This window comes from Heterodontus francisci, chromosome 21 (assembly GCF_036365525.1).
Source record: "Heterodontus francisci isolate sHetFra1 chromosome 21, sHetFra1.hap1, whole genome shotgun sequence".
Lineage (NCBI taxonomy): Eukaryota > Metazoa > Chordata > Chondrichthyes > Heterodontiformes > Heterodontidae > Heterodontus > Heterodontus francisci.
In genome coordinates, this window is record NC_090391.1 from 58,417,618 (window position 1) to 58,561,796 (window position 144,179).

Sequence of the window (144,179 nt, forward strand, 5' to 3'; positions counted from 1 at the left end):
GCAAGTTCATATTTTCCCACATTATACTCCATATGCCAAACTTTTTCCCACTCACTTAACCTATCTATATCCCTTTGTAGACTCTCTGGGGGGCGGGGATTTTATGCACTCCCCTGCGGTAGTTTGGATGCGAGGATACTCCGCCAGCATCCAGCTTCTGCTGAAATTTAGTCCAGACGGGAAGGTCTGTGAACGGCCTTCCAGTCCCACTGCCAATTGAAACCCTTAACAAGGTAACTAACCCTCAATTAAGGCCCTGCTCTTGTCGCAGCCGCAATTACCCGTGTGACGGGCAACCCTGTCACCGCATGGGAAGCACGGCGTGAAAAGCCGTGCTGGCTGTTTCCTGGCTGCAGGGTGGGGGTGCAGTGGTGGGAGTCCCTCATTCAAAACCATTTAGTGCCTGCATGAGGAACCTATCATCAGGAAGGGTGTCCCACTGAAGACCACCGCCCTGCCCTTGCTGCTGACACTCCACCCCTGTGACCACCACCCTGCAAGTCTCCTCCTGCCCTGAACTACTTTGAGCCTGTTTCCAGCACCGTTTCTCAATGTCTGGTGGCACTGCAGCTGTTGGCCTCTGATTGGTCAGCAGCTCGGCAAGGTTGGGACTTCAACGGGGTCCTAAACCGTACGGAAGGCCGTCCTCAGTCAAGTTAAGTGTCTGATTGGCACTAAATTCGGCGTACTTCCGTGCAAGAGGCGTTGTGGGGATTTCAGTGTCAGTTTCCCCTAATGTCGAGCCCCCCACCGCCAGCATAAAATTCCACCTTCATGTCCTCTTGACAACTTACCTTCTGAGATATCTTTGCGTTATCTGCAAATTTAGCTCCCATAGATTCGGTCCCTACATCCAGGTGATTGATGTAGATTGTAAATAGTTGAGGCCCCAGCACTGATACCCCCTGGCACACCATTAGTCAAACCCCACCAACCTGAAAATGAACCATTCATTCCTACTGTCTGCTCCCTGTTAGCTAAACAATCCTCTATCCATGCTAATATGTTACCCACGACACCATGAACACTTATTTTGTGCAATGACCTTTGATATGGCAGCCTATTTAATGCCTTTTGGAAATTCAAATAGACTAAATCTGCACGTCCCCTTTTGTCGACGTTGTTTGCACTGAACAAGAACAAAAACAAAGAACAAAGAACAGGACAGCACAGGAACAGGCCATTCGGCCCTCCAAGCCTGCGCCTATCTTGTTGCCTGCCGAAACTAAAACCTTCTGCACTTCCGGGGCCCATATCCCTCTATTCCCTTCTTATTCATATATTTGTCAAGATGTCTCTGAAACGTCGCTATCGTATCTGCTTCCACCACCTCCCCTGGCAGCAGGTTCCAGGCACTCATTACCCTCTGTATAAAAAACTTGCCTCGCATATCCCCTATGAACCTTGCCCCTCACACCTTAAACCTATGTCCCCTAGTAACTGACTCTTCCACCCTGGGAGAAAGCTTCTGAATATCCACTCTGTCCATGCCGCTCATAACTTTGTAAACCTCTAACATGTCGCCCCTCCACCTCCGTCGTTCCAGAGAAAACAATCCGAGTTTTTCCAACCTCACTTCATAGCTCATGCACTCCAGACCAGGCGACATCCTGGTAAACCTCCTCTGTACCCTCTCCAAAGCCTCCACGTCCTTCTGGTAGTGCGGCGACCAGAATTGCAAGCAATATTCTAAGTGTGGCCTAACTAAGGTTCTGTACAGCTACAACATGACTTGCCATTTTTTATACTCCATGCCCCGACCAATGAAGGCAAGCATGCCGTATGCCTTCTTGACAACCTTATCCACCTACGTTGCCACTTTCAGTGACCTGTGGACCTGTACGCCCAGATCTCTCTGCCTGTCAATACTACTAAGGGATTTGCCATTTATTGCATACCTCCCACCTGCATTAGACCTTCCAAAATGCATTACCTCACATTTGTCCGGATTATACTCCATCTGCCATTTCTCCGCCCAAGTCTCCAATATCCTGCTGTATCCTATGATAATCCTCATCATTAACCGCAAATCCACCAACCTTTGTGTCATCCACAAATTTACTAATCAGACCAGCTACATTTTCCTTCAAATCATTTCTATATACTACAAACAGCAAAGGTCCCAGCACTGATCACTGAGGAACACCACTAGTCACATCCCTCCATTCAGAAAAACACCCATCCACTGTTACCCTCTGTCTTCTGTGACTGAGCCAGTTCTGTATCCATCTTGCCAGCTCACCTCTGATCCCGTGTGACTTCACCTTTTGCACCAGTCTGCCATGCGGGACGTTGTAAAAGGCTTTACTAAAGTCCATATAGGCAACATCCACCGCCCTTCCCTCATCAATCATCTTCGTCACTTCCTCAAAAAAGTCAATCAAATTAGTAAGACACGATATCCCCTTCACAAAACGATGCTGTCTCTCGCAAATAAGTTCGTTTGTTTCCAAATGGGAGTAAATCCTGTCCCGAAGAATCCTCTCTAATAGTTTCCCTACCACTGACGTAAGACTCACCGGCCTATAATTTCCAGGATTATCCTTACCACGCTTCTTAAACAAAGGAACAACAGTGGCTCTTCTCCAGTCCTCTGGGACCTCACCTGTAGCCAATGAGAATGCAAAGATTTCTGTCAAGGTCCCAGCAACTTCTTCCCTTGCCTCCCTCTGTATTCTAGGCTAGATCCCTTCAGGCCCTGGGGACATATCTACCTTAATGCTTTGCAAGACACCCAACACCTCCTCCTTTGAGACAACAAGATGACTGAGACTATCTGCACTCCCTTCCCTCTGCTCATCATCCACCAAGTCCTTCTCCTTGGTGAATACTGATGAAAATTATAGACCTGTGAGCCTTACTTCGGTTGTGGGTAAAATGTTGGAAAAGGTTATAAGAGATAGGATTTATAATCATCTTGAAATGAATAAGTTCATTAGAGATAGTCAGCACGGTTTTGTGAAGGGTAGGTTGTGCCTCACAAACCTTATTGAGTTTTTTGAGAAGGTGACCAAACAGGTGGATAAGGGTAAAGCCGTGGATGTGATGTATATGGATTTCAGTAAGGCGTTTGATAAGGTTCCCAAGGTAGGCTATTGCACAAAATACGGAAGTATGGGATTGAAGGTGATTTTGTGCTTTGGATCAGAAATTGGCTAGCTGAAAGAAGACAGAGGGTGGTGGTGGATGGCAAATGTTCATCCTGGAGTTTAGTTACTAGTGGTGTACCGCAAGTATCTGTTTTGGGGCCACTGCTGTTTGTCATTTTTATAAATGACCTGGAAGAGGGTGCAGAAGGGTAGGTTAGTAAATTTGCGGATGACACTAAGGTCGGTGGAGTTGTGGATAGTGCCGAAGGATGTTGTAGGTTACAGAGGGACATAGATAGGCTGCAGAGCTGGGCTGAGAGATGGCAAATGGAGATTAATGCGGAAAAGTGTGAGGTGATTCACTTTGGAAGGAGTAACAGGAATGCAGAGTACTGGGCTAATGGGAAGATTCTTGGTAGTGCAGATGAACAGAGAGATCTTGGTGTCCAGGTACATAAATCCCTGAAAGTTGCTACCCAGGTTAATAGGGCTGTTAAGAAGGCATATGGTGTGTTAGCTTTTATTAGTAGGGGGATCGAGTGTCGGAGCCACGAGGTCATGCTGCAGCTGTACAAAACTCTGGTGAGGCCGCACCTGGAGTATTGCGTGCAGTTCTGGTCACCGCATTATAGGAAGGAAGTGGAAGCTTTGGAAAGGGTGCAGAGGAGACTTCCTAGGATGTTGCCTGGTATGGAGGGAAGGTCTTACGAGGAAAGGCTGAGGGACTTGAGGTTGTTTTCGTTAGAGTGAAGGAGGAGGAGAGGTGACTTAATAGAGACATATAAGGTAATCAAAGGGTTAGATAGGGTGGATAGTGAGAGTCTTTTTCCTCGGATGGTGATGGCAAACACGAGGGGACATAGCTTCAAGTTGAGGGGTGAAAGATATAGGACAGATGTCAGAGGTAGTTTCTTTACTCAGAGAGTAGTAGGGGCGTGGAACGCCGTGCCTGCAACAGTAGTAGACTCGCCAACTTTAAGGGCATTTAAGTGGTCATTGGATATACATATGGATGAAAATGCAATAGTGTGGTTCCGATGGTTTCACAGGTCGGCGCAACATCGAGGACGGAAGGGCCTGTACTGCGCTGTAATGTTCTATTCTATTCTAAAGTACACATCTGGCTCCTCACCCATTTCCTCTGGCTCCACGCATAGATTCCCTTCTCTGTCCTTGAGTGGGCCAACCCTTTCCCTGGTACCCTCTTGCTCTTTATATATGTATAAAAAGCCTTGGGATTTTTCTTAATCCTGTTTGCCAATGACTTTTCATGACCCCTTTTAGCCCTCCTAACTCCTTGCTTAAGTTCCTTCCTACTGTCTTTATATTCCTCAAGTGCTTCGTCTGTTCCTAGCCTTCCAGCCCTTACAAATGCTTCCTTTTACATTTTGAATAGGCTCACAATATCCTGTGTTATCCAAGCTTCCCGAAATTTGCCAAACTTGTCTTTCTTCCTCATAGGAACATGCCTGTCCTGGATTCTAATCAGCTGACGTTTCAAAGACTCCCACATGTCAGATGTTGATTTACCCTCAAACAGCCGCCCCCAATCTAAATTCTTCAGTTCCTGCCTAATATTGTTATAGTTAGCCTTCCCCCAATTTAGCAACTGCACCCGAGGACTACACTTATCCTTATCCACAAGTACCTTGAAACTTATGGAATTATAGTCACTACTCCCTAAATGCTCCCCCACTGTAACTTCGACCGCCTGGCCGGGCTCATTCCACAATACTAGGTCCAGAATGGCCCCATCCCTAGTTGGACTATCTGCATACTGTTTCAAGAAGCCCTCCTGGATCCTCCTCACAAATTTTGCCCCATCCAAGCCCCTAGCACTAAGCGAGTCCCAGTCAATATTGCGTAAGTTAAAATCACCCACCACTACAACCCTGTTACCTTTACATCTTTCCAAAATCTGTCTTCATATCTGCTCTTCTACCTCCCGCTGGCTGCTGGGAGGCCTGTAGTAAACCCCCAACATCGTGACTGCACCCTTCCTATTCCTGAGCTCCACCCATATTGCCTCACTGCATGACCTCTCTGAGGTGTCCTCCCGCAGTACAGCTGTGATATTCTCCTTAACCAGTAATGCAACTCCCCCACGCCTTTTACATCCCCCTCAATCCAGCCTGATGCTTCTAAAGCCTGGAACATTTAGCTGCCAATCCTGCCCTTCCCTCAACCAAGTCTCTGTAATAGGAACAACATCACATTTCCAAGTACTAATCCAAGCTCTACGTTCATCTGCCTTACCTGTTATACTTCTCGCACTGAAACAAATGCACTTCAGACCACCAGTCCCGCTGTGCTCAGCAGCATCTCCCTGCTTGCTCTTCCTCTTAGTCCTACTGGCCTTATTTACTATGTCCTTCTCATTTACTTCACTTGCTGTCCTACTGCTCTGGTTCCCACCCCCCTGCCACACTTGTTTAAACCCTCCCGAGTGACGCTAGCAAACCTTGCAGCCAGGATATTAGTGCCCTTCCAGTTTAAATGCAACTCGTCCTTCTTGTGCAGGTCCCATCTGTCCCTGAAGAGAGCCCAATGGTCCAGATATCTTAAACCCTCCCTTCCACACCAGCTGCTCAGCCACGTGTCTGGCTGCACTATCTACCTATTTCTCGCCTCACTGGCATGTGGCACAGGGAGTAATCCCGAGATTACAACCCTAGAGGTCCTGCTTTTTAACTTATTACCTAAGTCCATAAACTCCCCCTGCCGGACCTATCACTCTTCCTGCCTATGTCATTGGTACCGATGTGTACCACAACCTCTGGCTGTTCACCCTCCCCCTTCAGAATGCCCTCTGTCGGTTCGGAGACATATTTGACCCTGGCACCAGGCAGGCAACATACCTTCCTGGAGTCTCTTTCACGTCCACAGAATCGCCTATCTGTGCCCCTGACTATAGAGTCCCCTATAACTATTGTTGTTCTGCGTTTTGTCCCTCCCTGCTCAACAACAGTTCCAGCCGTGGTGCCACTGCTCTGGCTGCTGCTGTTTTCCCCTGATAGTAGATCCCCCCCCCCCCCAACAGTATCCAAAAGAGTATACTTGTTAGAGAGGGGGATAGCCACAGGGGAAATAAAATCAGGAAGTGCTGAACATCAGACCTGAAACGTTAAATCTCCACAGATATTGCCAGAAATGCTGAGTATTTCCAGCACTTTCTGTTCTCATGTCTTTTTCATATATAGTGCAAATGGTGATGATCTTTAGCGTGGCTCATTCTTTGCCACACTGGAGAGGGAGTGATGGGAAAGGAATCTAAAATTAATTGAAGCAAAAAATGGTGTAATCCAAAAATTCTAAGGACTCTCCCTAATTTCCATGCCCGACTTAAATCGTATCATATCAGTGACACTTTAGGTTCCTGGAAATGCACGGAGCAAAAGGAGCTGTGTGTGAGCTGAAAGTTGTTTTTATTTGTTTTGAGGCATTTCACATTCGCTTACCGTATGTTTGTTTGGAAGGTTTCCATTATACTTATCTGTTGTCACGCTCACACAAGGAGTAACTGTGAACTATAAAGCGAATGATGAATTAAACTCCAAAATTTACACACTTTTGAAATAAGACAAAATGGAATAATGGGTCACGTGACCTCCCCTGTACTGAGAATATACACAGTGACTGCTGGAGATGGAAGCCATCATCATGTCTGGACCAGTCTGGAGAAAGCATATTGAAATTGAAGCAGTCCATTCGATGTTAATGGCCCATATCTTCAAGGATTGGGTTGACCATGACTTCACGGGCAGAGAGACTCCAAACTCCAAGCCAAGATAATAAGTATGAAATACCACCACTTTATCAAAATGGGCACCATTCAAACGCCATTGCCGAGCAATGACCACACATTCAGAGACACAGATGGTGATCATTCAGCACATCGTGTCTGCGCTGTCCAAAAATAAACACAGCCGCCCACTCGAAACCTATCTTCCAGCATCTGGTCCGTAGCCTTGCTGGAAGGAAGCTTTGCATGTTAAAACATATAGTCACACTAATAATCAAAATATTTCATTTTAATTCTTTAAAGATCATTAATGACTTCATGGCTTAACATGACGTTAGCACCTGGGCTGTGAATGTAGCAGCTTAAAGTGCACTGTCCATCAAAAACAGCATTTTGGGATAAAATCTAGTAAACTGCTGCCCAAATCGCAACAACGTAATCCAACTCCCTGCATGCACACCAGATTCCCTCTCGACTGCAGGCTTTGTTTTTTCTATAGTTGACCTTTAGTTGCTATTTAGCATCTTCTCTACAGAAGGGTGGTGTTTCCTGGAAGTTCATCAGTAAGCTGGTATCATTGGTTTTAGTAGAAAGTGTCTCTCACCTGTTCCTTGGAAATTTCATCAATTCAGTCTTTTTGCAGTTCTGTTAGCCATTATTATATCTGTTCTGCGTCTTTAGGGTCCTATTTCTGTTTTAAAATACCCTCCCTATTTATGGATTCTCCTCTTTTGGTCTTTATACTCCCCCTCTTCAGTGCCTTTATTGCCTTTTCATTTCCAATTGTTGGAGAAAATCCAGATTGTACCCAATTGTTGAACAAATTCTCCGGACTCAGACGTTGAGAATCAAACCCTTTATTGCATGATATCATGGGGGATAACACCTTACCTAAATGCGGTTCAGTGCTACTCCCAAAGAGCTACAGATCGCCGTGGACTTATATAGTATAAAAAAGGTAGAGCTAACAGTTTCACAATTAGATAAGCACCCACAAGACTGCCTACGTAACGGTGCACCATGCAGGGTCCGAGGTCAGCGAAACATCAGTTTCAACAATAACAAGCTAGTTCCTTAATTCTATGCCCACTCCAGACACCATATCTGGCCGTAATGTCTGATTGTGGTTAGCTGCTCTGTCTACAATTTATGACCGTTGGTTGTGGTGAGATTAGCTACAAGCTGTGTCCTGTTTTTCTGCTTCTACAAAGTTATGTAATAATTTGCAAAGCTAAGAAAATTTCTCCAACACCAATATTCTGCACTCACCTGGTAAGAACTGCATTAGAATGACCTGAGTGATGTTGCTCCTAATTTCCTTAATTCTAGCTCTCTCTGTTTCTAGTTCTTGCTCTCTCTTTCTGTTTCTCCGCGCTCTTGCCTGCATATGCACTGGCTGGCTTTCTCATTCAGGCAAGCTTACCAATACTTTTTGCACTCGTGCTCTTTCGTGACTTGTTCAAGCCTAGCAGCACCACAGGATGTGTTTTAACTTCATCCTATATAGGTGGATGCCGCAAAGTCGCAATGCGTATCTGGGTGAGGCAGGCAAGTAAATATCTGCATAGATATAGGAGTGTTCAAATACTGAGTGTTCAACTGAAAAGCAAAGGGATTATTTGATAACTGAGAGTTAAAACACTAGCATAAGTGTTCAAATGTAATGGTCGTGATAAATTTGTGCATGCCATGTGCTTACAATCGAACTGGATAATTTACAAACGTGCTAAATGATGAAATGTCAATGTTGTCTTATCAACCAGTGGATGTGAGATGGTGGCATCATTCTTCAGAGCAGACTTTGGCTGAGCGAGGGAGGAAAACCAATGGAAAGATTTCCCAGTTTAACTATCATGGAATCATGCATTACTTCCCCTCCTCAAGACCAAGCTGTTGTATCCACAATGTCTCCATTTTTTGTTAGGGGTGTGGTAAGTGCCAGTGAGTTTCATGGCACAATAGATGTAACTGGGAAGAAGGAACTTTCAGAGATATCATCATTGACACACTTGCACAAAAACAAATTTCTGCAGTCATCTGAAATATAGTTTCAGTCACCCAATCGCCCTGTGGACACCGTCTACTCACGAGTATCATCCTCGCTTAGTAATGTGTCGTCAACATCATCACCATCCAGTCCCAAGGTTCCCAAGCGTTTCATCCTGGCAGCCGTCTGTAATTGGATCCAGAAGCGTTCTTGTAGATCAACTTCAGGCAATTGGGTTCCCAAGTGTTCTGCCTCAGTGACTGCCTGCTTTTCTAAAGGGGCATTTCCTTGGTGAAGGCACTATATCATAGGGAACATCCAAGAGGATGACCATCTGTATAGCAGCACTTTGCTAAGTACATGGATTGTTTCTATTAATCATGTTCATGTTGCTTAATGGCTGTTGCTTCTGTCAATATATTCATAGACATTAAAAAAAGGTCCTCTTGTATTTAAGAAAATAATTACCTCAGACCATTTGTTGCCATCTACTGATATGGAAGATGGCGGTGCGGCTGTTATTCGTGCTAATTCGCAATGCCTAATTTCCACATTGTTGATATCTTTTCTGTCTCTTGAGAATTTTGGCCATCATTTCAACTTTCTTTTGGAATGCTGTAGCAATGTTTGAGTTTTGCTGACATTCTTCATTAAATGTACAGGCCACACCAAGGTGTGGCACACTCATACCCTTATTCAGGGAATGAGCTGAAATCTATTAATTTATGATTTCTCCTCATCCTTGAACCTGGTTGCAACAATGTAACAAGCAGGTACAGATTGAAGGCTGGGTTCTTCAATGAGTGTGTGGCTAACCACAGGCACCTCTGGCACCTTAGAATTAGAATTAGAATTAGAACATTACAGCGCTGTACAGGCCCTTCGGCCCTCGATGTTGCGCCGACCTGTGAAACCATCTGACCTACACTATTCCATTTTCATCCATATGTCTATCCCATGACCACTTAAATGCTCTTAAAGTTGGCGAATCTATTACTGCTGCAGGCACGGCGTTCCACGCCCTTACTACTCTCTGAGTGAAGAAACTACCTCTCACATCTGTCCTATAACTATCACCCCTCAACTTGAAGCTATGTCCCCTCGTGTTTGCCATTACCATCCGAGGAAAAAGACGCTCACTATCCACCCTATCTAACCCTCTGATTATCTTATATGTCTCTATTAAGTCACCTCTCTTCCTCCTTCTCTCCAACGAAAACAACCTCAAGTCCCTCAGCCTTTCCTCGTAAGACCTTCCCTCCATGCCAGGTAACATCCTAGTAAATCTCCTCTGCACCCTTTCCATCGCTTCCACATCCTTCCTATAATGCGGTGACCAGAACGGCACGCAATACTCCAGGTGCGGTCTCACCAGAGTTTTGTACAGCTGCAGCATGACCTCGTGGCTCCGAAACTCGATCCCCCAACTAATAAAAGCTAACACACCATATGCCTTCTTAACAGCCCTATTAACCTGGGTAGCAACCTTCAGGGATTTATGCACCTGGGCACCAAGATCTCTCTGTTCATCTACACTACCAAGAATCTTCCCATTAGCCCAGTACTCTGCATTCCTGTTACTACTTCCAAAGTGAATCACCTCACACTTTTCCGCATTAAACTCCATTTGCCATCTCTCAGCCCAGCTCTGCAGCCTATCTATGTCCCTCTGTACCCTACAACATCCTTCGGCACTATCCACAACTCCACCGACCTTAGTGTCATCCGCAAATTTACTAACCCACCCTTCTACACCCTCTTCCAGGTCATTTATAAAAATGACAAACAGCAGTGGCCCCAAAACAGATCCTTGCGGTACACCACTAGTAACTAAACTCCAGGATGAACATTTGCCATCAACCACCACCCTCTGTCTTCTTTCAGCTAGCCAATTTCTGATCCAAAGCTCTAAATCACCTTCAACCCCATACTTCCGTATTTTCTGCAATAGCCTACCATGGGGAACCTGATCAAACGCCTTACTGAAATCCATATACACCACATCCACTGCTTTACCCTCATCCACCTGTTTGGTCACCTTCTCGAAAAACTCAATAAGGTTTGTGAGGCACGACCTACCCGTCACAAAACCGTGCTAACTATCTCTATTGAACTTATTCTTTTCAAGAATAACCTCCTGTTAGTTAATTGAGTAATAATAGCAGAAGCCTTGAACAGTCTTTCTTCCTTGGCCTTGGCTCACGTGAAGTTTCAAAGGCGGGAAGAGAGCAAATGAAAAATAGGAGTGGAGAAAGGTACAGTACAAAATCGAATTGTCACCATGTGACTGATTCAAAAATGACTAATCAAACCTAAACATTATTGGTCACATGGGTAACACGCTGGCCATATAAGTTAATGACCCACTCATGTATTTTATGTTGGGAAAGATTATTTCAAGCCTCTTTGATTGTGGTTTCTAAATAGCTCAGTGTGATTTCTGGAATCTTTCTTCTGATATTTAAGCATTATAATTCAAGACAACCTCTGGATGAGCTCTGGCAAAGAAAATATTTGTTAGCTACATTTTTCGCTTTACCAGGGCAAGCTATCATTGAGACAGCAGACATCTGTACGTCAGAGTTTAATAATTACCAAGTGAGTATTGGCTGAGAGTGGTGTTAATGAGTTGGAGTGGGCCGGGACTGGGCAGGTCTTGGAGCAAACATTTTATTGCAAACAGAATCTATTTAAACACAACGTTTACCAACTACCACAAACTGAACTCATGACCAAAACTATAGCAAAGTCTCCTGATAGAAGCAGGATTATTTCTGCAACAACGTGCAATGAGTGGAGCATAGGTATAAAATTATAGAATGATACAGTAGAGAAAGAGGCCATTTGGCCTATTGTCTCTGTGCCGCCTCTTTAAATGTGCTGTCCAGTGCGTCCCTCTCCCTTGCCCTTTCTCCATTGCTCTGCAGATTTTCCTCCTTCAAGTAATTCACCAATTCCTTTTTGAAGGTTGTTATTGAATCTGCATTCACCGCCCATTCAGGCAGTGCATTCCAAATCATAACTTGCTGCATTTAAAAAAAGCCTCTTCCTTTTGCCACTGATTCTTCCACCATGACATTATTTTTATTTAACTATATGTTTACTGACCCTTCTGCCACTGGAATCAGAGTAAATAAGGAGGAGTTATCAAATGCTTCATGATTTTGAACACCTCCATCAAATCTCCCCCTGACCGTCTATGCTCTAACAACAACCAGCCCATAACTGAAGTCTTGCATTCTTGGTGCCATTCTAGTAAATCTAGTGGCGCAATGAATAAAAATGGAAGCTACGTCTGTTTCAAAGATAACGTCACTATGTTGTGCTGTTTATTATACCTCTGTATTCTGCCATATGCCCCAAGTTCACATAGCTTCAAGGCCTCCTTTGTTAATCCCTTGTATCTATTTGAAAACATGGTATCAGTCCATTGCAAGATATGAAATGGGAATGTTTAATGCAGCAGAGTGGGTGTATAAAGGCACCGAATGGACAGAATTTTCATCTTATTAATGATCCAGTCAGCCTTTACAGCCTGTATCAAATCTTCACATCACCTTCTCTGCTGTAAGGAGAACAACCACAGCTTTGAGTTAAAATTTCAGCTGCGAAAGGAGGAATGAGAGGAGAGAGAGAGAGGGGCAGAGAGACAGAGAGAGAGCGTGCTTTCCAGAGGGAAAAGTTTGAGAAGGAATTACAAGCACAAAAAGACAGTGAAATCAGACAGATTGAATTGGTGAGGGAAAAATTGTCTTTCCGTAGTGGAGATGCCGCTGGTAATTCAAATGATCCTAGTCCAGAGACAAGCTGTGATTTCTTACACTATTCCCGATCAGTATCCACATTTGAAGATGACGATATTGAAGCCTTTTCTCATATACTTTGAGCATAAGTTGCTGAGACAGAACACTTGGGAACCTTGCCTTTTGGAGAGGTCTTGCACTTTTTTCTCTCTCTATATATAAAATATATTCATGAAAAGTAATTAATTTACTATTTCTTCATGTTACTGACCAAGATAGGACACCTGTCATTTTGCAGAGAGCCTCACCCAAGCAGACCCTGGAAACAGAACCTTCTGAGAATTCTCAGTTCACACAGATAATTTCACAAGATCGAGGTGAGGGGTGAAAATTGTCTCAATTTGATAAATCTATCCCAAAACATACATAAACCTCTGCCAGCAGATTTATATTTTCTTCTGATTTCACAAAAAGCTGGGAAAATCCAGATTCTTATCATTGAACTTACCCAACTGCACTCAGCAGGATCCAACTTGGAGTAATTTAGCTTCACATTACTCAGTAAACAGCTATTTGTCTGCATCTAATGAATGCATAAAGCCTCCTCCAGTTTAGTGACTCATGTCATCTAATCCCTCGTAAAGTTATATTGTGGCATGGGTACAAATCTGGAGTTGATTGTGGATTTAAGTAAAAATAATTCAGAATTTATCAGCATTATTCTGGTTTCTTCATTGTAATTCAAATTCATTATTCAACAATGCATTAAACATTTGATTTTACTGAAATCAAGAAGCATCTTTTTTCAGTTGGCCTCAGAGCACCTTGACGATGAAGCAGGAAAATTCAATGGGTTCCTCAGCACCGAATGTGCTGATCAGTAACACCCTCCCCACCAACTTTTCTGGTGAAAATTGGATACCAGAAAAATGTTGAAGACAGGATCAGCCTTCATGGCTGTGATTCTCTCATGATTAAAAATCCTGTCAACTCTCACTGTCCAGATTGCACCAAGCAGGAAGCCTCATTAGGTGAGGATCCCCAGTGCCTGTGGAATGCTATTGCAGTCAGAGTTTTAAAAAAATTCTTTGGAAACAAGCGACACTGGCAAAGCTGTCATTTATTGTTCATCCCTCATTGCCCTGAGAAGATGCTGGGACAGGCGCTATCATTGAGCCACTCCTCTTTTTTTGATGATGGTGTTTCCCCATTTGTGTTTGGTAGGGAATTCCAAGATTCAGACTGAACAATGAAGGAAGAATGACGTTTGTCAATGTTTTTCAGTGGTAACTCAATTGCTGTTTAACTGTTGGACCAGAGTAAAAACCCAATTGGTTCATTAATGTTCTTTCAGAAAGGAAACCTGATATCCTTACCTGGCCCATGCATGGTTGACCCTTAACTGCCCTCTGAAGAGGCTTAGCAAGCCAGTCAATTCTATCAAACTGTGACAAAAAAGGCAGCCAGTAGTGATCTTCTCAGGGGGTAACTAAGGACAGGGAATAAATTCTGGCAGTGTCAGAAGTACTCATATCCTGAGAATGGACTAAAAAAATGTTTTTCTTTTCAGTTAATGGGCCTCTGCAATAATGGTGTAAACCTACAAGCTTTTCTCTTGTGGCTTTGTGATACATTCTAAATCCTTGCAACAGATTCTAATCCTATTACTCTCAGCTATTCATAATTCTACATCTAGATTATAGTTGTATGCTTAATCCAATCAACACAATACAAATGAATGTGTAAATACCAATGTACAATTCCCCTGCTTTTCAGAGTTGGTGATGTCAGAGAAGGCCAATGTGTTCGATGTTTGGTACCCTGCGAACCTTGACCTTCTCCTCAGAATTCGTGACACAGACGAACTGGTTTGGCTGCAAACGCAATCGTGCTCAACACTACCTAGAGTACCCAAAAAGGGAACCTTGACACGCACACTAAGCAGGATTACACTGTGAGGAGACTAACTTTTTATGCACTTATGACCTACCACTCAGTAGTGGAATAGCCCTTGAGATCTTCAGCAGACCTTTCCTGCATTATTTTATTTTTCCAGTTCTTCAATCTCTTCTGCATGCACAGAATCAGACTTATCTTCAACAAAGGACAACTGCAAGAAATTAGGAAAAAGTTTATGATTGCCATTTATGTTGCACTTATTTTGAATTCATGTTCAGCTTTATATTTCACTGTTATTTTGTATACATTGTTGTGACTGAAGTGAGAAACGTGTTTAGGGGTCCTTTTCAACCTTCAACTGGACTACTACAGCAGGAGTTAATTTGAAACACACTGTGTTTTGAGCTCCGTCTTGGTGAATCCTTGTTCACCGCTTTCCAATTATAAGGCAAAGAAATTAGCACAAACAGGCATTCATAGGTTTAAAGAAGAGAAGTGAAATTTATTAAAACTTAAATTTGAACACTAATCCGGTTAACGCCGATGGATACACGCTGCGCCCCACGCTAGTATGCATACGCGAAATGCACATGCAAATAGAGACAGAAAAGAGCAGAAGAAAGATAAAGTGGAGAGGTTTGAGGCAATCTCTGAACAGTTTCTTGTTACTGTGCTTCGAACTCACTGTAGAGTCCTGTTGTAGGCACTTCTTGCTGGAGTTAATTCTTGCTTTTCGTTGGGGCCCAGTATTCTTCTTAAACCTTGTCTCTCTCTTCTCTTAGGGTTCATGTGTCTTCAATGAATTCCAAAGCTGAGGAGAATGAGACGTGAGGAGACAAGATAGAGATGTTCCCAATCCAGGAGCCAGCAGCTTTCAGTCTTCAAATTCTCTGTGGCGAATTCAATACCTGCAACACCTAGTTCGTCTATGACTAAACTGGTCTGATCATGTCTTCTGTGTATTGGGAGAAGAGACTGGTTCCTTTGTTACAACATTGTCTGCTAGTGTGCAAAAATGTCTTTCCGGCTAGGGGCCAGGCAATTCCTTGTAATAGACCCTCTTCTTCCCATCAACAATTTGAAGTTTAATGTCCATGTGGCAAAATTAATGTGCCTCATTGTTGGCTGGTGCGGGCCTGCACAACACCTTCACACCCAAGGGAATGAAATGCGATTTGAAAAAAAGACACATTTCATTAAAAGGTGTGAGAGAAATATAGAGAGAAAGAAACCCATGTATTTCTCTCATTCATTTCCATGCATTCATAAATCTTAAAGCTTATTAAAATTGTCTTTTCTGGGTGTTGCTTTAATTTCCCCTTTGTGGCATCCCAGTAACCAGGTGGTTCTTCGGGGAAGCTTTTCTTCAGTTTGCCTAATGCCAAATGACTTCAGGGGATGGGTGGTTCCCTTTTGCGTTGACTGTGGGGGAGGATTCTTTGTTAATCTCCCCTTTGTTCTCTGAGACACTCCGACCTGTAGGTAGTTGTGCAGACTTGACCGTATTCTCCTGTGGCACTTCGGTTATATGAGGCATCACCCTCATGGTTTTTGTGCCCCACTAGAGGTCTCTCTTTGTCTCTGCAGGATCCTGTAAATGATGTTAGCAATTCTGGTGGGGTGCTTCTGGAGTCTGCATTTATGTAGGAGGATGTGGGTGCACATTTTCACACTTTTCGGGGTTGGCTGACCAGACAGTCGGGATTTTCTTCAGGACTTTTTCTCGGGCTTCCTTTAACCTGCCCTCTTAGTCACTTTTTTCCCTTCTGTTTCTAAAATTTTGCCAGCCTTGCACCTACCTGCCCCTTTTTGTTCTTGGTGGGGGTCCCTTACAGTGCACCAGCCCTCTGATGGAGGGTCTGCCTAACACCAGTACAGGACGTAGGGGTGCATGTTTCATCGTCGGTTGGGGTTCCCCTCAATCTGCCAAAAGTAGCAACACCTCCAGTACTCTGCCACATCTTTGTGCAGTTTTGACCAGTCAAATTGCTGTCTTATGCGAGCTTTGGTCTATCATATACAGAGACGAACAGCCACTGTGGTCTCGTAGGTCCTTCATAATATTTCCAACCAGTACCTCTGTGGAACCACTAATTGGTGAACTAATGCCCTCTCCTTGCTCTCAGGTCTATGAGGAGAACTCCATTTCCTCATCAGTACCTCATTCTTTAAATAGTAGCAATCAGGGACTCCCTTTGCTTTTCTTTCAAACCAGACAGCCTATGCTAACTCTCGGAATACTGGGTCGGCTTGCTGAGCCGCAGCGAGGGATAATCCATTGAATTCGTTCCCTGGGTCTTCTAACTTTCCAAAGAAAGTCCTGGACAGGCAGACCTCAAGGTAATCTGTCTTAAAATGCAGTACTTTCTGGGGGAGCTGATTTGATCATGGCCTGATCCATTACACATCCAGGGAAAATGCAGGAGACCATCTCCTGCCACTTCCCTGTCTCTTTGACCTCCTGCGGCCTTTCTTTCACTACTTGGCGTGGGGGGAGGGTGCGGACTATCACCTTCACCCTCGCCAGATCATTACCATGGATCAGGTCAACCTTGTGTCAGACAAACTAGGGATAATCCCTACGGTCACCGGTCCCGAAACTCCAGGTGCACCCGGTAATCAGGTACAGGTATACACTGCCCTGCAACACCATTTACCACCATTTTGAAATTCACTGCACTCACTGGGCGAAAGGTCAGGCCTTTTCCCAGTAAAGGGGATCGAGTTGGCCCTGTGTCCCTGAGAATTATTATGGGCTTGCTGGCCCCACTCGAGGGGTATGGGGTTAATTTCCCTTCAAAGACAAAACCATGATAACCTTCAAGAATCCTATCAGCTTTTCCAGCACTGGTATAGTAAGCTTCCTGGGTTGCATTCTTGCTGCAGTTAAAGCCACCGCTTCTTCTGTGTTTAGCACCAGGTCCCCGTCTTCACTGAGCAGGTGTGCCCTGATTAACCCTATCGGTTTTACCTTCAGTTTCCGGCCGTCAGCTTTTAAATGCGCTGCTTTCTGACAATGGAAGCACACAGGTCTGCGGGTCTCATTCTTCCTCACTGCATTTTCATTTTTGTCTGGAGGAGGGCCCCCTGTGTCTCCTGCTTTCATTTCTCTCCCAGGATTGCCTGGGTGGAGATCACCTTCCCACCCTTCGTCCTTTTTGGATTTCTGGGAGTGATTAGGAAAGGTTTTCCCCTGGGAAACCGACCTATAAATTAAAGCCAGCTCATCAGCCAGAATGGCCTCTCGCCAGCCTCTCTGGACGCACTGCTCTTCTACATGGGTCTTTATTGAGAGGGGGAGAGAGTTTTTAAATTCCTCCAACAGAACTACTTCCCTGAGATTCACATGGCTTAGTGGTATTTTAAGAGTCCTCAGCCACTGGTCAACAGCCAGGTGCTTACTTCTTTTAATCTCCAGCTAGGTTTGATTGGATTGTTTGTTGAGGGTTCATATGCCCCAAGGATAGCCTTTTTGGTCAGTTCATAATTAGCTGTACTATTATCTGGCAACAAGGAATAAACCTCATGGGCTTTTCCAGTTTGCTTGCTTTGTAGTTAAAAAAAAAACAGGTCTCAGCTGGCCATTTTAGCTGCCTTGCAAGTTTCTCAAAAGACACAAAAAATGCTTCCACATCTTCATCATTGAATTTTGGAATTAGTGAAGTGAGATTTAGCAATTTTTTGCCCAGCCTGAATTATGCTCCATATTGGCCATGCTTTCACTGGGGTTACTCTGTCACCCCTGATTTAACCCAAACTCCTCCATGGACAGTGCTTTTAACTTATCCAAAGTTACTTCACCCTTTCTTCGAAAGCTGCTAGCTTCAGTTGCAGACATGTTAGTATTCAATCACACACAACCAGGTGAAAACCTGTATCGAAAACGTGATCTTTTTGATTGGGAACAATTCGGTTTCCCATTTCCAATTTCCCTTGTTTGTCTGTGGGTAAAATGACGGACGCAGGCACCCAAATTTCTGTTATGACTAGGTAAGAAAGGTGTCTGGGGGTCCCCTTCAGCCTTCACTTGGTCTTACTGTAACAGGCTTCACTTTTCAACACACCGTGTTTTGAGCTCCCGCTTTGGTGAATCCTTGTTCACCGCTTTCCCAATATCAGGCAAATAAATGAGCACAAACAGGTTTTCTTAGGTTTAAAGAAGAGAAATCAAATTTATTAAAATTTAAAAGGCAATTCGGTTCATGCCGACGGATACACATCTCGCCCCACGCTCTGTCGGCTGTTTCCGATCGTCTGAGGTTCATTCAGCCTTGCTGGTCACGACCGAACCCACTTATTTACAGTCGAGGGTCTGGGCTTACCTTCATGAATCACAATGAAGGATGATGAATAATGCAATCGACTCAGGTTTCAGATTCGAATAATGAAAGTATGTTTAATATGTACTGCAAATCGCAATATGGCAAAACCCATGCTGATGTTCCTAAATGACTAACCACAAATAGATTACTCCCCTTGGATTTCTTAAACTAAGCACCTCTTTGTTCCCTAACTCACGGTCAGTTACCTCCCAACACTACACTAATCCCCTTTTCTAAGGTTTGGTCGGGACATGCAGAGGTAACTCTCCACATGGCTGTGAGTTGAGTATTCTGCAGGCTGCGGATGAAATGCTCACCCTGCTGACTTTGGATGCCGGGTCGTGTCTTCTCTGATCGAAGTCCTTGGGGCCGTAACCATTCCTTAGGGCATGCGAATTCCTTTGGTCCTGGTTGTAGAGGGAGCAGCGTGCTCTGATCTTCTGTCCCGTAGAGCTGTGTGGCTGCTTGTCCATTTGACATCAACTGTTCCAATCCTCTCCTTCCTCAGGCTGCTTCACTTCTACTGTTTCAGCAGTCTTGCTTTTTCCAGCAAAACCCGAATGTTCCCTTTTTTCTGATTGATCTTGACAGACGAGGGAAAACGCTTTGATTGGTCTGGAGAGAAAGTTTTGTTTGAATCTGCAGTATTTTCCCGCCTCTCATCTAGCTGGTTTCGGTGGGGGAGGGGGGGACGGACAATGGGAACTGTTGGTCTTGCGTCATCTAGTTGAGTACTGTACAAGATGTGAACTGTTTCCGATGGGTTCCGTTGTCCAGACCGATTGACTTGATGATATCAACCGATGGATTTCATTGTCTCCTTAAGCAGCTTGGAGCCAGTGATGATGTGGGTGGTTGGCTGAGAGCAGAAGGCAATGTCTCTGTTGGCTGGAGTGGGTTTTGGTTCAGCATTTGAAAAGCTTGTCCTTTCTGGTCTGAGACCAACAGCCTGTCCTCTGGTAACTGTGTTTTCAGCACTGTCCTTTTGACAGCCATTTTCCCCCAACTGGGGTCTTACCCCTGGCGAATAAAGTCTTGGATTAAAAATGATAATCATTCAGCTAACATGCATACGCGATAGGCACATGCAAATAGAGACAGAAAGAGCAGAAGAAAAATCAATGGAGAACTTTGAGGCAATCTCTGAACAGTTTCCTGTTACACATGCTTCCGGCTCACTGTAGAGTCCTTTTGTAGGTAGTTCTTCCTTGTAGGCAATTCTTGCTTTTCATTGGGGCCCAGTATTCTTCTTAAACCTTGCTCACTGTAGGAGACATTTCTCTCTCTTGGGGTTCTTGTGTCTTCAATGGATTCCAAAGCTGGGGAGAACGAGATGAGAGCTGACCAGAGAGAAATGTTCTCAATCCAGGAGCCAGCAGCTTTCTGTTTTCAAATTCACTGTGGCGAGTTCAAAACCTGCAACAACCAGTTAGTCATGTGGCTAAAATAAAAGCACAATACTGCAGATGCTATATTATAATTATTTATTACAGTCATGCGACGAAGCTAGTCTGACCACGTCTTCTGTGTATCAGGAGCAGGGACTGGTTCCTTTGTGCCAACACTGTCTGCTAGTTTGCAAAAATGTATTTCTGGCTAGGGGCCTGGAAATTTCTTGCAATAGGCCGTCTTTCCCCAGCAATAATTTGATGTTTAACGTGCATATGGTGAAATTAATGTGCCTCATTCTCGGCTGGTGGGAGCCTGCATGACAAAGTATATATATATATATATATATATATATATATATATATATATATATATATATATTTGTAAATGTAAGCCTTTTTAGGGAAATAAATCTTCAAAGAATGCAGTGCGGAGACCAGATCCCTGAGATATGAATACATTTACACCTATGTTTGTCCTCCATTTATCCTTATTTGTATTCAATTACTTGGAATTGCCATTACCTGGTGTGGGGTAGCCTACAGTGATCTGTTTAAAGAATGAGCAATACCTTTTGTGTGTGAAAGTGCAGCCCTTGATGTTCAAGATCCAAATAAGACACAAATTCATTGACCTCTTCAATTTACTGCAATCACTTCACAGGTGTAGGACAGCATTGATTATGTATGTTCACTCAATAGATTTATCCAAAACAAAATCCCTTCAAAGTAGCAAAAATGCCAAGAATGTCTGAACAGTATCTGAGACCCTATCAAATTCAGTTTTGCACTATGTGTAATTTAACTAGCAGAGAAAGCAAGTGTTGAAGCTCTTTAACATTTCTAGTGTCTTCCACAAACACTGTTGCAGTGTCCTTTCCCAATCTGAATCTATGTGGTGTGATGAGGATGGTATTTTAGGAGCTCATTACCCTGGTTTTGGGAAGCCTATGTACTTTCTTTCCTCCTCCAATCCATCACTTGGTGCCCTGTAAAGCATTTACTATTCAGACACAATTACAGAAAACCACTCGCTATTAAAAAGGTTCAGAATCTGGGCTATACCAACAACAGTAGGCACTTATATTAAAGGAAATCATCTTTTTATATTATTATTTGTTCACGGGATGTGAGCGTCGCTGGCCAGGCTAGCATTCATTGCTCATCCCTAATTTCCCTTGAGAAGGTTGTGAGTTATTTGTGAAATTTTCTACGTGTATATTTTTGTAAATATTTTCCATATTCCTTTTATAGTATTTCATTCGTTTTAAAAAGTTACTAAAATAAATTTCAGTACATAAATGTTTCGTGATTTCCACATTCCCTATTTTATATTGTCTGCCCCCATCCCATGCTAAAATGTCTTTATATTTTTGCTATTGCCTTTGGTATTGCAGAGGAGGTGCCGTGGGAAGGGGATGAGGTGGTGGGGGTAATGGAGGAGTGCACCAGGGTGTCACGGAGGGAACAATCCCTTTGGAATGCTGACAGGGGAAGGGAGGGGAAGATGCCTTTGGTAGTGGCATCAGGCTGGAGGTGGTGGAAATGGCAGAGGATGATCCTTTGGATATGGAGGCTGATGGGGTGGAAAGTGCGGACAAGGAGAACCCTGTCGCGATTCTGGGAGGGAGGGGAAGGGGTGAGGGTAGAAGTGTGGGAAATGGGCCAGACATGGTTTAGGGCCCTGTGACCCACAGGTGGGGGGGGGAGGGGCGGTGGAATCCTCGGTTGAAGTAAAAGGAATACATATCAGAAGCGCTGTCATGGAAGATAGCATCATCAGAGCATATGCGTCGGAGATGGAGAAACTGAGAGAATGGAATGGAGTCCTTACACGAGGCAGGATGTGAGGATGTGTAGTCGAGGTAGCTGTGGATATTAGCAGACAGCATATCCCCAGAAATGGAGATAGAGAGGTCGAGGAAGGGAAGGGAAGTGTCAGAGATGGACCATGTAAAGGTGAGAGAAGGGTGGAATTTAGAAGCAAAGTTGATAAAGTTTAACAGTTCAGGGCGGGAGCAAGAAACGGCGCCGATACAGTCATCAATGTACTGGAAAAAGTGTTGGGGGAGGGGGCCTGAGTAGGACTGCAACAAGGAATGTTCGACTGATCCCACAAAAAGACAGGCATAACTAGGACCCATGCGGGTACCCATAGCAACACCTTTTATTTGAAGGAAGTGAGTGGAGCTGAAGGAGAAGTTGTTCAATGTGAGAACAAGTTCAGCCCGGTAGAGGAGGGTGGTGGTGGATGGGGACTGGTTGGGCCTCTGTTCAATGAAGAAGCGGAGAGCCCTCAAACCATCCTGGTGGTGGATGGAGGTGTAGAGTGATTGGACGTCCATAGTGAAGAGGAGGCGGTTAGGGCCAAGAAACTGGAAATTGTCAAAAAGACGTGGGGCCTCAGAAGAGTCACGGATGTTGGTGGGAAGAGACTGGACCAGCGGAGAAAAGATAAAGTCAAGATAGGAAGAAATACGTTCAGTGGGACAGGAGCAGGATGACACAATGGTTCTGCCAGTACAGTCCTGTCTGTGGAAACCGGGAAGGAGGTAGAAGCGGGCTGTCCAGGTTTGTGGGACTTTGAGATTGGAAGCTTTAGAGGGAAGATCTCCAGTGGAGATGAGGTCAGTGATAGTCTGGGGGAAAGTAGCTTGATGTTCAGTGGTGGGGTCATATAACTGATGAATGTGTAGCTTTACTGAGGTTCAGAGAGAGCAGAGAGCAACAGGTGCAGACACAAACACGGAAACACACAAACAGAAGCACACACACAAAGAGAAACACACACACAAAGAGAAACACACACGCACACAGAAACACACACACACACACACACACAGAAACACACACACAGAGAAACACACACACAGATGCAGAAACACACACACACACACAGAAACACACACACAGAAACAAACATACAGAAACACGCACACAGAAACACACACACACAGAAACAGGCACACAGAGAAGCACACACACAGAGAAACAGACACAGAGCAAAACACACACGCAGAGAAACACACACACACAGAAACACACACAGAGAAACACACAGAGAAATACAAAGAGAAACACACATAGAAACACACAGTGAAATACACACAGTGAAATACACACAGAGAAACACACACGCAGAAAAACATACACACACAGAAACACACTCAGAGAAACACAGAGAGAAACACACAGAGAAACACACATTGAAACACACAGTGCAACACACACATAGAAACACACACACACAGATACACACAGTGAAACAGACAATGAAACACACACAGAGAAACACACACACAGATACACAGAGAAACACACACACAGAAACACATAGGGAAACACACAGAGGAACACACAGTGAAACACACACACAGAAACACACACACACTGAAAATCACAGCGAAACACACAGAGAAACACAGACAGAAACACACACACAGAGAAATGCACATATAGAAACACAGACACAGATACAGAAACACACGCACACAGAGAAACACACACTGTGAAACACACACAGAAACACACACACACACAAACACACACACACACAAACACACACACAGAAATACACACACAGAGAAACACACACACACAGAACCACACACACACACACGGAAATAAACACACACACACAGAAACACACAAACACTCACACACACAGAAACACACACACACAGAAACACACACACAGAAACACACACACAGAAGCACGCACAGAAACATACACAAACACACACAGAGGCACACAGACAGAAACACACACACAGAAACAGACACAGAGAAACACACACATAAACACACACACACAGAAACACACACCCACACAGAAACACACACACACACAGAAACATGCACACGGAAACACACACAGAGAAACACACACACAGAAACACACGCACAGAAACACGCACAGAAACATACATAAACACACACAGACAGAAACACACAAAATCAGAAACACACACCCACACAGAAACACACACACACAGAAACACACACAGAGCAAAATACACACAGAGAAACACACACACACAGAAACAGAAACACAGAATCACAGAGCGAAATACAGACAGAAACACACACATGCTGAAACACACATACACAGAAACACAAACAGAGAAACACACACACACAGAAACACAAACACACAAAACACACACACACACAGAAACACACACACAGAATCAGGCACACAGAGGAAAACACACAGAGAAACATACACAGAGAAAAACAAACACAGAGAAACACACGCACGCCGAGAAACACACACAGAGAAACACACACATACACAGAAACACAAACACAGGAACACACACAGAGAAACACACACACGGAAACACACACAGAGAAACACGCACAGAAACACAAACAAATAAGCACACACACAGAAACACACACACAGCGAAACATACACACACACAGAAACACACACACACAGAAACACACACACAGAAACACACAGAGAGAAACACACACAGTGAAAAACACACACACAGAAACACACACATACAGGAACACACAGAGAGAAACACACAAAGAAACACACACAGAAACATACACACCCACAGAAACACAAACAGAGAAACATACACAGAGAAACATACACACAGACACAGAAACATGCACACACAAAGAAACGTACACAAAAAGAAACAGACACATAGAGAAACACACACGGAAGCACACACAGAGAAACACACACACAGACGCAGAAACACACACACACACAGAAACACACACACAGAAACACACACACAGAAACACACACACAGAGAAACAGACACAGAGCAAAACACACACAGAGATACTAACACAGCGAAACACACAGAAAAATACAAAGAGAAACACACAGAGAAAAACACAGTGAAATACACACAGAGAAACACAAACAAAGAAACACACACACACACACAGAAACACACACACACACAGAAACACACACACACACAGAAACACACAGAGAAACACACAGAGAAACTCACAGTGAAATGCTCACACGCAGAATCATACACACAGAAACACACACACAGAAACATGCAGAGAAATTCACACAGAAACACACACACAGACAGAGAAACACACACAGACAGAAACACACGCACACAGAAACACACACAGAGAAACACACACACAGAAATACACACACACACAGAAACGGACACAGAGAAACACACACATAAACACACACACAGAAACACACACCCACACAGAAACACACACAGAGAAACACACACACTGAAACACACGCACAGAAGCACGCACAGAATCAAACATAAACACACACAGAGGCACACAGACAGAAACACACAAAAACAGAAACACACATCCACACAGAAGCAGACACACACAGAAACACACACAGAGCAAAATACACACAGATAAACGCACACACAGAGAAACAGACACACAGAATCGCAGAGCGAAATACAGACAGAAACACACACACGCTGAAACACACATACACAGAAACACAAACAGAGAAAGACACACACAGAAACACAAACACACAGAAACACACGCACACAGAAACACACACACACACAGAATCAGGCACACAGAGGAAAACACACATAGAAACATACACAGAGAGAAACAAACACAGAGAAACACACACGCAGAGCAACACGCACAGAGAAACACACAGAGAAACAAACAGTGAAACACACACAGAGAAACACACACACATACACAGGCACACACACACACAGAAACACAGAGACACACACACACGCACACATGCACACACACAGAAACACACAGAGAAACACGCAGAGAAACGCACAGTGAAATACACACACGCAGAAACACACAGACAGAAACACACCCACAGAAACATGCAGAGAAACTCACACAGAAACACACACACAGACAGAGGAACACAAACACACAGAAACACACGCACACAGAAACACGCACAGAGAAACACACACACAGAATCACGCACAGAAACACACACACAGAGAAACACACACACAGAAACAGACACAGAAACAGACACACAGACACACTAAAACACACACACACAGAAACAGACACACAGAAACACACACAGAAGCACACACAGAGAGAAAAACACACACACAGAGAAAAATACAGAGAAACACACATTGAAACACACAGTGCAAAACACACGCAGAAACACACACACACAGAAACACAGAGAAACACACACGCACACACACTGAAACACACAGAGAAACACACATACAGAAACATGCAGAGATACTCATACTGAAACACACACAGACTGAGAAAAACACACACAGAAACACACGCACACAGAACCACACACACAGAAACACACACACAGACACACAGAAACGCAGGCACAAAGAAACACACACACATAGAAACACACACACAGAGAAACACACACACAGAAACAAACACAGAAACACACACACAGACACACAGAAACACACACACACACAGAATCAGGCACACAGAGAAACACACACAGAGAAACAGGCACAGAGAAAAACACACACAGAGAAACACACAGAGAAACACACATTGAAACACACAGTGCAACACACACATAGAAACACAGACACACAGATACGCACATTGAAACACAAAGTGAAAGATACACAGAGAAACACACACAGAGAAACACACACACACAGAAACACACACACACAGAAACACAGAGAAATACACATACACACACAGAAACACACAGAGAAACACGCAGAGACACGCACAGTGAAATACACACACAGACAGAAAAACACACACACACAGAAACACAGAGAAACACACACATACACAGAAACACACACAGAGAAACACACACACAGATAAACACACACACAGAAACACACACACAGAGAAACACACACACACAGAAACACACACACAGAAACACACTCAGAAACACACACACAGACACACAGAAACACACACACACAGAAACACACACACAAACACACACAGAAACACACACAGAGAGAAACACATGCACAGAGAAACACACACACAGAAACACACACAGAAACACACACACACAGAAACACACATTGAAACACACAGTGCAACACTCACATAGAAACACACACACACAGATACACACATTGAAACACACACACACAGAAACACACTCAGAAACACACACACAGACACACAGAAACACACACACACAGAAACACACACACAAACACACACAGAAACACACACAGAGAGAAACACACGCACAGAGAAACACACACACAGAAACACACACAGAAGCACACACACAGAAACACAGAAATACACACCCACACAGAAACACAAACACACAGAAACACACATTGAAACACACAGTGCAACACTCACATCGAAACACACACACCCAGATACACACATTGAAACACACACACACTGAAACACAGAGAAACACACACAGAGAAACTCACAGAGAAACACACACACAGAAACATGCAGAGATACTCACACTGAAACACTCACAGACAGAGAAAAACACACACACAGAAACACACGCACACAGAACGACACACACAGAAACAAACACAGAAACACACACACAGACACACAGAAACTCAACACACAGAAACACACACACATAGAAACACACACACAGAAACACACACAGAAACACACACACAGACACACAAAAACACACACACACAGAAACACACACAGAAATACACACAGAGAGAAAAACACACACACAAAAACACGCACACAGAAACACACACAGAAGCACAGACACTGAAACACATAACCACACACCCACTCAGATATAAACACTCACAGAGAAACACACACAGAAACAGACACACACAGAAACACACACACACACAGGAACATACACACACACTCACAGAAACTCACAGAGAAACACAGACAGAAACACTCACAAACACACACACACAGAAACGCACTCTGAGAAACACAGAGAGAAAAATACAGAGAAACACACATTGAAACACACAGTGCAAAACACACACAGAAACACACACACACAGAAACACAGAGAAACACACACGCACATACACTGAAACACACAGAGAAACACGCAGAGAAACGCACAGTGAAATACACACACGCAGAAAAACACACAGAAACACACATACAGAAACATGCAGAGATACTCACACTGAAACACACACAGACAGAGAAACACACACACACAGAAACACTCGCACACAGAAACACACACACAGAAACACACACACAGAAACACACACAGAAACACACACAGAGAGAAACACACAGGCAGAGGAACACACACACACAGAAACACACACAGACACACACAGACACACACAGACACACAAACACACACACAGAGAAATACACAGTGGAACACACACACAGAAATACACACACAGAAGCACACACACACTGAAAAACACAGCGAAACACACAGAGAAACACAGACAGAAACACAAACAAACGCACACACAGAGAAACGCACACACAGAAACACACACACCGATACAGAAACACACGCCCACAGAGAAACACGCACACAGATACACACACAGAGAAAGACACACAGAAACACACACACACAGAAACACACACCGAGAAAAATACACTCAGAGAAACACACACACAGAGAAACTCACACTCAGAATCACACAAGAGCGAAATACTGACAGAAACACACAGACACAAATAAACACATAGAAACACACACACACAGAAACACACACCCACACAGAAACGCACAAAAACAGAAACACACACACACACAGAAACAGGCACACAGAGAAATATACACGGAGAAACAGACACTGAGTAAAACACGCACAGAGAAATGCACACACGCAGAGAACCACACACACACACACAGAAACACACACACAGAAACACACAGAGAAATGCAACGAGAAACACACAGAGAAACACACAGTGAAACACACACACACACAGAAATACACGGAGAAACACGCAGAGAAACGCACAGTGAAATGCACACACGCAGAAACACACACACAGAAACACACACAGACAGAGAAACACACGCACACACAGAAAGACCCACCAACACAGAAACACACAAAAACAGAAACACACACAGACACACAGAAACACACACACAGAGAAACACACACACATAGAAACACACACGGAGAAACAGACACACAGAGGACCATACACACAGAGAAAAACACACACAGAAACATACACAGAAACACACACACACATAGAAACACACACAGAGAAACACATAGAGAAACACAGAGAGAAACACACAGAAAAACACACATTGAAACACACAGTGCAACACACACGTAGAAACACACACACACTGATACACACATTGAAACACACAATGAAACACACACACACAGATACACAGAGAAACACACACCCAGAAACACACAGGGAAACACACAGAGGAACACACAGAGAAACACACAGTGAAACACATACACAGAAATACACACACAGAAGCACACACACACTGAAAAACACAGCGAAACACACAGAGAAACACAGACAGAAACACAAACAAGCACACACACAGAGCAACGCACACACAGAAACACACACACAGATACAGAAACACACACACACAGAAACACGCACACTGATACACACACAGAGAAACACACACAGAAACACACACACACAGAAACACACACCGAGAAAGATACACTCAGAGACACACACACACACACAGAAACACAGAGTAGCACACACACAGAAATACACAGAGAAACACGCAGAGAAACGCACAGTGAAATACACACACGCAGAAACACACACACAGAAACACACACACAGACAGAGAAACAAACACACACAGAAACACACGCACACAGAAACACACTCAGAGAAACACACACACAGAGAAACACACACACAGAAACACACACAGAAACACGCACAGAGAGAAACATACACACAGAGAAACACACACACAGAAACACACCCAGAAACACACACACAGACACACAGAAACACACACACAGAAACACACACACACATAAACACACATACATAGAAACACACACGGAGAAACAGACAATCATAGAACCATACACACAGAGAAAAACACACACAGAAACATACACAGAAAGACACACACACAGAGAAACACACACAGAGAAACACAGAGAGAAACACAGAGAGAAACACACAGAAAAACACAAATTGAAACACACAGTGCAACACACACGTAGAAACACACACACACAGATACATACATTGAAACACACAATGAAACACACACACACAGATACACAGAGAAACGCACAGACAGAAACACACAGGGAAACACACAGAGGAACACACAGATAAACTCTCAGTGACACACACACACAAATACACACACAGAAGCACACACACACTGAAACACAGACAGAAACACAAACAAACACACACACACACAGAAACGCACACACAGAAACACACACACCGATACAGAAACACATGCACACAGAGAAACACGCACACAGATACACACACAGAGAAACACACACAGAAACACACACACACACAGAAACACACACACACAGAAACACACGCACACAGAAACACACACAGAGAAACGCACACACACAGAAACACACACAGAGAGAAACACACACACAGAGAAACACACACACAGAAACACCCACAGAAACACACACACAGACACACAGAAACACACACACACAGAAACACACACACATAGAAACACACACACAGAGAAACACACACACAGAAACACATACAGAAACACACACACAGACACACAGAAACAAACACCCACAAAGAAACACACACACACAGAAACACACACAGAGAAAAATACACACAGAGAAGCACACATTCAGAGAAAAACACACAGAAACCGACGTACACAGAAGCACACACACACAGAAACACAGAAACACACACACACAAAGACACAGAGAAACACAGACAGAAACACACACAAACACACACACAGAGAAATGCAGACACAGAGACACACACACACATATACAGAAACAGACGCACACAGAGAAACACACACACAGAAACACACAGAGAGGAACACACACAGAAACACACACACACAGAAACATACACACACAGATATACGAACACAGAGAAACACACACACATAAAGACACACAGAGAAAGACACACACGCAGAAACACACACACACACACAGACACACACAGAAACACACAGACAGAAACAGACACAGAGAAACACACACATAAACACATACTGACAGAAAAACACACACACAGAAACACGCAAACAGAAACACACACACAGAAACACGCACAGAAACATACTCAAACACACACTGAGGCACACAGACAGAAACACACAAAAACAGAAACACACACCCACACAGAAACACACACAGACAGAAACACACACCGAGAAAAATACACCCAGAGAAACACACACACAGAGAAACACACACACAGAATCACACAAGAGCGAAATACTGACAGATACACACACACAAAAATAAACACACGTACACAGAAACACAAAAAGCGAAACACACACACAGAAACACACACACACAGAAACACACACACACAGAAACACACACCCACACAGAAACACACAAAAGCAGAAAGACACACACACACAGAAACAGGCACACAGAGAAACTTGCACAGAGAAACTGACACTGAGAAAAACACACACAGAGAAATACACACACGCAGAGAAACACACACACACACACAGAAACACACACAGAGAAACACACAGAGAAATGCAAAGAGAAACACACAGAGAAACACACAGTGAAATACACACAGAGAAACACACACAGAGAAACACACACACACACAGAAATACACAGAGAAACACGCAGAGAAACGCACAGTGAAATACACACACGCAGAAACACACACACAGAAACACACACACAGACAGAGAAACACACACACACACAGAAACACACGCACACAGAAACACACTCAGAGAAACACACACACAGAGAAACACACACACAGAAACACGCCCAGAGAGAAACATACGCACAGAGAAATACACACACAGAAACACACCCAGAAACGCACACACAGACACACAGAAACACACACACACAGAAACACAGACACAAACACAGAAACACACACACAGAGAAACACACACACATAAAAACACGCAGAGAACGATACACACACAGAAACACACATGCACACACAGAAACACACACACACACTGAAACACACGCACAGAAACACACACTGAGAAACACACAACCAGAAACACGGCAACACAGAAACACACACACACAAAGCAACACACTCATACACACAGACACAGAGAAACACACACACAGAAATACACACGCACACACAGAAACAGACACACACACGCACAGAATCACACACAGAAATTGACACAGAGAAACACACACATAAACACACACACACAGCAACACACACAAACACAGAAACACACACACACAGTGCAACAAGCACACAGAAACACACACAGAGAAATACACACACAGAAACACACTCACAGAAACACGCTCAGAAATTACACAAACACACACAGAGGCACACAGACCGAAACACACACAAACAGAAACGCACACCCGCACAGAAACACACACACACACAGAAACACACACAGAGAAAAATACACACAGAGAAACACACACACATAAAAACACACTCACAGAATCACACAGATGGAAATGCACACAGAAACACACACACACACAGAAACACACATACTCAGAAACACAAACAGAGAAACACACACACAGAAACACACACACCGAAACACACACACACACACAGAAACACACACACATAAATACGGAGAAACACACACACACACACACACACACATAGAAACACGCAGAGAAACGCACAGTGAAATACACACACGCAGAAACACAAACACAGAAACACACACACAGAAACATGCAGAGAAACTCACACAGAAACACGCACACAGACAGAGAAACACACACACACAGAAACACACGCAAGCAGAAACACACTCAGAGAAACACACACACAGAGAAACACACACACGGAAACACACAGAAACACGCACACAGAGAAACACACACACACAGAAACACACACACAGAAACAAACACAGAAACACACACACAGACGCGCAGAAACACACACACACAGAAACACACACACATAGAAACACACACAAAGAATAACACACATACAAAAACATACACAGAAAGACATACACACAGAGAAACACACTCAGAGAAACACAGAGAGAAGCACACAATGAAATACACAGAGAGAAACACACACATAGAAACACACACAGAAACACACACACACAGATACACAGAGAAACACACACACGGAAACACTCAGGGAAACACACAGAGGAACATACAGAGAAACACACAGTGAAACACACGCACAGAAACACACACACAGAAACACACACACGCTGAAAAACACAGCGAAACACACAGAGAAACACAGACAGAAACACACACAAACACACACACAGAAGCACACACACGCTGAAAAACACAGCGAAACACAGAGAAACACAGACAGAAACGCAGACAAATACACACACACAGAAACGCACACACAGAAACACACACACAGATACAGAAACACGTACACAGAGAAACACGCACACAGAAACACACACAGAGAAACACACACAGAAACACACACACACAGAAACACGCACGCACAGAAATACACACACACAGAAACACACACACATACAGACACACAGAGAAACAAACGCACATAAACACACACACACAGAAACACACACACACGCACACAGAAACACACACACAGAAACACACACCGAGAAACACATACACAGAAACAAACACACAGAAACACGCACAGAAAGACACACAAACAGTCACAGAGGCACACAGACAGAAACACACACACAGAGAAACATGCACAGAGAAAAATGCACACAGAGAAACACACACGCAGAGAAACACAGACACAGAAACACACATCCACAGACACACAAACAGAGAAACACACACACAGAAACACACACACAGAAACACACACAGAAACACACACACAGAAACACACACACACACAGGAACAGAGACACAGAGAACCACACGCGGAAACACACACAGAGAAACACACACAGAAACGCATACACAGAAACACACACACACAGAAACGCACACACACAGAAACACACAAACACAGAAACAGACATACAGAGAAACACACACAGAAACACACAAAGAGAAACACGCACACACAGAAACACACACACACGGAAACACACACACACAGAAACACACACACACACAGAACCACACACACAGAAAAACACACACAGAGAAAAACACACACAGAGATACACACAGTGAAACACACACAGAGAAACACACACACCGAAACAAACACACACACACACAGAAACGCACACACACAGAAACACACAAACACAGAAACAGACATACAGAGAAACACACACAGAAACACACAAAGAGAAACACGCACACACAGAAACACACACACACGGAAACACACACACACAGAAACACACACACACACAGAACCACACACACAGAAAAACACACACAGAGAAAAACACACACAGAGATACACACAGTGAAACACACACAGAGAAACACACACACCGAAACAAACACACACACACACAGAAACACAAATACACAGACACACAAGCAGAGAAACACACACAGAAACACATACACCGAAACACACACACGCAGAATCACACACACACAGAAACACACACACACAGAAACATACACAGAAAGACACACACTGAAACACTGACAGAAACACAGACACGGAAACACACACAGACACACACACACACACGCACACACTAAGAGTCACACACACACAGAAACACACACACACAGAAACACACACACAGACAGAAACACACATAAACAGAGAAACATACACACAGAAGTACAGACAGAAATACACACACAGAAACACAGACACAGAAACACACACAGACACAGATGCACACACACATAGAAACACACACACACACACACAGAAAAAAACACAGAGAAACACACACACAGAAACAGACACAGAGAAGCACACACATAAAAACATAAACACATAAACACGCACACACTCACAGAAACGCACACACACACAGAAACACACACACAGAAACAGACACAGAGAAGCACGTACAGAAACACACACAAACACAGACAGAAACACACACACACAGAAATACACATCCACACAGAAACTCACACACAGTGGAACACACACAGCGAAAAATACACACAGAGAAACACACACACAGAGAAACACACACGCAAGATCACACAGAGCGAAACACACACAGAAACACACACACACAGAAACACACATACACAGGAACACAAACAGAGAAACACACACACAGACACACACACAGAAACACACACACACAGAAACAGACACACACCTAAACACACACACACAGAAACAGACACAGAGAAGCATGTACAGAAACACACACAAACACAGACAGAAACACACACACACAGAAATACACATCCACACAGAAACTCACACACAGTGGAACACACACAGCGGAAAATACACACAGAGAAACACACACACAGAGAAACACACACGCAAGATCACACAGAGCGAAACACACACAGAAACACACACACACAGAAACACACATACACAGGAACACAAACAGAGAAACACACACACAGACACACACACAGAAACACACACACACAGAAACAGACACACACCTAAACACACACACACAGAAACAGACACACAGAGAAACACACATGGAAACACACGCAAGAGAACCACACACACAGAAACACAGACACAGAAACACACACACACAGAAACGCACACACACAGAGAAAGACACACACAGATATACACACACAGAGAAAAACACACACAGAGAAACACACACGCAGAGAAACACACACAGAGAAACACACACGGAGAAACGCACAGAGAAATACAAAGTGAAGCACACAGCGAAAGACACAGTGAAACACACACAGAGAAACACACCCAGAGAAGCACACACACACACACAGAAACACACACACACAGAATCACAGAGAAACACACACACACAGAAACACACACAGAAACACAGACACAGAAACACAGACACAGAAACACACAGACACAGAAACACACACACAGATACAGAACCACATGTGCACAGAGAAGCATGCACACAGAAACACGCAGAGAAACACACACGGAAACACACACACAGAAACACGCACGCACTGTAATACACACACAGAGAAGCATACACACATAAAGACGCACAGTGAAACAAACACACAGACACACACACACAAAGAAACGCACACACACACACACACAGAAACACACACACAGAAACAGACACAGAGAAACACACACATAAACACACACACACTGAAACACAAACACACAAACACAGAAAAACGCACACACAGAAATACACACACAGAGAAACACACACCCATAAAGACACAAAGAGAAACACACACACACACAGAAGCACACACACCGAAACACACACAGTGAAAAATACTCACAGAGAAACACACACACAGAGAAACAAACACACAGAATCACACACACACACACAGAAACACACATACACAGAAACACAAACAGAGAAACACACACACAGAAACACACACACTGAAACACACACACAGAAACACACACACAGAAACAGACACACACAGAAAGACACACACACAGGAACAGACACACAGAGAACCACACACGGAAACACACACAGTGAAAGACACACACACAGAAACACACACACAGAAACACACACACAAAGAAACACACACACGCACAGACACCTAGAAACACACACACAGAAACAGACACACAGAAACAGACACACAGAAACACACACATAAACACACACACACAGAAACACACACACACAAACACAGAAAAACGTGCACACAGAAATACACACACAGAGAAACACAGACACAAACACAGAAACACACACACAGAGAAACACACACACATAAAAACACACAGAGAACGACACACACACAGAAACACACATGCACACACAGAAACACACACACACACAGAAACACACGCACAGAAACACACACTGAGAAACACACAACCAGAAACACGGCAACACAGAAACACACACACACAAAGCAACACACTCATACACACAGACACAGAGAAACACACACACAGAAATACACACGCACACACAGAAACAGACACACACACACACAGAATCACACACAGAAATTGACACAGAGAAACACACACATAAACACACACACACAGCAACACACACAAACACAGAAACACACACAAACAGTGCAACAAGCACACAGAAACACACACAGAGAAATACACACACAGAAACACACTCACAGAAACACGCTCAGAAATTACACAAACACACACAGAGGCACACAGACCGAAACACACACAAACAGAAACGCACACCCACACAGAAACACACACACACAGAAACACACACAGAGAAAAATACACACAGAGAAACACACACACATAAAAACACACTCACAGAATCACACAGATGGAAATGCACACAGAAACACACACACACACAGAAACACACATACTCAGAAACACACACACCGAAACACACACACACACACAGAAACACACACACATAAATACGGACAAACACACACACACACACACACACACACACATAGAAACACACAGAGAAACACGCAGAGAAACGCACAGTGAAATACACACACGCAGAAACACAAACACAGAAACACACACACAGAAACATGCAGAGAAACTCACACAGAAACACGCACACAGACAGAGAAACACACACACACAGAAACACACGCAAGCAGAAACACACTCAGATAAACACACACACAGAGAAACACACACACGGAAACACACAGAAACACGCACACAGAGAAACACACACACAGAGAAACACACACACAGAAACAAACAAAGAAACACACACACAGACGCGCAGAAACACACACACACAGAAACACACACACATAGAAACACACACAAAGAATAACACACATACAAAAACATACACAGAAAGACATACACACAGAGAAACACACTCAGAGAAACACAGAGAGAAGTACACAATGAAATACACAGAGAGAAACACACACATAGAAACACACACACACAGATACACAGAGAAACACACACACGGAAACACTCAGGGAAACACACAGAGGAACATACAGAGAAACACACAGTGAAACACACGCACAGAAACACACACACAGAAACACACACACGCTGAAAAACACAGCGAAACACACAGAGAAACACAGACAGAAACACACACAAACACACACACAGAAGCACACACACGCTGAAAAACACAGCGAAACACACAGAGAAACACAGACAGAAACACAGACAAATACACACACACAGAAACGCACACACAGAAACACACACACAGATACAGAAACACGTACACAGAGAAACACGCACACAGAAACACACACAGAGAAACACACACAGAAACACACACACACAGAAACACGCACGCACAGAAATACACACACACAGAAACACACACACATACAGACACACAGAGAAACAAACGCACATAAACACACACACACAGAAACACACACACACGCACACAGAAACACACACACAGAAACACACACCGAGAAACACATACACAGAAACAAACACACAGAAACACGCACAGAAAGACACACAAACAGTCACAGAGGCACACAGACAGAAACACACACACAGAGAAACATGCACAGAGAAAAATGCACACAGAGAAACACACACGCAGAGAAACACAGACACAGAATCACACATGCACACAGAAACACACATCCACAGACACACAAACAGAGAAACACACACACAGAAACACACACACAGAAACACACACAGAAACACACACACAGAAACACACACACACACAGGAACAGAGACACAGAGAACCACACGCGGAAACACACACAGAGAAACACACACAGAAACGCATACACAGAAACACACACACACAGAAACGCACACACACAGAAACACACAAACACAGAAACAGACATACAGAGAAACACACACAGAAACACACAAAGAGAAACACGCACACACAGAAACACACACACACGGAAACACACACACACAGAAACACACACACACACACAGAACCACACACACAGAAAACACACACAGAGAAAAACACACACAGAGATACACACACACCGAAACAAACACACACACACACAGAAACACAAATACACAGACACACAAGCAGAGAAACACACACAGAAACACATACACCGAAACACACACACGCAGAAACACACACACACAGAAACACACATACACAGAAACATACACAGAAAGACACACACTGAAACACTGACAGAAACACAGACACAGAAACACACACAGACACACACACACACACACACACTAAGAATCACACACACACAGAAACACACACACACAGAAACACACACACAGACAGAAACACACATAAACAGAGAAACATACACACAGAAGTGCAGACAGAAATACACACACAGAAACACAGACACAGAAACACACACAGACACAGATGCACACACACATAGAAACACACACACACACACAGAAACACACACACACAGAGAAAAAAACACAGAGAAACACACACACAGAAACAGACACAGAGAAGCACGCACACACACAGAAGCACGCACAGAAGCACACACACAGAAGCACACACACAGGAACACTCACAAACAAAGAAACACACACACAGAAACACACACAGAGAAAAACACACACAGAGAAAGACACACACAGAAACACTGACAGAAACACAGACACAGAAACACACACAGACACACATACACACACACACTAAGAATCACACACAGACAGAAACACACACAGACAGAAACACACACACAGACAGAAACACACACAAACAGAGAAACATACACACAGAAATGCAGACAGAAACACAGACACAGAAACACACACAGACACAGATACACACACACATAGAAACACACACACAAACAGAAACACACACACACAGAGGAAAAAACACAGAGAAACACACACACAGAAACAGACACAGAGATGCACACACATAAAAACATAAACACATAAACACGCACACACTCACAGAAACGCACACACACACAGAAACACACACACAGAAACAGACACAGAGAAGCACGCACAGAAACACACACAAACACAGACAGAAACACACACACACAGAAATACGCATCCACACAGAAACTCACACACAGTGAAACACACACAGAGAAAAATACACACAGAGAAACACACACACAGAGAAACACACACGCAAGATCACACAGAGCGAAACACACACAGAAGCACACACACACAGAAACACACATACACAGGAACACAAACAGCGAAACACACACACAGACACACACACAGAAACACACACACACAGACACAGACACACACCTAAACACACACACACAGAAACAGACACACAGAGAAACACACACGGAAACACACGCAAGAGAACCACACACACAGAAACACAGACACAGAAACACACACACAGAAACGCACACACACAGAGAAAGACACACACAGATATACACACACAGAGAAAAACACACACAGAGAAACACACACGCAGAGAAAAACACACAGAGAAACACACACGGAGAAACGCACAGAGAAATACAAAGTGAAGCACACAGAGAAAGACACAGTGAAACACACACAGAGAAACACACACAGAGAAACCCACACACACACAGAAATACACACACACAGAATCACAGAGAAACACACACAGACACAGAAACACACACAGAAACACAGACACAGAAACACAGACACAGAAACACACAGACACAGAAACAGACACACATAGAATCACACACGGAAACACACACAGAGAAACACAGACACAGAAACGCATACACAGAAACACACACACACAGAAACGCACACACACAGAAACACACAAACACAGAAACAGACGTACAGAGAAACACACACGGAAGCACACACACACAGGGAACCACACACACACAGAAACACACACAGAGAAAAACACACACAGAGAAATACACACAGAGAAACACACAGAGAAATACAAAGAGAAACACACAGAGAAACACACAGTGAAACACACACAGTGAAACACACACAGAGAAACACACACACACACACACACACACAGAAGCACAGACGCACAGAAACACAGAGAAACAGACACATACAGAAACACGCACAGAAACACAGACACAGAAACACACACAGACACAGATACACGCAAACACAGAAAAACACGCACACAGAAATACATACACAGAGAAACACACACACATAAAGACACAAAGAGAAACACACACACAAAGAAACACGCACAGTAGCACACACACACAGAGGCACACACACAGGAACACTCACAAACAAAGAAACACACACACAAAAACACACACAGAGAAACACACGCACAGAAACACAGACAGAAACACAGACACAGAAACACACACAGACACAGATAGACACACACATAGAAACACACACACACACACACAGAAACACACACACACAGAGAAAAATACACAGAGAAATACACACAAAGAAACAGACACAGAGAAACACACACATAAACACATAAACACATAAACACATAAACACGCACACACTCACAGAAACACACACGCGCAGAAAAACACACACACAGAAACAGACACAGAGAAACACGCACAGAAACACACACAAACACAGACAGAAACACACACACACAGAAACCCGCACCCACACAGAAACACACACACACAGAAACACACACAGAGAAAAATACACACAGAGAAACACACACACAGAAACACACACACAGAATCACACAGAGCGAAACACACACATAAACACACACACACAGAAGCAAACATACACAGGAACACAAACAGAGAAACACACGCAGAGAAACACAGACACAGAAACACAGACACAGAAACACACACACACAGAAAGGCACATACACAGAAACACAAAAACACAGAACAGACACACAGAGAAACGCACACAGAGAAACACACACACAGAAACAAACACACACACAGAAACACACACAGTGAAACGCACACACACACAGAACCACACACAGAGATAAACACACACAGAGAAAAACACACACAGAGAAAGACACACGCATAGAAACACACACAGAGAATCACAGACAGAGAAACACACACAGAAACACACACGCACAGTAACACGTGCACACAGAAATACACACACACAGAAACACACACACACACAGAATCACGCACAGAAGCACACACACACAGAATCACACACAGAAACACTCACACACACAGAAACACACACACAGAGAAACGCACACAGAGAAACAAACACACAGAAACACACACACACAGAAACTCAGAGAAACACACACACAGAAACACACACAGAAATACACACACAGAAGCACAGACACAGTAACACACACAGACACAGATACACACACGCAGAGAAACACACACATACAGGAACACACGCACACAGAGAAACACACGCATAGAAACACACTCAGAGAAACACACACAGAAACACACACAGAGAAACACACACACCGAAAAACACACAGAGAAACACGCACAGAAGCACACACACACACAGAAGCACACACACACAGAAACTCAGAGAAACACACACACAGAAACACACACAGAAACACACACACAGAAACACACACACAGAAACACACAGACACAGGTACACACACACAGAGAAACACACGCACAGAAACACACTCAGAAAAACACACACAGAAACACACACAGAGAAACACACACACTGAAAAACACACAGAGAAACACGCACAGAAGCACACACACACACAGAAGCACACACACACACACACACACAGAAGCACACACACTGAAACACTCACAAACACAGAAACACACACACAGAGAAACACACACAGAGAATAACACACACAGAGTAACACACACACACAGAAACACAGACACAGAAACACACAGAGAGATAGGCACACAGAGAAAAACACACACAGAGAAACACACACACACAGAAACACACACGCAGAAACAAATATAGAAACACACACGCACACAAAGAAGCACACACCCACAGAAACACAAACCGTGAAACACACACAGAGAAACACGCACATACAGAAACACACACAGAAACACACACGCACACACAGAGAAACACACACACACACAGAAACACACACAGAGAAACAAAGACACAGAGAAAAACGCTCACACAGAAACACACACCGAAACACACACGCACACACAGAGAAGCACACACACACACAGACACACACACAGAAACACACACTCACAGACACAGACACACACCTAAACACACACTCACAGAAACAGACACACAGAGAAACACACACGGAAACACACGCAAGAGAACCACACACACAGAAACACAGACACAGAAACACACACACACAGAAACGCACACACACAGAGAAAGACACACACAGATATACACACACAGAGAAAAACACACACAGAGAAACACACACGCAGAGAAAAACACACAGAGAAACACACACGGAGAAACGCACAGAGAAATACAAAGTGAAGCACACATAGAAAGACACAGTGAAACACACACAGAGAAACACACACAGAGAAACACACACACACAGAAACACACACACACAGAATCACAGAGAAAAACACACACACACACACAGAAACACAGACACAGAAACACAGACACAGAAACACACAGACACAGAAACAGACACACAGAGAATCACACACGGAAACACACACAGAGAAACACAGACACAGAAACGCATATACAGAAACACACACACAGAGAAACGCACACACACAGAAACACACAAACACAGAAACAGACGTACAGGGAAACACACACGGAAGCACACACACACAGGGAACCACACACACAGAGAAACACACACAGAGAAAAACACACACAGAGAAATACACACAGAGAAACATACAGAGAAATACAAAGAGAAACACACAGAGAAACACACAGTGAAACACACACAGTGAAACACACACAGAGAAACACACACACACACACACACAGAAGCACAGACGCACAGAAACACAGAGAAACAGACACATACAGAAACACGCACAGAAAACACAGACACAGAAACATACACAGACACAGATACACACAAACACAGAAAAACACGCACACATAAATACATACACAGAGAAACACACACACATAAAGACACAAAGAGAAACACACACACAAAGAAACACGCACAGTAGCACACACACACAGAGGCACACACACAGGAACACTCACAAACAAAGAAACACACACACAAAAACACACACAGAGAAAAATACACACAGAGAAACACACGCACAGAAACACAGACAGAAACACAGACACAGAGACACAGATAGACACACACATAGAAACACACACACACACAGAGAAACACACACACACAGAGAAAAATACACAGAGAAATACACACACATAAACAGACACAGAGAAACACACACATAAACACATAAACACATAAACACGCACACACTCACAGAAACACACACGCGCAGAAAAACACACACACAGAAACAGACACAGAGAAACACGCACAGAAACACACACAAACACAGACAGAAACACACACACACAGAAACCCGCACCCACACAGAAACGCACACACAGAGAAACACACACAGAGAAAAATACACACAGAGAAACACACACACACAGAAACACACACACAGAATCACACAGAGCGAAACACACACATAAACACACACACACAGAAACAAACATACACAGGAACACAAACAGAGAAACACACACACAGATACAGAAACACATGTACACAGAGAAACATGCACACAGAAACACACAGAGAAACACACGCAGAGAAACACAGACACAGAAACACACACACAGAAACACACACACACAGAAAGGCACATACACAGAAACACAAAAACACAGAACAGACACACAGAGAAACGCACACAGAGAAACACACACACAGAAACAAACACACACACAGAAACACACACAGTGAAACGCACACACACACAGAACCACACACACAGATAAACACACACAGAGAAAAACACACACAGAGAAAGACACACGCATAGAAACACACACAGAGAAACACACACAGAGAAACACACAGAGAAATACAAAGAGAAACACAGAGAGAAACATACAGTGAAACACACACAGAGTAACACTCACACACAAACACACACACACACAGAAATACACACACACACGTCAGAAACACAGAGAAACACACACACAGACAGAAACAGACACAGAAACACACAAAGACACAGATACACACACAGACAGAAACACACGCACATAGAAGCACACGCACACAGAGAAACAGACACAGAGAAACACAGACACAGAAGCACAGACAGAGAAACACACACATACACAGACACACACACACAGACACACACACACAGCAACACACACACACAGAAACACACACAGAGAAACACACACCGAATCACAGACAGAGAAACACACACAGAAACACACAAGCACAGTAACACGTGCACACAGAAATACACACACAGAGAAACACACACACACACAGAATCACGCACAGAAGCACACACACACAGAATCACACACAGAGAAACACTCACACACACAGAAACACACACACAGAGAAATGCACACAGAGAAACACACACAGAGAGAAACAAACAGACAGAATCACGCACACACACACAGAAACACAAACAGAGAAACACACACACAGAAACAGACACACACAGAAACACACACACACAGGAACATACACACAGAGAACCACACACGGAAACACACACAGTGAAAGACACACACACACAAACACACACACAGACACAAACACAGAAACACACACAAAGACACACAGAAACACACACACACAGAAACACACACACATAGAAACACACACGAAGAATCAGTCACACAGAGAACCATACACTCAAAGAAGCACACTCACAAAAACATACACAGAAAGACACACACACAGAGAAACACACTCAGAGAAACACAGAGAGAAGCACACAATGAAGCACACAGAGAGAAACACACACATAGAAACACACACAGAAACACACACGCACAGATACACAGAGAAACACACACACAGAAACACACAGGGAAACACACAGAGGAACATACAGAGAAACACACATGGAAACACACACACAGAAACACACACAAGCTGAAAAACACAGCGAAACACACAGAGAAACACAGACAGAAACACACACAAACGCACACACAGAGAAACGCACACACAGAAACACGCACACAGATACAGAAACACATGTACACAGAGAATCATGCACAGAGAAACACACAGAGAAACACACACACACAGAAACACGCACGAACAGAAATACACACACAGAGAGACAAACACACAGAAAGACACACAGAGAAACAAACTCACAGAAACACACACACAAAGAAACACACACACACACACACAGACACATAGAAACACACACACAGAAACACACACACAGAAACAGACACACAGAAACACACACATAAACACACACACACAGAAACACACACACAAACACAGAAAAACGCGCACACAGAAATACACACACAGAGAAACACACGCACACATAAAGACACAAAGAGAAACACACACACACACAGAAGCACGCACAGAAGCACACACACAGAAGGACACACACAGGAACACTCACAAACAAAGAAACACACACACAGAAACACAGACAGAGAAAAACACACACAGAGAAAGACACACACAGAAACACTGACAGAAACACAGACACAGAAACACACACAGACACACATACACACACACACTAAGAATCACACACAGACAGAAACACACACAGACAGAAACACACACACAGACAGAAACACACACAAACAGAGAAACATACACACAGAAATACAGAAAGAAACACAGACACAGAAACACACACAGACACAGATACACACACACATAGAAACACACACACAAACAGAAACACACACACACAGAGGAAAAAACACAGAGAAACACACACACAGAAACAGACACAGAGAAGCACACACATAAAAACATAAACACATAAACACGCACACACTCACAGAAACGCACACACACACAGAAACACACACACAGAAACAGACACAGAGAAGCACGCACAGAAACACACACAAACACAGACAGAAACACACACACACAGAAATACGCATCCACACAGAAACTCACACACAGTGAAACACACACAGAGAAAAATACACACAGAGAAACACACACACAGAGAAACACACACGCAAGATCACACAGAGCGAAAGACACACAGAAACACACACACACAGAAACACGCATACACAGGAACACAAACAGAGAAACACACACACAGAAACACACACACACAGACACAGACACACACCTAAACACACACACACAGAAACAGACACACAGAGAAACACACACGGAAACACACGCAAGAGATCCACACACACAGAAACACAGACACAGAAACACACACACACAGAAACGCACACACACAGAGAAAGACACAGTGAAACACACGCAGAGAAAGACACACACAGAGAAGCACACACGCAGAGAAAAACACACAGAGAAACACACACGGAGAAACGCACAGAGAAATACAAAGTGAAGCACACAGAGAAAGACACAGTGAAACACATACAGAGAAACACACACAGAGAAACACACACACACAGAAACACACACACACAGAATCACAGAGAAACACACACAGACACAGAAACACACACAGAAACACAGACACAGAAACACAGACACAGAAACACACAGACACAGAAACAGACACACAGAGAATCACACACGGAAACACACACAGAGAAACACAGACACAGAAACGCATACACAGAAACACACACACAGAGAAACGCACACACACAGAAACACACAAACACAGAAACAGACGTACAGAGAAACACACACGGAAGCACACACACACAGGGAACCACACACACACAGAAACACACACAGAGAAAAACACACACAGAGAAATACACACAGAGAAACACACAGAGAAATACAAAGAGAAACACACAGAGAAACACACAGTGAAACACACACAGAGAAACACACACACACACACACAGAAGGACAGACGCACAGAAACACAGAGAAACAGACACATACAGAAACACGCACAGAAACACAGACACAGAAACACACACAGACACAGATACACACAAACACAGAAAAACACGCACACAGAAATACATACACAGAGAAACACACACACATAAAGACACAAAGAGAAACACACACACAAATAAACGCGCACAGTAGCACACACACACAGAGGCACACACACAGGAACACTCACAAACAAAGAAATACACACACAAAAACACACACAGAGAAAAATACACACAGAGAAACACACGCACAGAAACACAGACAGAAACACAGACACAGAAACACACACAGACACAGATAGACACACACATAGAAACACACACAGAGAAACACACACACACACAGAATAATACACAGAGAAATACACGCACAGAAACAGACACAGAGAAACACACACATAAACACATAAACACATAAACACGCACACACTCACAGAAACACACACGCGCAGAAAAACACACACACAGAAACAGACACAGAGAAACACGCACAGAAACACACACAAACACAGACAGAAACACACACACACAGAAACCCGCACCCACACAGAAACACACACACAGAGAAACACACACAGAGAAAAATACACACAGAGAAACACACACACACAGAAACACACACACAAAATCACACAGAGCGAAACACACACATAAACACACACACACAGAAACAAACATACACAGGAAGACAAACAGAGAAACACACACACAGATACAGAAACACATGTACACAGAGAAACATGCACACAGAAACACACAGAGAAACACACGCAGAGAAACACAGACACAGAAACACAGACACAGAAACACACACACACAGAAAGGCACATACACAGAAACACAAAAACACAGAACAGACACACAGAGAAACGCACACAGAGAAACACACACACAGAAACAAACACACACACAGAAACAGACACAGTGAAACGCACACACACACAGAACCACACACACAGATAAACACACACAGAGAAAAACACACACAGAGAAAGACACACGCATAGAAACACACACAGAGAAACACACGCAGAGAAACACACAGAGAAATACAAAGAGAAACACAGAGAGAAACATACAGTGAAACACACACAGAGTAACACTCACACACAAACACACACACACACAGAAATACACACACACACGTCAGAAACACAGAGAAACACACACACAGACAGAAACAGACACAGAAACACACAAAGACACAGATACACACACAGACAGAAACACACGCACATAGAAGCACACGCACACAGAGAAACAGACACAGAGAAACACAGACACAGAAGCACAGACAGAGAAACACACACATACACAGACACACACACACAGACACACACACACAGCAACACACACACACAGAAACACACACAGAGAAACACACACCGAATCACAGACAGAGAAACACACACAGAAACACACACGCACACAGAAATACACACACAGAGAAACACACACACACACAGAATCACGCACAGAAGCACACACACACAGAATCACACACAGAGAAACGCTCACACACACAGAAACACACACACAGAGAAACGCACACAGAGAAACAAAGACACAGAAACACACACACACAGAAACTCAGAGAAACACACACACAGAAACACACATACAGAGGATCACGCACTGTGAAGCACACACACAGACACACGCACACACACAGAAACACACACATACAGGAACACACGCACAAAGAGAAACACACGCATAGAAACACACTCAGAGAAACACACACAGAAACACACACAGAGAAACACACACACCGAAAAACACACAGAGAAACACGCACAGAAGCACACACACACGCCGAAGCACACACACACAGAAACTCAGAGAAACACACACACAGAAACACACACAGAAACACACACACAGAAACACAGACACAGAAACACACAGACACAGGTACACACACGCAGAGAAACACACGCAGAAAAAAACACACAGAAACACACACAGAGAAACACACACACTGAAAAACACACAGAGAAACACGCACAGAAGAACACACACACACACAGAAGCACACACACTGAAACACTCACACACACAGAAACACACACACAGAGAAACACACACAGAGAATAACACACACAGAGTAACACACACACACAGAAACATAGACACAGAAACACACAGAGAGATAGACACACAGAGAAAAACACACACAGAGAAACACACACACACAGAAACACACACGCAGAAACACATATAGAAACACACACACACACAAAGAAGCACACACCCACAGAAACACAAACCGTGAAACACACACAGAGAAACACGCACATACAGAAACACACACAGAAACACACACGCACACAGAAACACACACAGAGAAACACACACACAGAGAAAAACGCACACACAGAAACACACACCGAAACACACACGCACACACAGAGAAGCACACACACACACAGAAACACACACAGAGAAACACACACACAGAATCACACACTGAGAAACACACACAGAAACATACATGCACAGTAACACGCGCACACAGAAAGACACACACAGAAAAACACACACACATAAAGACACACAGAGAAACACACACATACAGAGGATCACGCACTGTGAAGCACACACACAGACACACGCACACACACAGAAACACACACAGCAACACAGACACAGAAACACACACACACAGAAACACACACATACAGGAACACACGTACACAGAGAAGCACACACAGAGAAACACAGACACAGCATAACAGACACAGAAACATACACATACACAGATGCAGACACACACAGACACACACACACAGAAACACACACACACACACACAGAAAAACACACAGAGAAACACGCACAGAAGCACACACAGACACAGAAGCACACACACAGAAACACTCACACATACAGAAACACACACACACAGAAACACACACAGAAACACACACAGAAACACAGACACAGAAACACACACAGACACAGATACACACACACACAGAAACACACACAGCAACACACACAGCAACACAGACACAGAAACACACACAGACACAGATACACACACACACAGAAACACACACATACAGGAACACACGTACACAGAGAAGCACACACAGAGAAACACAGACACAGCAAAACAGACACAGAAACATACACATACACAGATGCAGACACACACAGAAACACACACACACACAGAAACACACACACACACAGAAACACACACAGAGAAACACACACACAGATACACACTCACAGAAACACACACAGTAACACACACATACAGAAACACACACACAGAAATACACACACAGAGAAACACACACAGAAAAACACACAGAGAAACACGCACAGAAGCACACACAGACACAGAAGTACACACACAGAAACACTCACACTTACAGAAACACACACACACAGAAACACACACAGAGAAAAACACACACAGAGAAACACACACACTCACAGAAACAAACACACAGAAACACACACAGAAAAACACACTCACACACAGAGAAACACACGCAGAAACACACACAGAAACACACACACACAAAGATGCACACACCCACAGAAACACAAACCGAGAAACACACACACACAGAAAAACACACACACAGAAACACACACGCACACACAGAGAAGCACACACACACTCACAGAAACACACACAGAGAAACACACACACAGAATCAAACACAGAGAAACACACACATACAGAGGATCACGCACTGTGAGGCACACACACAGAAACACTCACACACACAGAAACACACACAGAAACACACACAGAAACACAGACACAGAAACACACACAGACACAGATACACACACACACAGAAACACACACAGCAACACACACAGCAACACAGACACAGAAACACACACAGACACAGATACACACACATACAGGAACACACGTACACAGAGAAGCACACACAGCGAAACACAGACACAGCAAAACAGACACAGAAACATACACATACACAGATGCAGACACACACAGACACACACACAGAAACACACACAGAGAAACACACACAGATACACACTCAGAGAAACACACACAGAAGCAGACACATACAGAAACACACACACAGAAATACACACACAGAGAAACACACACACAGAAAAACACACAGAGAAACACGCACAGAAGCACACACAGACACAGAAGTACACACACAGAAACACTCACACATACAGAAACACACACACACAGAAACACACACAGAAACACACACAGAAACACAGACACAGAAACACACACAGACACAGATACACACACACACAGAAACACACACATACAGGAACACACGTACACAGAGAAGCACACACAGAGAAACACATACACAGCAAAACAGACACAGAAACATACACATACACAGATGCAGACACACACAGACACACACACACACACAGAAACACACACACACACACACACACAGAAACACACACAGAGAAACACACACACAGATACACACACAGAAACACACACATACAGAAAAACACACACAGAAATACACACACAGAGAAACACACACACAGAAAAACACACAGAGAAACACGCACAGAAGCACACACAGACACATAGAAACACACACACAGAAACACACACACAGAAACAGACACACAGAAACACACACATAAACACACACACACACAAACACACACACACAAACACAGAAAAACGCGCACACAGAAATACACACACAGAGAAACACACACACACATAAAGACACAAAGAGAAACACACACACACACAGAAGCACGCACAGAAGCACACACACAGAAGCACACACACAGGAACACTCACAAACAAAGAAACACACACACAGAAACACACACAGAGAAAAACACACACAGAGAAAGACACACACAGAAACACTGACAGAAACACAGACACAGAAACACACACAGACACACATACACACACACACTGAGAATCACACACAGACAGAAACACACACAGACAGAAACACACACACAGACAGAAACACACACAAACAGAGAAACATACACACAGAAATGCAGACAGAAACACAGACACAGAAACACACACAGACACAGATACACACACACATAGAAACACACACACACACAGAAACACACACACACAGAGGAAAAAACAGAGAAACACACACACAGAAACAGACACAGAGATGCACACACATAAAAACATAAACACATAAACACGCACACACTCACAGAAACGCACACACACACAGAAACACACACACAGAAACAGACACAGAGAAGCACGCACAGAAACACACACAAACACAGACAGAAACACACACACACAGAAATACGCATCCACACAGAAACTCACACACAGTGAAACACACACAGAGAAAAATACACACAGAGAAACACACACACAGAGAAACACACACGCAAGATCACACAGAGCGAAACACACACAGAAACACACACACACAGAAACACACATACACAGGAACACAAACAGAGAAACACACACACAGACACACACACAGAAACACACACACACAGACACAGACACACACCTAAACACACACACACAGAAACAGACACACAGAGAAACACACACGGAAACACACGCAAGAGAACCACACACACAGAAACACAGACACAGAAACACACACACAGAAACGCACACACACAGAGAAAGACACACACAGATAAACACACACAGAGAAAAACACACACAGAGAAACACACACGCAGAGAAAAACACACAGAGAAACACACACGGAGAAACGCACAGAGAAATACAAAGTGAAGCACACTGAGAAAGACACAGTGAAACACACACAGAGAAATACACACAGAGAAACACACACACACACAGAAACACACACACACAGAATCACAGAGAAACACACACAGACACAGAAACACACACAGAAACACAGACACAGAAACACAGACACAGAAACACACAGACACAGAAACAGACACACAGAGAATCACACACGGAAACACACACAGAGAAACACAGACACAGAAACGCATACACAGAAACACACACACAGAGAAACGCACACACACAGAAACACACAAACACAGAAACAGACGTACAGAGAAACACACACGGAAGCACACACATACAGGGAACCACACACACACAGAAACACACACAGAGAAAAACACACACAGAGAAATACACACAGAGAAACACACAGAGAAATACAAAGAGAAACACACAGTGAAACACACACAGTGAAACACACACAGAGAAACACACACACACACACACACACAGAAGCACAGACGCACAGAAACACAGAGAAACAGACACATACAGAAACACGCACAGAAACACAGACACAGAAACACACACAGACACAGATACACACAAACACAGAAAAACACGCATGCAGAAATACATACACAGAGAAACACACACACATAAAGACACAAAGAGAAACACACACACAAAGAAACACGCACAGTAGCACACACACACAGAGGCACACACACAGGAACACTCACAAACAAAGAAACACACACACAAAAACACACACAGAGAAACACACGCACAGAAACACAGACAGAAACACAGACACAGAAACACACACAGACACAGATAGACACACACATAGAAACACACACACACACAGAGAAGCACACACACACAGAGAAAAATACACAGAGAAATACACACACAGAAACAGACACAGAGAAACACAAACATAAACACATAAACACATAAACACGCACACACTCACAGAAACACACACGCGCAGAAAAACACACACACAGAAACAGACACAGAGAAACACGCACAGAAACACACACAAACACAGACAGAAACACACACACACAGAAACCCGCACCCACACAGAAACACACACACACAGAAACACACACAGAGAAAAATACACACAGAGAAACACACACACAGAAACACACACACAGAATCACACAGAGCGAAACACACACATAAACACACACACACAGAAGCAAACATACACAGGAACACAAACAGAGAAACACACGCAGAGAAACACAGACACAGAAACACAGACACAGAAACACACACACACAGAAAGGCACATACACAGAAACACAAAAACACAGAACAGGCACACAGAGAAACGCACACAGAGAAACACACACACAGAAACAAACACACACACAGAAACACACAGTGAAACGCACACACACAGAACCACACACACAGATAAACACACACAGAGAAAAACACACACAGAGAAAGACACACGCATAGAAACACACACAGAGAAACACACACAGAGAAACACACAGAGAAATACAAAGAGAAACACAGAGAGGAACATACAGTGAAACACACACAGAGTAACACTCACACACAAACACACACACACACACACAGAAATACACACACACACGTCAGAAACACAGAGAAACACACACACAGACAGAAACAGACACAGAAACACACAAAGACACAGATACACACACAGACAGAAACACACGCACATAGAAGCACACGCACACAGAGAAACAGACACAGAGAAACACAGACACAGAAGCACAGACAGAGAAACACACACATACACAGACACACACACACAGACACACACACACAGCAACACACACACACAGAAACACACACAGAGAAACACACACCGAATCACAGACAGAGAAACACACACAGAAACACACACGCACAGTAACACGTGCACACAGAAATACACACACACAGAAACACACACACACACAGAATCACGCACAGAAGCACACACACACAGAATCACACACAGAAACACTCACACACACAGAAACACACACACAGAGAAACGCACACAGAGAAACAAACACACAGAAACACACACACACAGAAACTCAGAGAAACACACACACAGAAACACACACAGAAACACACACACAGAAACACAGACACAGTAACACACACAGACACAGATACACACACGCAGAGAAACACACACATACAGGAACACACGCACACAGAGAAACACACGCATAGAAACACACTCAGAGAAACACACACAGAAACACACACAGAGAAACACGCACACCGAAAAACACACAGAGAAACACGCACAGAAGCACACACACACACAGAAGCACACACACACAGAAACTCAGAGAAACACACACACAGAAACACACACAGAAACACACACACAGAAACACAGACACAGAAACACACAGACACAGGTACACACACGCAGAGAAACACACGCACAGAAACACACTCAGAAAAACACACACAGAAACACACACAGAGAAACACACACACTGAAAAACACACAGAGAAACACGCACAGAAGCACACACACACACAGAAGCACACACACACACACACACAGAAGCACACACACTGAAACACTCACAAACACAGAAACACACACACAGAGAAACACACACAGAGAATAACACACACAGAGTAACACACACACACAGAAACACAGACACAGAAACACACAGAGAGATAGACACACAGAGAAAAACACACACAGAGAAAGACACACACACACACAGAAACACACACGCACACACAGAGAAACACACACACACACAGAAACACACACAGAGAAACACACACACAGAGAAAAACGCACACACAGAAACACACACCGAAACACACACGCACACACAGAGAAGCACACACACACACAGACACACACACAGAAACACACACACACAGACACAGACACACACCTAAACACACACACACAGAAACAGACACACAGAGAAACACACACGGAAACACACGCAAGAGAACCACACACACAGAAACACAGACACAGAAACACACACACACAGAAACGCACACACACAGAGAAAGACACACACAGATATACACACACAGAGAAAAACACACACAGAGAAACACACACGCAGAGAAAAACACACAGAGAAACACACACGGAGAAACGCACAGAGAAATACAAAGTGAAGCACACATAGAAAGACACAGTGAAACACACACAGAGAAACACACACAGAGAAACACACACACACAGAAACACACACACACAGAATCACAGAGAAACACACACACACACAGAAACACACACAGAAACACAGACACAGAAACACAGACACAGAAACACACAGACACAGAAACAGACACACAGAGAATCACACACGGAAACACACACAGAGAAACACAGACACAGAAACGCATACACAGAAACACACACACAGAGAAACGCACACACACAGAAACACACAAACACAGAAACAGACGTACAGGGAAACACACACGGAAGCACACACACACAGGGAACCACACACACAGAGAAACACACACAGAGAAAAACACACACAGAGAAATACACACAGAGAAACACACAGAGAAATACAAAGAGAAACACACAGAGAAACACACAGTGAAACACACACAGTGAAACACACACAGAGAAACACACACACACAGAAGCACAGACGCACAGAAACACAGAGAAACAGACACATACAGAAACACGCACAGAAACACAGACACAGAAACACACACAGACACAGATACACACAAACACAGAAAAACACGCACACAGAAATACATACACAGAGAAACACACACACATAAAGACACAAAGAGAAACACACACACAAAGAAACACGCACAGTAGCACACACACACAGAGGCACACACACAGGAACACTCACAAACAAAGAAACACACACACAAAAACACACACAGAGAAAAATACACACAGAGAAACACACGCACAGAAACACAGACAGAAACACAGACACAGAAACACACACCGACACAGATAGACACACACATAGAAACACACACACACAGAGAAACACACACACAGAGAAAAATACACAGAGAAATACTCACACAGAAACAGACACAGAGAAACACAAACATAAACACATAAACACATAAACACGCACACACTCACAGAAACACACACGCGCAGAAAAACACACACACAGAAACAGACACAGAGAAACACGCACAGAAACACACACAAACACAGACAGAAACACACACACACAGAAACCCGCACCCACACAGAAACGCACACACAGAGAAACACACACAGAGAAAAATACACACAGAGAAACACACACACACAGAAACACACACACAGAATCACACAGAGCGAAACACACACATAAACACACACACACAGAAACAAACATACACAGGAACACAAACAGAGAAACACACACACAGATACAGAAACACATGTACACAGAGAAACATGCACACAGAAACACACAGAGAAACACACGCAGAGAAACACAGACACAGAAACACACACACGGAAACACACACACACAGAAAGGCACATACACAGAAACACAAAAACACAGAACAGACACACAGAGAAACGCACACAGAGAAACACACACACAGAAACAAACACACACACAGAAACACACACAGTGAAACGCACACACACACAGAACCACACACACAGATAAACACACACAGAGAAAAACACACACAGAGAAAGACACACGCATAGAAACACACACAGAGAAACACACACAGAGAAACACACAGAGAAATACAAAGAGAAACACAGAGAGAAACATACAGTGAAACACACACAGAGTAACACTCACACACAAACACACACACACACAGAAATACACACACACACGTCAGAAACACAGAGAAACACACACACAGACAGAAACAGACACAGAAACACACAAAGACACAGATACACACACAGACAGAAACACACGCACATAGAAGCACACGCACACAGAGAAACAGACACAGAGAAACACAGACACAGAAGCACAGACAGAGAAACACACACATACACAGACACACACACACAGACACACACACACAGCAACACACACACACAGAAACACACACAGAGAAACACACACCGAATCACAGACAGAGAAACACACACAGAAACACACAAGCACAGTAACACGTGCACACAGAAATACACACACAGAGAAACACACACACACACAGAATCACGCACAGAAGCACACACACACAGAATCACACACAGAGAAACACTCACACACACAGAAACACACACACAGAGAAATGCACACAGAGAAACACACACAGAGAGAAACAAACAGACAGAATCACGCACACACACACAGAAACACAAACAGAGAAACACACACACAGAAACAGACACACACAGAAACACACACACACAGGAACATACACACAGAGAACCACACACGGAAACACACACAGTGAAAGACACACAGACACAAACACACACACAGACACAAACACAGAAACACACACAAAGACACACAGAAACACACACACACAGAAACACACACACATAGAAACACACACGAAGAATCAGTCACACAGAGAACCATACACTCAAAGAAGCACACTCACAAAAACATACACAGAAAGACACACACACAGAGAAACACACTCAGAGAAACACAGAGAGAAGCACACAATGAAGCACACACACAGAAACACACACGCACAGATACACAGAGAAACACACACACAGAAACACACAGGGAAACACACAGAGGAACATACAGAGAAACACACATGGAAACACACACACAGAAACACACACAAGCTGAAAAACACAGCGAAACACACAGAGAAACACAGACAGAAACACACACAAACGCACACACAGAGAAACGCACACACAGAAACACGCACACAGATACAGAAACACATGTACACAGAGAATCATGCACACAGAAACACACAGAGAAACACACACACACACAGAAACACGCACGAACAGAAATACACACACAGAGAGACACACACACATAAAGACACACAGAGAAACAAACACACAGAAACACACACACAAAGAAACACACACACACACACAGACACATAGAAACACACACACAGAAACACACACACAGAAACAGACACACAGAAACACACACATAAACACACACACACAGAAACACACACACAAACACAGAAAAACGCGCACACAGAAATACACACACAGAGAAACACACACACACATAAAGACACAAAGAGAAACACACACACACACAGAAGCACGCACAGAAGCACACACACAGAAGCACACACACAGGAACACTCACAAACAAAGAAACACACACACAGAAACACACACAGAGAAAAACACACACAGAGAAAGACACACACAGAAACACTGACAGAAACACAGACACAGAAACACACACAGACACACATACACACACACTAAGAATCACACACAGACAGAAACACACACAGACAGAAACACACACACAGACAGAAACACACACAAACAGAGAAACATACACACAGAAATACAGACAGAAACACAGACACAGAAACACACACAGACACAGATACACACACACATAGAAACACACACACACACAGAAACGCACACACACAGAGGAAAAAACACAGAGAAACACACACACAGAAACAGACACAGAGAAGCACACACATAAAAACATAAACACATAAACACGCACACACTCACAGAAACGCACACACACACAGAAACACACACACAGAAACAGACACAGAGAAGCACGCACAGAAACACACACAAACACAGACAGAAACACACACACACAGAAATACGCATCCACACAGAAACTCACACACAGTGAAACACACACAGAGAAAAATACACACAGAGAAACACACACGCAAGATCACACAGAGCGAAAGACACACAGAAACACACACACACAGAAACACGCATACACAGGAACACAAACAGAGAAACACACACACAGACACACACACAGAAACACACACACACAGACACAGACACACACCTAAACACACACACACAGAAACAGACACACAGAGAAACACACACGGAAACACACGCAAGAGAACCACACACACAGAAACACAGACACAGAAACACACACACACAGAAACGCACACACACAGAGAAAGACACAGTGAAACACACACAGAGAAAAACACACACAGCGAAGCACACACGCAGAGAAAAACACACAGAGAAACACACACGGAGAAACGCACAGAGAAATACAAAGTGAAGCACACAGAGAAAGACACAGTGAAACACACACAGAGAAACACACACAGAGAAACACACACACACAGAAACACACACACACAGAATCACAGAGAAACAAACACACACACAGAAACACAGACACAGAAACACAGACACAGAAACACACAGACACAGAAACAGACACACAGAGAATCACACACGGAAACACACACAGAGAAACACAGACACAGAAACGCATACACAGAAACACACACACAGAGAAACGCACACACACAGAAACACACAAACACAGAAACAGACGTACAGAGAAACACACACGGAAGCACACACACACAGGGAACCACACACACAGAGAAACACACACAGAGAAAAACACACACAGAGAAATACACACAGAGAAACACACAGAGAAATACAAAGAGAAACACACAGAGAAACACACAGTGAAACACACACAGAGAAACACACACACACACACACAGAAGGACAGACGCACAGAAACACAGAGAAACAGACACATACAGAAACACGCACAGAAACACAGACACAGAAACACACACAGACACAGATACACACAAACACAGAAAACACGCACACAGAAATACGTACACAGAGAAACACACACATATAAAGACACAAAGAGAAACACACACACAAAGAAACGCGCAGAGTAGCACACACACACAGAGGCACACACACAGGAACACACACAAACAAAGAAATACACACACAAAAACACACACAGAGAAAAATACACACAGAGAAACACACGCACAGAAACACAGACAGAAACACAGACACAGAAACACACACAGACACAGATAGACACACACATAGAAACGCACACACACACAGAGAAACACACACACACACAGAATAATACACAGAGAAATACACGCACAGAAACAGACACAGAGAAACACACACATAAACACATAAACACATAAACACGCACACACTCACAGAAACACACACGCGCAGAAAAACACACACACAGAAACAGACACAGAGAAACACGCACAGCAACACACACAAACACAGACAGAAACACACACACACAGAAACCCGCACCCACACAGAAACACACACACACAGAAACACACACAGAGAAAAATACACACAGAGAAACACACACACAGAATCACACAGAGCGAAACACACACATAAACACACACACACAGAAACAAACATACACAGGAACACAAACAGAGAAACACACACACAGATACAGAAACACATGTACACAGAGAAACATGCACACAGAAACACACAGAGAAACACACGCAGAGAAACACAGACACAGAAACACAGACACAGAAACACACACACACAGAAAGGCACATACACAGAAACACAAAAACACAGAACAGACACACAGAGAAACGCACACAGAGAAACACACACACAGAAACAAACACACACACAGAAACACACACAGTGAAACGCACACACACACAGAACCACACACACAGATAAACACACACAGAGAAAAACACACACAGAGAAAGACACACGCATAGAAACACACACAGAGAAACACCCACAGAGAAACACACAGAGAAATACAAAGAGAAACACAGAGACAAACATACAGTGAAACACACACAGAGTAACGCTCACACACAAACACACACACACAGAGAAATACACACACACACGTCACAAACACAGAGAAACACACACACAGACAGAAACAGACACAGAAACACACAAAGACACAGATACACACACAGACAGAAACACACGCACATAGAAGCACAAGCACACAGAGAAACAGACACAGAGAAACACAGACACAGAAGCACAGACAGAGAAACACACACATACACAGACACACACACACAGACACACACACACAGCAACACACACACACAGAAACACACACAGAGAAACCCACACCGAATCACAGACAGAGAAACACACACAGAAACACACACGCACACAGAAATACACACACAGAGAAACACACACACACACAGAATCACGCACAGAAGCACACACACACAGAATCACACACAGAGAAACGCTCACACACACAGAAACACACACACAGAGAAACGCACACAGAGAAACAAAGACACAGAAACACACACACACAGAAACTCAGAGAAACACACACACAGAAACACACATACAGAGGATCACGCACTGTGAAGCACACACACAGACACACGCACACACACAGAAACACACACATACAGGAACACACGCACACAGAGAAACACACGCATAGAAACACACTCAGAGAAACACACACAGAAACACACACACACGCCGAAGCACACACACACAGAAACTCAGAGAAACACACACACAGAAACACACACAGAAACACACACACAGAAACACAGACACAGAAACACACAGACACAGGTACACACACGCAGAGAAACACACGCAGAAAAACACACACAGAAACACACACAGAGAAACACACACACTGAAAAACACACAGAGAAACACGCACAGCAGCACACACACACACAGAAGCACACACACTGAAACACTCACACACACAGAAACACACACACAGAGAAACACACACAGAGAATAACACACACAGAGTAACACACACAGACACATTTTTATAAACGACCTGGATGAGGGTGTAGAAGGGTGGGTTAGTAAATTTGCGGATGACACGAAGGTCGGTGGAGTTGTGGATAGTGTCGAAGGGTGTTGTAGGGTACAGAGGGACATAGATAGGCTGCAGAGCTGGGCTGAGAGATGGCAAATGGAGTTTAATGCGGAGAAGTGTGAGGTGATTCACTTTGGAAGGAGTAACAGCAATGCAGAGTACTGGGCTAATGGGAAGATTCTTGGTAGTGTAGATGAGCAGAGAGATCTTGGTATCCAGGTACATAAATCCCTGAAAGTTGCTACCCAGGTTAATAGGGCTGTTAAGAAGGCATATGGTGTGTTAGCCTTTATTAGTAGGGGGATCGAGTTTCAGAGCCACGGGGTCATGATGCAGCTGTACAAAACTCTGGTGAGGCCGCACCTGGAGTATTGCGTGCAGTTCTGGTCACCGCATTATAGGAAGGATGTCGAAGCTTTGGAAAGGGTGCAGAGGAGATTTACTAGGATGTTGCCTGGTATGGAAGGAAGGTCTTACGAGGAAAGGCTGAGGGACTTGGGGTTGTTTTCGTTAGAGAGAAGGAGGAGGAGAGGTGACTTAATAGAGACATACAAGATAATCAGAGGGTTAGATAGGGTGGATAGTGAGAGTCTTTTTCCTCGGATGAGGATGGCAAACACGAGGGGACATAGCTTTAAGTTGAGGGGTGAAAGATATAGGACAGATGTCAGAGGTAGTTTCTTGACGCAGAGAGTAGTAGGGGCGTGGAACGCCCTGCCTGCAACAGTAGTAGACTCGCCAACTTTAAGGGCATTTAAGTGGTCATTGGATAGACATATGGATGTAAATGGAATAGTGTAGGTCAGATGGTCGGCGCAACATCGAGGGCCGAAGGGCCTGTACTGCGCTGTAATATTCTAATTCTAATTCTAATTCATAGACACAGAAACACACAGAGAGATAGACACACAGAGAAAAACACACACAGAGAAACACACACACACAGAAACACAGACATAGAAACACACACAGACACAGATACACACACACACAGAAACACACACAGCAACACAGACACAGAAACACACACACACAGAAACACACACAGCAACACAGACACAGAAACACACACACACAGAAACACACACATACAGGAACACACGTACACAGAGAAGCACACACAGAGAAACACAGACACAGCATAACAGACACAGAAACATACACATACACAGATGCAGACACACACAGACACACACACACAGAAACACACACACACAGAAACACACACAGAGTAGCACACACACAGATACACTCACACATACAGAAACACACACACACAGAAACACACACAGAAACACACACAGAAACACAGACACAGAAACACACACAGACACAGATACACACACACACAGAAACACACACAGCAACACACACAGCAACACAGACACAGAAACACACACAGACACAGATACACACACACACAGAAACACACACATACAGGAACACACGTACACAGAGAAGCACACACAGAGAAACACAGACACAGCAAAACAGACACCGAAACATACACATACACAGATGCAGACACACAGAAACACACACACACACAGAAACACACACACACACAGAAACACACACAGAGAAACACACACACAGATACACACTCACAGAAACACACACAGTAACACACACATACAGAAACACACACACAGAAATACACACACAGAGAAACACACACAGAAAAACACACAGAGAAACACGCACAGAAGCACACACAGACACAGAAGTACACACACAGAAACACTCACACTTACAGAAACACACACACACAGAAACACACACAGAGAAAAACACACACAGAGAAACACACACACACAGAAACAAACACACAGAAACACACACAGAAAAACACACACACACACAGAGAAACACACGCAGAAACACACACAGAATCACACACACAGAAAGATGCACACACCCACAGAAACACAAACCGAGAAACACACACACAGAGAAAAACACACACACAGAAACACACACGCACACACAGAGAAGCACACACACACTCACAGAAACACACACAGAGAAACACACACACAGAATCACACACAGAGAAACACACACATACAGAGGATCACGCACTGTGAGGCACACACACAGAAACACTCACACACACAGAAACACACACAGAAACACACACAGAAACACAGACACAGAAACACACACAGACACAGATACACACACACACAGAAACACACACAGCAACACACACAGCAACACAGACACAGAAACACACACAGACACAGATACACACACACACAGAAACACACACATACAGGAACACACGTACACAGAGAAGCACACACAGCGAAACACAGACACAGCAAAACAGACACAGAAACATACACATACACAGATGCAGACACACACAGACACACACACAGAAACACACACAGAGAAACACACACAGATACACACTCAGAGAAGCACACACAGAAGCAGACACATACAGAAACACACACACAGAAATACACACACAGAGAAACACACACACAGAAAAACACACAGAGAAACACGCACAGAAGCACACACAGACACAGAAGTACACACACAGAAACACTCACACATACAGAAACACACACACACAGAAACACAGACACAGAAACACACACAGACCCAGATACACACACACACAGAAACACACACATACAGGAACACACGTACACAGAGAAGCACACACAGTGAAACACATACACAGCAAAACAGACACAGAAACATACACATGCACAGATGCAGACACACACAGACACACACACACACACAGAAACACACACACACACACACACACAGAAACACACACAGAGAAACACACACACAGATACACACTCAGAGAAACACACACAGAAACACACAAATACAGAAAAACACAAACAGAAATACACACACAGAGAATCACACACACAGAAAAACACACAGAGAAACACGCACAGAAGCACACACAGACACAGAAGTACACACACAGAAACACTCACACATACAGAAGCACACACACACAGAAACACACACAGAGAAAAACACACACACAGAAACACACACACACAGAAACACACGCACAGAAACACACAGAGAGAAACACACACAGAGAAAAACACACACACAGAAACACACACACACAGAAACACACACGCAGAAACACACACAGAAACACGCATACGCACACACAAAGAAGCACACACCCACAGAAACACAAACTGAGAAACACACACACAGAGAAACACGCACACACAGAAACACACACAGAAACACATGCACGCACACAGAGAAACACACACACACAGAAACACACACGGAAACAGACACAGAAACACAGACACAGAAACACACACAGACTCAGATACACACACAGAAACACACACATACAGGAACACACGTACACAGAGAAGCACACACAGAGAAACACAGACACAGAAAAGCAGACACAGAAACATACACATACACATATGCAGACACACAGACACACACACACAGAGAAACACACACACAGAAACACACACAGAGAAACACACACAAAAACACACACATACAGAAACACACACACATAAATACACACACAGAGAAACACACACAGAAAAACACACAGAGAAACACGCACAGAAGCACACACACACAGAAGCAAACACACAGAAACACTCACACACACAGAAACACAGACACAGAGAAACACACACAGAGAAAAACACACACAGAGAAACACACACACACAGGAACACGCACACAGAAACACACAGAGAGAAACACACACAGAGAAAAACACACACACAGAAGCACACACACACAGAAACACACACGCAGAAACACACACAGAAACACACACACGCACACACAAAGAAGCACAAACCCACAGAAGCACAAACTGAGAAACACACACACAGAGAAACACGCACACACAGAAACACACACGCACACATAGAGAAACACACACACTCACAGAAACACACACGGAAACAGACACAGAGAAACAAACAAGCAGACGCAGAAACACACACACACTCGCCGAAACACTCCCACACAGACAGAAACGCACACACACAGAAACACACACATACAGAAACAGACACACAGAGAAACACACACGGCAGCACACACAGATAAACACACACACAGAAAAACACACATAGAAACACGCACAGAAGCACACACAGAAACACAGACACAGAAACACACACAGACACAGAAACAGACACACAGAGAAACACACACGGCAGCACACACAGATAAACACACACACAGAAAAACACACATAGAAACACGCACAGAAGTACACACACAGAAACACTCACACATACAGAAACACACACACACAGAAACACACACAGAAACACACACAGAAACACAGACACAGAAACACACACAGACACAGATACACACACACACAGAAACACACACAGCAACACACACAGCAACACAGACACAGAAACACACACAGACACAGATACACACACACATACAGAAACACACACATACAGGAACACACGTACACAGAGAAGCACACACAGAGAAACACAGACACAGCAAAACGGACACAGAAACATACACATACACAGATGCAGACACACACAGACACACACACACACACACACAGAAACACACACACACACACAGAAACACACACACAGATACACACTCAGAGAAACACACACAGAAACACACACATACAGAAAAACACACACAGAAATACACACACAGAGAAACACACACACAGAAAAACACACAGAGAAACACGCACAGAAGCACACACAGACACAGAAGTACACACACAGAAACTCTCACACATACGGAAGCACACACACACAGAAACACACACAGAGAAAAACACACACAGAGAAACACAAACACACAGAAACACACACACAGAAACACACAGAGAGAAACACACACAGAGAAAAACACACACACAGAAACAAACACACACAGAAACACACACGCAGAAACACACACAAAAACACGCATACGCACACACAAAGAAGCACACACCCACGGAAACACAAACTGAGAAACACACACACACAGAAACACGCACACACAGAAACACACACAGAAACACACGCACACACACAGAGAAACACACACACACAGAAACACACACGGAAACAGACACAGAAACACAGACACAGAAACACACACAGACTCAGATACACGCACAGAAACACATACATACAGGAAACACGTACACAGAGAAGCACACACACAGAAACACAGACACAGAAAAACAGCCACAGAAACATACACATACACATATGCAGACACACAAAGACACACACACACAGAAACACACACACACACACACAGAAACACACACAGAGAAACACACACAAAAACACACACATACAGGAACACACACACAGAAATACACACGCAGAGAAACACACACACAGAAAAACACACAGAGAAACACGCACAGAAGCACACACACACAGAATCAAACACACAGAAACACTCACACACACAGAAACACAGACACAGAGAAACACACACAGAGAAAAACACACACAGAGAAACACACACACACAGGAACACGCACACAGAAACACACACAGAGAAACACACACAGAGAAGAACACACACACAGAAGCACACACACACAGAAACACACACACGCACACACAAAGAAGCACAAACCCACAGAAGCACAAACGAAGAAACACACACACAGAGAAACACGCACACACAGAAACACACGCACACACATAGAGAAACACACGCTCACAGAAACACACACGGAAACAGACACAGAGAAACAAACAAGCAGACGCAGAAACACACACACACTCGCCGAAACACTCCCACACAGACAGAAACGCACACACACAGAAACACACACATACAGAAACAGACACACAGAGAAACACACACACAGAAACACACACACAGAAACACACACACACACAGAAATACACACATACAGCAACACACATACACAGAGAACCACACACAGAGAAACACAGACAAAGAAAAACAGACACAGAAACATACAAGTACACAGATGCAGACACACACAGACACAGACACACACAGAAACACACGCACACGCACAGAAACACACACAGAGAAACAGACACACAGAAACACACACGGACAGAAGCACACACACACAGAAATACACACACAGAAAAACACACAGAGAAACACGCACAGAAGCACACACAGAGAAAACACACGCACAGAAACACACACACACAGAAACACACACGGAGAAAAACACACACAGAGAATCTCACACACACAGAAACACACTCGCAGAAACACACACAGAAACACACACACACACAAAGAAGCACACACCCACAGAAACACAAAATGAGAAACACACACACAGAGAAACACGCACATACAGAGAACACACACACACACACACAGAAACAAACACACAGAAACACTCACAGAATATCACACGGAAACACACACAGGGAAACACAAAAACAGACGTCAGAAACACACACACAGTCGCCGAAACACACACACAGACAGAAACGCACACACACAGAAACACACACACACAGAAACAGACACACAGAGAAACACACACGGCAGCACACACAGAAAAACACACACACAGAAACAAACACACAGAAACACACACACACGCACACAGAAACACGCACACAGGGAAACACACACACAGAGAAACACACACATAGAAAAACACACACGGAGAAACACACAGGCAGAGAAACGCACACACAGAGAAACACACACACAGAAACACACAGAGAAATGCAAAGAGAAACAAACAGAGAAACACACAGTGAAATACACACAGAGAAACACACACAGAGAGAAACACGGACACACAGAAACTCACACAGAAACACACATGCACACACAGAGAAACACACATACACACACACACAAAATACACACACAGAGAAACACACACACATGAAGACACAAAGAGAAACACACACACACACACAGAAGCACGCACAGAAGCACACACACAGAACCACACACACACTGAAAAACACACACAGAGAAAGGCACACACAGAAACACTGACAGAAACACAGACACAGAAACACACACAGACACACATACACACACACTAAGAATCACACACACACAGAAACAGACACACACAGAAACACACACACACAGAGAAAAAAACACAGAGAAACACACACACAGAAACAGACACAGAGATGCACACACATAAAAACATAAACACATAAACACGCACACACTCACAGAAACGCACACACACACAGAAACACACACACAGAAACAGACCCAGAGAAGCACGCACCGAAACACACACAAACACAGACAGAAACACACACACACAGAAATACGCATCCACACAGAAACTCACACACAGTGAAACACACACAGAGAAAAATACACACAGAGAAACACACACACAGAGAAACACACACGCAAGATCACACAGAGCGAAGCACACACAGAAACACACACACACAGAAACACTCACACACAGGAACACAAACAGAGAAACACACACACAGACACACACACAGAAACACACACACACAGAAACAGACACACACCTAAACACACACACACACAGAAACAGACACACAGAGAAACACAAACGGAAACACACGCAATAGAACCACACACACAGAAACACAGAACCAGAAACACACACACACAGAAACGCACACACACAGAGAAAGACACACACAGATATACACACACACAGAAAAACACACACAGAGAAACACACACGCAGAGAAACACACACAGAGAAACACACACGGAGAAACGCACAGAGAAATACAAAGTGAAGCACACAGAGAAAGACACAGTGAAAAACACTCAGAGAAACACACACAGAGAAACACACACACACACACAGAAACACACAGAGAAATACAAAGAGAAACACACAGAGAAACACACAGTGAAACACACACAGTGAAACATACACAGAGAAACACACACACACACACACAGAAGCACAGACGCACAGAAACACAGAGAAACAGACACATACAGAAACACACACAGACACACAGACACAGAAACACACACAGACACAGATACACACAAACACAGAAAAACACGCACACAGAAATACACACACAGAGAAACACACACACATAAAGACACAAAGAGAAACACACGCGCACAAAGAAACACGCACAGTAGCACACACACAGGAACACTCACAAACAAAGAAACACACACGCAAAAACACACACAGAGAAAAATACACACAGAGAAACACACGCACAGAAACACAGACAGAAACACAGACACAGAAACACACACAGAAACAGATAGACACACACACAGAAACACACAGTGAAACACACACAGTGAAACACACAAAGAGAAACACACACACACACACACAGAAGCACAGACGCACAGAAACACAGAGAAACAGACACATACAGAAACACGCACAGAAACACAGACACAGAAACACACACAGACACAGATACACACAAACACAGAAAAACACGCACACAGAAATACACACACAGAGAAACACATACACATAAAGACACAAAGAGAAACACACACACACACAAAGAAACACGCACAGTAGCACACACACACACAGAAACACACAGAGAGAAAGACACACAGAGAAAAACACACACAGAGAAACACACACACACAGAAACACACCCGCATAAACACATACAGAAACACACACACGCACACAGAAAGAAGCACACACCCACAGAAACACAAACCGTGAAACACACACAGAGAAACACGCACATACAGAAACACACACAGAAACACACACGCACACACAGAGAAACACACACACACACACACACAGAAACACACACAGATAAACACACACACAGAATCACACACAGAGAAGCACACACAGAAACACGCATGCACAGTAACACGCGCAAACAGAAATACACACACAGAGAAACACACACACAGAAAAACACACAGAGAAACACGCACAGAAGCACACACACACACAGAAGCACACACACAGAAACACTCACACATACAGAAACACACACACAGAGAAACACACACAGAGAAAAACACACACAGAGAAACACACACACAGAGAAACACACACACAGAAACACACAGAGAGAAACACTCAAGCAGACGCAGAAACACACACACACTCGCCGAAACACGCACACAGACAGAAACGCACTCACACAGAAACTCACACACACAGAAACAGACACACAGAGAAACACACACAGCAGCACACACAGAGAAACACACACGCAGAAACACACACAGAAACCCACACACAGAAACACACACAGAAACACACACACAGAGAAACACACACGCAGAGAAACACACACACAGAAACACACACAGAAAAAGCATACAGAGAAACATACACACAGAGAAACACACACACAGAAACATACACTGAAACACACACAAACACACACAGAAACACACTCAGTAAAACACGGAGAGAAACATACAGAGAAGCACAGATAGAAACACACATTGAAACATTCAGTGCAACACACACAGAAACGTAGACACACAGATAAACACACAGAGAAACACACACACAGAAGCACACTCAGAGAAACACACACAGAAACACACAAATACAGAAACACACACACAGAAATACACACACAGAGAAACACACACACAGAAAAACACACAGAGAAACACGCACAGAAGCACACACACACACAGAAACACACACACAGAGAAAAACAAACAGAGAAAAACACACACAGAGAAACACACACACACAGAAACACACACACAGAAACACACAGAGAGAAACACACACAGAGAACAACACACAGAGAAACACGCACAGAAGCACACACACACACAGAAACACACACACACAGAAAAACAAACAGAGAAAAACACACACAGAGAAACACACACACACAGAAACACACACACAGAAACACACAGAGAGAAACACACACAGAGAAAAACACACACAGAGAAACACACACACACAGAAACACACACGCAGAAACACATACAGAAACACACACACGCACACAGAAAGAAGCACACACCCACAGAAACACAAACCGAGAAACACACACACAGAGAAACACGCACACACAGAAACACACACAGAAACACACACGCACACACAGAGAAACACACACACACAGAAACACATACGGAAACAGACACAGAGAAACACTCAAGCAGACGCAGAAACACACACACACTCGCCGAAACACACACACAGACAGAAACGCACACACACAGAAACACACACACACAGAAACAGACACACAGAGAAACACACACAGCAGCACACACAGAGAAACACACACACAGAAACACACACACAGAAACACACACACACACACACAGAAGCACACACGTACAGAAATTCAGAGAAACACACACACACACACACACACACACACAGAAACGCACACACAGAAACACAGACACAGAAACACACACAGACACAGATACACACACAGAAACACACACATACAGGAACACACGCACACAGAGAAACACACACAGAGAAACACTGACAAAGAAAAACAGACACAGAAACATACAAATACACAGATGCAGACACACACAGACACACACACACAGAAGCACACACACACACAGAAACACACACAGAGAAACAGACACACAGAAACACACTCAGAGAAACACACACAGAAACACACACGTACAGAAGCACACACACAGAAATACACACACAGAGAAACACACACAGAAAAACACACAGAGAAACGCGCACAGAAGCGCACACACACACACAGAAGCACACACAGAGAAACACACATAGAGAAAGACACACAGAGAAAAACACACACACAGAAACACACACACAGAAACACATACACAGAAACACACATAGAGAAACACACACATAGAAAAAAACACACAGAGAAACACACACACACAGAAACACACTCGCAGAAACACACACAGAAACACACACACACACAAAGAAGCACGCACCCACAGAAACACAAACCGAGAAACACACACACAGAGAAACACGCACACACAGAGAACACACACATACTCACATACAGAAACACACACACACTGAAACACGCAGAGAAACTCACGCAGAAACACACACAGAAACCCACACACAGAAACACACACAGAAACACACACACAGAGAAACACACACGCAGAGAAACACACACACAGAAACACACACAGAAAAAGCATACAGAGAAACATACACACAGAGAAACACACACACAGAAACATACACTGAAACACACACAAACACACACAGAAACACACTCAGAGAAACACGGAGAGAAACATACAGAGAAGCACAGATAGAAACACACACTGAAACATTCAGTGCAACACACACAGAAACGTAGACACACAGATAAACACACAGAGAAACACACACACAGAAGCACACTCAGAGAAACACACACAGAAACTCACAAATACAGAAACACACACACAGAAATAAACACACAGAGAAACACACACACAGAAAAACACACAGAGAAACACGCACAGAAGCACACACACACACAGAAACACACACACAGAGAAAAACAAACAGAGAAAAACACAAACAGAGAAACACACACACAGAGAAACACACACACAGAAACACACAGAGAGAAACACACACAGAGAAAAACGCACACAGAGAAACACACACACACAGAAACACACACGCAGAAACACATACAGAAACACACACACGCACACAGAAAGAAGCACACACCCACAGAAACACAAACCGAGAAACACACACACAGAGAAACACGCACACACAGAAACACACACAGAAACACACACGCACACACAGAGAAACACACACACACAGAAACACACACGGAAACAGACACAGAGAAACACTCAAGCAGACGCAGAAACACACACACACTCGCCGAAACACACACACAGACAGAAACGCACACACACAGAAACACACACACACAGAAACAGACACACAGAGAAACACACACAGCAGAACACACAGAGAAACACACACACAGAAACACACACACAGAAACACACACACACACACAGAAGCACACACGTACAGAAATTCAGAGAAACACACACACACACACACACACACACAGAAACGCACACACAGAAACACAGACACAGAAACACACACAGACACAGATACACACACAGAAACACACACATACAGGAACACACGCACACAGAGAAACACACACAGAGAAACACTGACAAAGAAAAACAGACACAGAAACATACAAATACACAGATGCAGACACACACAGACACACACACACAGAAGCACACACACACACAGAAACACACACAGAGAAACAGACACACAGAAACACACTCAGAGAAACACACACAGAAACACACACGTACAGAAGCACACACACAGAAATACACACACAGAGAAACACACACAGAAAAACACACAGAGAAACACGCACAGAAGCGCACACACACACACAGAAGCACACACACAGAAACACACATAGAGAAAGACACACAGAGAAAAACACACACACAGAAACACACACACGGAAACACACACACAGAAACACACACAGAGAAACACACACATAGAACAAAATACACAGAGAAACACACACACACAGAAACACACTCGCAGAAACACACACAGAAACACACACACACACAAAGAAGCACGCACCCACAGAAACACAAACCGAGAAACACACACACAGAGAAACACGCACACACAGAGAACACACACACACAGAAACAAACACACAGAAACACTCACCGAATCACACACGGAAACACACACAGAGAAACACACAAACAGACGTCAGAAACACGCACACAGTCGCCGAAACACACTCACAGAATGAAACGCACACACACAGAAACACACACACACTGAAACAGACACACAGAGAAACACACACGGCAGCACACACAGAGAAACACACACACAGAAACAAATACACAGAAACACACACACACAGAAACACGCACACAGGGAAACACGCACACAGGGAAACACACACACAGAGAAACACACACAGTGAAAAGCACACACAGAGAAACACACACGCTGAGAAACACACACACAGAGAAACACACACAGAGAAACACACAGAGAAATGCAAAGAGAAACAAACAGAGAAACACACAGTGAACTACACACAGAGAAACACACACAGAGAAACACACACACTCACATACAGAAACACACACACACTGAAACACGCAGAGAAACTCACACAGAAACACACACAGAAACCCACACACAGAAACACACACACAGACAGAGAAACACACACACACACAGATGCACACGCACACAGAAACACACACAGAGAAACACGCACACACAGAAACACACACACAGACACACACACAGAAACACACACGCAGAGAAACACACACACAGAAACACAAACAGAAAAAACATACAGAGAAACATACACACAGAGAAACACACATACAGAAACATACACTGAGAAACACGGAGAGAAACATACAGAGAAACACAGAGGGAAACACACATTGAAACATTCAGTGCAACACACACACAGAAACATACAGACACACAGATACACACAGAGAACCACACAATGAAACACACAGTGAAAAACTCAGAGAAACACACACAGAGAAACATACACACACACACACACACACACATAAACACACACACACAGAAACACAGATAAACACACACACAGAAACACACGGAGGAACACACAGAGACACACACAGTTAAACACACACACAGACACACGCACCGAAACACACATACACTGAAAAACACAGCGAAACAAACAGAAAAACACAGAAAGAAACACACAGAGAAACACACACACATTGAAACACACACACAGCGAAACACACACACAGAAACTCACACACAGACACACAGGTAAACACAGAGAAACACACAGTGTAACACACAGTGAAACACACACAGATAAATACACACACATAAACACACAGAGAAACACATAGAGGAACACACAGAGAAACAGACAGTGAAACGCACACACAGAAACACACACACAGAAACACACACACAGTAAGACACAGAGAAACACACAGAGAAGCACAGACAGAAACACACACACAGACACAGAATCACACTCACACGGAGAAACACACACACACAGAAACACACACAGTGAAACACACAGACAGAGAAACACACACACAGAGACACACACAGAAACACATACACACACAGAAACACATACACACACAGAAACACACACACACAGAAACACACACACAGTGGAACACACACACACACAGAAACACACACACACAGAAACACACACACAGAAACATACACAGAAACATACAAACGCATACATACACACAAAGAAACACACACACAGAAACACAGACACAGAAACACGGGCACAGAAACACACACAGACAAAGATACACACACACAGAAACACACAACACCGAAACACACACACATACAGAGAAACACACACACAGAAGCACACACAGAGAAACAGACACAGAGAAAGACACACTGAAACACACACACACAGAAACATACACACACAGAGGAACACACATACACAGAAACACACACACAGAATCCCACACAGAGAAACACACACAGAGAAATACACACAGATAAACACGCACAGAAACACACACACACACAGAGAAACACACACACACACATTGAAACACACACAGAGAAACACACACAGCGAAAAACACATACACATACAAACACACACGCAGAGAAACAGGCAACCAGAGAAAATCTCACAGAAACACACACAGAGAAAAACACACACATAAACACACACACACGCACAGAAACACTCACCCACAGAAACACAAGCAGAGAAACACACACATAGAAACACATTCACAGAAACACACAAGGACACAGAAACATGCACACAGACAGAAACACACGCACACAGAAACACACACACAGAAACAGACAAACAGAGAAACACTCACGGAAACACACAGAGAAAAACACGCACATAAACACACACACAGCCACAGAAACACACACTCACACAGAAACAGACACACAGAGAATAACACACGGAAACACACACAGTGAAACACACACAGAGAAACACACACACAGAAACACACACACAGAAACACACACAGAGAAACACACACATAGAAAAAAACACACAGAGAAACACACACACACAGAAACACACTCGCAGAAACACACACAGAAACACACACACACACACACACAAAGAAGCACGCACCCACAGAAACACAAACCGAGAAACACACACACAGAGAAACACGCACACACAGAGAACACACGCACACAGAAACAAACACACAGAAACACTCACCGAATCACACACGGAAACACACACAGAGAAACACACAAACAGACGTCAGAAACACGCACACAGTCGCCGAAACACACACACAGACAGAAACGCACACACACTGAAGCAGACACACAGAGAAACACACACGGCAGCACACACAGAGAAACACACACACAGAAACAAATACACAGAAACACACACACACAGAAACACGCACGCAGGGAAACACACACACACAGAAACACACACAGTGAAAAGCACACACAGTGAAACACACACGCAGAGAAACACACACACACAGAAACACACACAGAGAAACACACAGAGAAATGCAAAGAGAAACAAACAGAGAAACATACAGTGAACTACACACAGAGAAACACACACAGAGAAACACACACACTCACATACAGAAACACACACACACTGAAACACGCAGAGAAACTCACACAGAAACACACACAGAAACCCACACACAGAAACAGACACACAGACAGAGAAACACACACACACAGAAACACACGCACACAGAAACACACACAGAGAAACACGCACACACAGAAACACACACACAGACACGCACACAGAAACACACAGGCAGAGAAACACACACACAGAAACACACACAGAAAAAACATACAGAGAAACATACACACAGAGAAACACACATACAGAAACATACACTGAAACACACACACACACACACAAACACACACAGAGAAACACGGAGAGAAACATACAGAGAAACACAGATGGAAACACACATTGAAACATTCAGTGCAACACACACACAGAAACATACAGACACACAGATACACGCAGAGAACCACACAATGAAACACACAGTGAAAAACTCAGAGAAACACACACAGAGAAACATACACACACACACACACATAAACACACACACACAGAAACAGAGATAAACACACACACAGAAACACACGGAGGAACACACAGAGACACACACAGTTAAACACACACACAGACACACGCACCGAAACACACATACACTGAAAAACACAGCGAAACAAACAGAAAAACACAGAAAGAAACACACAGAGAAACACACACACATTGAAACACACACACAGAGAAACACACACACAGAAACTCACACACAGACACACAGGTAAACACAGAGAAACACACAGTGTAACACACAGTGAAACACACACAGAGAAATACACACACATAAACACACAGAGAAACAGATAGAGGAACACACAGAGAAACACACAGAGAAGCACAGACAGAAACACACACACAGACACAGAATCACACTCACACGGAGAAACACACACACACAGAAACACACACAGTGAAACACACAGACAGAGAAACACACACACAGAGACACACACAGAAACACTAACACACACAGAAACACATACACACACAGAAACACACACACACAGAAACACACACACAGTGAAACACACACAGAAACATACAAACGCATACATACACACAAAGAAACACACACACAGAAACACAGACACAGAAACACGGGCACAGAAACACACACAGACAAAGATACACACACACAGAAACACACAACACCGAAACACACACACATACAGAGAAACACACATACAGAAGCACACACAGAGAAACAGACACAGAGAAAGACACACTGAAACACACACACACAGAAACATACACACACAGAGGAACACACATACACAGAAACACACACACAGAATCCCACACAGAGAAACACACACAGAGAAATACACACAGATAAACACGCACAGAAACACACACACACACACAGAGAAACACACACACACACATTGAAACACACACAGAGAAACACACACAGCGAAAAACACATACACATACAAACACACACGCAGAGAAACAGGCAACCAGAGAAAATCTCACAGAAACACACACAGAGAAAAACACACACATAAGCACACACACACGCACAGAAACACTCACCCACAGAAACACAAGCAGAGAAACACACACATAGAAACACATTCACAGAAACACACAAGGACACAGAAACATGCACACAGACAGAAACACACGCACACAGAAACACACACACAGAAACAGACAAACAGAGAAACACTCACGGAAACACACAGAGAAAAACACGCACATAAACACACACACAGCCACAGAAACACACACACACACAGAAACAGACACACAGAGAATAACACACGGAAACACACACAGAGAAACACACACAGAGAAACACACACAGAGAAACACACACACAGAAACACACACAGAGAAACACACACATAGAAAAAAACACACAGAGAAACACACACACACAGAAACACACTCGCAGAAACACACACAGAAACACACACACACACACAAAGAAGCACGCACCCACAGAAACACAAACCGAGAAACACACACACAGAGAAACACGCACACACAGAGAACACACACACACAGAAACAAACACACAGAAACACTCACCGAATCACACACGGAAACACACACAGAGAAACACACAAACAGACGTCAGAAACACGCACACAGTCGCCGAAACACACACACAGACAGAAACGCACACACACTGAAGCAGACACACAGAGAAACACACACGGCAGCACACACAGAGAAACACACACACAGAAACAAATACACAGAAACACACACACACAGAAACACGCACGCAGGGAAACACACACACACAGAAACACACACAGTGAAAAGCACACACAGTGAAACACACACGCAGAGAAACACACACACACAGAAACACACACAGAGAAACACACAGAGAAATGCAAAGAGAAACAAACAGAGAAACATACAGTGAACTACACACAGAGAAACACACACAGAGAAACACACACACTCACATACAGAAACACACACACACTGAAACACGCAGAGAAACTCACACAGAAACACACACAGAAACCCACACACAGAAACACACACACAGACAGAGAAACACACACACACAGAAACACACACACAGACACACACACAGAAACACACAGGCAGAGAAACACACACACAGAAACACACACTGAAAAAACATACAGAGAAACATACACACAGAGAAACACACATACAGAAACATACACTGAAACACACACACACACAGAAACACACTCAGAGAAACACGGAGAGAAACATACAGAGAAACACAGAGAGAAACACACACTGAAACATTCAGTGCAACACACACACAGAAACATACAGACACACAGATACACACAGAGAACCACACAATGAAACACACAGTGAAAAACACAGAGAAACACACATAGAGAAACATCGACACACACACACACACACACACACACACACATAAACACACACACACAGAAACACAGATAAACACACACACAGAAACACACGGAGGAACACACAGAGACACACACAGTTAAACACACACACAGACACACGCACCGAAACACACATACACTGAAAAACACAGCGAAACACACAGAAAAACACAGAAAGAAACACACAGAGAAACACACACACATTGAAACACACACACAGAGAAACACACACACAGAAACTCACACACAGACACACAGGTAAACACAGAGAAAGACACAGTGTAACACACAGTGAAACACACACAGAGAAACACACACACATAAACACACAGAGAAACACATGTAGGAACACACAGAGAATCAGACAGTGAAACGCACACACAGAAACACACACACAGAAACACACACACAGTAAGACACAGAGAAACATACAGAGAAGCACAGACAGAAACACACACACAGACACAGAATCACACTCACACGGAGAAACACACACACACAGAAACACACACAGTGAAACACACAGACAGAGAAACACACACACAGAGCCACACACAGAAACACATACACACACAGAAACACATACACACACAGAAACACACACACACAGAAACACACACACAGTGAAACACACACACACAGAGAAACACACACACAGACACAGAATCACACTCACACGGAGAAACACACACACACAGAAACACACACAGTGAAACACACAGACAGAGAAACACACACACAGAGCCACACACAGAAACACACACACAGACAGAGAAACACACACACACAGAAACACACGCACACAGAAACACACACAGAGAAACACGCACACACAGAAACACACACACAGACACACACACAGAAACACACACGCAGAGAAACACACACACAGAAACACACACAGAAAAAACATACAGAGAAACATACACACAGAGAAACACACATACAGAAACATACACTGAAACACACACACACACAGAAACACACTCAGAGAAACACGGAGAGAAACATACAGAGAAACACCGAGAGAAACACACATTGAAACATTCAGTGCAACACACACACAGAAACATACAGACACACAGATACACACAGAGAACCACACAATGAAACACACAGTGAAAAACACAGAGAAACACACACAGAGAAACATCCACACACACACACACACACATAAACACACACACACAGAAACACAGATAAACACACACACAGAACACACGGAGGAACACACAGAGACACACCCAGTTAAACACACACACAGACACACGCACCGAAACACACATACACTGAAAAACACAGCGAAACACACAGAAAAACACAGAAAGAAACACACAGAGAAACACACACACATTGAAACACACACACAGAGAAACACACACACAGAAACTCACACACAGACACACAGGTAAACACAGAGAAACACACAGTGTAACACACAGTGAAACACACACAGAGAAACACACACACATAAACACACAGAGAAACACATAGAGGAACACACAGAGAAACAGACAGTGAAACGCACACACAGAAACACACACACGGAAACACACACACAGTAAGACACAGAGAAACATACAGAGAAGCACAGACAGAAACACACACACAGACACAGAATCACACTCACACGGAGAAACACACACACACAGAAACACACACAGTGAAACACACAGACAGAGAAACACACACACAGAGCCACACACAGAAACACATACACACACAGAAACACATACACACACAGAAACACACACACACAGAAACACACACACAGTGAAACACACACACACACAGAAACACACACACACAGAAACACACACACAGAAACATACACAGAAACATACAAACCCATACATACACGCAAAGAAACACACACACAGAAACACAGACACAGAAACACGGGCACAGAAACACACACATACAAAGATACACACACACAGAAGCACACAACACCGAAGCACACACACATACAGAGAAACACACACACAGAAGCACACACAGAGAAACAGACACAGAGAAAGACACACTGAAACACACACACACAGAAACATACACACACAGAGGAACACACATACACAGAAACACACACACAGAATCCCACACAGAGAAACACACACACAGAAACACACACACACACAGAGAAACACACACACACACATTGAAACACACACAGAGAAACACACACAGCGAAAAACACATACACATACAAACACGCACGCAGAGAAACAGGCAACCAGAGAAAATCTCACGGAAACACACACAGAGAAAAACACACACATAAACACACACACACGAAACAGAAACACTCACCCACAGGAACACAAGCAGAGAAACACACACATAGAAACACATTCACAGAAACACACAAGGACACAGAAACATGCACACACACAGAAACACACGCACACAGAAACACAGACACAGAAACAGACAAACAGAGAAACACTCACGGAAACACACAGAGAAAAACACGCACATAAACACACACACAGCCACAGAAACACACACACACACAGAAACACACACACACAGAAATAGACACACAGGGAATAACACACGGAAACACACACAGAGAAACACACACAGAGAAACACACACAGAGAAACACACACGGAAACACACACAGAGAAACACACACAGAGAAACACGCACAGAGAATCACATAGAAACACACACACATACAGAAACACACACACAGAAACGCACACACCCACAGAAGTACACACACAGAGAAACACACACTGAGAAAAACACTCACAGAGATACACACACGCAGAGGCACACACACAGAGAAACAAACACAGGGAAACAAACACAGAGAAGTACACACACACACACAGAAACAGAGACACAGAAACTGAGAGAAACACACACACACACAGATACACACAGAGAAACAGACGGAGAAACACACATTGAAACCTACACACACAGAAACAAACAGACAGAAACGCACACACACAGAAACACACACACACTGAAACAGACACACAGAGAAACACACACGGCAGCACACACAGAGAAACACACACACAGAAACAAATACACAGAAACACACACACACAGAAACACGCACACAGGGAAACACACACACAGAGAAACACACACAGTGAAAAGCACACACAGAGAAACACACACGCAGAGAAACACACACACAGAGAAATACACACAGAGAAACACACAGAGAAATGCAAAGAGAAACAAACAGAGAAACACACAGTGAACTACACACAGAGAAACACACACAGAGAAACACACACACTCACATACAGAAACACACACACACTGAAACAAGCAGAGAAACTCACACAGAAACACACACAGAAACCCACACACAGAAACACACACACAGACAGAGAAACACACACACACAGAAACACACGCACACAGAAACACACACAGAGAAACACGCACACACAGAAACACACACACAGACACACACACAGAAACACACACGCAGAGAAACACACACACAGAAACACACACAGAAAAAACATACAGAGAAACATACACACAGAGAAACACACATGCCGAAACATACACTGAAACACACACACACACACAGAAACACACTCAGAGAAACACGGAGAGAAACATACAGAGAAACACAGAGGGAAACACACATTGAAACATTCAGTGCAACACACACACAGAAACATACAGACACACAGATACACACAGAGAACCACACAATGAAACACACAGTGAAAAACACAGAGAAACACACACAGAGAAACATCCACACACACACACACACACACATAAACACACACACACAGAAACACAGATAAACACACACACAGAAACACACGGAGGAACACACAGAGACACACACAGTTAAACACACACAGAGACACACGCACCGAAACACACATACACTGAAAAACACAGCGAAACACACAGAAAAACACAGAAAGAAACACACAGAGAAACACACACACATTGAAACACACACACAGAGAAACACTCACACAGAAACTCACACACAGACACACAGGTAAACACAGAGAAACACACAGTGTAACACACAGTGAAACACACACAGAGAAATACACACACATAAACACACAGAGAAACACATAGAGGAACACACAGAGAAACAGACAGTGAAACGCACACACAGAAACACACACACAGAAACACACACACAGTAAGACACAGAGAAACACACAGAGAAGCACAGACAGAAACACACACACAGACACAGAATCACACTCACACGGAGAAACACACACACACAGAACCACACACAGTGAAACACACAGACAGAGAAACACACACACAGAGCCACACACAGACACACAGGTAAACACAGAGAAACACACAGTGTAACACACAGTGAAACACACACAGAGAAATACACACACATAAACACACAGAGAAACACATAGAGGAACACACAGAGAAACAGACAGTGAAACGCACACACAGAAACACACACACAGAAACACACACACAGTAAGACACAGAGAAACACACAGAGAAGCACAGACAGAAACACACACACAGACACAGAATCACACTCACACGGAGAAACACACACACAGAAACACACACAGTGAAACACACAGACAGAGAAACACACACACAGAGCCACACACAGAAACACATACACACACAGAAACACACACACACAGAAACACACACACAGAAACATACACAGAAACATACAAACGCATACATACACGCAAAGAAACACACACACAGAAACACAGACACAGAAACACGGGCACAGAAACACACACAGACAAAGATACACACACACAGAAACACACAACACAGAAACACACACACATACAGAGAAACACACACACAGAAGCACACACAGAGAAACAGACACAGAGAAAGACACACTGAAACACACACACACAGAAACATACACACACAGGGGAACACACATACACAGAAACACACACACAGAATCCCACACAGAGAAACACACACACAGAAATACACACAGATAAACACGCACAGAAACACACACACACAGAGAAACACGCACACACACATTGAAACACACACAGAGAAACACACACAGCGAAAAACACATACACACACAAACACGCACGCAGAGAAACAGGCAACCAGAGAAAATCTCACGGAAACACAACAGAGAAAAACACACACATAAACACACACACATGCACAGAAACACTCACCCACAGAACCACAAGCAGAGAAACAAACACATAGAAACACACACACAGAAACACACACAGAGAAACACACACATAGAAAAAAACACACAGAGAAACACACACACACAGAAACACACTCTCAGAAACACACACAGAAACACACACACACACAAAGAAGAACGCACCCACCCACAGAAACACAAACCGAGAAACACACACAGAGAAACACGCACACACAGAGAACACACACACGCACAGAAACAAACACACAGAAACACTCACCGAATCACACACGGAAACACACACAGAGAAACACACAAACAGACGTCAGAAACACGCACACAGTCGCCGAAACACACACACAGACAGAAACGCACACACACAGAAACACACACACACTGAAACAGACACACAGAGAAACACACACGGCAGCACACACAGAGAAACACACACACAGAAACAAATACACAGAAACACACACACACAGAAACACGCACACAGGGAAACACACACACACAGAAACACACACAGTGAAAAGCACACACCGAGAAACACACACGCAGAGAAACACACACACAGAGAAACACACACAGAGAAACACACAGAGAAATGCAAAGAGAAACAAACAGAGAAACACACACAGAGAAACACACACACTCACATACAGAAACACACACACACTGAAACACGCAGAGAAACTCACACAGAAACACACACAGAAACCCACACACAGAAACACACACACAGACAGAGAAACACACACACACAGAAACACACGCACACAGAAACACACACAGAGAAACACACACGCACAGAAACGCACACACAGACACACACACAGAAACACACACGCAGAGAAACACACACACAGAAACACACACAGAAAAACATACAGAGAAACATACACACAGAGAAACACACATACAGAAACATACACTGAAACACACACACACACACAGAAACACACTCAGAGAAACACGGAGAGAAACATACAGAGAAACACAGATAGAAACACACATTGAAACATTCAGTGCAACACACACACAGAAACATACAGACACACAGATACACACAGAGAACCACACAATGAAACACACAGTGAAAAACACAGAGAAACACACACAGAGAAACATCCACACACACACACACACACATAAACACACACACACAGAAACACAGATAAACACACACACAGAAACACACGGAGGAACACACAGAGACACACACAGTTAAACACACACACAGACACACGCACCGAAACACACATACACTGAAAAACACAGCGAAACACACAGAAAAACACAGAATGAAACACACAGAGAAACACACACACATTGAAACACACACACAGAGAAACACACACACAGAAACTCACACACAGACACACAGGTAAACACAGAGAAACACACAGTGTAACACACAGTGAAACACACACAGAGAAATACACACACATAAACACACAGAGAAACACATAGAGGAACACACAGAGAAACAGACAGTGAAACGCACACACAGAAACACACACACAGAAACACACACACAGTAAGACACAGAGAAACACACAGAGAAGCACAGACAGAAACACACACACAGACACAGAATCACACTCACACGGAGAAACACACACACAGAAACACACACAGTGAAACACACAGACAGAGAAACACACACACAGAGACACACACAGAAACACATACACACACAGAAACACACACACACAGAAACACACACACAGTGAAACACACACACACAGAAACACACACACACAGAAACACACACACAGAAACATACACAGAAACATACAAACGCATACATACACACAAAGAAACACACACACAGAAACACAGACACAGAAACACGGGCACAGAAACACACACAGACAAAGATACACACACACAGAAACACACAACACCGAAACACACACACATACAGAGAAACACACACACAGAAGCACACACAGAGAAACAGACACAGATAAAGACACACTGAAACACACACACACAGAAACATACACACACAGAGGAACACACAGACACAGAAACACACACACAGAATCCCACACAGAGAAACACACACACAGACACACGCACCGAAACACACATACACTGAAAAACACAGCGAAACACACAGAAAAACACAGAAAGAAACACACAGAGAAACACACACACATTGAAACACACACACAGAGAAACACACACACAGAAACTCACACACAGACACACAGGTAAACACAGAGAAACACACAGTGTAACACACAGTGAAACACACACAGAGAAATACACACACATAAACACACAGAGAAACACATAGAGGAACACACAGAGAAACAGACAGTGAAACGCACACACAGAAACACACACACAGAAACACACACACAGTAAGACACAGAGAAACACACAGAGAAGCACAGACAGAAACACACACACAGACACAGAATCACACTCACACGGAGAAACACACACACACAGAACCACACACAGTGAAACACACAGACAGAGAAACACACACACAGAGCCACACACAGACACACAGGTAAACACAGAGAAACACACAGTGTAACACACAGTGAAACACACACAGAGAAATACACACACATAAACACACAGAGAAACACATGGAGGAACACACAGAGAAACAGACAGTGAAACGCACACACAGAAACACACACACAGAAACACACACACAGTAAGACACAGAGAAACACACAGAGAAGCACAGACAGAAACACACACACAGACACAGAATCACACTCACACGGAGAAACACACACACACAGAACCACACACAGTGAAACACACAGACAGAGAAACACACACACAGAGACACACACAGAAACACATACACACACAGAAACACACACACACAGAAACACACACACAGAAACATACACAGAAACATACAAACGCATACATACACGCAAAGAAACACACACACAGAAACACAGACACAGAAACACGGGCACAGAAACACACACAGACAAAGATACACACACACAGAAACACACAACACAGAAACACACACACATACAGAGAAACACACACACAGAAGCACACACAGAGAAACAGACACAGAGAAAGACACACTGAAACACACACACACAGAAACATACACACACAGGGGAACACACATACACAGAAACACACACACAGAATCCCACACAGAGAAACACACACACAGAAATACACACAGATAAACACGCACAGAAACACACACACACAGAGAAACACACACACACACATTGAAACACACACAGAGAAACACACACAGCGAAAAACACATACACACACAAACACGCACGCAGAGAAACAGGCAACCAGAGAAAATCTCACGGAAACACAACAGAGAAAAACACACACATAAACACACACACATGCACAGAAACACTCACCCACAGAACCACAAGCAGAGAAACAAACACATAGAAACACACACACAGAAACACACACAGAGAAACACACACATAGAAAAAAACACACAGAGAAACACACACACACAGAAACACACTCTCAGAAACACACACAGAAACACACACACACACACAAAGAAGAACGCACCCACCCACAGAAACACAAACCGAGAAACACACACACAGAGAAACACGCACACACAGAGAACACACACACGCACAGAAACAAACACACAGAAACACTCACCGAATCACACACGGAAACACACACAGAGAAACACACAAACAGACGTCAGAAACACGCACACAGTCGCCGAAACACACACGCAGACAGAAACGCACACACACAGAAACACACACACACTGAAACAGACACACAGAGAAACACACACGGCAGCACACACAGAGAAACACACACACAGAAACAAATACACAGAAACACACACACACAGAAACACGCACACAGGGAAACACACACACACAGAAACACACACAGTGAAAAGCACACACCGAGAAACACACACGCAGAGAAACACACACACAGAGAAACACACACAGAGAAACACACAGAGAAATGCAAAGAGAAACAAACAGAGAAACACACACAGAGAAACACACACACTCACATACAGAAACACACACACACTGAAACACGCAGAGAAACTCACACAGAAACACACACACAGAAACACACACACAGACAGAGAAACACACACACACAGAAACGCACACACAGACACACACACAGAAACACACACGCAGAGAAACACACACACAGAAACACACACAGAAAAAACATACAGAGAAACATACACACAGAGAAACACACATACAGAAACATACACTGAAACACACACACACACACAGAAACACACTCAGAGAAACACGGAGAGAAACATACAGAGAAACACAGATAGAAACACACATTGAAACATTCAGTGCAACACACACACAGAAACATACAGGCACACAGATACACACAGAGAACCACACAATGAAACACACAGTGAAAAACACAGAGAAACACACACAGAGAAACATCCACACACACACACACACACACACACACACATAAACACACACACACAGAAACACAGATAAACACACACACAGAAACACACGGAGGAACACACAGAGACACACACAGTTAAACACACACACAGACACACGCACCGAAACACACATACACTGAAAAACACAGCGAAACACACAGAAAAACACAGAATGAAACACACAGAGAAACACACACACATTGAAACACACACACAGAGAAACACACACACAGAAACTCACACACAGACACACAGGTAAACACAGAGAAACACACAGTGTAACACACAGTGAAACACACACAGAGAAATACACACACATAAACACACAGAGAAACACATAGAGGAACACACAGAGAAACAGACAGTGAAACGCACACACAGAAACACACACACAGAAACACACACACAGTAAGACACAGAGAAACACACAGAGAAGCACAGACAGAAACACACACACAGACACAGAATCACACTCACACGGAGAAACACACACACAGAAACACACACAGTGAAACACACAGACAGAGAAACACACACACAGAGACACACACAGAAACACATACACACACAGAAACACACACACAGAAACACACACACAGTGAAACACACACACACACAGAAACACACACACACAGAAACACACACACAGAAACATACACAGAAACATACAAACGCATACATACACACAAAGAAACACACACACAGAAACACAGACACAGAAACACGGGCACAGAAACACACACAGACAAAGATACACACACACAGTAACACACAACACCGAAACACACACACATACAGAGAAACACACACACAGAAGCACACACAGAGAAACAGACACAGAGAAAGACACACTGAAACACACAGACACAGAAACATACACACACAGAGGAACACACAGACACAGAAACACACACACAGAATCCCACACAGAGAAACACACACACAGAAATACACACAGATAAACACGCACAGAAACACACACACACACAGAGAAACACACACACACACACATTGAAACACACACAGAGAAACACACACAGCGAAAAACACATACACACACAAACACACACGTAGAGAAACAGGCAACCAGAGAAAATCTCACGGAAACACACACAGAGAAAAACACACACATAAACACACACACACGCACAGAAACACTCACCCACAGAAACACAAGCAGAGAAACACACACATAGAAACACATTCACAGAAACACACAAGGACACAGAAACATGCACACACACAGAAACACACGCACACAGAAACACACACAGAGAAACAGACAAACAGAGAAACACTCACGGAAACACACAGAGAAAAACACGCACATAAACACACACACAGCCACAGAAACACACACACACACAGAAACACACACACACAGAAATAGACACACAGAGAATAACACACGGAAACACACACAGAGAAACACACACAGAGAAACACACACAGAGAAACACACACGGAAACACACACAGAGAAACACACACAGAGAAACACGCACAGAGAATCACATAGAAACACACACACATACAGAAACACACACACAGAAACGCACACACCCACGGAAGTACACACACAGAGAAACACACACTGAGAAAAACACTCACAGAGATACACACACGCAGAGGCACACACACAGAGAAACACACACAGGGAAACAAACACAGTGAAGTACACACACACACACAGAAACAGAGACACAGAAACTGAGAGAAACACACACACACAGAGATACACACAGAGAATCAGACGGAAAAACACACATTGAAACCCACACACACAGAAACAAACAGACAGAAACACACACACAGACACAGAAACACACACACACATAACACACGCACACAGAAACACACAGACAGCGAAACACATACACAGAGAAATACACACACAGAAATGCACACAGCAACACACACACTGAAACACACACGCACACACACACAGAAACACACACACAGAGAAACACACACACACACAGAAACACACACACAGTGAAACAAGCAGACAGAGAAACACACACACAGAAACACACACACGCAGAGAAACAGACGCACACAGAAACATGCACACAGCGAAACACACACACAGAGAAATACACACACAGAAATACACACAGCAACACACACACAGACACACAGAAACACACACACGCACACAGAAACACACACACAGAGAAACACACACAGAGAAACTGATACACTGAGAAACACGCACACAGACGAACACACACACAGAAACACACACAGAATCACACACACAGGCACACAGAAACACAGACACACAGAAACACACACACAGAGAAACACACTCAGAGAAACACAAAGACAAACACACATAGAAACACAGACAGAAACACACACAGAGACACAGAATCACACACAGACACAGAAACACACACACACAGAAACACACACACAGTGAAAACACACACAGAGAAACACACACGCACACAAAAACACACACACAGGGAAAGACACTCAGAGAAACACAAAGAGAAACACACATAGAAACACAGACAGAAACACACACACAGCCACAGAATCACACACACACACAGAATCACACACAGAAACACACACACAGTGAAACACACACACAGAGAAACACACACACAGTGAAACAAACAGACAGAGAAACACACACACAGAACACACACAGAAACACATACACACAGAGAAACACACGCACACAAAAACATACACACATCGAAACAGACACAGAGAGAAATACACACACAGAAATACACACAGCTACACACACAGAGACACACAAACACACACACACACACACACAGAAACACACACACAGAGAAACACACTCAGAGAAACACAAAGACAAACACACATAGAAACACAGACAGAAGCACACACACACACAGAAACACACACACAGTGAAACCCACACAGAGAAACACACTCACAGAAACACACACACACAGAAACACACTCAGAGAAACACAAAGAGAAACACACATAGAAACACAGACAGAAACACACACACAGACACAGAATCACGCACACACAGAAACACACGCACAGAGAAATACACACACAGTGAAACACACACACAGAGAAACACACACACACTCAGAAACAAACACACAGTGAAACAAACAGACAGAGAAACACACACACAGAACACACACAGAAACACACACACACAGAGAAACACACGCACAGAGAGAAACACACACAGAGAAACACACACAGAGAAACACACAGAGAAATACAAAGAGAAACACACAGATAAACACATAGTGAAATACACACAGAGAAACACACACACACAGAAATACGGAGAAACACACACACACTCACACACACAGAAACACACACAGAAACACACAGAGAAACGCAGAGTGAAACACACACGCACAGGAACACACACAGAAAAACACACACAGAAACACACAGAGAAACACACACACAGAAACACACACACAGACACAGAAACACAAACACAGAAACACACACACAGAAACACACACAGAAACACACATAGAAACACACACGCACAGAAACACACCCCACAGAAACACAAGCAGAGAAACACACACACAGAAACACACAGACACAGAAACATATACACACACAGGAACACACACACACACAGAAACACACACACAGAAACAGACACACAGAGGAGCACACACGGAAACACACACAGAGAAACACACGCACAGAAACACACACAGAAACACACACACATACAGAAACACATACACTCAGAAACGCACTCACACAGAGAAACACACACACAGAAACAAACAGAGAGAAAAACACACACAGAGAAACACACACACAGAGAAACACACACAGAGATATATGTCTTAATGTCAAAGGTTTCAAGGGTTATGTGGAGAAAGTGGGAACAGGGGACTGAATTAGACCATCGGTCATGACCTTTATTGAATGGCAGAGCAGACCCGATGTGCCGAATGGCCTGCTCCTGCTCCTATTTTCTGTGTCTCTCTGAGAGAGACAAACAGAGAGAGGGAGGGATGGAGAGAGAAAGAGAAACAGAGGAGGAAGGAGAGATAGAGATGCAGAGAGGTGACCCTGAGATTCTCTCTCACACACACACACAAGCGTGCAGACACACACACACACACACTCACGGAGACACACACACAGACACACACGCATAGACACACATACAACACTCACAACCACAGACAGACACAGACTTTATAATCCACACTGATGACAGTAAAAATGGCCAACAGAACCTCAGTAATAATCCCCTGTGCCTGCCCAGTCCTGAGAGAGTAAGAGAGAGAGATAGGGAGTGAAAGAGAGAGACAGTGGAAGAGGGGAGACAAAACAGCTTGTAGGAGAAATTTACATTTATTTGTGTTTCACAGATTTTATTTAAAGTTGAAAGGGACTGGACACTGAAAAAGCTGTCAGTGCGCAACAACAACCCTGAGAGACTTTAGAAGTGAGGGAAGGGGAGATACTTTACAGTCTACACTGATGACAGCAAAAATCCCCAAACACAAACACAGTAACAATCCCCATTATCTGCCCAGTCCTGTATTGCGGGTTTCGTGTGAAGATTTTAGGGGTGAGTGTTGGATCACTGTTTGATATTTTCAAACTGTAGGGAAAGAATTAAAGGTTTAACATTAACTAAGAAATGGCTGAAAGCATTACTGTGCTGGGATGAACATATCAATGGACTGGAAGAGTCAGTAAGGTCCTGTCCTGGGATTAACATATCAATGGACTGGAAGAGTCAGGAAGGTCCTGTCTTGGGATTAACATATCAATGGACAGGTCCACGAGGCAGGAGATTGAATGACAACCCAACCTGTCAGAGGCTCAAGGGGTGGAGTTTGCAAACAGCTCACTCAGGATAGAACTGGGTAGAAACATCCCAGTTCCAATCACAAAATCCACCTTTCACTCTCTGTGGAGAGAGTAGACACATTCCCCAGACGGTTCAGTGTGTGTGTGTGTGTGTGTGTGTGTGTGTGTGTGTGTGTGTGTGTGTGTGTGTGTGTGTGTGTGTGTGTGTGTGTGTGTGCGCGCACGCTCTCTCTGTCTCAATCTGGTTTATAAAACTGTGATTTGGTTGTATTTGAATATTGCTGATTGACTGTATAACTGAGACTGGAACGCCTGGGCTCTTGCTGTGCTATTTTGTTTAAAAATGTCCTCGCTTTGTATTTTAATCCAATTTTTCTCCTTCATTCCCCTGAGGAATTTTCATTCTGAAAACTGCATCGTGAAAGTGAAAAGAGGGAAAGTCTGGGATGAGGAATCCTTGGTGAGAAGCTTCCTCAAGAGGGGACGGACTGAGGCCTTGTCCACAGGCTGCACCAAAAGGGCCCACATGAGTTGTGTCTGTTTATTAGCCCGCGGTTTAATTTCCTCTCTGGGGCCCTGGTTGAAATAGTTCCTGTCGGATTGGGGCCCTGGAGTTTTAAACATGTTGAAAGCCTAAGGTTAAAGGAGCAACATCAGGAGGGATTCCCATTTGCCACTTGCTCCTTCCAACCCTGTCTGTGAGGTATGCTGCTGTTTTGGGCAATGCTATGAAGCTAACAGTTAACTAAAATGCACGGGGCCCATTTTAATTCATTTTACTGTCGTTCTGAGGTTGACATTCTCTCTGTCTCCACATTCTTTCCCCGTGTTTCTATCTCCCGCCCCCCCTCCCCATGCTTTCTCGTCTCTGTCTCTGTTTCACACTCAGCTTCTCCATTTAAACCTTGAATAAATTGAAAAACATGCCACACACAGCAATGCGATTTGTCGTTATTTGAAATGGTGAGACGGAATCAGCAGCTTGTTCCCAGTTTAAAGGGGGAGTTTCACCCTTTCTGGGGACTGAAATCTGGATATTGTCGCATTGCTGCTTGTGGGATCTTGCTGTGCATCTAGTGCCCTGTAGCATTACTTACATGACAACAATGAGGACACAATAAAATTCAGCTTCCTGAGGGTCTGAGTGTGGATTTCTCTATGTTTTTACAATAATTTTACAATAATTACAAGAGCTGAACGTGAAGCTGTCTAAAGACTTGTTAGAAGTTTAAAGATGGAGTTTAGCATTTTTTGAGGACTGTGATGGGACATCTGGCTGTGATCACATTGTGGGATCCTGCTGTGCATACATTCCCTGCATCAATTTCTGCATTACAACACTGAGGCAGAAACAGATGGAGAGAAAAAGAGGGAGAGTGGGAAACAGCTGGAGGTGGCAGGTTAAACGCAGAGAGAGAGAGAGAGACAGGCGGAGTGTGCGTGAGAGCGGGAAGGCAGAGAAAGATGGAAGAAAACAGAGAGAGAGAGAGAGAAATCCACACTCAAAACCTCGGTAAACTGAATTTTGAAGTGTCACCATTGCTGGGATCTTGTTCTGCACAGCTTGCCTGCAGAATTCCCTGTATTGTAACAGTGACTGCATTTTAGAAGTAAATTCATTGTGTGTAAAGCTCTCCTGAAGGCCTGTAATTAAAGTCCTGAGCTTGAAGCCGGTATAATTCCCGAATAATGCTGGTGTTTGGAACAGTGACGTGAATTTCTCTCTTTCTCTCCATCTGTCTCTCTGAATGAAAGTAACAGGAGGGAGATAGTCGCAGGAGAGTGAGAGAAACATGGAGGGAATGAGAGGGGGCGGAGGGGTAGCCGACTGTTATCGGAGTACTGCTTGTGGTGTCTTGCTGTGCACCAATGGTCCACAGCATTTCCAACATTGCCAACCACTTTAAAAATTAATTAATTGGGTGTCAAATACTTCTGTGAATCAGCAATGAAATGGCTTAAATGTGCAGGTTTGTAAAGGCTTGTTCTCATCCACGAATATTGCTGGAGTTTTTGGCTGTGCTTTGAATTTGACAGTGAATGACACACCTGGGGGCCATTTGAATTCAGATTTTCAGGGATGGGAATGTGGATTTCTCTCTCGATCCTTCTATGGCAGAGGGGATGGGGGTCACCAGTGTTTGTGTGTTTTGACGTTGAGGCAGAAACAGATGTTTCTTTACAGATGTAATGACAAAAAGTCAGCAATAGAAAAAAGACAGAAAGTCATAAATAGAGAAAAATCAGAAATAGAGAAAAGACAGAAAGTCATAAATAGAAAAAAATCTGAAATACAGAAAAGACAGAAATAGAGAAAAGACAGAAAGTCAGAAATAGAGAAAAGACAGAAATCGAGAAAAGACAGAAAATCAGAAATAGAGAAAAGACAGGAAGTCAGAAATAGAGAAAAGACAGAGAGTCAGAAATGCAGAAAAGACAGTCAGAGAAATAGAGAAAAGATAAAGTCAGAAATAGAGTACAGACAGAAAGGCAGAGAAGGAGAGAAAAAGCAGAAAGAGACAGAGAAAAAGAGGAGCGAAAAAGTGGAGGAAAAGAACTGAGACACAATGAAATTGCAGGCAGCTAAGGGATAGACAGAACCCAGTGAGAAAGGCACACAGAGAATCAGAGAGATTGAGAGAGAGAAGGACAGAGAAATCCATTGAGACAGAAAGACACATAATGACACCGAGAGAAACAGAGAGAGAGAAACACAAAGTGAGAGAGTGAGAGATGGAGAAACAGAGAGGGAGAGAGAGAAACAGAGAGAGAGAAACACAGAGAGGGAGCGAAACATAGAGGGAATGAAATGGATAGAGAGAAACAGAGAGAATGAAGTAGAGAGGTAGAGAAACAGAGAGAGACGCACAGAGAGAGAGAAGCACCAAGTGAGGGAGAGCGAGATCGTGAAATTGAGAGTGAGAGAGAACCAGAGAGAGAGAAAAACACAGAGTGAACCAGAGAGAGAGAAAAAACAGAGAGAGAGAGAAACACGGAGAGAGAAACACGGAGAGACAGAAACACACTGAGAGAGAAACATAACGAGAGAGATTGAGAGAGAGAGATTGAGGAACTGAGAGAGAGAAACAGAGGGAGAGAAACAGAGATAGAGAGAGAAACAGAGACAGAGAGAGAGAAAAACAGAGAGCAATAGACACAGAGGGATTGAGAGAGATTGAGAAAGAGATCAAGAGAGTGAGAGTGAGTCAAAAGGAGGGACAAAGGCAGAGAGAGACAATAAAGATATGATACTCACTATCTGACGTGGTCTGCGCTCCATCGTTGAACACTAACACCTTCCCTCCATCAGCTCATCCATGGGGAAAAGTTCCTGGTGAGGGAGATTGGGGTGGGAATTGGAGAAAAGGGTGAGGACTGGGACAGAGAGGGGGATTCAGACTGGACTCTCACACACACACTGTAATCAGCTTGCAATTCACCTGGGCACAGAGGCACAGAGACTGAGGCACAGAAACTCACGTTCACAAACCAGCTGCATGGAAAGAAATTATGGAGGCTGATGTTGTCGAAATATATCCCAGAACCTGTCACTCAAAACGGACAGTCCACCCAAAATACAGCTCATGCAACCAGCTCTCAGCTTCCTCCATCTGGACACTCCCTCCCAGGTATGGGACAGTCCAAGGTGAGTCTCTGTGTAAACCCTGAGACACTTTAGAAGCAGGGGGACTGGGAGACAGGCTGTGTGGAGACTCTGGAGTAACGTTATAGACAGAAAGGGTAGATGCAGGTAAGATGTTTCTCCTGGTTGGGGAGTCTACAACCAGGGGACACAATTTCAAAATAAGGGGGAATCCACTTGGGACAGAGATGAGGAGAAATTTCATTACTCAGAGGGTTGTGAATCTTTGGAATTCTCTATCCCAGAAGGCTGTGGAAGCTCAGTCATTCAGTATGTTTAAAGCAGAGATTGACAGATTTCTAAAGGCCAGTGACATAAAGGGATATGAGGATAATGTGGGAAAAAGGCATTGAAGTGGATGATCAGCCATGATTGTATTGAATGGCGGAACAGGCTCGATGGGCTGAATGGCCTACTCCTGTTCCTATGTTCCCTAGCTGCTGAAATGGTTTCTTCCAAACTACCCCATCAGTTTCCCTTACTATCTCAACATCTTTGATCTAATCACCTTGATCCTCCTAAACTACAGGGACTAAATCCCTAGTTTGTGCAATATCACCTCGTAATTTAACCCTTGGAGTCCAGTTACCATTCTGGTAAATCTACACTGCACTCAAAAGGACATGGAACCCCCAAGTCTCTTTGGACCTCCAGTGTTTCTATCTTTTCACCATTTATAAAGGACTGTGTTCCAGTCTTTTTTGCTGACATTCAAAGCAATCTACCACAGTTTTGCCCATTTATTTAAGATATTAATATCTCTTTGTAATTTGATGCTTCCGGCTATACTGCTTACAATCCTGCCTATTTTTGCGTCATTGGCAAACTTGGGTATGTGGCATTCTACCCCATCATCTTAAATAGTTAATAAATACAGAAAAATTGAGACTCACACGGGCTTTGCCCTCGTAGACAAGAGTGAATCATTCCATCCGAGAGGTTTTTTAATGCCAGATTTATGTTTCTTTTCGAAAAAACAGAATTCAAATTCACTACAGCCCAAATGTAGGATTTGAACTCATGCTTTTTCAACCATCAGCTCAGGCCTTCAAATTGAAACACATAAAAAGAGTTTCATTTTCCTACTGCTGTTGTCTGACTGTCTCAGGTTTTGTATATTGTTACCTTCTCCTCTTCTTCCATGTGTCTGAAGTCTCTGAAGTTTGTCAGACATTGGTAAACTACTTCATGTAGTGTTCTGTAAATACCTTCAATTCTGTGTATCTGCAAAGGACACAATTCAAATTCTCACCTTATTGCATCAACCGAAACCTGCAGGTCCATTCAAACACCCCTATTTCCTGTCTCTGCAAAGATACATCACACTTCCAAAATGCAGGAATGTCTGAATGGAAATAGCTTTTGGCACATTTCCCAACACGTTTGCTAACACTTTTCAGGTTGAAGCTAAATTCAACTTACAGAATGCAAGTCCCAAATTGAATCTTCAAGATATAAAAAGTGACACAAATGAAATCCCAGATCTCTCTGCCCCTGCACCCATTTTAACATTGTACCATTTCGTTTATATCGCTTTTTCTCAGCCTTCCTTCCAAAATGCATCATTTTGCATTCCTCAGCATTGAAGTTAATGCCTTGTATCTGACCATTTCACCAGACTGCCTCTATCCTCCTGAAGTCTACTACTATACCCTTCCCTGTTTATTACATTGCAGATGGCACAATGTTGAAGTTATGCCCTGTAAACCCAAGTCTAGGTCATCAATATGTATCAAAAAGATCAGTGCTTCTAATCCAAAGCCCTGGGGAATATTCGTGTACCTCAATAGACACTGTATACAGTGAGTACAAAAGCAGGGATGTTATGTTATAAAGCTCTAATTAGGCAAAAACCGGAGAATTGTGTCCAGTTCTGGTCACCACACTTTAGGGAGTAGGAGAGTGTCCTTGAGAGGGTGCAGAGGAGATTTGCCAGAATGGTTCCAGGGATGAGCGATTTTAGCTAGAAAGTTAGGTTGGAAAAGCTTGATTTTGTCTCCTTACAACAAAGCAGAATGAGGGGAGATTGAATAGAAGTGTGTAAGATTATGTCAGGCAAAGATACCGCCCTCCAGTCTGAAGCAAGCATTCACCACTACTCTCTGTGTTCTGTCCCTTAGCCAATGTTATATCCAGTCTGTCGCTGACCCGTTCATTCCATAAGCATTCATTTTGCTAACTAGTCAATTATGAGGCATCATTATGACGTGCCCATGAGGAAATTGGTCCCAAAGCATAAAAAACGCACGCACGCAGAAAAAACACATAGACAGGCAATGAGCATCTGCAACAAGGGAGAATCCAACCACCTCCCCTTCGCATTCAAAGCATTATCCCATCGCTGAATTCCCCAGCATCAACATCCTGGGGAAACATTGACCAGGAACTGAACTGAAGAAATCACATCAATACAGTGGCAACAGTGACTTACCTCCTGACTCCCCAAAGCCTTTCCACCACCTGCAAGACACAGGTCAGGTGTGTGATGGTATCTCCGCACTTGCCTGGATGAGTGCAGCACCGATAATACTCCAGTAGCTCGACACCATCCAGGACAAAGCAGCCCACTTGATTGGCACTCCATCCATCACTTTAAACTATGGTCAGATCACCCCTTAACCTTCTAAATTCCAGTGATACAGAGTAAAGCTCCATCGACACTGTCCCATCAAATGCTGCCAAGCTATTAGTTAGCTATTGAGTAAATCTCTGTCCTCGCTGTTCCATCAAACACTCCCACTCTATCTGTCTCTGTCTCTGTGTGTCTCTCTCTCTCTCTCTCTCTCTCTCTCTCTGCCTCTCTCTCTCTCTTTCTCTCTCGCTATCTGTCTCTCTCTCTCTCTGTCCCTCTGCCTCTCCCTCTTCTCTCTGTCTCTCTCTCCCTCTGCCCCTCCCTCTCTCCCTCTCTCGCAGTCTCCGTCACTCTCTGACTTTCTCATTGTCTTTCCCCATCGCTGTCTCCCTCTCTCTGCCTCTTCATCTCTCTGCCTCTCTCTCTCTGTCTCACTGCCTCTCCCTCTCTCCCCCTCTCTCCCCTCTCTCTCTCTGTCTCTCTGCCTCTCGCTCTCTCTCTGTCTCTCTTTCTCTCTCTCTGTCTCTCTCCCCCTCCCTCTATCTCTCTCAATCTCTGTCTCTCTGCCTCTCCCTCTCTCTCTGTCTTTCTCCCTCTCCGAATTTCTCATTGTCTTTCCCCATCACTCTCTCTGTCTCTCTCTCCCTCTCTGTCTCTCTCCCTCTCTCTGTTTCTCTCTCTCTCTGTCTCTCTGCCTCTCCCTCTCTCTCTGTCTCTCTCACTGCCTCTCACTCTACCTCTTCCTGTCTCTCCCCCTCTCTCTGTTGTTCTCGCTCTGTTTTTCTCCCTCTTTGTGTCTCTCTGCCTGTCTCTCCTCTCTCATTCTGTCCATGACTCTGTGTCTCGCTCACATCATTTATCTCTCTCTCTCTGTCTCTCTGCCTCTCCCTCTCTCTGTGTCACTCTCTCTCTGTCCATCTCCCTCTCTCTCTGTCTGTCTCTCTCTCTCTGACTTTCTCATTGTCTTTACCCATCATTGTCTCTGTCTCCCTCTCTCTCTGCTGATGCCTCTCCCTCTCTCTCTCTCTCTCTCTGTATCTGTCTCTCTCTGCCTATCTCTCTGTCTCTGTCTGTCTCCCTCGCTCTCTCTGTCTCTCCCTCTCCCTTTCTGTCTCTTCCTCTCTCTCTCTCCTTTAGCCACTGTCTGCCCCTATCCATCTCTCCCTGTCATCTAGGGGCTTGTGCCAAAGTTGGGAGAGCTGTCCTACAGACTGTTCAAGGAACAGCCGGACATAGTCATAATCATGGAATCATACCTTACAGAGAATGTCCCAGACACTATAATCACGATCCCTGGGTATGCCCTGTCCGAAGGGCAGGACAGACCCAGCAGCGGTGGTGGCACAGTGGTATACAGTAGGGAGGGAGTTGCCCTGGGAGTCCTCAACATCGACTCAGGACCCCATGAAGTTTCATGGCGTCAGGTCAAACATGGGTAAGGTAAGCTCCTGCTGATTACCACCTACCGCCCTCCCTCAGCTGATGACTCAGTACTCCACCATGTTGAACACCACTTGGAGGAAGCACTGAGCGTGGCAAGGGCACAGAATGTACTCTGGGTGGCGGACTTCAATGTCCATCACCAAGAGTGGTTCGGAGCACCAATACTGACCGAGGTGGCTGAATCCTAAAGGACATAGCTGCGAGACTGGGTCTGCGGAAGGTGGTGGGGGAACCAACACGAGGGAAAAACATACTTGACCTCGTCCTCACCAATCTGCCTGCTGCAGATGCTTCTGTCGATGACTGTATTGGTAGGAATAACCAGCGCCCAGTCCTTGTGGAGACGAAGTCCAGCCTTCACATTGAGGGTACCGTCCATCGTGTTGTGTGGCACTATCACCGTGCTAAATGGGATAGATTTCGAACAGATCTAGCAATGCAAAACTGGGCATCCATGAGGCGCTGTGAGCCAACAGCAGCATCAGAATTGTACTCAATCACAATCTGTAACTTCATGGACCGGCATAACCCCCACTCTACCATTACCATCTAGCCAGGAGACCAACCCTGGTTCAATGAAGAGTGCAGGAGGGCATGCCAGGAGCAGCACCAGAAATACCTCACAATGAGGTGTCAATCTGGTGAAGCTACAACACAGGACTATCTGCGTGCCAACTGCGTAAGCAGAATGAAATAGACATAGCTAAGCGATCCCATAAGCAACGGATCAGATCTAAGCTCTGCAGTCCTGCCACATCCAGCCATGAATGGTGGTGGACAATTAAACAACTAACTGGAGGAGGTGGCTCAACAAATATCCCCATCCTCAATGATGGGGGAGCCCAGCACATCAGTGCGAAAGATAATGCTGAAGCATTTGCAACAATCTTCAGCCAGAAGTGCCGAGTTGATGAAGCATCTTGGCCTCCTCCTGAAGTCCCCAGCATCACAGATGCCAGACTTCAGCCAATTCGATTCAATCTGTGTGATATCAAGAAACGACTGAAGGCACTGGATACTGCAAAAGTTATGGGCCCTGACAATATTCCGGCAATAGTACTGAAAACCTGTGCTCCAGAATTTGCCACGCCCCTAGCCAAGCTGTTCCAGTACAGCTACAACACTGGCATCTACCCTGCAATGTGGAAAATTGCCCAGGTGTGTCCTGTACACAAAAAGCAGGAAAAATCCAACCCGACCAATTACCGCCCCATCAGCCTACTCTCTATCAGCAGTAATGTGATGGAAGGTATCATCAACAGTGCCATCAAGCAGCACTTGCTTAGCAATAACCTGATCAGTGACGCTCAGTTTGGGTTCCGCCAGGGCCAGTCAGCTCCTGACCTCATTACAGCCTTGGTTCAAACGTGGACAAAAGAGCTGAACTCAAGAGGTGAGGTGAGAGTGACTGCCCTTGACATCAAGGCAGCATTTGACTGAGTATGGCATCGAGGAGCCCTAGCAAAACTGAGGTCAATGGGAATCAGGGGGTCAACCCTCCGCTGGCTGGAGTCATACCTAGCGCAAAGGAAGATGGTTGTGGTTGTTGGAGGTCAATCATCTGAGATCCAGAACATCACTGCAGGAGTTCCTCAGGGTAGTGTCCTAGGTCCAACCACCTTCAGCTGCTTCATCAATGACCTTCCTTCAATCATAAGGTCAGAAGTGGGGAAGTTCGCAAATGATTGCACAACGTTCAGCACCATTAGTGACTCCTCAAATACTGAAGCAGTCCATGTAGAAATGCAACCAGACCTGGACAACATCCAGGCTTGGGCTGATAAGTGGCAAGTAGCATTCGCGCCAAACAATTGCCAGGCAATGACCATTTCCAACAAGAGAGAACCTAACCATCTCCCCTTGACATTCAACGGCATTACCATCCAGGGAGAAAACTCTCTGCTGGTTGGAATCATACTGAGCACAAAGGAAGATTGTTGTGGTTGTTGGAGGTAAATCACATCAGTCCCAGGACATCACTGCAGGAAAATATCGACAAGATAGACGAAAACTTTCTGTCTGTTATAAAAAGTGAAATGGTCGAACAATGTTGTTATGGGAGAGGCCTGGCGTCCATCTGATTCCATTCGGATGGAATGATGGATATCAATGTAAATGAAGACATATATTTGTCTGGGTTGGAGATGGAAGACGAAGCATTCACTTCAGTCTTGTTACTAGCTATCAGCAGCTGTGTACAATTTCTAATTGCTCTGGTTTGATGTGGGTAATATTCATGTTTGAAAGGATCGGGTGAATCTGATTACACTCTCCCCGAGATGTAGTGGGATTGAGTGACTGGAGTAAAGGTCAGTAATAGTGCAATGCACTTTACACGACTGAGTAGCATACTCTGTTGTGTTAAGTTTAATAAAGCATACGTGTGTTGCACTGTGACAATTGTTGGCAGTATTTTTAACAATAGGAATTGTTTTCTTTGCAGGAATTCCCACTGTACTTTCCTTTATTGGCCGATGTATAGAATATATTAGCAGGGAGGTTATGCTCGAACGATGGAAACACTAGTTAGACAACAGCTAGAGTACTGCATACAGTTCTGTTCAGCAGATTACAGGAAGGATGTGATTGCAGGAGAGAGGATACAGAGGATGATGTCAGGAATGGAGAATTTGAGATATGAGGAAAGATTGGACAGGCTGGAGTTGTTTTCTTTGGAACAGAGGAGGCTTATGGGGAGATTTAATGGAGGTGTGTAAAATTATGAGGAGCCCAGATAGAGTGGATAGGAAGGACCAATGGTGAACAACCCAAGCTCTCCAATCTATTTATACATCTGAAAGGACTGAAGTAAAGACAGAGAGAGATAGAGAGAAAGAGAGGGACAGAGAGAGAGAGACAGAGAGACAGAGCGAGATCGAGACGGGGGAGGGAGAGAGAGAGAGACTCGGTGACAAAGAGGTAGGGCGAGAGAGAGTTAGAGAGAGGGAGGGGGAGAGAGAAGGAGTGGGAGGGAGAGAGGGAGGGCGAGTGAGGGGTCGGGAGGGAGAGACAGGAAGAGAGAATGGTAGGGGGGAGAGAGAGAGTGGGAGAAAGAGAGAAAGGGGGAGAGAAAGGGGGAGAGGGGCCCTCAACTTCATCTACATTTCTCCCTCTCTCCTGATGTTTCTCTCTCCATACCTATCTCTAATATGTTTCTGCACACAGCAGTAAAGGATTAAATCAAATAAATATATCTTCCATTCTCCCTTTCAGATCATCTCAACAATCTCTCTATCTCCATCCTTGTCCCTCTCTACAGCCCTCTCTCTTCCTGTATATCTAACCCTGTCTCCCTCTGTCGCCCTCTTAGTGTCAGAGTTGCAGGCCGGAGGGACAGAGAGAGAGAAACAGAGAGCAACACCAGCTTCACCAATGTATTGATGTAACTGAAGACCCTCATCCCTGGAACCAGGCGTGTGAATCTATTCTGCACCCTCTCTAATGCCTCCACATCCTTCCTCAAGTGCGGTGTGCAGAATCGGATACAATACTCCAGTTGATTCCAAACCAGTGTTTTGCACAGTTCTGTCATAACCTCCATGCTTTTGTACTCTATGTCTCCATTCAGAAAGAATAGGACAGCTTATGCCTTTTAACCACTTACTCAACTTGTCCTGCCACCTTCAGTGATGGGTGTACAAATGCCCCCCAGATCTGTCTGTTCCTGCACCTCTTTTTGGAATTGCAACCTTTACTTGATATCGTCTCTCCTCCTTTTTCCTACCCGTGAAGGCGGAAGATGCAGACATGGTTCTTATTGAACACATTCAACTGTCTTCACAAAAGAGGGTCAACGCAGACATTGTAGTCAATGAGGAGGGGTTTGAAATATTGAATGGGACAAACAGTGAGAGAGGAAATATTCAGGGGTTTAGCATATTTGAAAGCTGATAATTCAGACTGTTAAGAGGTGCAAGGGAGAAAATAGCTGAGGCTCTGTCCATCATTTTCCAATCCTCTTTGGTTACAGTCGTGCTGCCAGAGGACTGGAGGACTGCGCATGTTGAACTGTTGATTAACAAGGGATAAAGTAATAGTCTGAGTAACTACAGGCCACCCAGCTTAATCACAGTGGAGGGAAAATTATTGGGTACAAGGGATTGTTTGATTCCTCTCTAGTACTGTGTGTCTCAGAGTCTCCGTGTCTGCGTCTCTGTCACGTTTTAAGCAATACCCTTACATTGGTGAGGAGTCGGTCACTGAAATAAATGTCCCAGTGCTGTGGTAACATAAAATGGCCACCGAGAACTAGCCTAAAATGGCTGGCTGATGCGTGTGGATTTCCACAGATGTTTCTAAAAGGGGAGAGAGAGACAGACAGAAAGAGAAACAAAGAGAGAGAAACAGACCGAGACGCAGAGTGTGACACCAGGATATTTGTCGTTGGACAGAGGAAGATGAGGAGGCCATTTTGCCCATCAACCCTCTTCTGTCATTCAATCAGCTCATGGCTAATGTGGGATCTAACTCCATGTACCTATCTTTGCCCCTTAACACCTTTGGTTAATAAAAATCTATCAAACTCAGATATAAAAGTTAGCAAGTGTCTCAGCATCAATTGCCATTTGTGGAAGAAAGTTCCAAACTGATACCACACCTGGTGTGTTGAAGTGTTTCTTCATTTTACACGTAGAAACGTTTTTAGACTACGTTTAGATTTTTAGACTGTGTCCCCAAGTTCCTGACTCCGCAGCCAGTGGGAATAGTTACTCTTTGTCCACCCTATTAGTTCCCTTATTATCTTGAACATATTCATCAAATCACCCGATAACCTACGAAATTCTAGGGGTACACAGCAAAAGCTCCAGCTACACTGTCTCATTAAACATTTCCAAGCCAAGCACAGTGTTGGATTTGACACAGAGTACATTTCCCTCTAATCTGTCCCACCACACACTCCAAGGGCAGAAACATCATGGGGTGGATACAGAGTGAATCTCACTCTGCACTGTCCGAAACAGACACAGAGAGAGTCAGAAAGAGAGAAACAGTGAGACAAAGTACAAAGAACCAAGAACAGTACAGCACAGGAACAAGCCATTCGGCCATCCAAGCCTGCGCCGATCTTGATGCCTGCCTAAACTAACACCTTCTGCACTTTCAGGGCCCATATCCCTCTATTCCCTTCTTATTCATGTATTTGTGAAGATGTCTCTTAAACCTCGCTATCGGATCTGCTTCCACCACCTCCCCTGGCAGCAAGTTCCATGCACTCACCACCCTCTTTGTAAAAAACCTGCCTCGCACATCTCCTCTAAACTTTGCCCCTCGCACCTTAAACCTATGCCCCCTAGTAACTGACTCTTCTGAAGCTTCTGACTATCCACTCTGTCCATGCCGCTCCTAACTTTGTAAACCTCGATCATGTCACCCCTCCACCTCCGTCGTTCCAGTGAAAACAATCCGAGGTTTTCCAACCTCTCCTCATAGGTAATGTCCTCCAGATCAGGCGACATCCTGGTAAACCTCCTCTGTACCCTATCCAAAGCCTCCACGTCCTTCTGGTAGTGTGGCGACCAGAATTGCACACAATATTCTAAGTGTGGCCGAACTAAGGTTCTGTACAGCTGCAACATGACTTGCCAATTTTTATACTCTATGCCCCGACCGATGAAGGCCAGCATGCCGTATGCCTTCTTGACTACCTTATCCACCTGCGTTGCCACTTTCAGTGACCTGTGGACCTGTACGCCCAGATCTCTTTTCCTGTCAATACTCCTAAGGGTTCTGCCATTTACTGTATACCTCCCACCTGCATTAGACCTTCCAAAATGCATTACCTCACATTTGTCCGGATTAAACTCCATCTGCCATTTCTCCGCCTATGTCTCCAACCGATCTATATCTTGCTGTATCCTCTGACAATCCTCATCATTATCCGCAACTCCACCAACCTTTGTGTCGTCCGCAAGACTTACGAATCAGACCAGCGACGTTTTCCTCCAAATCATTTATATATATTATGAACAGCAAAGGTCCCAGCACTGATCCCTGCGGAACACCACTGGTCACATCCCTCCATTCATAAAAGCACCCATCCACTGATACGCTCTGTCTTCTGTGACCGAGCCAGTTCTGTATCCATCTGGCCAGCTCATCTCTGATCCTGTGTGACTTCACCTTTTGTACCAGTCTGCCATGCGAGACCCTGTCAAAGGCTTTACTAAAGTTCAATTAGGTAACATCCACTGCCCTTCCTTCATCAATCATCTTCGTCACTTCCTCAAAAAACTCAATCAAATTACTAAGACACGAACTCCCCTTCACAAAACCATGCTGTCTGACATGGAGACATAGACTGACAGGGTGACTGACAAAGAAAGAAGGATATTTTAAAAGGGGATATTGGAAGAGGAGGATGCAATTTAACCCCACAACTCCGTTCCAGCATTCAATGAGATCATGGCTGATCTGTGATCTAACCCTCTCTCCCACTGTCTCTCTCCCAGTGTCAGTGATAGCAGGAGGGAGAGACAGAGAAAGAATGTTGAAGGAACTGTACTCTGTTCCTAAGCTGTGCTGAACCTACTCTGGGAATGTTTGATCGGCTGTATTAAACGGCCATGTACAGTCCTGTATCAGGCTGTGAAGAAGCAGAGCATGTTCAGTACACAAGGGGTCCATGGGAATGATTCACTCCTGTCTACGACTGGGAAGAGAGACTGACCTTAATATAAAGGCAGAATTTGACTGAGTGTGGCATCGAGGAGCCCGAGTAAAATTGAAGTCAGTTGGAAGCAGAGAGAAAACTCTCCACTGGTTGGACTCATACCGAGCACAAAGGAAGGTGGTTGTGGTTGTTGGATGTCAATCATCTCAGTCCCAGGACATCACTGCAGATGTTTATCAGCGTACTGTCCGAGGCCCAACCATCTTCAGCTGATATCCCATCAGAAAATGCTGGATATACTGAGCAAGGCAAGCAGCATCTGTTGACAGTGGAAAAGAGTTAGTGATTCAGCTCGATGGATTCCAGATTTCCAGCACCCACAGTATTTTGCCTCAGATAATGGAGCAATCCATAGCCACATGCACCAAGACTTGGACAACAATCAGGCTCGGGCCAACCAGCGACAAGTAACATTCACGTCACACAAGTGCCAGGCAATGACTATCTGCAACAAGAGAGAATCCAAACGCCTCCACTTTAGCGTAGAGAAAGTGCCCCCTCCACGTTATACCTTGAGAAGGATATCCCTCCACTATATATTTAGAGAGGGAGCTCCCTCCACTTTATACAGAGAGACAGAGCTCCTTCCACTTTATATGTAGAGTGGGAGCTCCCTCCACTTTATACATGGAGAGGGAGCTCCCTCCAATTTATACACAGAGAGGGAGCTCCCTCCACTTTACATACCGAGAGGGAGCTCCCTCCACTTCAGACGTAGAGAGGGAGCTCCCTTCCTTTTACGCACAGAGCGGGAGCTCTCTCCACTTTATTGGTAGAGAGGGGGCTCCCTCCATTTTATTAGAATTAGACTTAGAACACTACAGCGCAGTACAGGCCCTTCGGCCCTCGATGTTGCGCCGACCTGTGAAACCATCTGACCGACACTATTCCATTTTCATCCATATGTCTATCCAATGACCACTTAAATGCCCTTAAAGCTGGCGAGTCTACCACTGTTGTAGGCAGGGCGTTCCATGCCCCTACTACACTCTGAGTAAAGAAACTACCTCAAACATCTGTCCGATATCTATCACCCCTCAACTTAAAGCTATGTCCCCTCGTGTTTGCCATCACCATCCGAGGAAAAAGACTCAAACTATCCACCCTATCTAATCCTCTGCTTATCTTATATGTCTCTATTAAGTCACCTCTCCTCCTCGTGCCTCCGAAACTCGATCCCCCTACTAATAATTTTGTGGAGCTGCTTTAGTTTGAGGAGCTGGATTAGATTGAGGGTCGGCCTTAGATTGAGGGTCTGCCTTAGTTTGAGGGGCTGCCTTGGTATGAGGGGCTGCCTTCGTTTGATTGGCTGCCTTAGTTTGAGGGAATGCATTAGTTTGAGGGTCTGCCTTAGTTTGAGGGGCTGCTTTAGATTGAGGAGCTGCATTAGATTGAGGGGCTGCATAAGTTTGAGGGGCAGCCTTAGTTTGAGAGGCTGGCTTAATTTGAGGGTCTGCCTTTGTTTGAGGGTCTGCCTTTGTTTGAGGGGCTGCCTTCGTTTGAGCGGCTGCATTAGGTTGAGGTACTGCTTTAGTTTGAGGTACTGCATTAGTTTGAGGGTCTGCCTTAGTTTGATAGGCTGCCTTTGTTTGAGGCGCTGCCTGATTATGAGGGGATGCATTAGTTTAAGGATCTGCATTAGTTTGAGGGTCTGCATTAGTTTGAGGGTCTGCCTTAGTTAGATGGGCTGCCTTTGTTTGAGCGGCTGCATTAGTTTGAGGTACTGCATTAGTTTGAGAGTCTGCATTAGTTTAAGGGGAAGCATTAGATTGAGGGGCTGCATAATTTTGTTGGGCTGCTTTAGTTTGAGGAGCTGGATTAGTTTGAGGCGCTGCTTTAGCTTGAGGCGCTGCTTTAGTTTGAGGGGATGCATTAGTTTGAGGGGATGCATTCGATTGAGATTCTGCATTATTTTGAGGAGCTGCATTAGTTTGAGTGAAGTCATTAGTTTGACTGAAGTTATATATTTGAGAGGCTGCATTAATTTGAGGGGCTGCTTTAATTTGAGAAGCTGCATTAGCTTTAGAGGCTGCCTTCGTTTTAGGGGCGGCATAACTTTAGGCACTGCATACGTTTGAGGGGCTGCATTAGTTTGAGGGGTGCCTTAGTTTGAGGGGCTGCATAAGTTTGAGAGGCTGCCTCAGTTTGAAGGGGTGCCTTAGTTTGAGGGGTTGCCTTCGTTTGAGGGGATGCATTATTTTGAGGGGCTGCATTATTTTGAGGGGCTGCCTTAGTTTGAGGGGCTGCCTTAGATTGAGGCCTGCTTTAGTTTAAGGGACTGCCTTAATTTGAGGGGCTGCATTAGTTTGAGGTACTGCATTAGTTTGAGGGGCTGCATTAGTTTGAGGGGCTGCCTTTGTTTGAGGGCATGCCTTAGTTTGAGGCCCTGAATTAGGTTGAGGGGCTGTCTTAGGTTGCAGATGCATTATTTCGAGGGGTTGCATTAGTTTGAGGGGCTGCCTGAGTATGAGGGGCTGGCTTAGTTTGAGGCGCTGCTTTAGCTTGAGGCGCTGCTTTAGTTTGAGAGGATGCATTAGTTTGAGGGGATGCATTCGATTGAGATTCTGCATTATGTTGAGGAGCTGCATTAGTTTGAGTGAAGTCATTAGTTTGACTGAAGTTATATATGTGAGAGGCTGCATTAATTTGAGGCGCTGCATTAGTTTGAGGGTCTGCCTTAGTTCGATGGGCTGCCTTAGTTTGAGGGGCTGCCTTTGTTTGAGGCTCTGCCTTACTATGAGGGGATGCATTAGTTTGAGTGGATGCATGAGTTTGAGAGGCTGTAATAGTTTGAGGATCTCCCTCAGTTTGAGAGTCTGCATTAGTTTAAGGGGAAGCATTAGCTTGAGGGGCTGCATTATTTTGTGGGGCTACTTTAGTTTGAGGAGCTGGATTAGATTGAGGGTCGGCCTGACATTGAGGGTCTGCCTTACTATGAGGGGATGCATTAGATTGAGTGGATGCAATAGTTTTTGGGGCTGCATAAGTTTGAGGCGCTGAGTTAGTTTGAGGGTCTGCCTTAGTTTGAGGATCTGAATAAGTTTGACGATGTGCATTACTTTGAGGAGCTGCATTACTTTGAGGAGCTGCATTAGTTTGAGTGAAGTCATTAGCTTAATTGAAGTTATTTATTCGAAGAGCTACATTATTTTGAGGGGCTGAATTAATTTGAGGGGCTGCTTTAATTTGAGGGGCTGCCTTATTGTGAGTGGCTGCCTTTGTTTGAGGGGCTGCCTTACTTTGAGGGGCTGCCTTACTTTGAGGCGCTGCCTGACTATGAGGGTCTGCATTAGTTTGAGGGTCTGCCTTAGTTTGAGGTCTGCATAACTTTGAGGGGCTGCATAACTTTGAGGGGCTGATAACTTTGAGAGGATGCATAAGTTTGATGGGCTGCATCGGATTGAGGGGCTGCCTTAGTTTGAAGGGCTGTCTTAGATTGAGGGTCAGTCTTATTTTGAGGGGTGCATTAGTTTGAGGTACTGCATTAGTTTGATGGTCTGCATAAGTTTGAGTGTCAGCCTTCGTATGAGGGGGCTGCATATGTTTGAGGGTCAGCCTTAGTTTGAGGGCTGCATATCTTTGAGGGGCTGCATAACTTTGAGGGGCTGGTAACTTTGAGAGGCTGCATAAGTTTGATGGGCTGCATAGGATTGAGGGGCTGCAATAGTTTGAGGATCTCCCTAAGTTTGAGAGACTGCATTAGTTTAAGGTGAAGCATTAGCTTGAGGGGCTGCATTATTTTGTGGGGCTGCTTTAGAGTGAGGAGGTGGATTAGATTGAGGGTCGGCCTTAGATTGAGGGTCTGCCTTAGTTTGAGTGGCTGCCTTAGTATGAGGGGCTGCCTTAGTTTGATTGGCTGCCTTAGTTTGAGGGAATGAATTAGTTTGAGGGTCTGCCTTAGTTTGAGGGGCTGCCTTAGTTTGAGGAGCTGCATTAGATTGAGGGTCTGCATAAGTTTGAAGGGCTGCCTTAGTTTGAGAGGATGGCTTAGTTTGAGGGTCTGCCTTTGTTTGAGAGTCTGCCTTTGTTTGAGGGGCTGCCTTTGTTTGAGTGGCTGCATTAGTTTGAGGTACTGCATTAGTTTGAGGTACTGCATTAGTTTGAAGCTCTGCATTAGTTTGAGGGTCTGCCTTAGTTAGATGGGCTGCCTTAGTTTGAGGGGCTGCCTTTGTTTGAGGCTCTGCCTTACTATGAGGGGATGCATTAGTTTGAGTGGCTGCATTAGTTTGAGGTACTGCATAAGTTTGAGGGGCTGCATTAGTTTGAGAGGCTGGCTTAGTTTGAGGGTTTGCCTTTGTTTGAGGGTCTGCCTTTGTTTGAGGGGCTGCCTTTGTTTGAGCGGCTACATTAGTTTGAGGTCCTGCATTAGTTTGAGGTACTGCATTAGTTTGAGGTTCTGCATTAGTTTGAGGGTCTGCCTTAGTTTGATAGGCTGCCTTTGTTTGAGGCGCTGCCTGACTATGAGGGGATGCATTAGTTTGAGGGTCTGCATTAGTTTGAGGGTCTGCGTTAGTTTGAGGGTCTGCCTTAGTTAGATGGGCTGCCTTAGTTTGAGGGGCTGCCTTTGTTTGAGGCTCTGCCTTACTATGAGGGGATGCATTAGTTTGTGTGGATGCATTAGTTTGAGAGGCTGTAATAGTTTGAGGATCTCCCTCAGTTTGAGAGTCTGCATTAGTTTAAGGGGAAGCATTCGCGTGAGGGGCTGCATAATTTTGTGGGGCTGCTTTAGTTTGAGGAGCTGGATTAGATTGTGGGTCGGCCTTAGATTGAGGGTCTGCCTTAGTTTGAGTGGCTGCCTTAGTATGAGGGGCTGCCTTAGTTTGATTGACTGCCTTAGTTTGAGGGAATGCATTAGTTTGAGGGGATGCCTTAGTTTGAGGGGCTGCCTCAGATTGAGGAGCTGCATTGGATTGAGGGTCTGCATAAGATTGAGGGGCTGCCTCAGTTTGAGAGGCTGGCTTAGTTTGAGGGTCTGCCTTTGTTTGAGGGTCTGCCTTTGTTTGAGGGGCTGCCTTCGTTTGAGGGTCTGCATTTGTTTGAGCGTCTGCATTAGTTTGAGGGGCTGCCTTAGTTTGAGGTGCTGCATTAGTTTGCGGGGCTGTCTTTGTGTGAGTGGCTGCTTTAGTTTGAGGGGCTGCCTTAGTTTGAGGGGCTGCCTTAGATTGAGGGTCTGCATTAGTTTGAGGCTCTGCCTTAGTTTGAGTGGCTGCCTGAGTATGAGGGGCTGGCTTAGTTTGAGGCGCTGCTTTAGCTTGAGGCGGTGCTTTAGTTTGAGGGGCTGCATTATGTTGAGGGGCTACCTTAGTTTGAGGGGCTGCCTTAGATTGAGGGCCTGCTTTAGTTTAAGGGACTGCCTTAATTTGAGGGGCTGCATTAGTTTGAGGTACTGCATTATTTTGAGGTGCTGCATTAGTTTGAGGGGCTGCATTTGTTTGAGGGCATGCCTTAGTTTGAGGCCCTGAATTAGTTTGAGGGGCTGTCTTAGGTTGCAGATGCATTTTTTCGAGGGGTTGCATTAGTTTGAGGGGCTGCATTAATTTGAGTGAAGTCAGTAGTTTGAATGAAGTTATTTATTTGAGGGGCTGCATTAGTTTAAGGGGCTGCATTACTTTGAGGAGCTGCATTAGTTTGAGTGAAGTTATTAATTTGAAGGGCTGCATTAATTTGAGGAGCTGCAATACATTAAGGTGCTGCATTAGTTTGAGGGGCTGCCTTAGTTTGAGAGACTGCGTTAGTTTGAGGGGTTGCATTAGTTTGAGGGGCTGCATAAGTTTGAGGGTCAGACTTAGTTTGAGGGGCTGCAAATGTTTGAGGGGCTGCATAAGTGTGAGGGGCTGCCTTAGATTGAGGGGCTGCCTTAGATTGAGGGTCTGCATTAGTTAGCGGGGCTGCCTTTATTTGAGAGGCTGCCTTAGTTTGAGGGGCTGCCTTAGTTTGAGGGGATGCCTTAGATAGAGGGTCTACCCCAGTTTGAGGTGCTGACTTAGATTGAGGGCCTGCCTCAATTTGAGGTGCTGCCTCAGATTGAGGAGCTGCCTCAGTTTGAGGCTCTGCCTTAGTTTGAGGCTCTGCCTTAGCTTGAGGGGCTGCTTTAATTTGAGGTACTGCATTAGATTAAGTGTCTGCATTAGTTTGAGAGGCTGCCTTCGGTTGAGGGGCTGCATAAGTTCAGGCGCTGCATACGTTTGAGGGGCTGCATTAGTTTGAGGGGTGCCTTCGTTTGAGGTGCTGCATAAGTTTGAGAGCCTGCCTTAGTTTGAAGGGTTGCCTTAGTTTGAGGCTCTGCCTTACTATGAGGGGATGCATTAGTTTGAGTGGCTGCATTAGTTTGAGGTACTGCATAAGTTTGAGGGGCTGCATTAGTTTGAGAGGCTGGCTTAGTTTGAGGGTTTGCCTTTGTTTGAGGGTCTGCCTTTGTTTGAGGGGCTGCCTTTGTTTGAGCGGCTACATTAGTTTGAGGTCCTGCATTAGTTTGAGGTACTGCATTAGTTTGAGGTTCTGCATTAGTTTGAGGGTCTGCCTTAGTTTGATAGGCTGCCTTTGTTTGAGGCGCTGCCTGACTATGAGGGGATGCATTAGTTTGAGGGTCTGCATTAGTTTGAGGGTCTGCGTTAGTTTGAGGGTCTGCCTTAGTTAGATGGGCTGCCTTAGTTTGAGGGGCTGCCTTTGTTTGAGGCTCTGCCTTACTATGAGGGGATGCATTAGTTTGTGTGGATGCATTAGTTTGAGAGGCTGTAATAGTTTGAGGATCTCCCTCAGTTTGAGAGTCTGCATTAGTTTAAGGGGAAGCATTCGCGTGAGGGGCTGCATAATTTTGTGGGGCTGCTTTAGTTTGAGGAGCTGGATTAGATTGTGGGTCGGCCTTAGATTGAGGGTCTGCCTTAGTTTGAGTGGCTGCCTTAGTATGAGGGGCTGCCTTAGTTTGATTGACTGCCTTAGTTTGAGGGAATGCATTAGTTTGAGGGGATGCCTTAGTTTGAGGGGCTGCCTCAGATTGAGGAGCTGCATTGGATTGAGGGTCTGCATAAGATTGAGGGGCTGCCTCAGTTTGAGAGGCTGGCTTAGTTTGAGGGTCTGCCTTTGTTTGAGGGTCTGCCTTTGTTTGAGGGGCTGCCTTCGTTTGAGGGTCTGCATTTGTTTGAGCGTCTGCATTAGTTTGAGGGGCTGCCTTAGTTTGAGGTGCTGCATTAGTTTGCGGGGCTGTCTTTGTGTGAGTGGCTGCTTTAGTTTGAGGGGCTGCCTTAGTTTGAGGGGCTGCCTTAGATTGAGGGTCTGCATTAGTTTGAGGCTCTGCCTTAGTTTGAGTGGCTGCCTGAGTATGAGGGGCTGGCTTAGTTTGAGGCGCTGCTTTAGCTTGAGGCGGTGCTTTAGTTTGAGGGGCTGCATTATGTTGAGGGGCTACCTTAGTTTGAGGGGCTGCCTTAGATTGAGGGCCTGCTTTAGTTTAAGGGACTGCCTTAATTTGAGGGGCTGCATTAGTTTGAGGTACTGCATTATTTTGAGGTGCTGCATTAGTTTGAGGGGCTGCATTTGTTTGAGGGCATGCCTTAGTTTGAGGCCCTGAATTAGTTTGAGGGGCTGTCTTAGGTTGCAGATGCATTTTTTCGAGGGGTTGCATTAGTTTGAGGGGCTGCATTAATTTGAGTGAAGTCAGTAGTTTGAATGAAGTTATTTATTTGAGGGGCTGCATTAGTTTAAGGGGCTGCATTACTTTGAGGAGCTGCATTAGTTTGAGTGAAGTTATTAATTTGAAGGGCTGCATTAATTTGAGGAGCTGCAATACATTAAGGTGCTGCATTAGTTTGAGGGGCTGCCTTAGTTTGAGAGACTGCGTTAGTTTGAGGGGTTGCATTAGTTTGAGGGGCTGCATAAGTTTGAGGGTCAGACTTAGTTTGAGGGGCTGCAAATGTTTGAGGGGCTGCATAAGTGTGAGGGGCTGCCTTAGATTGAGGGGCTGCCTTAGATTGAGGGTCTGCATTAGTTAGCGGGGCTGCCTTTATTTGAGAGGCTGCCTTAGTTTGAGGGGCTGCCTTAGTTTGAGGGGATGCCTTAGATAGAGGGTCTACCCCAGTTTGAGGTGCTGCCTTAGATTGAGGGCCTGCCTCAATTTGAGGTGCTGCCTCAGATTGAGGAGCTGCCTCAGTTTGAGGCTCTGCCTTAGTTTGAGGCTCTGCCTTAGCTTGAGGGGCTGCTTTAATTTGAGGTACTGCATTAGATTAAGTGTCTGCATTAGTTTGAGAGGCTGCCTTCGGTTGAGGGGCTGCATAAGTTCAGGCGCTGCATACGTTTGAGGGGCTGCATTAGTTTGAGGGGTGCCTTCGTTTGAGGTGCTGCATAAGTTTGAGAGCCTGCCTTAGTTTGAAGGGTTGCCTTAGTTTGAGGGGCTGCCTTCGTTTGAGGGGATGCATTATTTTGCGGGGCTGCATTATTTTGAGGGGATGCCTTTGTTTGAGGGGATGCCTTAGTTTGAGGCCCTGAATTGGTTTGAGGGTCTGCCTTAGTTTGAGGGGCTGCCTTAGATTGAGGGGCTGCTTTAGTTTAAGGGACTGCCTTAATTTGAGGGGCTGCATTAGTTTGAGGTACTGCATTAGTTTGAGGAGCTGCATTAGTTTGAGTGAAGTCATTAGTGTGACTGAAGTTATTTATTTGAGGGGCTGCATTAGTTTGAGGGTTTGCATTACTTCGAGGAGCTGCATTAGTTTGAGTGAAGTCATAAGTTTGAATGAAGTTATTAATTTGAGGAGCTGCATTAATTTGAGGAGCTGCATTAGATTAAGGGGCTGCATTAGTTTGAGGGGCTGCATTAGTTTGAGTGAAATCAGTGGTTTGACTGAAGTTATTTATTTTAGGGGCTGCATTAGTTTGAGGGGCTGTATTACTTTGAGGAGCTGCATTAGTTTGAGTGAAGTCATTAGTTTGACTGAAGTTATTTACTTGAGGGGCTGCATTAGTTTGGGGGTGGCTGCATTACTTTGAGGAGCTGCATTAGTTTGAGTGAAGTCATTAGTTTGAGTGAAGTTATTTATTTGAGGGGATGCTTTAATTTGAGGGGCTGCATAAGTTTGAGGGTCAGCCTTAGTTTGAGGGTCTGCATTAGTTTGAGAGGCTGCATTAGTTTGAGGGGCTGCATAAGTTTGAGGTACTGCATAAGTTTGAGAGGCTGCCTTAGTTTGAGGGTGTGCATTAGTTTGAGGGTCAGCCTTAGTATGAGGGTCTGCATTACTTTGAGGAGCTGCATTAGTTCGAGGGGCAGCCTTAGTTTAAGGGGCTGCCTCAGTTTGAGGGGCTGCATAAGTTTGAGGGGCTGCCTTAGTTTAATGGGCTGCCTTTGTTTGAGGGGCTGCATTACTTTGAGGGGATGCATTAGTTTGAGGGGCTGCATAAGTTTGAGGGTCAGCCTGAGATTGAGGCTCTGCATTAGTTTGAGAGGCTGCCTTAGTTAGAGGGGCTTCCTTAGATTGAGAGGCTGCCATAGTTTGAGGGGCTGCATAGTTTTGAGGGGCTGCCTTCGATTGAGGTGCTGGATAAGTTTGAGGGGCCGCCTCAGATTGCGGGGCTGCCTCAGTTTGAGGGTCTGCCTTAGTTTGAGGGGCTGCATTGGTTTGAGATACTGCATTAGTTTGAGGGTCTGCAGTAGTTTGAGGGTCTGCATTCATTTGAGGTTCTCCAATAGTTTAAGTTACTGCATTAGTTTGAGGGTCAGCAGTAGTTTGAGGGTCTGCATTAGTTTGAGGGTCTGCATTAGTTTGAGGGTCTGCTTTAGTATGAGGGTCTGCTTTAGTCTGAGGGTCTGCTTTAGTCTGAGGGCCTGCCTTAGATTGAGGGGCTGCATTAGTTTGAGGGGCTGCATCAGTTTGAAGGTCTGCAAAAGTTTGAGGGGCTGCATTAGTTTGAAGGTCTGCATTAGTTTTAGGGGCTGCCTTAGATTGAGGGTCTTCCCTGGTTTGAGGTGCTGCCTTAGACTGAGGGTCTGCCTTTGATTGAGGGTCTGCCTTTGATTGAGGGTCTGTCTTCGATTGAGGGGCTGTCTTCGATTGAGGGGCTGCAGAGGTTTGAGGGGCTGCAGAGGTTTGAGGGGCTGCATTAGTTTGAGGGGCTGACTTAGAATGAGGGTCTTCCTTGGTTTGAGGTGCTTGCTTAGATTGAGGCATTGTCTTAGATTGAGGGGCTGCCTTAGATTGAGGGGCTGCCTTAGATTGCGGGGCTGCCTTAATTTGAAGTGTTGCAGAGGTTTGAGAGGGTGCATTAGTTTGATGGGCTGCCTTTGTTTGAGGGGCTGCCTTTGTTTGAGGGGCTGCCTTACTATGAGGGTCTGCCTTAGTATGAGGGGCTGCCTTACTACGAGGGGATGCATTAGTTTGAGGAGATGCATTAGTTTGAGGGGCTTCATAAGTTTGAGGGTCAGCCTTAGTGAGAGGGTCTGCATTAGTTTGAGAGTCTGTATTAGTTTGAGGGTGCCTTAGTTTGAGCTTCTGCATTAGTTTGAGGGGAAGCATTAGTTTGAGGGGCTGACTTAGAATGAGGGTCTTCCTTGGTTAGAGGTGCTTCCTTAGATTGAGGGATTGTCTTAGATTGAGGGGCTGGCTTAGATTGAGGGGCTGCCTAAGATTGCGGGGCTGCCTTAATTTGAGGTGTTGCAGAGTTTGAGAGGGTGCCTTAGTTTGAGGGGCTGCATTAGTTTGAGGGTTGCCTTAGTTTAATGGGCTGCCTTTGTTTGAGGGGCTGCCTTACGATGAGGGTCTGCCTTAGTATGAAGGGCTGCCTTACTACGAGGGGATGCATTAGTTTGAGGAGATGCATTAGTTTGAGGGGCTTCATAAGTTTGAGCGTCAGCCTTAGTTAGAGGGTCTGCATTAGTTTGAGAGTCTGTATTAGTTTGAGGGTGCCTTAGTTTGAGCATTGGTTTGAGGGGAAGCATTAGTTTGAGGGGCTACATCAGTTTGAGGGGCTGCATTAGTTTGAGGGGCTGCATTAGTTTGAGGGGCTGCATTATTTTCAGGGGCTGCTTTAGTTTGAGGAGATGGATTAGATTGAGGGTCTCCCTTAGATTGAAGGGCTGCCTTAGATTGAGGGGCTGCCTTAGTTTGAGCGGCTGCCTTAGAATGTGGGTCTTCCGTAGTTTGTAGGGCTGCCTTAGATTGAGGAGCTGCATTAGATTGAGAGTTGGCCTTAGTTTGAGGGTCTGCATAAGTTTGAGGGGTTGCCTTAGTTTGAAGGGCTGCCTCAGTTTGAGGGGCTGTCTCAGTTTGAGGGGCTGCCTTAGTTTGAGGGGCTCCATTAGTTTGAGGGTCTGCCTTAGAGTGAGGGGCTCCCTTAGTTTGAGGAGCTGCCTTAGTTTGAGGGGCTGCCTTACTTTGAGGGGCTGTCTTAGTTTGAGGGGCTGCATTAGTTTGAGGGGCTGCATTATTTTCAGGGGCTGCTTTAGTTTGAGGAGCTGGATTAGATTGAGGGTCTCCCTTAGATTGAGGGTCTGCCTTAGATTGAGGGGCTGCATTAGATTGAGTGTTGACCTTAGTTTGAGGGCCTGCATAAGTTTGAGGGGCTGCCTTAGTTTGAAGTGCTGCCTCAGTTTGAGGGGTTGTCTCAGTTTGAGGGGCTGCCTTAGTTTGAGAGGCTCCATTAGTTTGAGGATCTGCCTTAGAGTGAGGGGCTTCCTTAGTTTGAGGAGCTGCCTTAGTTTGAGGGGCTGCCTTACTTTGAGGGGCTGTCTTAGTTTGAGGGGCTGCATAAGTTTGAGGGGCTGCATTAGTTTGAGAGTCTGCCTCAGTTTGAGGGGCTGCATATGTTTGAGGGACTGCAATAGTTTGAGAGGCTGTCGGAGATTGTGGGGCTGCCTTAGTTTGAGTGTCTGCCTTAGTTTGAGTGGCTGCATATGTTTGAGGGGACGCATTAGTATGAGGGGCCGAATAACGGGGTGGCACAGTGGCGCAGTGGTTAGCACCGCAGCCTCACAACTCCATCGACCCGGGTTCAATTCTGCGTACTGCCTGTGTGGAGTTTGCAAGTTCTCCCGATGTCTGCGTGGGTTTCCTCCTGGTGCTCCGGTTTCCTCGCGCATGCCAAAGACTTGCATGTTGATAGGTTAATTGGCCATAATAAATTGCCTTAGTACAGGTAGATGGCAGGGAAATATAGGGACAGGTGGGGATATGGGATGAGTGTAGGATTAGTATAAATGGGTGGTTGATGCTTGGCACAGACACGGTGGGCCGAAGGGCCTGTTTCAGTGCTGTATCACTAAACTAAATATTGAGTTGCTGCATTAGTTTGATGATCTGCATTGCTTTGAGGGGCTGCATTGCTTTGAGCAGCTGGATTAGTTTGAGGGGCTCCATTAGTTTGAGGGTCTGCCTCAGAGTGAGGGGCTGCATTAGTTTGAGAGGCTGCCTCAGTTTCAGGGGCTGCATATGTTTGAGGGACTGCAATAGGAATAGGGAGAGAGTGGAGTTGAACACGTGGCTGCAGGGATGGTGCAGGAGGGAGGGTTTTGTTTTCCTGGATAATTGGGGCTCTTTCTGGGGTAGGTGGGACCTCTGCAAACAGGATGGTCTTCACCTGAACCAGAGGGGTACCAATATCATGGGGCGGGGGGGGGGAGATTTGCTAGTGCTCTTCGGGGGGGTGGGGTTAAACTAATTCAGCAGGGGAATAGGAACCTAAAATATACTGCCAGTGTACAGGATGTTGAGAGTAGTGAGGTCAGGGATAAGGTTACAAGGACGCAAGAGGGCACTGGCAAGCAAGAACCTGGTTTGAAGTGTGTCCACTTCAACGCCAGGAGCATCCGGAATAAGGTGGGTGAGCTTGCAGCATGGGTTGGTACCTGGGATCTCGATGTAGTGGCCATTTCGGAGACATGGGTAGAGCAGGGGCAGGAATGGATGTTGCAGGTTGCGGGATTTAGATGTTTCAGTAAGAACAGAGAAGATGGTAAAAGGGGGGGGGTGTGGCATTGTTAATCAAGGAGAGTATCACAGCGACAGAAAGGACGTTTGAGGACTCTTCCACAAAGGTAGTATGGGCCGAGGTTAGAAACAGGAGAGGTGAGGTCACCCTGTTGGGAGTCTTTTATAGACCTCCAAATAGTTCCAGAGATGTAGAGGAAAGGATAACGAAGATGATTCTCGACAGGGGCGAGAGTAACAGGGTAGTTGTTATGGGGGACTTTAACTTTCCAAATATCGACTGGAAATCCTTCGAGTACTTTAGATGGGTCAGTTTTTGTCCAGTGTGTGCGGAGGGTTTTCTGACACAGTATGTAGACAGGCCAACCAGGGGCGATGCCACATTGGATTTGCTACTGGGTAATGAACCCGGCCAGGTGATAGATTTAGATGTAGGTGAGCACTTTGGTGATAGTGACCACAATTCGGTTAGGTTTACCTTAGCGATGGGCAGGGACAGGTATATACCGCAGCGCAAAAATTATAGATGCGGGAAAGGAAATTATGATGCGATTAGGCAAGATTTAGGATGCATAGGATGGGGAAGGAAACTGCAGGGGATGGGAACAATCGAAATGTGGAGCTTATTGAAAGAGCAGCTACTGCGTGTCCTTGATAATTATGTTCCTGTTAGGCAGGGAGGAAGTTGTCGAGCGAGGGAGCCTTGGTTTACTAAAGAAGTTGAAGCACTTGTCAAGAGAAAGAAGAAGGCTTTTGTTAGGATGAGAAGTGAAGGCTCAGTTAGGGCGCTTGAGAGTTGCAAGCTAGCCAGGAAGGATCTAAAGGGAGAGCTAAGAAGAGCAAGGAGAGGACACAAGAAGTCATTGGCGGATAGGATCAGGGAAAACCCTCAGGCTTTCTACAGGTATATCAGGAATAAAAGAATGACTGGAGTTAGATTGGGGCCAATCAAGGATAGTAGTGGGAAGTTGTGTGTGGAATCAGAGGAGGTAGGGGAAGTGTTAAATGAATATTTTGCGTCAGTATTTACAGTAGAGAAAGAAAATGTTGTCGAGGAGAATACTGAGATTCAGGCTACTAGGCTGGATGGGATTGAGGTTCACAAGGAGGATGTGTTATCAATTTTGGAAAGTGTGAAAATAGATAAGTCCCCTGGGCCAGATGGGATATATCCTCGGATTCTCTGGGAAGCTGGGGAGGAGATTGCAGAGCCTTTGTCCTTGATCTTTATGTCGTCATTGTCGACAGGAATAGTGCCGGAAGACTGGAGGATAGCAAATGTTGTCCCCTTGTTCAAGAAGGGGAGTAGAGACAGCCCTGGCAATTATAGACCTGTGAGCCTTACTTCGGTTGTGGGTAAAATGTTGGAAAAGGTTATAAGAGACAGGATTTATAATCATCTTGAAAAGAATAAGTTCATTTGCGATAGTCAGCACGGTTTTGTGAAGGGTAGGTCGTGCCTCACAAACCTTATTGAGTTTTTTGAGAAGGTGACCAAACAGGTGGATGAGGGTAAAGCAGTGGATGTGGTGTATATGGATTTCAGTAAGGCGTTTGATAAGGTTCCCTATGGTAGGCTAATGCAGAAAATACGGAAGTATGGGGTTGAAGGTGATTTCGAGCTATGGATCAGAAATTGGCTTGCTGAAAGAAGACAGAGGGTGGTGGTTGATGGCAAATGTTCATCCTGGAGTTTAGTTACTAGTGGTGTACCGCAAGGATCTGTTTTGGGGCCACTGCTGTTTGTCATTTTTATAAATGAACTGGAAGAGGGTGTAGAAGGGTGGGTTAGTAAATTTGCGGATGACACGAAGGTCGGTGGAGTTGTGGATAGTGCCGAAGGATGTTGTAGGGTACAGAGGGACATAGATAGGCTGCAGAGCTGGGCTGAGAGATGGCAACTGGAGTTTAATGCGGAAAAGTGCGAGGTGATTCACTTTGGAAGGAGTAACAGGAATGCAGAGTACTGGGCTAATGGGAAGATTCTTGGTACTGTAGATGAACAGAGAGATCTTGGTGTCCAGGTGCATAAATCCCTGAAGGTTGCTACCCAGGTTAATAGGGCTGTTAAGAAGACATATGGTGTGTTAGCTTTTATTAGTCGGGGGATCGAATTTCGGAGCCACGAGGTCATGCTGCAGCTGTACAAAACTCTGGTGAGACCGCACCTGGAGTATTGCGTGCAGTTCTGGTCACTGCATTATAGGAAGGATGTGGAAGCTATGGAAAGGGTGCAGAGGAGATTTACTAGGATGTTGCCAGGTATGGAGGGAAGGTCTTTCGAGGAAAGGCTGAGGGACTTGAGGTTGTTTTCGTTGGAGAGAAGGAGGAGGAGAGGTGACTTAATAGAGACATATAAGATAATCAGAGGGTTGGATATGGTGGATAGTGAGAGTCTTTTTCCTCGGATGGTGAAGGCAAACACGAGGGGACATCGCTTTAAGTTGGGGGGGGGATAAATATAGGACAGATGTCAGAGGTAGTTTCTTTACTCAGAGACTAGTAGGGGCGTGGAACGCCCTGCCTGCAACAGTAGTAGACTCGCCAACTTTAAGGGCATTTAAGTGGTCATTGGATAGACATATGGATGAAAATGGAATAGTGTAAGTCAGATGGTTTCACAGGTCGGCGCAACATCGAGGGCCGAAGGGCCTGTACTGCGCTGTAATGTTCTAATTCTAATTCTAATAGTTTGAGACGCTGTCTTAGATAGAGGGGCTGCCTTAGTTTGAGTGTCTGTCTTAGTTTGAGCGGCTGCATATGTTTGAGGGGACGCATTAGTTTGAGGGGCCGAATAACGGGGCGGCACAGTGGCACAGTGGTTAGCACCGCAGCCTCACAGCTCCAGCGACCCGGGTTCAATTCTGGGTACTGCCTGTGTGGAGTTTGCAAGTTCTCCCTGTGTCTGCGTGGGTTTCCTCCTGGTGCTCCGGTTTCCTCCCACATGCCAAAGTGTTGCAGGTTGATCGGTTAATTGACCATTATAAATTGCCCCTAGTGTAGGTAGATGGTAGGGAAATATAGGGACAGGTGGGGATATAGGATTATTATAAATGGGTGGTTGATGGTTGACACAGACACGGTGGGCCGAAGGGCCTGTTTCAGTGCTGCATCACCAAACTAAAGTTTGAGCGGCTGCCTTAGTTTGAGGGTCTGCATAAGTTTGCTGATCTGCATTAGTTTGAATGAAGTCATTTGTTTGACTGAAGTTATTTATTTGAGGGGCTGCATTAGGTTTAGCGGCTGCCTTAGTTTGATGGGCTGCCTTTGTTTGAGGGGCTGCCTTTGTTTGAGGGGCTGCCTTACTATGAGGGTCTGCCTCAGTTTGAGGGTTTGCCTTACTACGAGGGGATGCATTAGTTTGAGGAGATGCATTAGTTTGAGGGGCTGCATTTGTTTGAGGGTCAGCCGCAGTTCGAGGGTCTGCATTAGTTTGAGAGGCTGTATTAGTTTGAGGGTGCCTTAGTTTGAGCTTCTGCGTTAGTTTGAGGGGAAGCATTAGTTTGAGGGGCTGCATCAGTTTGAGGGGCTGCATTGGTTTGATGATCTGCATAACAAAGAACAAAGATAATTACAGCACAGGAACAGGCCCTTCGGCCCTCCAAGCCTACGCCGATCCAAATCCTCTATCTAAACCTGTCGCCTATTTTCTAAGGGTCTGTATCTCTTTACTTCCTGCCCATTCATGTATCTGACTGGATACATCTTAAAGACGCTGTCGTGCCCGCATGTACCACCTCCGCTGGCAATGCGTTCCAGGCACCCACCGCCCTCTGCGTAAAGAACTTTCCACGCATATCCCCCCTAAACTTTTCCCCTTTCACTTTGAACTCGTGTCCCCTTGTAATTGAATCCCCCACTATGGGAAAAAGCTTCTTGCCATCCACTCTGTCTATACCTCTCATGATTTGATACACCTCAATCAGGTCCCCCCTCAACCTTCGTCTTTCTAATGAAAATGATCCTAATCTACTCAACCTCTCTTCATAGCTAGCGCCCTCCATACCAGGCAACATCCTGATGAACCTCCTCTGCACCCTCTCCAAAGCATCTACATCCTTTTGGTAATGTGGCGACCAGAACTGCACGCAGTATTCCAAATGTGGCCGAACCAAAGTCCTATACAACTGTAACATGACCTGCCAACCCTTGTACTCAATACCCCGTCCGATGAAGGAAAACATGCCGTATGCCTTCTTGACCACTCTATTGATCTGCGTTGCCACCTTCAGGGAACAATGGACCTGAACACCCAAATGTCTCTGTCCATCAATTTTCCCCAGGACTTTTCCATTTACTGTATTGTTCACTCTTGAATTCGATCTTCCAAAATGCATCACCTCGCATTTGCCCTGATTGAACTCTATCTGCCATTTCTCTGCCCAACTCTCCAGTCTATCTATATTCTGCTGTGTTCTCTGACAGTCCCCTTCACTATCTGCTACTCCATCAGTCTTAGTGTCGTCTGCAAATTTGCTAATCAGACCACCTATGCTTTCCTCCAAATCATTTATGTATATCACAAAAAACAGTGGTCCCAGCACGGATCCCTGTGGAACACCACTGGTCACACGTCTCCATTTTGAGAAACTCCCTTCCACTGCTACTCTCTGTCTCCTGTTGCCAGCCAGTTCTTTATCCATCTAGCTAGTACACCTTGGACCCCATGCGCCTTCAATTTCTCCATCAGCCTACCATCGGGAAGCTTATCAAACGCCTTACTGAAGTCCATGTATACGACATCGACAGCCCTTCCCTCATCAATCATAAGTTTGATGATCTGCATTAGTTAGAGTTGCTGCATTAGTTTGAGGGGCTGCATTACTTTGAGGAGCTGCATTAGTTTGAGTGAAGTCATTAGTTTGACTGAAGTTATTTATTTGAGGGGCTGCATTACTTTGAGGAGCTGCATTAGTTTGAGTGAAGTAATTCGTTTGACTGAAGTTCTTTATTTGAGGGGCTGCATTTGTTTGAGGTGCTGCATTAGTTTGAGTGAAGTCATTCGTTTTTTGAAGTTATTTATTTGAGGGGCTGCATTAGTTTGAGGGGCTGCATTAGTTTGAGGGGGTTCAGTGCTTTGGGCAGCTGCATTAGTTTGAGTGAAGTCATTAGTTTGACTGAAGTTGTTTATTTGAATGGATGCATTAGTTTGAGGGGCTGCATAAGTTTGAGGGTCAGCCTTAGTTTAAGGGTCTGCATTAGTTGAAGGGTCTGCCTTAGTTTGAGGGGCTGCATAAGTTTGAGAGGCTGTCTTAGTTTGGGAGGCTGCCTTAGTTTGAGAGGCTGCCTTAGTTTGAGGGTCTGCATTAGTTTGAGGGTCTGCCTTAGTTTGAGGCGCTGCATTAGTTTGAGTGCTGCATTAGTTGAAGGGTCTGCCTTAGTTTGAGGGGCTGCATAAGTTTCATGGGCTGCCTTAGTTTGAGGGTCTGCCTTAGTTTAAGGGTCTGCATTAGTTGAAGGGTCTGCCTTAGTTTGAGGGGCTGCATAAGTTTGAGAGGCTGCCTCAGTTTGAGAGGCTGCCTTAGTTTGAGAGGCTGCCTTAGTTTGAGGGTCTGTATTCGTTTGAGGGTCTGCCTTAGTTTGAGGCGCTGCATTTGTTGGAGTTGCTGCATTAGTTTGAGGTGCTGCATAAGTTTGAGGCTTCCTTTGCTTGAGGGTCTGCCTTAGTTTGAGGGGCTGCATTAGTTCGAGGTACTGCATAAGTTTGAGAATCTGCCTTACTTTGAGGGTCTGCATCAATTTGAGTGTCTGCATTAATTTGAGGTATTGCCTAAGTTTGAGAGGCTGCCTTACTTTGAGGGTCTGCATCAATTTGAGGGTCTGCATTAATTTGAGCCGCTGCATTAATTTGAGGGTCTGCATGCTCCATGTCGGGCTGCTGCAGCCGGAGGATTGGGCCCGGCGGAATGCTCCATGTCGGGCTGATGCCAGTGCGATCTTGTGTCACTGCCAAAGAGCCTGATGTCAGGAGTGCAAGAAAATCCCGGTTAATATGTCAGGAAGCGTTATAAAGGATTACTGAACATTCTAAAGAGTTAGGAAATATTGTGAATGTTTTAAAGGGACATAAAGGATGGTAAATGGATATCAATCTTTATGTCAGATTCTGAAGCATTAGAAACGGTTTTGTTTCGCAGGCTTTAAAGGATTATGAAGAATTGTAAAGGGTTATAAACTATTTTAGAGCAATATAAATGACGATAAAAGATAAGATAGGTTCATCAAGTATTATAAAAGATGATAAATTACTGTAATGGGATATAAAGGGTTATCTAGGTATCTAAATATTGGTGTAGGATTCTACATTGTTATGTAGTTGTTTAAAGAGGTCAGGAGTATTACAAATATCTGTAAAGTAGATGGACCATTGTAAAGTATTGTAAATGATTCTACATTACCAAGTGCAACAAAGGAATATCCAGATGTATAAAGGATAATAACGCATTGCAAAGTTATAAATTATTGCAACGTGTTATAAAAATGTAAAGATTTATAAACGAAAATAAAACACTAGAATGTTATCAATTGTCCTGAAATATTCAGGCTGAGCTCAAACCAGATTCTCTCGTTCAGTTGTTGATCTGGTTGTGATGGAAACGGAAGTGGACGTGGCTGCTGCGAATGCTGAAGGTGGTGGGCGGGGCCGCTGTTATAATGAGGGTGGTGGGCGGGGCCGCTGCTGATGCTGAAGGTGGTGGGTGGGGCCGCTGTTGATGCGGAGGGTGGTGGGCGGGTCCGCTGCTGATGATGAGGGTGGTGGGCAGCGCCGCTGTTGTGATGAGGGTGGTGGGCGGAGCCGCTGCTGATGATGAGGGTGGTGGGCGGGGCCGCTGTTGATGATGAGGGTGGTGGGCGAGGCCGCTGTTGATGCGATGGGTGGTGGGTGGGGCCGCTGCTGATGATGAGGGTTGTGGGCAGCGCCGCTGTTATGATGAGGGTGGTGGGCGGTGCCGCTGCTGATGATGAGGGTGGTGGGCGTGGACGCCGTTCTGATGAGGGTGGTGGGCGGAGCCGCTGCTGATGATGAGGGTGGTGGGCGGGGCCGCTGTTGATGCGGGTGGTGGTGGGCGGGGCCGATGCTGATGATGAGGGTGGTGGGCGGGTCCGCTGCCGATGATGAGGGTGGTGGGCGGGGCCGCTGTTGATGATGAGAGTGGAGAACGGGACGGTTGCTGATGATGAGGGTGGTGGGGGGGGCGCTGCTGATGCTAATTGAGGTGGGCGGGGCCGCTGTTGATGCTGATGGTGGTGGGCGGGGCCGTTGCTGATGTTGAGTGCGGTGGGCGGGACCGTTGCTGATGCTGAGGTTGTTGGGCTCGGCCGCTGCTGATGCTGACGGTGAAGAAAGAACAAGCACAAAGAACAGTACAGCACAGGAACAGGCCATTCGGCCCTCCAAGGCTGTGCCGATCTTGATGCCTGCCTGAACTAAAACCTTCTGCACCTCCGGGGCCCATATCCCTCTCTTCCCTTCCTATTCACGCATTTGTCAAGATGCCCCTGAAACGTCGATATTGTACCTGCTTCCACCACCTCCGCTGGTAGCAAGTTCCAGGCACTCACCGCCCTCTGTGTAAAGAAATTGCCTCGCACATCCCCTCTAAACTTTACCCTTCACTCTTAAACGTATGTGCCCTAGTAACTGACTATTCCACCCTGGGAAAAAGCTTCTGACTATCCACTCTGTCCATTCCGCTCATAACTTTGTAAACCTCTGTCATGTCGCCCCTCTATCTCCGTCGTTCCAGTGAAAACAATCCGAGTTTTTCCAACCTCTCCTCATAGCTAATCCGCTCTGGACCAGGCAACATCCTGGTAACCCCCCTCTGTACATCTCTCCAAATCCTCGACGTCCTTCTGGTAGTGTGGTGACCAGAATTGCACGCAATAATCTAATTGTGGCCCAACTAATGTTCTATGCAGCTGCAGCATGAATTACCAATTTTTATACTCTATGCCCCGACCGATGAAGGCAAGTATGCCGTATGCCTTCTTGACTACCTTATCCACCTGCATTGCCACTTTCAGTGACCTGTTAACCTGTACGCCCAGATCTATCTGCCTTTCAATACCCCGAAGGGTTCTGCCACTTACTGTATACTTCCCACCTGCATTAGACCTTCCAAAATGCATTACCTCACATTTGTCTGGATTAAACTCCATCTGCCATCTCTCTGCCTAAATCTCCAACCGATCTATATCCTGCTGTATCCTCTGACAATCCTCATCGCTGTCCACAACTCCACCAACCTTTGTGTTGTCCGCAAACTTACTAATCAGACCAGCTACATTTTCCTCCAAATCATTTATATATAATACAAACAGCAAAGGTCCCAGCACTGTTCCCTGCGGAACACCACTAGTCACATCCCTCCATTCAGATAAACACCCTTCCACTGTCACCCTCTGCCTTCTGAGCCAGTTCTGTATCCATCTTGCCAGCTCACCTCTGATCCCATGTGACTTCACCTTTTGTACCAGTCTGCCATGAGGGACCTTGTCAAAGGCTTTACTAAAGTCCATGCAGACAACATCCACTTCCCTTCCTTCATCAATCATCTTCGTCACTTCCTCAGAAAACTCAATCAAATTAGTAAGACACGACCTCCCCTTCACAAAACCATGCTGTCTCTCGCAAATAAGTTCTTTTTTTTCCAAATGGGAGCAAATCCTGTCCCGAAGAATCCTCTCTAATAGTTTCCCTGCCACTGACGTAAGGCTCACGTAAGGTGGTTCGCGGCGCCGCTCCTCATGCTGAGGGTGGAGTGCGGTGCCGCTGCTGACTCTGCTGAGGGTGCTGGGCGGGGCCGCTCCTCATGCTGAGGGTGGGGGGGGTGGTGCCGTTGCTCATGCTGAGGGTGGAGTGCAGCGCCGCTGCTGACTCTGCTGAGGGTGCTGTGCGGGGCCGCTGCTGATGCTGAGGGTGGTGGGCAGGGCCGTTGCTGTTGGTGAGGGCGGTGGGCGGGGCCGTTGCTGTTGGTGAGGGTGGTGGGCAGGGCCCGTTTCTGTTGCTGAGGGTGGTGGGCAGGGCCGTTGCTGATGGTGAGAGCGGTGGGCAGGGCCGTTGCTGTTGGTGAGGGTGGTGGGCAGGGCCGTTGCTGATGGTGAGGGTGGTGGGCAGGGCCGTTGCTGTTGGTGAGGGTGGTGGGCAGGGCCGTTGCTGATGGTGAGGGTGGTGGGCAGGGCCGTTGCTGTTTGTGAGGGTGGTGGGCAGGTCTGTTGAAGATGGTGAGGGTGGTGGGCAGGGCCGTTGCTGATGGTGAGGGTGGTGGGCAGGGCCGCTGCTTATGCTGAGGGTGGAGGATTTGGCCGTTGCCGATGCTGAGGGTGGTGGGTGGGGCTGCTGCCGATACTGAGGTTGGTGGGTGGGGCCGCTGCTTATGCTGAGGTTGGAGGGTGGGGCTGCTGCCGATGCTGAGCGTGCTGTGCGGGGCTGCCGCTTCTACTGAGGGTGGTGGGTGGGGCCGCTGCCGATGCTGAGGGTGGTGGGTGGGGCCGCTGTATATGCTGAGGGTGGTGGGTGGGGCTGCTGCCAATGCTGAGGGCGGTGGGCGGGGCCGCTGCTGATGCTGATCGTGGTGGGCGTGGCCGCCAGTGGTCAGACACCGCGATCTTTCCATTGTGGTGTCACCATGGGAACAGGCTCCAACCCCATATCCGATAACCACGGTGAACCGCACTCGCCCCCTCTGCCCGTCCCCATGTGAATGAGGCCCGACACTCACCTCCCTACCAAAATAGCGAACACTCAACTTTGCGAATGGGCTCAGGCCCCACCAGCAGCAGTCACCGTAGCGATAGGCCCCGCCCCTCTTGTTCACCACAGTGATAGGCCCATGCTGCTTTGTCACCACAGTGATAGGCCCCGCCCCGCTTTGTCACCATTGCGATAGGCCTCGCCCCTCTTGTTCACCACAGTGATAGGCCCGTCCTGCTTTGTCACAAGAGTGATAGGCCCCGCGCTGCTTTGTCACCATAGCAACAAGCCAGGCCCCAAACCCTGTGGCATCAGATCTACAGGTTCGGCCACCGCCTTTCGCCATCACGACAGGCCCAGCCGGACTCTCCCATCACTACAGCGACTGCCCACTCCCCCCCCCCACCTCCCCCCCCTGGCTGCTGGAAATGGTCAATCAGTTTCTCTCATCATCGAATGAATTGAACAATTGCAGTAAAGGGATATTTCAGCACATTCTTCAACTGCTCTCTGAACCGAGTTTGGGCCACGGCATAAATCGTAGTGTTTGTGCAGCAACTCAGGAGCTGCAGCATGAATCCCAATTCCTGCAGGAAAACATGTGGATAAGCAAAGGTAGCGTCCAAAAACCACATCCGGAACCTTATTGAATACACCATTAATGCTGCCCATAACAGGATGAAATGCAACGAGATAATTAACAGTAAAATGATGGATTTCCTTCGACTCTCCATCTCTGGATCTCTGCGACTCTTCCCACTGCTGTGATCTCGGAGTCTCCTGCGACCTCTGCTGCTCACTGAAATGTGTCTGACGGTGAGAGCATTGAGCAGCAGGATCAGCACAAATGGGAGCCCCGGAGTTAGAATGTGGTGGAGCAACTCGATTGTTCCCCAGACCCGAGAGAGCAGAACATCCGGTGTTGCATCACAAAACCAGGGTATGTTAAGCAGACTATATGGACCTGTTAACATAAAATACCAGATGATGTTCTTTAAACAGCTCAGAACAGTCACTGCTCCAAGTACCACAGACGCCATTTTCTCACTGCAATATCTACTTCTCAGCTTCTGGCAACAAATGGCCACAAATCGATCAAAGGTGAAAGTGACGGTGAACCAGACAGAACAGTCTGTGGCTGCATAAAGCAGGACGGCGTGGAAATTACACACGTAGATGGACCGCAGGAACTGAAACTGTTCCCAATAAACAATCGGAATGTGCCTCAATATCAGGTCCAGGATAATGACCAGTAGATCCGCCGCTGACATGGCCACCAGGTAACAACTGACACATTTGGAGAGACCGCACTTCCCCCGAGACAGGATCCCAATCGTCAGCAAGTTAACTGTGAGGAAGGGAAATAAACAGAGAAACTATACATCAGGCTGGAGCAAAGTTAGCAGTTCGATTGAGGACTTATTGAATTTAACAAATGTGTTCCTGTATCCAGTGATGTATTAAAATGATTGAGAGTGAAAGAACAAACGGGATGGTCTACGAATTGGTGGAAGGCAGAAGAGATTAAATAACAAAAGGATGATACCGAAATTGTTAAACACAATCCTCCCTCTCCCTCCTTTCGCTGTTTAGTTTAAAAATTGTTCCATATCTAATCTGTCCCAGTTCTGATTAAGGGTCACTTAAATGAAATATTTTCTCGGTTTCTCTCTCCAGAGATGCTGCCAGACCTGCTGAATATTTCCAGCATTTTCTGTTTTTATTTCAGATTTGCAGCAGCTGCAGCACTTTGCTCTTGGATAAAAAGTTAAATGTTGGACTGACTGAGATATTCCCTCACTTGTGACAGGAAACACGGAATTCAATTATTTCAAAGCAATAATAGGTATGAAGTGCTGTTCCTCAGGTTTCAGTCCTTGGACCACTGCTGTTTTTCAGACTGGAGTGCGGGATATAGTACTGTTTCCCAGGACTCAATACTGGTACCACTGCTGTTTTTCAGACTGGAGTGCTGGATATAGTACTGTTTCCCAGGACTCAATACTGGTACCACTGCTGTTTTTTCAGATTGGAGAGAGGTATAAAGTGCTGTTCCCCAGGTTTCAGTACCTGGCCCACTCCTGTTTTTGACTGGAGTGTGGTATGTTGTGCTGTTCCCCAGGGTTCAGTACGAGGAACACTGCTGTATTTTTCCAGAATGGAGGGAGTTATACATTGTTGTTCCCAAGGGTTCAGTACTAGGATCAGTGCCGTTTTTTTCAGATTAGAGGGAAGTATACAGTGCTGTTCCTCAGGGTTCAGTACTAGGATCACTGCTGTTTTTCTGTCTGGGGTGTGGTATACAGTGCTAACACACATTGTTCAGTACAAGAAACCCGTTGTTTTTTATTCAGACTGGAGGGAGGTATACATTGTTGCTCCCCAGAGTTCAGAGTTTGGAACACAGCTGTTTTTTTCAGACTGGAGTCAGGGACACAGTGCTGTTCCCCAGGGTTTAGTACTAGGATCAATATCGTTTTTCGGACAGGAGTGAGGAATACAGTGCTCTTCCCCAGGGTTCAGTATTAGGCCCACTGCAGTTTTTCAGTTTGTGGGAGATATAGTACTGTTCCCCAGGGTTCAGTACGAGAATCACTGCTGTCCTTTTCAGACTTGAGGGCGGTATACAGTGCTGTTCCCCATGTTTCAGTACTAGGATGACTGTTCTTTTTGAGGAGAGTGAGGTATACAGTGCTGTTCCCCAGGGTTCAGTACCAGGATCACTATTGGTTTTCGGACTGGTGGGAGGTATCCAGTGCTGTTCCCCAGGGATCAGCACTAAGAAAGGAAAGAAAGAACAAAGAACAAAGAAACATTACAGCACAGGAACAGGCCCTTCGGCCCTCCAAGCCTGCGCCGATCCAGAGCCTCTATCTAAACATGACGCCTATTTTCCAAAGGGTCTGTATCTCTTTACTTCCTGCCCATTCATGTATCTGTCTAGATACATCTTAAAAGACGCGATCGTGCCCGCGTCTACCACCTCCACTGGCAACGTGTTCCAGGCACCCACCACCCTCTGCGTAAAGAACTTTCCACGCATATCCCCCCTAAACTTTTCCCCTTTCACTTTGAACTCGCGACCCCTAGCAATTGAAACCCCCACTCTGGGAAAAAGCTTCTTGCTATCCAACCTGTCTATACCTCTCATGATTTTGTACACCTCAATCAGGTCCCCCCTCAACCTCCGTCTTTCTAATGAAAATAATCCTAATATACTCAACCTCTCTTCATAGCTAGCGCCCTCCATACCAGGCAACATCCTGCTGAACCTCCTCTGCAACCTCTCCAAAGCATCCACATCCTTTTGGTAATGTGGCGACCAGAACTACACGCAGTATTCCAAATGTGGCCGAACCAAAGTACTATACAACTGTAACATGACCTGCCAACTCTTGTACTCAATACCCCGTCCGATGAAGGAAAGCATGTCGTATGCCTTCTTGACCACTCTATTGACCTGCGTTGCCACCTTCAGGGAACAATGGACCTGAACACCCAAATCTCACGGTACATCAATTTACCCCAGGAATTTTCCATTTACAGTATATTTCACTCTTGAATTGGATCTTTCAAAATGCAACACCTCGCATTTGCCCTGATTGAACTCCATCTGCCATTTCTCTGCCCAACTCTCCAGTCTATCTTTTTTCTGCTGTATTCTCTGACAGTCCCCTTCACTATCTGCTACTCCATCAATCTTAGTGTCGTCTGCGAACTTGCTAATCAGACCATCTATACTTTCCTCCAAATCAATTATGTATATCACAAACAACAGTGGTCCCAGCACGGATCCCTGCGGAACACCACTGCTCACACGTCACCATTTTGAGAAACTCCCTTCCACTGCTACTCTCTGTCTCCTGTTCCCCAGCTAGTTCTAGCTAGTACACCTTGGACCCCATGCGCCTTCACTTTCTCTGTCAGCCTACCATGGGGAGCCTTATCAAACGCCTTACTGAAGTCCATGTATACGACATCTACAGCCCTTCCCTCATCAAACCAACTTTGTCACTTCCTCAAAGAATTCTATTAAGTTGGTAAGACATGACCTTCCCTGCACAAAACCATGTTGCCTATCACTGATAAGTCCATTTTCTTCCAAATGGGAATTGATCCTATCCCTCAGTAACTTCTCCAGCAGCTTCCCTACCACTGACGTCAGGCTCACCTGTCTATAATTTCCTGGATTATCCCTGCTACCCTTCTTAAACAAGGGGACAACATTAGCAATTCTCCAGTCCTCCGGGACCTCACCCGTGTTTAAGGATGCTGCAAAGATATCTGTTAAGGCCCCAGCTATATCCTCTCTCACTTCCCACAGTAACCTGAGATAGATCCCATCTGGATCTGGGGACTTGTCCACCTTAATGCCTTTTAGAATACCCAACACCTCCTCCCTCCTTATGCCGACTTGACCTAGAGTAAGCAAACATCTGTTCCTAACCTCAACATCCTTCATGTCCCTCTCCTCGGTGAATACCGATGCAAAGTACTCGTTTAGAATCTCACCCATTTTCTCTGACTCCACGCATAACTTTCCACCTTTGTCCTTGAGTGGGCCAATCCTTTCTCTAGTTACCTTCTTGCTCCTTATATATGAATGAAAGGCTTTGGGATTTTCCTTAACCCTGTTTGTTAAAGATATTTCATGACCCCTTTTAGCCCTCTTAATTCCTCGTTTCAGATTGGTCCTACATTCCCGATATTCTTTCAAAGCTTCGTCTTTCTTCAGCCACCTAGTCCTTATGTATGCTTCCTTTTTCCTGTTAGCTAGTCTCACAATTTTACCTGTCATCCATGGTTCCCTAATCTTGCCATTTCTATCCCTCATTTTCGCAGGAACATGTCTCTCCTGCAGGCTAATCAACCTCTCTTTAAAAGCCTCCCACATATCACATGTGGATTTACCTTCAAACAGCTGCTCCCAATCTACATTCCCCAGCTCCTGCCGAATTTTGGTGTAGTTGGCCTTCCCCCAATTTAGCACTCTTCCTTTAGGACCACTCTCGTCTTTGTCCATGAGTATTTTAAAGCTTACAGAATTATGATCATTATTCCCAAAGTAGTACCCTTCTGAAGCTTCAACCACCTGGCAACGCTCATTCCCCAAGACCAGGTCCAGTATGGCCCGTTCCCGAGTTGGGCTATTTGCATACTGCTCTAGGAAACCCTCCTGGATGCTCCTGACAAATTCTGCTCCAGCTCGACCTCTAACACTAAGTGAATCCCAGTCAATGTTGTGAAAATTAAAATCTCCTATCACCACCACCCCGTTGCTCCTACATCTTTCCATAATCTGTTTACATATTTGTACCTCTATCTCACGCTCGCTGTTGGGAGGCCTGTCGTACAGCCCCAACATTGTTACATCACCCTTCCTATTTCTGAGTTCTGCCCATATTGCCTCACTGCTCGAGTCCTCCATCGTACCCTCCTTCAGCACAGCTGTGATATCGTCTTTGACCAGTAATGCAACTCCTCCACCCCTTTTACCTCCCTCTCTATCCCACCTGAAGTATCGATATCCTGGGATATTTAGTTGCCAATCATGCCCTTCCCTCAACCAAGTCTCAGTAATAGCAATAACATCATACTCCCAGGTACTAATCCAAGCCCTAAGTTCATCTGCCTTACCTACTACACTTCTTGCATTAAAACAAATGCACCTCAGATCACCACTCCCTTTGCGTTCATCATCTGCTCCCTGCCTACTCTTCCCCTTAGTCAGGCTGACTTCATTATCTAGGAGCGCTGCTGTTTTTTCTAGATTGGGGAAGGTATACAGTGCTGATGCCCAGGGTTAGATAATAGGACAGCTGCTGCTTTTCAGACTGGAGCGCGGTATACAATGTTGTTCCAGAGGGTTCTGTACCAGTATCACCGCAGATTTTCAGATCGGAAGGAGGTTTACTGTGCTGTTCCCCAGGGTTCAGTACTCGGAGCACTGCTGTTCTTTTCAGACTGGAGGGAGGTATGCAGTGCTGATCCCCATGGTTCAATAAATGGACCACTGCTGCTTTTCCGACTCCAGGGAGGTATACAGTGCTGTTCCCCAGGTTTCCATACTAGGATCACTACTGTTTTTCGGACCGGAGTGAAGTATACATTGCTGTTCCCCAGGGTTCAGTACGAGATTCAGTACTGTTTTTCATACCGGAGGGAGGTATACAGTGCTGTTCCCCACGGTTCAGTCATTGGACCACTGCTGATTTTCAGAGTGGAGGAGTATACAGTGCTGTTCCCCAGGGTTCAGTACTAGGATCATTGCTGTTTTTCAGAGTGGAGGGAGGTATACAGTGCTGTTCCCCAGGGTTCAGTACTAGGACCAGCGCTGTTTTTCAGACTAGAGGGAGGTATACAGTACTCTTCCCCAGGGTTCAATACAGTTGCAACGGCTGTTTGTCACACTGGAGGGTGGTGTAAAGTGCTGTTCCCCAGCGTTCAGTACGAAGACCAGCGCTGTTTTTTGCAGACTGGAGTGACGTATGCAGTGCTGTTCCCCAGGGTTCAGTACGAGGATCACTATTGTTTTTCGGACCGGAGGGAGGGATACAGTGCTGTTCCCCAGTGTTCAGTACTGGGATCACGACTGTTTTTCAGACTGGAGGGAGGTACACAGTGCTAATCCTCAGGGTTCAATAAAAGGATCACCGATGCTTTTCAGACTGGAAGCAGGTTTACACTGCTGTTCCCCAGGATTCAGTACTAGCATAACTACTGTTTTTCAGACTGGAGTGAGGTATGCAGTGCTGTTCCCCAAGGTTCAGTACGAGGATCACTACTGTTTTTCAGACTGGAATGAGGTTTACAGTGCTTTTCCCCAGGATTCAATACTAGAATCACTGCTGTTTTTCCGACTGGAGTGAAGTTTACAGTCCTGTTCCCCAAAATTCAGTACCAGGACCACTGCTGTTTTTCAGGCGGGAGGGACGTATACAGTGCTGATCCCAGGGTTCAGTACTCGGATCAATACTGTTTTTCAGACAGGAGTGAGGTTTACAGTCCTGTTCCCCAGAATTCGGTACAAGGATCACTGCTGTTTTTCAGACTGGAGGGAGGTATACAGTGCTGTTCCCAAGGTTTCAGTACTATGATCACTGTTGTCCTTTTCAGACTGGAACGAGGTTTCTGGTGCTGTTCCCCAGGGTTCAGCACTCAGAGCACTGCTGTTTTTTTTTCAGATTGTGGGAAGGTATACAGTGCTGATCCCCAGGTTTCAATAATAGGACCGCTGCTGCTTTTCAGACTGGAGACCGGTATACAGTGCTGTTCCAGAGTGTTCAGTACCAGGACCACCGCTGTTTTTCAGACTGGATGGAGGTTTACTGTGCTGTTCCCCATGGTTCAGTACTAGGATCACTGATGTTTCTGATATACATTAACGACTTAGACTTCAGATATCAGACCACAAGGTTGAAATTTGCAGATATCATGAAGAGTGGAAGTATAGTGACGGGCGATGAAGAAGGCAATAGAATTCAAGAGGACATAGACAGGGAGGTATACTGTGTCGAAGCAACAACAATATGCATTTAAATTGCACCTTTAATGTATTAGAAGATCCCAAGATGCGTCACAGGTGCATTATATTACAAAATTAAGACGCCAAGTCACACAAGGAGATTGGAGGTATGATGGAGAAAAGCTAGATTTAAGGAATGGCTGAAATGTGGAAACCGAGTTGGAGAGGTTTGGAGAAGATATTACAGATCTTAGGGCCCAGGCAACTGAAGGTATGGCCACCAATGGAGAAGAAACTAAAATTAGGGTTGGACTAGAGGCCACCATTAGATGAAAATAGATAACTTAGTGTATTGTGAGGCAGGAGGAGATTACAGAGATGGGAAAAGGACATGTCTAGGAGGCGGGATTCCCAGCACCGGGCCAGAGAGGAGGGGAGCCTCACTTTGGCGTTTTTGTGCCATCCAGCCTGCCCACCAGAGAGTCCTGTGTTGATTTTCTGACTTGGATCTTGTTCCTTTATCGACATTGTGCTCCGTGGCAGGGTGCATGGATGTATCGTGTGGCAGCAGCCTGCCAGGAAATGCCGGGTTTACCAGGCCCGATATTCACAGTGGTGGGGAACCTTGGTGACAAACCCTCCACCGCTCTGTGACAGGACCCGACTTCACATATTTAAATAAATGGTTTGCCTGAGTTAAAATGAAAACTGTAGCGATATTACTGCAGTTCCAGATGTTCAGTGTGATGGGTGGAACTCACGTGCCTCAACTTTCCCGTCGAGGGAAAACCAGCGCCACCAAGGTGGTAAAGGTGAAACAGTGCGTTTATAAAGAAGTGCAGGCGGAGGGGAAAGTGTCAACTTGCATTGTTGCGGTCGGACAATATGCAATTTTGGTTTAGTTGAGCGGGCAACCGCTTTAAAATATAGTACCTACGCCTATCCATAAACAATTGACTCAAGTCGCAGCGCACAGAGGCTGTTCCTGATTTCGGGACTTCAGGATTCAGCCCGCTGTCTCAGTGACCTGAGTCTGGAATCCCTTTCCCTTTGACGATGGCATTCCTGCCTCCATGAGCTGCTGGCCAATCAGAGGGCCAGCAGCTCAGCAGAAATGGTAATGTCACCGGAAGTGGTGGTCACTTTCAGTACTGCAGAGGTCTTCGACGCTGTCACAGTGCTGGAAACTGGGACCAATGTGTGTGCGGTGGGATCATCCGGAAGGCTAGTCACTGTCTGTCCTGCAGAGGTCTTGGACACTGTCACAGTGCTGGAACCTGGGCCCAAGGTGAGTGCAGTGTGTTCACCAGGAGTGGTGGTCACTGTCAGTACTACAGAGGTCTTGAACGCAGTCACAGTGCGGGAACCTGGGACCAAGCTGAGTGCAGTGGGTTCACCGGGTGTGGTGGTCACTGTCATTACTGCAGAGATCTTGGACCCAGTCACAGTGCTGGAACCTGGGCCCAAGGTGAGTGCAGTGGGTTCACCGGGAGTGGTGGTCACTGTCAGTACTGCAGAGGTGTTGGACCCGGTCACAGTGCTGGAACCTGGGCCCAAGGTGTGTGCACATGCATCACCAGGAGGGGAGGTCACTGTCAGTACTGCAGAGGTCTTGGACCCGGTCACAGTGCTGGAACCAGGGACCAAGGCGAGTGCAGTGGGATCACTGGGAAGGCCAGTCACTGTCTGTACTGCAGCGGTCTTGGACCCAGTCACAGTGCTGGAACCTGGGCCCAAGGGGAGTGCAGTGGGATCACCGGGAAAGGTGGTCACTGTCAGTACTACAGAGGTCTTGAACGCAGTCACAGTGCTGGAACCTGGGCCCAAGGTGTGTGCACTGGCATCACCAGGAGGGGAGGTCATTGTCAGTACTGCAGAGGTCTTGGACCCCTCACAGCGGACACAGGGTGAGAGCAGTGGGGTCACCGGGAGGGGCTGTCAATGTCAGAACTGCTGAGGTTTTTGTGCCAGTCACAGCACTGTAACCTGGACCCAAGGTGAGTGCATTGGGGTCACCGGGAGGGGTGGTCATTGACTGTACTTCAGAGGTCTTGGACCCAGTCACAGTGCTGGAACCTTGGACCGCAGTGAGTGAGGCAGAGTTACAAGGAAGCATGGTCACTGTTAGTCCTGCTGAGGTCTTGGACCCCCTCACAGCGGACACAGGGTGAGTGCAGTGCGTTCACCTGGAGGAGTGATCACTGTCAGTACTGCAGAGGCCTTGGATGCAGTCACTGTGCTGGAATCTTGACTTAAGTTGTGTGCAGTGGGGTTACCAGGAGGGGTTGTCTCTCTCAGTACTGCAGAGGTCTCGACCCAGGCCCAGCGCTGCACCCTGGACTCCAGGTTAGTGAGGCAGTGTCACCAGGAGGTCTGGCCCCTGTCAGCACTGCAGAGATCATGGACCCAGGCCCTGAATTGAATGTGGACCCACGTGATTGAGACGGGGTCAACGGTACATGTCTGGAAGCTCCTGCTGAGGGGAACTGGTGTTCCTAAAGTCCAGGTGGAGGGGTGTCCTGGGAGGTTCATTGTTTCAGAGTCAGGGCCCTTCGTTGGCCACAGTTTGCCCATGGAGAGGGAAAGGCCCCAAGCCCGATGGAGGGGTCCACATTTTTCAAGATACCCTCCCCAATTAGCAGAGGTACCCCCTCCATAGGTTAGATCCAAGCGATGGCAGAAAGCTGCCCTTTAGTGGCCATTAAAGGTCCTCATTTGGCCGCTGTGCGGTAATGTCATCGTCGGCCAATCTCGTCCCCAGAAAGATCACTTGACGATGGGGTGACCATCGGCCCTCCACCACAATCACCCGTCGGTCCCGCCTCTGACCTCACTTAGGGGGTACCATAAAATCCAGTGGTGAAGCTATGGAGGAATTTAAAAATGGTGATGCAAATTTTAAAATCAAAGTGTTTCTTAATCGATGGCCAATGTAGGTCAGCAAGCACAGGAGTGATAGGTGAACGGGCGTTACTGTGAGTTAACACGGCAGCAGCAAAGTTTTGGATGGCCTGCAGTTTACAGGCTGTAGACTGTGGGACAGAGGGTGGTGGTTGATGGCAAATGTTCATCCTTGAGTTTAGTTACTACTGGTGTACCGCAAGGATCTGTTTTGGGGCCACTGCTGCTTGTCATTTTTATAACTGA

The 144,179-nt window shown here is 44.9% G+C and overlaps 1 protein-coding gene across 1 annotated transcript; it reads right to left on the minus strand.

Annotated features, from left to right (window-relative positions):
* Positions 1-19,578: 19,578 nt before the first annotated feature.
* LOC137381141 (cytochrome c oxidase subunit 3-like) lies at positions 19,579-99,917 on the minus strand. The gene is made up of 10 exons (XM_068053528.1): positions 99,894-99,917; positions 97,127-97,270; positions 34,884-34,978; positions 34,579-34,735; positions 29,427-29,498; positions 28,151-28,268; positions 27,117-27,339; positions 26,811-27,045; positions 20,048-20,165; positions 19,579-19,802 (listed from the first exon to the last, which is right to left on the minus strand). Exons 1-10 carry the CDS (start codon positions 99,915-99,917, stop codon positions 19,579-19,581), a joined length of 1,410 nt encoding a protein of 469 aa, XP_067909629.1.
* Between the last annotated feature and the right edge of the window lie 44,262 nt (positions 99,918-144,179).

Bases quoted from the DNA above. Each gene is read 5' to 3' on its own strand.
- LOC137381141 (XM_068053528.1), bottom strand. From the start codon at position 99,917: ATGGAGCGCAGACCACGTCAGATA. The intron at 97,271-99,893 runs GTGAGTATCATA...CTTTAACCTTAG, and splicing joins AGCGCAGACCACGTCAGATA to GCTTTCAACATGTTTAAAAC. The intron at 29,499-34,578 runs TTCTGTGTGTGC...GTGTGTTTCTGG, and splicing joins GTGTTTCCGTGTGTGTGTGT to GTGTGTGTTTCTCTGTGTAT.